Genomic DNA, 105,775 nt, shown 5'->3' with positions numbered 1-105,775 from the left:
ATGTATTTTCATAAGAGCCATGTGAAGCTGTATTTTTTTATCAAGTGCCCAACTGACACCTTCCATTGCACCCTTCAAGGTGCTGAGTTGTGTGAGCTGCTGAATGTGAGTTTTGACGTCAGCCTCTTTTATCATGCATTCCAAAATTGGAGAGTGTGCAATGTTTTGGAGTTTGGTGTGTTGCACATTAGAATTTGTTACGTGTGAGGAGATGTGTGGTGATTGTTTAAATACAGGGCATTCAATTGGATTGGAACGCCAGAAAGGATGTAGAGACAGAGTGCTGTGACACTTAATGTGCAAGGCACCCATAGCTGGCCATTATTAATAGCTCACTCCTAATCCCTCACAGCATTGAGTCGTCCACTGAATAGTGATCCTAAAATGAACTCACAGATGCCAGGAGGCACTTTAATTAGTTTAGGGTGCTGTATTGCTCGTATTATGTTTTTCCATCAAAGTGTTTGTGTTAACCATGTAACACCTGGGCAATGAAAATTTTTAATGGAGGTTCTGAAATTACAGTACTTTTTTCCTTCTTTGTTGCCCTTACGCTCCTTAAAGGTACAAAAACTGGCAGTTGAATTTAGAAAAACAATGCTGGTGTGTAGTTAAATCTAGCAAATTAGGCTGATTTCTGAATGTTTAAGAATGATAAATCTACACAGGAATACTCAAACACTGGAAATAAATGATATCAAAATTTAAAACCATTCTATCTCTTGCTGTAGCGACAGTGCATGCATTTAAATATCGGGTTATTTTCACCGGCACAGTTAGCTTTTGCAGTGAGTGATATTATAGCATGCATTCATTATCTCTGGCCCGCTGCCGCGGTGGCTCAGCGGTTATGGTGCTCGGCTGCTGACCCAAAAGACGCGGGTTCGATCCCGGCCGCGGCGGCTGGAATTTCTTTGGAGGAGAAATTCTAGAGGCCCGTGTACTGTGCGATGTCAGTGCACGTTAAAGAACCCCAGGTGGTCGAAATTTCCGGAGCCCTCCACTACGGCGTCTCTCATAGCCTTAGTCGCTTTGGGACGTTAAACCCCATAAACCAAACCAAACCATTATCTCTGGTGGCTGACACTGTTGGCAGAGCTTTTGAGAAATATGTTTGAAAATGCAGTGCATGTAATACTGTAATGATTTCAAATTGTTATGGAAGCAGAAGGGAAAGCCATTCACATTTTTACAAAGGGCATCAGTGGAAAAGGGGGAGCTTGCCATTAGTGTCATCTTTGTCATTCTGCCGCCGGGGTGGCTCAGTGGTTAAGGTGCTTGGCTACTGATCTGAAAGACGCGAGTTCGATCTTGCCTGCAGCGGTCGAATTTCGATGGAGGCGAAACGCTAGCGCCCTGTGTACTGTGCGATGTCAGTGCTCGTTAAAGAACTTCAGGTAGTCGAAATTTCTGGAGCCCTTCACCACGGCATCCCTCATAGCCTGAGTCGCTTTGGGACGTTAAACCTCCTCAAAGCATAAAGCTGTTACACATAACACTGCATCTGCTGATCAACTCTTCTTTTCAGCACTTACGAAGCTGGGATCCTTTGATGATTGAAGCAAGTCTGTTGCGAATACTGTTAGTGTGGTACATATATTCTCAGTTTGCTCCTTTCAATCGAGGCCTCAGCTGTCAAAACTATCGGGAGAAAACGTTCTCTCACTTGTGTATTGTAACATGTATTTTCTGTTGCTCACTCTATGAGAGCAACCAGTGAGCAGCTGCACTGTAAAGCGCTGAAGCTTCGCGCTGTGCGCCAAAATGGCGCCCCAAGAGAGCGACTCTAGTACAGATTATGGTATAGCTGCTGGGATGCGACCTTATTGGATGTACCTGAACCCCTTCAAATTGTCCCAGTATCAGGTGACCGTGCGCCCGCACGAACCCGCCGCGGAGTGCGTGGTCGACGGATACTGCCGCCGCTCAAGATGGTGGGACGCGGGCTGACACGAGCGAAGGCGCCTGCAGCGCCCCTGGCGAGCAGCTGATGCTCCCGGAGGGGAAACGTAGAGGGGAAACGGAAGGGAGGGCTTGAGTTGATGGGAACAGCGGAAGCTATAGTAGTATACATTTGGTTTGTCTGCGTCTGTTGCCGTTTTTTTATTTTATTTTATTTTTTATTTTTTTGAAAAAAAAAGGGGGGGGGGGGGGGGGTGCAGGAGTGGAAATACCGTGCCGCCATGTTAGCCCTTGCATTAGTGCACCGTGCATCATAGGTGGCGGCCATTTGCATTACGCGCCAGCGCCCGTTTCGCCCCTGCGGAGAAGCGTTCTCGTTAATTCGTGCTACAGGGAGACCGAAAACAAAAAAAAATCCCTTCGTGCAGCGTACCACAGCCTGTGGCACAGGCCTCGACATGGCGACGTAGGTTGTGGCCTTGGCTGCGCGGTGCTTGAGACAAGCATTAGGTGAGTACGTCGGCCCGTATGTGTTCCCTGTATTCGTCGCGAGGTCAACGCAGAGGGGCCAATGGGTCTTCTCATCCAAGTTCACTGGCGAGCGATATCTCTCGCGTCTCGAAAGCCCGGGTTCGCGGGAGAAAATATGCTAACGCCATGGTAACGCGGGTTTTTTGCACAGCCACGTGTTGAGGGAAGGTGTGAGACGCTGACGAGCATGCTAACCCCTGCAGGCGATGCGCGCGCACTTCTCGCGCTTTGTGCTGGTCAAGCTCGATCGTTGGTCTAATATGTTTGGAGAAAGAAACCGGAACTGCCTGTGGTGTTCAGCCTACGGGAATGCAGCCGACTAGTTCATAGATGGTTTGGTTTGGGTTATGGGGTTTAACGTCCCAAAACGACTCAGGCTATGAGAGACGCCGTAGTGAAGGGCTCCGGAAATTTCGACCACCTGGGGTTCTTTAACGTGCACTGACATCGCACAGTACACGGGCCTCTGGAATTTTCGCCTCCATCTAAACTCGACCGCCGCAGCCGGGATCGAACTCGCGTCATTCGGGTCAGCAGTCGAGCACCATAACCATCAAGCCACCTCGGCGGCAAAGTTCATAGATTGGTGAGGACCCAGTTAACCACGTGACTGCTTCAAGGTGAGACGCAGGTATGGATGGTGGCTGCCACCGCTTCAGACCCTGACGAGGATGACGTTTCCCGATGGCCGATTTGTGTTTGTGTGGTATGTTTATGAGGAGCGTACATGCCATAAAATGCATCCCGAAATCCGAGTCTCCCTCCCACCCGGCCCTTCTTTTTTTTTTTTTAACTCTACGCCTGCCCACCACAAATATATCCTGGCACGTCCGTACCTGAAACTTGCAGAGGTAGCGCAGCGCAGGTTTTTGGCGGCAATTTTCTCGCGCTGTTCTGGTAACGATCCTCCGGCAAAGCGCACTACCGCCACTTTGGCTACGCATTCAGAATAAGAGGAGATGGGGGATAGGATAGGATAGGAAAACTTTTAATGTCCAACAGACAGAGGGTAGCCAGAGGGCTACCCGCCTAGACGACGGCCGAAAGGTATTTGACTCTCGGCGGCGGCTTCGGCCAGTCGGGCGAGCTGTCGCCGGGTCGGAGCTCAGTAGTAAGGTCTCCCATTGATCTTTTGTGTTTATGCCTCGTCCCGCCCGGAGCAGTGTTCGTATTAAACCTGGCCTGCATAGAGCGCTTCTCGCGCGCGAAAATGCGCCGAGCGAGATATGCACGTGACCGCGCATCGCTGGACCATCACGGGCGCAAAAAGCGGTCTTTACAGAGTCGTATCGCAGAGTTCCTCATATATACTGAGAAACTAGTGAACAGATTTACGAATGGCAGTTTCTGCCCTCAGGAACGCTCGAGCAGCCTCAAGAAGGTGTTATTCGTCAATATGTACAGTCGGCGTACATGCCAAGACGTCGGGAGTTGCGCTTATATAAAATAACTGAAACAACCAGCATCTGTGGAGTTGCATATTGAACTACTTATTTTTTTGTCACGAGATGACAGAATAAAAAAATAAAAATTCACTACACATACTCGGCAAAAAATACAAAATCGCAACATATCAAATTATTAGCCCAGTTGATTTCTCTCAAGCCATTGAAAAACAGTAAATAATTACCTGCCGCATCGGCTTCGAATAGGTTTATTCAAACTGTTAAAAATTGAATGTACCCAGCAAACCAAAAACCTCTCAGAGACGTCTAGCTAGACGTCTCAGAAGTTTTTGGTTTCGATGGAGGCGGAATGTAAAAGGCGCCCGTGTGCTCTCCCCAGGTGGTCGAAATTGGTTGGTTGGTTGGCCTCAAGTATACCCACTACGGGGGAGTGGCCAAGACACAGGCGGTGAACTGTTGGAAAGATTAGCAGTTTTAGAGGAAAAGTAGTAGTAATAGGATATAGGCTGACAGATTGGACGACGCAACGACAGGGGTCCTGTTAGCTGGGAGATCGAAGATGGGACGACGGCTTTATGTGCAAATTCGAATGCAACACATGGAATGTACAGGGTTGGTTGGTTGGTTGGCCTCAAGTAGAATGGCACATACCCACTACGGGGGAGTGGCCAAGACACAGGCGGTGAACTGTTGGAATGATTAGGAGCTTTAGAGGAAAAGGAGAATTAATAGGGTATAGGCTGACAGATTGGACGACGCAACGAAAGGGGTCCTGTTAGCTGGGAGATCGAAGATGGGATGACGGCTTTATGTGCAAATTTGAATGCATCATATGGAATGGTTCAATTTTGTATTGCCTGAAAGAGAGACAAAAAAAAATGAAATAAAATAAAATAAAAATATAATAATAATAATAAATGAACTGTTTGATAATCAGAAAAATGAAAACAAATAGAAAAATAAATAAATAAAATTTACATTAGCATGGGAGTCGCTGTGTTTCTAGAAGAAATTTTTGAACTGCACAACGCGCACTCCTGTTGCTTCGTCCAAGCGAAGTAGCGCCAAAGGAAAGAACAACCTCAGTGGTCACAGGCAGACCCAGCTGGTGAAACGGAATTTCTAATAGGTGCCTCCTCAAAGAAGAGAATCGGCGGCAGAACAGCAGGTAGTGATCCACTGTCTCAGGCTCGGCACAAAATGGGCACAGTGGAGAAACCGCCAGACCAGATCTGTGAAGGTAGAAATTTAGCAGAGGAACTCGGCATCGCAAACGCGTGAAAGAGACCTGCAGTCTGCGCGACCTCCAGTCTTTACTGCTCCAAGGGTGCAGAAGGTGCTTATATTCGGGAGACGAAGTAAGCGCCGAGGCTGAAAATTCCTGAAATATTGTGTAACTGCGAAATCTCACCGCAGCTGTATATGCGCAGGTTGGCAGGACAGCAATTATTGGGCCACAGAGAGAGGCCCTTGCTAATGAATCAGCAACCTCATTTAACTGAATGCCCACATGACCCGGTACCCAAAGCAACCTCACCGAATTTAGATGGAGCGGGATCAGCTGCTTAAAGAGGCGTAATGCCCGAGACTCAGAGGGTGATGATAATGAAAAGCAAATAGATAGAGAGTCCGTCATAACCATGACTTGCGAAACGGCAGGATCTAATTTACGTAAGGCTAGAATGACAGCTAATAATTCGGCCAGATAAATTGGAGTGAAGTCAGGGAGACGGAGAGAAAAGGACCATCCCAATGCAGGTGAAAAAATGCCCACACCTGCCTTTTCACGATCCTGCGAGGCATCGGTAGCAATGAGAATGTGAAAAGGAAAGGACCTTAGGTGGTCCTGTAACAAACCGTGAAGGAGAGGAAAGGGCTGGAGCTTATTCCGGAGACCTCCACTACGGCACCTCTTTCTCTCTTTCTTCTTTCACTCCCACCTTTCCCTTACGGTGCGGTAATTAACCGAGATATGCAAGACAGATACTGCGCCATTTCATTTCCGCAAAAAACAATTTTTTACCAGATGAAAGAACAAATAATGAAGATTGAGAAGCATATCTCCAACGTAATAATTCCAGCTGTTTACAAATAATCAACGAGGGCAGTTTCAAGAGTCACTGAGGGGATCCCTGACAGAGTCGAAATATCGTAGGCTGCATTTAGCGAGCTGCCTGTAGAAATTCCACTGCAGCTTGTCCTTTATCGGTCTCATTCAGGTAGGCGACACAAAAGACTTGCTTATCCGGTTCTGTCGACACGCAGACGGTCACCTTCATATATTGCATACGCACGTACCATTGGGAGCTAGAACTGTGCAGTGTATCTTCGAATTCCTTCGGGAAATAAAAGTGCCGCGGCACGCGGTCACTCCATACTGCACGCATGTCCAACCGCAAACTGTCACTGTTTCACTCCATATTAGGCAAATACATGGTAGGGCATGAGAAACCTTACCACCACATTGCATACACGAATGTCCCAGTGTTTCCACTGTATATATGCTCCGCCGCCGCGGTGGGTCAGGTGCTCGGCTGCTGACCCGAAAGACGCGGGTTCGATCCCGGCCGCGGCGGTTGAATTTCTTTGAAGGAGAAATTCCAGAGGCCCGTGTACTGTGCGATGTCAGTGCACGTTAAAGAACCCCAAGTGGTCGAAATTTCCGGAGCCCTCCACTACGGCGTCTCTCATAGCCTTAGTCGCTTTGGGACGTTAAACCCTATAAACCAAACCAAACCATGTATATATGCTCCACTGTCTCAGTGACGTCATAATTAAAGCAGTCTTACGAGCCCGCGAAACAGTTGAATGCGGAGCGTAGAGAAAACGAAAGGACTCCGTTACCGCGCTAGGCCAGTTGGTTCGAAAGATTGTCATTAAAATTAATCACAGCGACTTGCCGTAAATAGCGGGCGTGCTATTATTACTGTAAAAAGAGGCTAGTTATCGTGACTGCTGCACTACAGTCTTCGTTGAAACTGAATTTATTTGGCCGCGGATACGACGTGCGTATGGCCCGGCATATATACCGACCGAACGGTGTTATCTCACCGGTTTTGCAAACCGTTGTTCTTGTGGTCAGTAGCGGAAACGCACGCGCACATGTCATATTAATGCTTGCGGAGCAACAAAAATGCGGCCGAGTACTAAATGGAATCTCCTCCTCTAAGAGACACGCCGACTCTAACGGCAGCCAAAAAAAGAAAAAAATGCTTCACTGGTAGGAAATGGCGCGAAAACAATAGGACAGTGGAAAATTGGACACGATCGCTGTGACAACCGAACGATTTTCGGCTGCCAATGTGACTATCTTATGTATAGGACGCGGCGTGGCGTCAGGAAAACGTGCAGACGACAGAAACTGACCGAAGAAAGAAGAAATGGGGAGGGGAAGAGACAAGAAGACCGAAAAAAGCTGATCAGGTAGGCGATATTTGACTATTTTGGCCAGTTCGTCATGACCATGAAATCGTGTTAAAAAAACTTCTCGGAAAACTACTACCTTATTGGGCATGTGTGGAGCGTATATGTGCTTGCCATAAAAATTGATTACCCTACAACAGGGATTCTAAATTAATTATGAGATTTTTTTAATGAAAAATGCAGAACCCTTCCTCGGTCGCCTAACTTCGCGCGAAACGCTCTTGTCACGCAGAAAGGACTACAAAGAATAGGTTGGGGCGACCTAAAAGGAAATAAAAATAATAAGCCCCTGCCTGCACCACATACGGGCAACAAAGAATAGGTTGGGGCAACCGAAAAGGAAATAAAAATAATAAACGGCAGCGTTTTTAGCTTGGTGACCACTTCGCCTTACAAATATGTCACATAAAATTTGACATGTCTAACCTCGTCACTACATATAGCATCTGCGCAATAAGCATATATCACGCACGTATGGTTCGTGTACGCAGCTCGCCTCATATTTTGTGAGTAATCGTTTACGTAGCATAGGTTTTTGTGTATTGGCTGCAGCGAAGTCATTATTTTGTGAAGCCTTTGATCGTACTAGCTGATAACACAGCGTCAAAGTCGCATAAATGTGAAACGGCGAAAGCTGATGCTAAGGTAGATCACATGCTTCATAAAATAATGGCCTCGCTGCCGAACTGAAGGCCTCGCTGCCACTAGTACCATCAAGCGCTTCATGAAATAATGTCTCCACTGCTGCCGATCACCTGCAATTCGGCGACGAAACCATGGTTTTATGAAGCCTTTGATCGTAATAACCTATGCAGCGTCGACGTCTGCTGTTTGGCATGTGATTGAAATGACTTTCACACTCTGATATCAGATAGCAATGGTAGCAGGGCAGTGAACATAAATGCGCAGTTTTTGCTTAGAGAAAGTGTAAACTGCAGCACGATTCGGCAGTAGTGTTTACAAAAGCGTCTCGCGGTCAGTCAATAAGAGCTGTGTGGTCTTCGCGCGCAAAGGCTTCGGAGCTTTGTTTCTCAAACTAAATGATTTTTGCTAGTTACCGCCTCAATCAGTAAGTGCCGTCTGACAACTTTTTACGCCTTTTTTTATTGTTTTCAGTTTAGCTTTCGAGCCTCCGGTAGGCTTAACCACGTGGTTTGAAAGTTTGGATCTGAAGCGGTTGGAGTAACAACAGTTGAGGGAAGCACGGTCAACGGGCGTCCTTTGATAGAAACATGGCGGCGGGGGAGGTGCGTGCAAACGTATTATTCATTCGCAGTTGAACGCAGTAGTGGCGGAGACGCTGGCCGCTCCGTGTGGTCCCAGAAGTGACGAACGTGCGGAAGACTTACAGAGACTAGTACCGTGGTAAGATAAGTGTGCGAATGTTTTTGTTACCTGGTGAATGTGGTTGTTAATTTGCAGCCAACACATGTTGGCGGAAGATGCGTAGTCTGTGCGGAACGTTCGGTACGTGTGGCCAGCCGTAGCGTCACGAGGCTGCCGGCCAGGACAGGGTATCCGCTTTGACCGTTGGTTATGAAAACAAATGTTGCCGCCTTGCGTTCGTGTGCTGGCTTAATTGCTATTAGCTGCATGTTCTGAAAAACTGAAAATGGAAATCGTGGCGGCGTCGAGCTAGGAGTCTGTAAACGCGATCATCGGTATTCGCACATTGTTCAGCACTGGAGATCTGTTGTGCCGTTGTTGCATGGGTTACAGACGACCATTGGCGCAAATCAGCACTGGGGTCTGTTGCCTGAGCTAGGTGCTTGGCTAAGACGCTTCATTATTTTCTGTTTCACATATGTTTGCGTGTGGTCAAGGGTGCCTTCACATGTGGACACGGTCCGTACGTGTTACTGCGTCTCCTGAACGTAGCTTTCTGCTAGTGTGGGTAACCGCGCTGTGCGCATTTGTCTTGCCAGCCCTGCCGGCATGTAAGCCGTACTCTCCAAGATACGACTTTTGTGTACTGTTTCCCTGAGTACTCAATTGTGTTACTTGTAGCAGTGTGCTGCTTTAAAGCAGAACCTTAATTGGTTTACTGTTGTGCCGGCTAGTTGCATTGTGGTGCGCCCACAGTTCACAGTCGTCGGCGAGGGCGAAGGTCACGAGCGACTTGCACTAATGCTTGACGCGCTATTAAACCGAAAAGGTCGTACGGACGACGTGATTTGATTAAATACAGCAAGCGCACGCAACTGCAGCTGCGTGTACGCGATCCCGGCTGGGACGGTCAAACTTCGATGGAGGCGAAATTCTGGAGGCCCGTGTACAGTGCGATGTCAGTGCAAGTTAACGTACCCCAGGTGGTCGAAATTTCCGGAGCCCTTCACTACGGCGTCCCCCATAGCCTGAGTCGCTTTGGGACGTTAAACCCCCATAGACCAAACCATAAACCAAGCATTCTGTGCACAGCTAGGTAAGTGAACAGTCGTGTAATATACTGCCCCCCCCCCCCCCCCCCCTCCTACTTCAATACCTCCTTGCGCTTATATGCGAGTTGCGCGCGTGTAATGCATGTAGCGTTTGGACGTGTATTCTTGATAAGACAGTTTTACTCAACCGGAGTCTAGACCCGGTCGCGGCGGCCGCGTTTCGAAGCGCAAAAGGCGCCCTGTGCTGTGCGATGTGGTCGAAATTATTCCGGAGCCCTCCACTACGGCACATCTTTCTTCTTTCGCTCCCACCTCCCTCCCTTCCCTCTCGGCGCGGTTGAGTGAGTTGAGGGGCTAACCAAGAAGTGAGATAGTTAATGCGCCTTTAATTTCCTGGTAACTAACTTTTGATAAGACCGTTATAAAGCGGAGTCAGCACAAGCGATACTAACGCAAGTCGTTTTGGCGTCCACTTTATAACTTACGCAATTCCAGCGCGGCAGTCTTATATACCACGCGCACTATGCATGAGTGCGTATGTGAACACTATAGGTGAAAATTGTGGCCCAGCTTCCTTATAGTGGCGAGCGGCAGCAATGGTCGGCCTTGTGTATAGCAGCTAGATTGTATTGGAAAATGAACGTGGACCTTTATCGGTTGTATATATTTTACTAAGTTCTGCTTCCATGTCCTTCCTGACTGCATCGTGAGCATGCAAGCACCGCGGGTCGGTTAGACAGTCTGCACAGTTCACACCGCGGTAGATCGTCTAGTGCGGAAAGCACAGGAACGGGCAATTATTCTGACGCTAAGATATATGTCGGATAATTCGGATATGCAGCTTGCAGTCAGTGTCCCACGCAAAGACATTAATGCACGCAGGGACAGCGCTTAGCACGCGGCACGTTGTATGTGCTGTTGGGAGATTTCTCCCGGCCAAGATAAAGAAATAAAGGACAAAAACATCTAGGGGAAAAATAACTAGCGAATAAAGTTTATTATAGTAGCTCATGTAGCGGCTGCGAGGCGTTCGAGCATGCGAACGCATAGACCTCCGTAAGTCTGGCAAGCCATGCGGAGCTTCGGGGGGTGGGGGTCGCCTATGCTCTGTGTGCGCGCGTGTGCGCGGTGCGCGAGCTGCTCGCTGTGCACTAAACGCTCCGGAGTCGCGTGTGAGGTGATGAAGGCATACGCGGGCGGTGCTTGCGCCTTAGGCACAACGTGGATACAACGTTTTAACTTCGGGGTAGGTAGCAAAGTGATCACGAGGCGCGAACGGGTCTAGGTCACAACCCAAGCCAGCGCGGGAGCGGCCGGCGGCCGATCTCGTCGCTAGGCCTAAAGAGAGTGTCGCCGTCGTCGTCTGTTTTGTGTTCCCGCGTTGCGCGTACTGTTGGATATCGCAGCTCACCAGACCGTCAGTCTCGGTACGTAAAGCCTGCTATTTATATTGGTACGCCATGTCGGTTGAACTTTTGCTTAACGTGGGCATGACAGCAACTTTTGGTTTTATTTTCACTGCGCGCTGTACACAGTTTGCGATGTGAGTGAGACGTCCTTGCTGTGTGTCGGCGATGCTCACCCGTGAGTCGCAACCTTCGTACCGTTATGTGCCGTTCACGAATGCGTTATGCATTTAGTGTGTGCTTTAGGAGAAATTATAAATGTATTATAAAAAGGCTGCCGTTTAGCGCAGTTTTCACCTAATAAAGGGCACAGCATTGAGATATCTGCGTCCCTCGATCGGGCATTCCTCGCTGTTGTAGTACAATTAAGCTCTTGACACAGCTGGACGTAGTGATTTGCGCAGATTGCATACGCTGAGTTGACAATGCATTTTATTTGTTGACTGAAGCTGGTGTAGATTTGTTGGCGAAAGATATCTTGAGATGTGCTCTATGTGATGTGTGCTAATGGCCGTGGGCATGGCCGCTGGCGTTTCCACAAGCGTCTCGGGCCACTCGGTGGAAGACGTCAACCGTAGAGTTTTACTGTTCTAAGTACTTGAGAGCACCTGAAATTATCGCGCAGCTGGCAATGTCGCGCGACAAGTGTTTCATATGGCTCGCACGTAGCTTCACATTAAACCACACAGTCAGGGTTAGCGGGACCATGGCGAAGACTGCACGTGGCAGTGACGTGCTCAAAGCGCTCCTTGGGCTGAGCGTTAGGCGTGCTCGCGATTACCAGGACCGTTTGTATTTCTGTGTGCACAGAACACAGTGTTGGACCTGATATTGCTGCGCCGTCACCGAACGCCTATGCCGTGGACTACGGTATCCGGACTTGCGAGAAGCTGGGAACATTGAATCGTAGATTGGAGGCACCCAAGCTGCCAAACGATTTGGAGCGCGTTTATTCCGTTTTGTTATTCCATTTCTGTTTTTGTAAACGCAAATTAGGTGAAATCTTGATGCGCTGTCGTGTACCTCGGTCCCGCGCATCCACGTCACTGAAAAGGACGGCCCGCAGGCAAACGAAGAGTAACGTATGGCTGTTGCTTCGAGACACAGCGTGCCTGTCGCTGCTAAAGATGTAACATGCATGGTTTCTTGCCGACTGACCAATGTGATGTTTCTTTTAATTCTGAATGGAACATGCCAAGAGCATTGAAAAAGTACTTGTTGACAATGTGTCTGTAGTGGGAGGTTCTTGACAAGGTCAGTGAGCCATGAACTGTCGACTGACATTTATGAGCTAAAAAACCCTTGCAATTAACGATCAGCTGCTTTTTATGTTCATTTCAGCAAGTGCACCCGTCTTCTTTAGTGGGAACGTCCAATGCAGTGTTATTGTCCATGGGATGCAATTTTAATCTGTTTAGTTAGAGACTACGCAGAATAACAATTCGTAAGAAAAAAATTTGTCTTGCGTAGATCATCTCCTTTGTCTGTTTTTGTGCGTTTTTGTACCAATAAGCTTTTACTCATTTCCATTTGCCTCAGATAGTTCTATGTCTGTGAAACTAAGAGACAGGCAGCAAAAATTATGGACAAGATGCATGTCTATGGTACATGTTTATTTCACTTTGTCATTGCTGATGACATCACTTTGCCTTACACATATATTTGAAATAGTGCAAAAGACAGGACAGTGAGGGGGAACGCAGGCATGAAAATTGCTGTCTTTTTTGTCCTCCTGACCTTTGCACCGTTTCAAATGTGACTATACACCAGTGAGTCCAACTTGTATACTTGTAGCCTAACGCGGTGTTCACCGCTAGCAGGCATTTTCATGGCTGTCAGGAGATGTCCGTTGGGTTGCTAATGTAATATTTACAAGGAAGCGTTTTCTTTCATGCTCATCAGCAAGAAGGATAAGTCTAAGGGGAAGCAGCATTAAACTTCTGGGCTGAAGATTTAGGTAGCGTTGTTAGTGCTCACTGTTTCTGATGGGAGGTATCGCTCTCTCGTAGTAGGATCCTTGTGACAATGAAAAAGGCCACCTAGCAGTATTCTATATTACTATCTGATTGGAAGCTGTGATCATAGCATCCTTCCTGTTCAGGAGGACATAGAAGCAGTGTTGACGACACAGGCTTCATTTTCAGTTTGGGGACACTGTGTCATGAAAACAGAGTGAAATGAGTTTTCTTTGTCACCACTTGTCACAAATGTCAGTGTGTCTTCAGGCGTTGCCTTGTGTTATGTGTTCAGTCACTTGTGCATGGCCAGTAATGTTTGGTTGGAATGATCATGGGCGAATATTTCTTGACCTGTGGATGCTTGATTTTCCACTTTACCTATGATTGTCACTGCTACAGTGTCATCAACCTTGATTGTTTTCTAGTTTTTTGAACTTCTGTACTTTGCTGAAGAAACCGTATGACAGTGAAACTGTATCTGCATCTGTACTAGCAGTGTTGTGAGAACTGCATCATGCTAGGCTATTAGTGCTCAAGAGCTGCCTTTTCTTTTTCTGTAACCTAATGTGCATTGTGCATGGATGAAAACCTGTCTTTATCAGAGCTGAAACTGCATGCTATCAATGCATGAAATCTCACTGCCGGAGGAAGTGTCAGTATCAGTACAGCATGAGTTATTAAGTTGGCATAGTACCATCACAAAGTGTTATGCAATTCATCACACCATGCATTGCATAAACTGCAAACAGCACTATCTTTGTGACAGTGAGACCTTATAGCAAAAAACAAAATGCACCACAACATGCTCATATTCAGTCACCTTGCAATGACTTGACTGAATATGGTTGTTATGCATGAACCAAAATAATCTAGCTAAAAATAGCGTAAATTAGATCAGAATATGTATGAAACCAATGACACTTAGTGTCTGCTGCACTCTGTTCAAGATGCAAGCATCAGGGCAAAAGGTGGCAGGGTTGAGCAGACACACGATATCTGGAAAATTAGCTGGGCAGCTGAATAAATTACAGTGTGGCTCTGTTCAGTGAAATTTTTTTTATACAAAAATTTGCTTAACCTGTAGGTTTGCTCAAAAAAGACCTGTGTTGCTTTGAGCAAAGTGCTGAGAAAACATGCGTTTTGGTAGTGCATATATATTTATATAAATAGTGAAAAACTGAGATGGCCATTACTCAGAAAACAGAATTTCAAAATTTTTTATTGCTTAGCCCTTGTTAAACTGTAATTTATTGCTCTCAGTTGCAAGTGTATTGCAGAGGATAGTGGAAGGTTGCTAAAAAAAGTCATGTGAACAGCATTATTGGCTAAGAAAAACATCTAAAGTATTTGCATTTAAAGCAGAAAATTAGTCTTAGTTAGCACTTCAAGCAATGGGGCAAAATTCTTAAGCTTAAAGGAACATGGAGAAAGGGGTGAAAAATGATAACGCTCACTCTAGCTACCAACTAGTTTTACTGGCTGATAGGCTCGTGTATGTCAACAATGCACACTGTCAAAATTCACATGTCACCGAAAATTTGTGTGTACTTTCATCCTATGCCTCAAAGGCAACAATGGAGTGCTTGTACACCTGTTTTCTTCAGCATCAGTTTGAAAGTGTGTGTGTCCAGTCACTTCCTTTGTCCGTCTCACGCTATGCTAGTAAACATGCCCAAGTCTTCTAAGTAATTGCATGATCATGTGTGAAACAAGTGACAGTTGATTATTTCTGGTGGAGGGCCATTCCAGTCAGCTGATGAGTGGGGAAAAGTTTGAAAAGTAGTTCATTGGAGTGAAAAAGTTGTGCTTTAACTGTGGATGGTGTGGAGTAGTGGTAAAGACACACCCTTGTGCTTCAAAATAATGCTCTTTCGATGGGATAATAATGTTCAACACAGTTAAATATTGTTCAGTGACAGTATATTTTAGGTAAGGGATGCTATTTTGTTATCATAAGGTGAAATAAAGCACATATTTCTAAGCCATGTCAAGTGATGACAGATTTATCGGGTCTTATTCTCAACTTAAGCTTGCACCTTTGAATGTAGACATAGTTAAAAGAGTTTGTGCATTGTTAACTTAACAAAAATAGATGCTTTAAAAAATTTGGCCAGGTGAACAAGCAAGCGACACATGGCGCAAATGTTGTGAGTAATGTTACATTTAAAACTTAGGTTAGCTGTTATGTGGATACTAAGACATCTAAGTAACTACTCACTGCTGGTGTTCATAAATACAGTGTACAGTGTATTATGCATTGTAAAGCAGTGTAATTAGCCAAATTAGGTCATGGTACAAGCATTACATTACATTATTCGTACCTATTAAGTTTCGTTGACCATGTTTGGCAGTTATTAAAATCAATATTGGTGTAGCTGTGCATCATCACCCTGATTTCATGGTGAATGACTTAGTCCTTAGCTGACAGGAATTTTCTATGAGATAGTGGAATCTTATACACCACTAGAGTCCTGAATTTTATCATGAGAGTGCAATGCTTCGTTGAGCAAGGCTTTCTCTTCTTTGGGGCCTCATTTACTCTGGGACAAGTAATGCATGCATGGTTTATGGGATCAGGAATGATGTTTATACAAATTGGAAAGAGCAGGGGGCCTCATTCTAAGCCTTGGCCGCCGCGGTGGCTCAGTGGTTATGGCACCCGGCTACTGACCCGGAAGACGGGGGTTCAATCCCGACCGCAGCAGTCGAACTTTGATGGAGGTGAAATTCGAGAGGCCCGTGTACTGTGCGAAGTCAGTGCATGTTAAAGAATCCCAGGTGGTCAAAATTTCCGGAGCCCTTCACTACGGCGTCCCCCGTAGCCTTAGTCGCTTTGCGATGTAAAACTCCGTAAACCAAACCGTTGCCAGATTGTAGTGATAGTCTCGCGTTTGTTTCACGAGCACTTTATATGAGAGTTCCGTTTATAGGTCTGTTCAATTTTGCTGCACTCGCTGTACCATTTTCGTAAAGCTCTGCCTGCAGCACCAGTTCAGCAGTTCAGGGGCAGCATGGCACTGGCTGCTCTCAAAATGAATGCGTGAATGCAGGCCTGGTCAGCTGCTTGCTAGCCTTGGTGTCATCAGCAAATTCCAGCCAGCTCTGTGCCGCCCATATCAGCGGTCACTAACATCCTGAACTGCGTGAAGATTTTTCAGACAACAAATCGCCATAAAGTGTTGCCGTGAGCCAGCCCCGGGAAATTGTTGCATTCCTGAAAGAAGTCATTGCGTGTATTTTGCATGTATTACACACCATCGATGAATGTGCGCTGAAATGCTGCCCGCAGGGCTAAGCTTGACTGCTTGGGTTCACAGTCCTAAGTCCATGGACAGCTGCCCACCTCCTCCGTTCAAGAAACAACGGTCACCATTTCATGAAGACTACGGTCTTGTCTTCTCCTACCTACACATGGGCGCTGCCACCTTGCTGCACTCCAGCTGTACTTCTGTTTGAGAGTGTGCAATCCAACCAATAACTCGTGCTGCACTAGGCAGACACTTGTGCAAAATTAATAAGGAAGTGCAGCAGCAGATGCGCTCTGCACTGGCAAAACGAATGTGCAGCACTTCTTGAACTGGTGCACCAAATACAGCCAAATCGAACAGACCTTGTGTTTGAGCAGCGTGATGTGAAATGTAGCCCCACTGTGCCTCGTGCCCTCTGTGCTGTGTGTAAGGTGATGTTGAAACAATTACAAGTGGGGTGAGATGGTTGTAGTTGAAATAAAGAAAGGTCAAGCTTTGATGAGTGCATATTCTTTTTTTTTTGTAGTGTTTGTCTCAAAATGTGTCTGGACACTTGGGCATGCTTAGTAAAAGAAATTGCTGCGGACAAGACGGGTTAAATAGAAAGTTATGCTAAAAAGTGAAAGGTAACTGACCTCAGTGGGGCAGCTGATGGAGCGTTGTGGAAATCATTTATGCTGTTCTGGCTATAACTTCATCGAGTGAATTTTGGTGGCTTTCATGTTTTTTTTTTTTATGCGGCAAGGAATACAGTGGAGTTATTTGCACATACCATTGAAAATGTTGTTAATAATATCCTCATCAGGGAAGTACAGCGCGAAGAAGACGAAGGACGAAGCAAGAAGATTACACAGACGAGTGCTGACTCGAAACTAACTTTTTTATTGAAAGGAGCAAACATATGTACATAAAAATCACGTGGAAAAACAGAGCAAAAAGCATTGGTCCAGCAAAATCAAGAACAAAACAATCGCAACTCATGCGACACGTGGCGACGTCCGCTCAAAGGCCCCCTAAAAACTCAAGTGGAAAAGTCAAGAATTATCTAAAAATTAAACCTCTTTATCACCTAATGCCAATGAAGGCTGGCTGACATACTGTGACTGCTTCTTTGTGATTAAATAAGCTTCCAATATTTCCCTGGTCATTTTATCCCGGTGGCGAAACAAAATTTTAGTTTTTGTGACCAAGGGGCGGCACTTTTTCTGTTTCTTTTTATGGTCTTTTTTCCCACAGTTGCGGCAGTAACGAATAATAATAAGGAATAATAATAATAATAATAATAAATGTAATGAATAATAATAAATGAATAATAAATATTAGCATAACGAATAATAACCAACTAACCCAGTTTAAATTTCGATGGAAGCGAAATTTTAGAGGCCCGTGTACTGTGTGATGTCAGTGCACGTCAATAAACCCCAGGTGGTCGAAATTTCCGGAGCCCTTCACTAAGCAGTCTCCATAGCCTGAGCCGCTTTGGGACGCTAAACCCCATAAACTAAACCACACCAGTTTGAGGTGCTGTTAATGCCCATGATCCTTATTGTGTACCCATTCAGACTGCTTTGGTCGCTGTTCATTATGTTCTAATAAATATGAAAATCAAATCTTGGGTAGGGCAAGAAATCTAGAGCTTTATGCTATAGCGCCCTAATGCCATTGGTGATGTTGGCAGTATTTCTGACTTGAAGGGAGTAGAATTCTTCGTGAGACGAGTCTAGATTTGTGCATCACCTTTTGCGAGGCCTAGCATGTAGGTTTTGCCAGAAATGGGACTCTCATGGGAAAAATATAGCGGGGGCTTCACATTGAGCTGCTCCCGACCCACGTTGCTTTCCCACATTATGAACGGTGACAATTTTGTGACTTCATTGTGAAATTTGTGACAATTTTGTAGTTCAAAGGTGGTACCATGGGTATTGTTCCTGAATAACAACACCCTGATGATTTGAGGCTTGGCTTGGAGTTTTCTGTATTTAGAAAGTTGTTTAAATATTAGAACCAGAAGAGTGAAAAAAAAGGCAAAAAAAAAAAATGTACGCCGGTTGTGCGACCATATCCTGTTGACCCACTTGTCCGGGTATCACAAATGCAACCATTTTTGCGCGAAATACACAACTCGGTCTTAAGTCTCTTGGTTAAAGAATGAGGTTTCTGTGTCAAAGCAAAGGGGGAGAGAAATGTTCGACTGCACCACTGTAATAAAATATTCAGAAGTTGAGTTTGCAGTTGCGTGACAGTTTGTGTCAGTGCCAGCATTGTCACAGTGTGCAGGCCAGTGACAGCTGCAGAAGAGCAGGAGAAGGCGCCCAGCAGGTGCTGGGCGATGCAGCCAGCGCTGGTGTGCTCGCCTCTGGACAGCAGCTTCCCATGCGCCTCTAGCTGGCACTCGTGGAAGTACGTAGAGTCCAGCTGCCCAGATTTGTTTGGGCTCACAGCCGGCTTGACTTCTGCAGTCGTCTCATTGCACCAGAACCTTGGGTGAGTCTGTGTGCCAGAAATGCGCTGCTTCCATGCAGAGAACCATGTAGCTGTGTTGAAGTAATTGCCAGATATCAGCCTGTTTCGGTGTTAGCTGACAGAAGGTATTCGCACTCATTGTGATTTGAAGCATGCTAGCCCACTGACTTCATTAAAGGGGTCATGACACCATTTTTCAGACTCAAGTTGTTTATTGCATGTTGTTCACTATCCCTCTCGGGACAACTGGACAAAATATGAGCTCATCTGGTGCTGCGAGTAATTTGTAATTGAATTTTTAAAATTAGTCCTAAACCGTGTGGAAGTCTGGCAACACTGGTACACTCTTGCCGACATAGACTTGCTCTGCTCCCGAGTGAACAACTAAACTGAATGGGAGAATTTGGAGGAATACAAAGGCAATAAAGACTGCTGTCCTTCCCTTTCCTGTGCAGCTTCTGCCCTGTCTCCGCGACTTCACCACAATGTACCACGGTTGGACTCGAGTAGGCTTTCGTATTCAGTTTTGTAGCAGACGCTGCCAGTCTGACATCACTCAGGCTGCTTCAAAATGGCCATCGCTGCCAGGAGGAGGGGCTTAGAGCCGATAACTTCAAGTTACATTGTCTAGCTAAAATGCGCATAATACGCAAATACGCATAATAATGTCGGGGCTAGTCGCTTCAACGTCAAAGCACGATTTGTTGCTAGACCATGTCATGACCCCTTTAAGTCTAGTTTGGCCGCACATTGTTGCTGGTCATACTGAGTGCTACTGAGTATCGCACGATGGGAAAATATGCACTCAGGTCTCTGGAAACGCCCATTTTCATCAACTGTTAACGGCTTGTCTGTGGCTTTTATTGTTCAGCGTCTGGCACCATCGAGCAGGTCTACATTGCAGGTCATGGAAAACAAGCACATGTTGCAAACATGAACTAAAGGGCATATGTGGAATGCTGTAGAAAGCGTGGATGTTGGTGCACTTGTATAAACTGCCTTTTCAAACTGAAAGCTCAACACGTGAAAAAACCTGCATGTCCTAGTAAATGCTGTGCATTTCCTGGCTGCATTGAACTTATGTCTCTCTGAAGGCACCCACTCCTCATGTAACCCCTGTTGTAACCCCTGTAACCCCTGCATAATGAATAAATGATTTGAACATATTGTGCTACTGCAACAATTTCATTGTACCTTGACCACCGCTGTGATGAGATCAGATAAACCGGTGGTTATTTCAAAGGGGGCATGTCTTCAATATTGCGAGTTACCATTGCTCGACCTGCAGTGTTGGATGCTGCTCAATAAGGTGTGCAGTTGGAAAATCAATCGCAACGTGGCATTTCTTGCAGGCTTTCTCGTTGTATGAGTGATATGTGTCCTGGCCAAGAGCTGTGGCCCTGCTGTTTGTGCAGGAGTGGAAGGCTACTGGTGGTGTTTGGTGGCTGGTCGTTGCAAAGCAGTGTGTAGGTGTGAGAAACATCTAGACAGATGAGCACCCTGTTTAGTATCAGGACGATCTAAGGATGAATTTGGGTGGCTGCAGCATATTTTGCTAGTGCTCTGAATGCACTAAGTGGTGGTGCATTCTGGCACGACATCAGAAATGAACATGTGCTTTCATTTGCTCCGGATTAATCTGTGGAATTTGCTGCAAGAAAGAGATTAGTCGCAACAAAAAGGCTTTGGCCAAGTCCTTTCTGTTTGATGAAACTGGAGAAGTGTGCTGAGTGCCTGGCACTGCATAAGCCATCATGCATGTGGTGATCGCCTGTCAGCATATTTGGAACCATCTAAGCTGTACATGCATGTACAGCTGGTATAAAGTGACTGTTTTAGAATATGTTTGTACAAGGGGCGATGTTTATGTAACAAGTCACAGATGCATGTGGCACATCGGCTAGCCAAACTCTCCAAGCTCTGATACCTCGGAATAAACCCCGAAGACCCCCTGTGGTGTGCCTTTATGGCAGCAGCTGGAGCAGTTATTGTTCTGACTGATGTAATGCTGTGGCCTCAGTGCCTCTGCCACGTCTTGTTAGCTGTGGACTTGGCCCCTCAACAGCTCGCGGTGTCTTGCAGCAAGGTAGCAGCTGTTCCGAGTGAGCCCTCCGCTGCCCCGGGCCTCCAGGCACCGATAGCTGAGCACAGCGTGTCTGCTGGTGCTGATGGTTGTGACAAGAGTGATCAGCAAGGAATGACTGGATTGGTGACAAAGCACTCAAATCCTGGCTCACAGGCTAAGGTGAGTACCTCTTACCATGCCTAGCTGCACTTGGCAGGGTGGCCTGCTTTTGACGTGCTGTCAAGCTGTGAATGACACTCTAGATGCCATAGGCAGCCCTAATGTGACCTGCTCACTTTGCACTCACCGTTAGCCCATGTGAGCCTTTTGAGAGGAAGTCACTGATCTGCTCTGATTTATGATTCTCTGGGGGCAAATTTTTGTAATTTATTAGACTGTAATGGACTTGCTGCAAATTAATTTGGCAAGTTGGCATCCACCGATTATGTATCAGCAGCATAGAAGCAGGGCAGGTGGAGCAATTACCGACAGGCCACTGTAAGGCTAATCCCACCTGTACATTAGCACCACCGCCGCCAGCACCTACAAAGGAGGGGTGGGGGATAAGTAAGAACTGCGTTGAACCCATTCCCAGGCTCTTGATGTCACAAAGACAGCTTGTAAAGTAATTTTCTTGAGGTAACATGTGAATTCAAATACCGGTGTAGGTTTCAGACCTTGGCTGTTATCTTCAATGCTGCAAAAGCCTATGGTACTACTTGGAAGCATGGAATTCTTCAGGATTTTCAAATTGCTGGAATCGCAGTGCACACACTCGCATGTGTAAAAATTTGTCTGACCACGTTTGAAGTATGTCTACGGTTCACACTTTTATGCTTGCTCATTCAGCAGAATGGACTTTACCTTAAGGTAGTGTTCCTAGTGTGACACTGGTTATATTGAAAATCAACCTTTTAACCTGTGTAATTACAGTAGAACCCCTCTATTACATTTCTGGGTGCTGCATTTTGCCAACTGCTGCGTTTTTGTGCGCCAGTTTTGCTATAGCTCCCATATGAAACCATGCAATACAAACTCTGCTGTTACGTCACGATTGTAGCAGCGTTCCTGCATGCTACATCATGATTGCCACCTCACACCATAGTGCTTTGCCCTGTGCCGGCATTTTTGCAGCCTATGTTTAGCACGTGCTAAACATGGCGGCGCTAGGCTGCATGGTGATGCTATGCCAGCAAAAGCCAGACTTTGCACACAACACCAGCGCTTGACTGCTGCAGTGTTTGGAGTCTTCCTGCAGACTGCGTAACTGAGACTCCTCGCATGCTTACAGGCAGTGTGCAAAACTTAAACTATGCAAGATGGCGTGTGAGCTGCAATGCACAAGATGCAGTTGGGGGGGGGGGGGGGGGGGTTGGCTTCGATGATTTTGTTCGTTCACATTTTTCTTTTTTACTGCAGTTTGAAAGACGCAATTTCTAGAATCCAGTACACGATTGTGTAGGATTAACCCCTTTGGCCGCTAATTATTGTGCAAGGAGGGGAAAACTCCTCATAAAGGCCTGCACTCATGTACGGCCTGCACCCTCTCGTTTTGGACAAGATAATTGAAAAAAAAAAATAAGGTTATACATTTTTTTAAATTCATGTATGGGATCTACCTTCAAAATTCACCCCCAAATTAAAAAAAAAAAATATGGCCCTTACACGAGTTTTGACGTGCGGAACAATCTTGTGGAACAATTGTAAAAGCCATAAAGCCTTGCGTATTCCAGGGAAGCATGGCACACTTCCCCGGAAAAAAAGAAAAGAAGATAGCAGTGTACAATTTTTTCATGCTGTTTTTCTCAGTTGGTACATTTTCTTGCAGTAGTCCAAAGTACTTGACAGTGGGCTTCTGTTGTATTAGTAGTGCTGCACACTACCCGTATGTTAGCGACCTGCAGACCACATAGCCATCGTGCTATATGTTATTGCTCAAAAGGTAGAGACTGTTGACCATAAACTACTAACAGCATGAGCATATAGGAAAAACTTTAGTTCAAATAGGGGAAGGGTGCTTCCACCATGAATTTTATGCACAAAAATATGAGTTATCGCAGTCTGAATGGAGCAGATTCCTCTGCCTTCTGTTCGAAAACAAGTTAACTTTTAATCCTCAGATTAGAATCTCGAGCGGAGGGGCAGCAAAGCCATGAACAAAATGAGGTGCCCTCACACTCAGAAGGAGCATATCAACCTCTTACTTGTAGGCTTAAAGAGCCCTTGTACAGTCGCCTGTTTACTCTGGTTGTGTGGTGTATGCTGCACTAAACCATCCATGCCTTACCTGGGGCTTGTGGCTAGTTGTGAGCCTTTCGTACATCTCTGATAGTGACTTTGTGTGTCGAAGCAATTGAACGCAGCCTTGAGGATTGCAGGCTGTTTTTGATGACGACTTACACAACAAAAGTAGCTACCAGGCATGTGCGAATAGTGGTTTCTTGGTTCGAAGTGAATTCAAAGTGAATAATTTTCTGCAAATAATTTCAAAGGGAATATTTCGACTTCGAGGCGGACAAAAAAAGTTGAATGGCACAAAGAATTTTCGAAGCCATATATTTTTCGAACACACAAGGCCATTACATGAAAAGAAAGGGAGAATGCATTGAAGCTTTCAAACAAGTCTTTGAAGCTGTGTCGATATTTTGCAAAAATGGCCATCGGAAATTGGGGGCAGTTGGCCTACATGCGGACCCAACATATTTGTGGGGTGCGAGACCTAACTGACACCCCCGACTGCTAGTCTAAATTACGATTGCATCTTTGCACAGCTATTGCTTAAGTGAAGACTTCAGGCATACGCATCACGTGCCTAGCACCCAGCACCCAGCACCTCCCCGCGTGTCAAGAGTTGGAAAGGGGCACCCTTCTTCATATGCCTTGTACTTGCGGCATTGCGCTTGATTTGCGAATTTCACGCGGAGAAGAGCAGCTGCGGCATCTACAGTCAGCTGAGACTCGTGCCGTGGAAGCCAAGGGAGCCGTATGCCCTCCGATTAGATAGATTTCGCATAGCGCGATCCATGGCCGCTCTCGTGATCTGCTTCCATGGGGGGCCACAGCACACATGCCGATCGCCCTGAGGATGCTGCTAGGTGACCAGCTGTTTGCATGCCTGCCTCGTCGGGAACACTCAGAACGTGCACACTGGCGACACACGGAAGTGGATTGTGCTATGCTAAATCTCTCTACTGATGCACGCCCCTGTGCCAGTTATGTTGCATAGCACTGCGATTAGTGTGGCCGCAGACACCTGGCAGGCACAGATCTGGGTGCAGTGTGTACACTTACTCGCATCTGTTGCCGTCAGCAAGCTCTCCAGCTCTGGCATACACCAGCTCCGGCATACACAAACTCTGGCGTACACAAACTCTGGCATACACAAACTCTGGCGTACACAAACTCTGGCATACACAAACTCTGGCGCACACCGACTCTAGCATACACCGACTCTGGCATACTTCTCCAACTCTGGTATACTACACCGACTCTGGCGTACTACACCGACTCTGGCGTACTACACCAACTCTGGCATACTACACCAACTCTGGCATACTACACCAACTCTGGCATACTACACCAACTCCGGCGTGCGCCAACTCCGGCATACACCGGCTCTGGCGTATGTGGGGAAGCACAGGCACGCAGTGCATGTCAGGGCTTTGTTTGCACGCATGCCGGGGCGCTATCCCAGAGGAGGTGTGCTGGACTAAAACCACATGAAGCAAGAGTTCCTGAAACGTTATTCGCTTGAGGCGGATACTTCGAGATTCCGAATATCAAGCATTCGGTTTGAATCGAACATTGAACACTTTACTATTTGACTGAATAAATTTTGAGTATTCACACAGGCCTATTAGCAACGTTACCAAGGTTACTCATGTCATAATGCTTCGTGTCAACCAATTCAGGCTGCCTTGATCAAAACAAGAAGTGCACACAGTTGAACACAACACTTATTCTAGAGCACTATTTGTAATGTGAAAGATCCTTCTGTGAGCAGAGTTCCATGCTTTCATTATTTACCAGTATGTCCATATTTTGGTGTCACCGAGTTGCTAAGAGCTGCACAAAAGGCTATAGTCGTTTACACTAGTTCATTTGCTGCTGAAAAAGCTTTCTCACTAGATAAGGGTCGCTGTTTGGGCACTCATGTAGCACTCGTAACACGAAATGAAGTGAAGGTGACACCACATGTGCTGACTTTCAACTTGAAAACTGAGCTGAAAGTTAGTGCATGCGGTGTCCTCTTGGTTTTGTCCTTGTGTTACGAGTTCTATATTTGTCGTCATTTCTGTCTAGGTCTGCTCCACACTTGCCTCCACAGTGTTTCTTGAAAATGGCTTCAAGTAGTTTGGAACAAAGCCTTAGGGTCATTGGGCTAAAGCTGTAGATGTGTGCATACTTATAAGAATGGCATGACATCACTAGGAAGATGGTTTGGTGGAGGATCAAGTTCATCACTTTTGAACGAGTTTCCTCTTCTTGAACCATCGTTGAAATGTTCTTATGAGAGGGATATTTGCAACAGGAACATTTCCATCCTCATCTGTGACGTTCCAAGATATGCCACACTTCCCTTGTTACTTTGTAATCTTCAACTAAGTTTCTAGTACCTCTTTTATATTCAACTGAGGTCCACTTATGGTCTTGTCACAGCTCATCTTTAACTCTTTCGCTACCGTGAAAAAAATGACCGATTTTGAGTGTTCTAAAATAAAAATTATTTCGCGAAGTGCTAAATGCGCTGCGCATTGTAATACATCAAAATTTATCTTATTGGGTACACTTCCGAATGAAAAAAAAATGCCACAGTTGTGTGTGCAAAACTTTTAGAAAATCATTTAATGAAATATGCCGGTAACGCATACAAAAAAAAAGAATACAAGTAGAACAAAAAATAAGCCACTGCACTGAGCGAGAAGTTGATTGCAAAAAAATTTAAATATGCAAAACGTTGCACATGTTCTTTGCTACCATTCTTGCTATTTTCATCTGCATGCATAATACACACCACTTTCATGGTAGGGAATATGACTGCTGTGCCACTAGAGAAAACAGTCGCATGAGGGCATGAAGGGGAGGTAGGTATGAGATGTGCTACACATTGCACTTGTTCTGAGTTCTCCTGTTTTTTTATAGCAGAGCTTGTAATTCCTTTTTTTCTACATTTTTGTTTCAGTAGATCTCGATTGGGTTTTATGGGTGAATGGGGGTGCGGCCTTCCTTGACATCATATAATCAAAATACTGCTGGTGTATTTGGTAAAATATCTTGCGATTATGTTGCGAAGACACTGAAGCACCAAGTATAACCACTCCCATCATTTAGAAATCAAGTGCACTACATCAGATATAATGTGAACGGTAATATGAAACACTTGTGAGCACGCGCTAATTTCTCAGGTCTCCGAGAAGGAGTCTCGCTATCGCAGCTGAAATCCAACCATTCCACATGGTTGTCTAACTCACCATTGCTGCTCTAAAAAAATAAGATAGCATAAAAACTGACAAAAGTGCTCAGTGCAGCCTTTCGCCTTTGGAGAGCATGCGACAAAAAGGAGGCCATGATCGCTGACCAGAGGACTACGTCCGGTCAAGGTTTCATTTTTCGTGGTCTCACAACTGGAACTGAAATCAGATCATTCCACATGGTTGTCTAACTCGCCACTGCTGCTGTAAAAAAAAAAAAGACAGCATAAGAACCGAGAAATGTGCTCAGTGCAGTCTTTTGCCGTTGAGGAGCACACAGCAAAAAGGCTGTCCAGTAAAGTTTCGTTTTTCATATCACCTCCTTGTGTTAGAAAAGCAAAAAGGCTGTCCAGTCAAAGTTTCGTTTTTCATATCACCTCCTTGTGTTAGAAAAGCAAAAAGGCTGTCCAGTCAAAGTTTCGTTTTTCATATCACCTCCTTGTGTTAGAAAAGCAAAAAGGCTGTCCAGTCAAAGTTTCGTTTTTCATATCACCTCCTTGTGTTAGAAAATGAAAAAAGCAAAACCGAAACCGAAGAGATGGTGTTATGGAAGCAAACTAGATGACGCAGCTTTTCCAAGAGGGCCGACTTGAATTTTTGGCGGCAGGCTCAGAATGTTGGTCATGTATGACTGATGGCCTTTGGCGTGGTAGCGAAAGAGTTAAAATGAGTGCGTATAATGGGTTTACTGTATGGGGTTGAACAAAATCTGTCTGACTGGCCGGTGTATAGTCCTAAATGTCATTGACCTAACTGAGTAACTGTTACTGTCAAAAGCGAGCAGGCATGCTGGAGCTCCCTTGCACATTTTATGTGCTGATTTGAGGAGGCTGGCACTGCTTTTCTTTCACTGATGCAATGCAGTCCGTGGTGAAGTGCTTTGAGGAACAGGGGTTCTCTCTTCATGGCTCTGCTGTATATCTTGGAACTTGAAGGAGAGGGAGTATAGTAGCATGAGTGGTGAGGGCTCCCACACGTGTGCATGCAGGTGTGGGGGGCTGTGGCAGCGGTGCATGGCGGTGGTGGTGGTGGTGGTCAGGGTGGGTGGGGGGTGCCTGTTGGCATGGGGGTTGTCGTTCCTCCACCGTGTGCGTGTTGTGCGTGTGGGGCACCCAGGAGAGCGGTGCCGCCATGGCAGGTGGTGCTGGCCTGGAAGACGACTGGCAGATGCCCTGCCTGGAACCCTCGCCAGAGCGCCGGTCTGTGCGCAGTGCTGCCAAGCGCTGGGGTCCCCGCTCGCCAGAGATGCCCATGCTCGTGCCGGCCATAAGCAAGGCAAGTCTGTGTCCTCCTCTCTGCCACTGCTGCCGCTGCTGGTCTGCGGGACTGGCTCCGCGTCTGTGTGCGTAAGTACTCTTCGGGGGGCCCTCTCTGCAGCACACGGTGGGGTGCATATGTTCTGCAGCACCCTGCACTGGAATGTTTTGTGCACCCCGAATGGGATGCACCCTGCGGTACTCAGCGGCAGCTTTCCTTGGCAATGGAGGGAAGGCTACAGTGGTGGATCATCCGCAACTAGCGTCATTCTTCCAAATGCCATATATATGCGGGTGAGGGCCGCGTTCATGTGGGTGCCAACTGGGCGCCTTGGGAGCAGATATAGCCTCAGACTGCGTGGGAATATAAAGTAGTTTTCTTAGACTATTGCTTGAAAATTTAACCGTAGAATTCTTGTTTTCTGTAAATTCTAGAAGTGCGGCTCTTGGTAGCTTGGCTGCACGACGGTGCATCCACCTGGCCGCCTGGCGTGTTGCTCTCTCCACGGTACCTTCACTACCTTGTTGGAGCAACTGGCGCCATCTGTAGAAGCTTCTTGTAACTAGATGTGCCTAGTGAATTCGTTGTAGTCAAGATAGGATAGGATAGGATAAATTTATTTGGCTCTAGCACAAGTGTTTTTTTATGCGGTCAGATGAGTCCATCCACAACGGTCGGTTGCCCCTATTCCAGGGCTCCACTGGATGCTGCCATCAGCTGAGCTCGCCGTATCAAAACTGTTTTTTTTTCCTTGACTTTGACAGTTGAATATTGACAGCAGTGTAAAAAAAATGTGTAAAAAAAATATACCTTAAGTAACGAATATTGACAGCTATGTAAAAAAAATGTGTGAAAAAATATGCCTTACAGGGGCACTGAGAAGAAATTGAAGTTGGCTTGTATTGACAGAATACCAGCTCCTGATTACAAAAACGCCACTCATACTGACAACAAAGCTCTTGTAACATAGAAAAGAGCAAGGACCAAAATACAGGTATTGCCGCCACAGGCCAAACTCGCAAGTACAAGCGTGATGACATCATAAGACAAAACAGTGTTGCTAGACCCAATGGTTCTAGCAACGCTGGGACACGAGAAGGCATGAATCACTGAGGCGCAGCCAATACATGCGCAAATCTCCTTGACGTCGCCAGATGGGGCCACGTATCCGGCAGCTATGCGCGCCTGCAGCATTGGGACCAACCAGCGCCTGCCCACCGGCGGTAGGCGGGCTCCCGGTATTCCGCTAACGGTAACAAGGTACAAGGTATGCTAAAGGTGTCTATTTACAAGAACTGCGTTGACGACTTCGAGAACGGGATCCATCGTAACGCTGGCAAAACGCCAGTGCAAACGTAAACGAAGCGACGGTAGTGACGGCCGCAATAGCCGATAGATGCCTTCAACATGCGGCCGGCGGTCGCTTTCTTTTCAGCTGCTGCTAGGCCGCTCTGCTTGCTGCCAGAAATCACGGAGTCTGTGTTAAGTCATGTGCACGTCATGTTTCATGTCACTTAGTCCTGTGTCATAATAAGAGAATCCCAAGTTTAAATCAGAGCAGCGGGAAAAACTTTTTCAACTTCGAATCCAAATTTCTTAGAAATAAATGCATCTTTCGCTGCCGGCCAAGTAGCAACAAAGCCATGAAATGCCGAACTATCGAATTTTGCTATAAAAAAAATATGAGCTCTCCTCACTGTCCCTTTAAGTAACGAATACTGACAGCATACTGCATTTTAAGAGGAAGCTAATAACTGAAAGCAGAGACGATATTCCGCTGCATAGGAAGAGGGGTGCATGTTTCGGCCCCATAGCTTTCACTCCATTGCCGCAAAAAAAGTTGTCAGAGTATTGGTGCCGTAAAATCTACAGAGTGCATCTTCACATACTACGCCATTTACTGCACATGCAAATCTAGGGTTTGCGGACTGCTTCCCCTGGTTTTGTAGGAAATTGAATGCGAGAGAAGCAGGCATGGTAGGATATCAAGGCTGTAACTCATTCACTTTTCTTTCTTTGGCTCTTTACGCTCAAAAGTAGAAAGGGCATATTGTATGTGCATTATGTATTTGTTGCCTTCTGTGCTGTTGGTTGAATAGAAAGCTTTGAGAGTAGAGCAGGGCAAATTTAACTTTCATGTTATTCATTTTACCTTAAACGTTTTGTGAGAAATTCCATCAGGGAAGAGATCTATCCAGTGAGTAGTCGTCGAGTATGTTCGGCAGCTTTCCCACACGAGTAGTTTGCTTACCAATCCAAGAAACGTGGAAAAATAAAATGAGCTAGCTTTTATGAAGTTGTAATAGATTTTTCCTAGGAAGACAGCCTGACGATTGCTAGCAAAGACCAGGGGTGGAATTGCTGCGCCATTTGCGTCATGGCGCGCCATAAGGATTTCCCTGCGCCATCCTGCTTCATAGACGGCAAATTGCGCCATAAATAGCTCCTGGTGCCACTCTGCGCCGCGCAGAAAACTGTGCGCGCAGAAAAAAAAAGAGTTTCGGTTTCTGTTTGCCTGTGAGTGTTTTCCTTGGCTACGGCTTGGCTGAACGGAGGCCTGAAGCTCGCATCAGCGCCCAGTGGCGCCAGCTAGCGTGGCAGAGGCGCATCCGTGCCTGTCTGCGTGCATAGCAGCGTAGCGTGTCGCATCATACATGTGCAGTGAACGGCGGCAACTGTGATTTTGCGCGGAGACGCAGAAAATTGAGAAAAGACAAAAAGTAAATGCCATTTTGCTTTATTCAGTGCTGTTAAACTGACAGGAGCGAACCAAGCAGTGGTGACGCTATGAAGGGGCGAAATTACAACCCACGTGCACTGCGGTGCTTGTTTCCAAACACTTTTATCAATCTTCGTTTTCGTCAGTCTAGAAACTGCGTATTGCCGCAGTGTTCAAGAAAGAAGTGTACGACAGAAACGTCGGGCTAGAAGCTAGCCCGCGTAATCGCGCACCGCCTACAGTGCAGCGGTGCGCCGGGGCGCCCCAGCATGCTGCTGATGCTGTGAGCGAGCGGATCAGTGCAGGCGACAGTGTGCAGGTGCTGAGGCAGTTTTTCCCTGCGGAAGGGCTGATTTCTTCTGACGTATGAGGGAAAGGTCGTTGCGCTAGGGCGTGCGCTCGAACCGCGTTGGCCGAAGGGTAACAACTTTTGCAGGCTGCAGGTCGTTCGAAACTGGGCTTGGCCCGCGAGGGTCGCAGCGGGGTTTACAGAGCCTCTCCCAAACGCACGCCCCTTAAGAATGCCGGGCGCCAGGCCGGGGTCGCTTGTACCCATTTTTACCGGTGGGTGTCTGGCAGTGGGTTTCGAACCAACCGTCTCCCGCAGCTGAGTCGGGCGCTTAAACTACTGTGCCACGACTGCGGTTTGTGCTTTTGGAGGAAGCAAACGGCAGTCTACCAAACATCCTTAAATGTCTGGAGGAAGTTGATTCTGCTCTGATGCAACACAAGTAGACAATTTAATATTGACTTTGTGCAGTGGTTGACAGTGGGCAAAAAATCTCCTCTCTTCATCTGTTCCTCTGTTATTTATCCCGGTTTATTAATATTTGGTAACGTGCTATAAAGGAATTTGCAAACATATCCCTACAGAGCTTGTCTATATATACAGCCAGACACCAGCAGTGTGTTGTGTGCATATGCTAGACTTTAGGCTGCTCATTCCAGTTGTTTCTACATGGTAGCATTATTTCCAGGCAGCTACTGTGTTATGTGTATCGAGGGACCAGTTGGTCAGACGTAATGTTTAAATGGTGAATGTAGTATTAAGACAGCGTACAGAAAACTAGAGGACAGGCTGTGTCAGGCATTTCTGTGGGCTGTCAGTGCTACCATCATAGTTCAAGCTGGAGTGCTTGATAGAACTGCTGGGGATACTTTGGTAGAGTTAAGTATTATGAATGCACAATGTATTTTAAGGAGGAAGTAGCTAGGAGTGGCAACACATCTTGCAAGTTTTATAGATCGAATGGTTTGTTGTGTACGTGTAAGGTCTATACTGCTGTGAAGTGCACTTTGTGCTAGTTTAATATTGATAAATCCACATTTTAGGTGCTCCCAAACTGCTCCATAACTCCATTTTGCCTGCTCCAAACCTGCTCCAAAAGGCAGTTTTTCCTGCTCCTAGGTATGCTCCAAGACGTGGTTTGTTAGTTCCACCCCTGAAAGACAGCAGTCCGAGCTCCGACAGTCAATGCAACAATCTCGCTCCATGCGCTGGCGGTGCGGCTGCCACAGCGGCCCACCTTCCTCTTTACAAAGTGTTTATTTCTGGAACTCGTGCTTTTAATGACTTCTTGTATAGAAAATAAATGCATCATTTCAAAACCTACAGTCATTACACGAATCTTTTTGCAGCTTCACTTTTTGCCGTGGCAGTTACAGGATATAGCACTTTCTAAATTTCTGACTTGAACTTTTACAGAGTGGAGCATGGTCATTAGGGCTTGGAACTTGTGAAGTGGAACCTTTACTATGCTCCACCCTTCATGCGATGACCGGCATTTTGCGATGAATTATCACAGGCCTGGAGTGCCCCCCACTGAGATTCAGAATCCCCCCTTTTTTAGTAATGACCTGCACATGTACATAACCTCCTCGCTATGGCTTTAGCAGGAGTTTCCATTCAAAATAGTGGAGAAGTTCGCTGCGCACATATTCTTGCAGCAATGGCATTTTTTTTTTTTTTTTGACAGGATATTCAGACTGTGGGACAATGAGTGCAGTGCTGGCATCTTCTGTGCCCACGCAGGTGCCTACATGGCCCTACATGCGCTGACCTCAAATGATAACTTGCGGTCTGGTTATAAGCTAGGGATTAAGTGGATTAAGCGCAGCACTGACAATTTGCTGTGGAACAGGCGTGTCTGCAGACTGGTCACACACACCTGCTGTTGCTAGATGAAGCCAGTGCTGCTCTTATTTACTATTCCCTAAAGTGAGTCCAGGAGTTCTTTGTGAAGGGATTTGTAATGACCACTTCTGCTCTCATCCTTTTTTCGAAGGCCCAGTCTGTAGTTGCGAACGGCAGCTGCTAGAGGGGCGCGCTATTAGAAAAAAGCTCATTGAGGCGTAGATGTGGACTTAAAATACCGGTTTCGCCGATGGTCTGTGCAACCTGCGGCAGTAGGTGTGAGGCAGCTCTTGCCTGCCACACTTTTTCACTTGTTTTGCTGACGAAGGCATTATGGAGATCGGTTGTAATTCAACTTGGAGTTTTTGTGTTGGCCATAACTGGTAACAAGGTTAGACCTTTTTTAATAAGTGGTGACTATAGAGCTTCTCAAAAAGAGGTCGAATGGTGGCACCATATTGGACGCTGGGCTGGGCTCGTAGAACAGGAAAGAGTTGATGATGGCTGATGCTTTCAACACTTTTTTTACAAATATGTGTACACCAGGTAGTTCCCACAACGCATGTCAATATATGAACAGGAGGAATGATAGAACTTTATTTCTACAGCCAGTCACAGTGCACGAAGTGATTTCAACAATTAGAAGTTTAAACAACAGCAGCAGTAGGGTTATCGATGAAATTCAAATAAAACCGGTCAAATACGTCGCTGATCTAATTGCACCAGTTCTTGCGAATATCTTTAATATGTGTTTAACTACGTCTATATTCCCAGTAAAGCTGCAGGTTGCAAAAGTAGTAGTGCTCTTTAAAAAGGGGAATCGAAACAAATTGGGTAATTATCGGCCTGTATCTATATTGCCGATTTTTTCAAAGGCTTTCGAGAAAATAATTCATTGCAGGGTTTCGAATTTCATCGAAACCTCCAATGTATTAACACCTTACCAATTTGGTTTCTGGAAGAATATGTCAACTGAATTAGCCTTGTTTCACCAAAAAGAATATATTTTAACACAATTTGGGAACAAGAAAATTGTGGTTGGCTTATTTGTCGACTTCTCCAAGGCTTTTGACTTGGTCAATCATGAAGTTTTATTGAATAAGTTGGATATTTACGGTGTACGTGGATGTGCGTTACATTTACTACGGTCATATTTATCCCACCGGCGACAAGTAGTCCAAATTAGTAACTCTCAATCACAAGTCCTATCACTGGCTTGTGGTGTCCCACAAGGCAGCATATTGGGGCCTTTGCTCTTTAACCTTTATATAAATGACATTGTTAATATTAACCAGGATGCAAAATTTATCATATACGCAGACGACACCAGCATATTTTTCTCTGGTAATAATATCGATCAACTTATCTCTAGTTGCAATGACACAATAGGTCAACTACAACAATGGTCGTCCTATAATTCTATGACGGTTAATGCAAATAAAACAAAAGTGGTTATCTTTCGGGCAAAGAATAAGCCACTCCTTCCTCATGCCGACATTATTTTTAACTCTCGTCCTGTTGACATTGTTGGCCATTTCAAAAGCCTTGGTGTGACATTTACTGCTCACATGTCCTGGGAAACTCATGTGAACTTACTAGTGACGAATTTAGCTCGGATAACTGGAATAATTGGTCGTCTCAGATACATTCTTTCTACAAAACTTAAACTATTGGTTTATAATTCACTCTTTTATTCACATGTTAACTATTGCCAACTTGTCTGGGGTACAACTACATTCTCTAATCTACAAAAAATTTGTCATGCAGAAGCGGTACCTACGTCATGTGTACAACGCTGATTATAATGCAACAACTGCAGGTTTTTTTCATAGAGCGCATGTTATTACGGCTCATAAAATAAACTATATCTCTACCGTTTGAGTACTAGATTTAAATATGAAGTAAGACATAATATACACAACCTTGGTACTCTGGCGTATTTATAAAAAAATGAGCAATATTATGCTACAGGACATGGAGAATATTGGAAAATCGTTGCACCCCGTTTGCCCGTTTGAACTCTGGCATGGAACGCCTATGTTATTCTTTACCATCACTGTTAAACCATTATGTATCTACTAACTTTGATTTATTTATTTGCTCCACTGCTAAGCTTAGATCTATGTTTACTGAGGATGAATAACTGATTTTACTTATCCAGGGATTTCATTTTTCGGACCACTCTGTTTTACTTCTGTTCTGCACTGATCAAGTGTTTTCATTTTATTTTGTTTGACTGTATGAATTCTTGCTGTTGACCAAACGCTGCTCATTAAGTGGGGCGACGGGCTCGTCAAGCCGCCTATTGACGGCTTTTTTCCGTCGTCCTCCATCTGTGTACTGTACATGGTGGAAATAAAGTCTTCTTCTTCTTCTTCTTCTTCTTCTTATTAAGCTCCCCCATGCTTTCCCCCACACCCCAAGAAAAACTAGTTGCTCTGAGGGTTGTGAAAAAGCCTCCAAGTTCCAAAGTACCTTTGCTGCAGCTTCATTACAGAGCACGTTTTATGTAGTGACCAGCAGAGCGCTACCCTACCAGTCCACTGTTGCCCGCCACTATGGCGGGCGGCACCTTCGTACCCAACAATTCTGGACAAAAGTACTTTTGACCGGGAAGGAGTTTATGAGCGTAATTTGGTAAGCGCTGTATTGGAGCAAAAAATTACAAGAATTTACAGGGCAGTCTTCGATAACTGAATGTACGCACTCAAGCCAGTAAAAAAGTTATGCATTGTAGTTGATTAGTCATCTTGTAATGGCTCATACTTATGCATAGCTTAGTTGCGTGGGAACTGCTCAGTGGTCATAGCATTTTAAAAGGGCAGTGAAGTCGCATCCTAGCCATTTAATTTTTTTTAATGCAATTGAATAACGAAGCCCCTTCTATTTTTACATTTTTTTATCAGAAAACTTTCTTTAGCTGAAAAACTTTCATTTCGACAAACCGATTTGCTTTTCATGCCAGAGAAATCGAACTCGTGACACTATCATGGCGTTATAAAATTGTGCGCCATGATTTGCTTTTGTCGTTTTTGGTGCCTCTTGTGCTTTTCACTCTGCTGTGCCTTCATTACTTTAGTAACTGACTTCATGTCACAGAAGACCTCATTTTGTATAATCTGATTTATTAGATGACCTCTGAGGCAACTCACTTTACAAGTATGCTTGCTTTTCTCGGAATGGCCATCATCTTTAAAGATGAGTCCACACAGGTGCTTTACATTCTAGATGTTTTGTCTCCTTGCAAAGCCTTGTTGTAGGTGAAATCTGCACATTTGACATCTTTGAATTGAGCTTTGCTTTCTTTATATCATGGTTCATAGTCTGTTTAAGTGACATTGTACTAAGATAAAAGAATAGAAATTACACTTCACACAACGTACACAAACTTACATTTCATGATGTCATCATGCGCTGAAAACTTTTGTGGGGTGTGCATGCTTTTGCTGGCAAGGCTTGGAGAGTGGTACAGGTATTGGTATTCTGTGAGCAAGAACTCTAAGGACAAGGCGTGTTGAACTGGGTGGACTGACACCTTGTAGAGTGGGAATTGTGATTTGGGGAGCGCCGCCGCGGTAGCCTAGTGGTTATGGTGCTCGGCTGCTGGCCTAAAAAATGTGGGTTTGATCCCAGCCGCGGTGGTTGCATTTCAATGGAGGTGAAATGCTAGAGGTCTGCTGGCTGTGTGATGTCGTAAAGCCAATCACTGGGTGAGCACTGCCACTCAGGCAGCAGCCGTGATAGGCCAGATTGTGCTTTTCTGCAGGGGCCAGTAGACGAGACTGTGGAGACGCTGTCCAAGCAGGCACAGCTGGTCTTGAGCCAATTCCCACACGCTGTGGATGTGGACAGCATTGACGGTGTAGCGTTCATTAGTTTCTCAAGTGAGGAAGCCCTCAACGAGTTTGCTCACTCTATGGACCAACTTAGAGAAGAGCAGTACCGTGAGCCACAGTCGCCAGACGGGTCAGCATCTTCATCCGCGGCACGATCTGGTGTGCCAGACGACGAGTGGCGTGAATCGGACTGGGGAGAGGAGCGGCAATCATTGGTTGTTCTTCCACGCAAGACAACAGACATCACCAAGATTAAGGGGTGGCGCCGCAAGGCATTCGGTTCTGATCAGACGGCCGATCAGACAACACGCTGGGTCATGGACCAGATGAATGAGAAGGCCTGGAGCCCAGACGAAGAAGAAGAAGCCGAGCCACCTGCTTTGATGACTCGGCGGGCAGCTGCTTCGATGGCAGCTGCGTCGATCGCAGCTTCGGGCCAGCACTCAGAATCGAGCAAGGCAGCAGCACCACAGTTGGCTATGCCAAAGCGGGAAAACTTGACAGGTTAGTGTGACCGTGCTGCGCATTCCTTGTATTCCCTTTCTTTCTACACTCATGCTTCTTAACATTTGTGGCGCCATTGCCCCACGACCAGCTTGTCTCCTTGTTGACACTCTACTTGGATTGCAATTGTGGTCTCGCAGCTGCAGCTGCCGAGGCCTCCCTGTCCAAGGGTGTCCGGGGTGCCTTCCTGAGCTCCTCTCTGGATGAGTTCCTGCAGCACCGGGCCGAGCTGCGGGTGGGCCAACTGGCACAGCTCAACCCAAACATTTTGCCGCCACCTGATGGCCAGGGTGTGCTGTCTCTGAGCAGCCCCTCCGTGGTGGTGGTGGACAAGAAGGTGCCTCGGCAGGTGGGCCCAGCTCGGCAGATGACTGCGCGTCCATCACGTCGCTACGGCCGGCCTCAGGTCAGTTGCCCCTAGGTGGCTGACAGAGTGATGTGCACCGTTTCATTTGCATGCTGAACACGGTGTTGCAGGAATCATTTGCAAGTGGAGTATGCAATGGTGAGCTCATGGTGCCAGTAGAGGGACCTTTGGGATTGCTGTTGCCCAAATCCTGCCTGCATAGAGCATGGTGTATGAGCAGCTGGCTGGAAGCTGACACTGTAGTACAAGAGTGCAGGCAAATCAGACATCAGTGAACCATTCAGAAAATTGTTTGAAGTTGGGTTGCTCACATTGCATTTTGATCAACAAAGGTTTACTGGACAGCAGATGAGGACGAAAGGCAGAACGTGCCTGCAAGCATCAGCAAATGCAAATGGTTTCATCATGGGTGCAGACTTTCTTTAATGTGGTATAGTCCCATCCGGATGTATCGAACTTGATGGGGATTGCAAAAAGGGGTTCAGTATATAAATATGCTTATCTGTAACCTAAAAGTGAGATTACATTGCATCCACACTAATGACGTGCTTCTTGCAGTGACATGCCACCCGCCAGCATGCTTGCAGCACATCGCTCGCAGCACATCGCTCGCAGCACATCGCTCGCAGCACATCGCTCGCTAGGCCTTGCTAGGTCTATCCTGCTACACATCGCAGCCGCTGCTGGAGAACTGAGTGATGGAGCATAGATGTTAACTGAGCCCAACTGTGATGGCACAGGGCAGGTAGCATGAACCACGCTCCAGCAGGGTAAAGGGTTCTGCAAATTAGTCGTGTTCACCCCAAATCTGCAGTTCAGGTTTTGTTATTATCTAGTGCCATCGCCAACGCGCTTGGAGCGAGAGAAGGAGCTATCTAGTGATGGCGTAGGTCAGTAGTTTCGATTTCGACACCATTTCACTACGCTGACCTGACCCCGCAATGCCCACGGTATAGGAAGTCCAGTATGGAGCACCGTGCCCATGCTAATTGTGTGCCCCTTCTGGTGGTGTTGACCTTCAGGCTGCACAGGATCGGGGCACACCACCAGCTGGACCATCCCTTGCACTGAGGCGCCGTCGCCAGAGCACTGCAGCCTCTGACAAGGCCGGGGAAGAACTGGTGGTGTCTTCCCCATCCAAGTCCTCTGCTTCAGCCACACCCCCAGCACCATCACCACCACCACCACCGGTGGACTCCTCACCAAAGGTAGGATCTGTGTACGCAGTGCAGCGGTGGAACCGTCGTGTTCGCACACGGTTGGTGTGGAGTTGAACTGAGCTTTTGAGCAGCTAGCGTGAATACGGTGGAGCCACAAAATGGTGGCATCATCTGGAGAATACAAATCATGGCTGTGTCATGCCTTTGTAGAACCTACACATCTGCATTTTACAAGGCACATTCGAGCCCACTTATAATTCTCCAGTAAAAAATGCTTGTAGGTGGGCATGTGCGTACTTTTTTGAAAGGGGTGGGGGGTGCGACTTTCCTTCTTCCCTTTCAACTTTCCTTCCACCCAAGCAAGAAATTTTGCTTAGGAAAACCATGCTGAAGCCCATTTTTTTTTTTAGAAAAATAGAGAAGTCCAAGAAATACGTGGTTCAAATGGGACCTCAACCCTACAACTGCTCCCTTCATGAGCCACTCATAAATATGCTACTGATCATAAAAGCACGTTCAGCTGTGCTGTTGGGTGACTGATCTTGAAATTTGCTTATTTTCTTGGAACCAGATCAAGCATCACACAGTTGAAATTACTTGAGGCACGTATATACCGTATTTATAGTCGCCAACCGGTGTTTTGGACTCGGTGGGTTCTATGAAATGGTCTGAATAATCAAAGAGTCCGAAAAATCTGCATCCGCAAAAAAAAAAAAAAAAACCTTTCTGCATAAAACTGGCTTGAAAAATCTGAACTTCGGTGCTCCCCACATTCTGCCTACCTGAGTCGCAGTCATACTTTCGTCACATCCGCACCACCTCAGGCCACGATACCAGACAGTGCGACATGGCCGCAGGCCGTGGTGCTGGTGGCGCTGGTGGCATCGTCCAAGCTGCTGCAGACGCTGTAGCTGTCCAGTTTTCAACATGATTGTGCACTCTTTGTAGGCCATCTCGATGGCAAAGAAGAGCAGGCCAGTATCGCCAAGTGACAGGAATGAACAAATAGTACGCATGTGCAAGGCAAAAATTTACTTTCTTCGAATAATTTCAAAGCATATATTTCAAATAGTTCTAGCACACAAAAAAGCTTGAACGGCACAATAAACATCTTCAAAATCGTGTACTTTTCGAACACAAACAAGAATGCATTGAAGCTTGGGCTCACTCATTGAAGCTGTGGGAACTTTCTGCAAAAATGGCTATCAGAAATTGGGGGAGCCGACCTACATCGGATGTGAGACCTATATGCAGGCCCTTCGGGCACTTTCCTATGAGGTGCTTGATAGTTATTCAGTGAAGTCCAAAATATTGCGCAAGTCTGAATTATTGGAGTCAGAAAAATTGGTTGGCTACTGTACTCCCGTTATTTGCACACCTCTAATTTAATTATTACCTGGGTTTATTAACTCTTTCCCTACCATGGGAGAAATGGCCATTTTCTGAAGGTTTCAGTACATTTTTTTTTCTGCTAAAACTTTTGCATTCAATATTTATTGCAGTACCCAAAAAACAGAGCTGAATAAAGGTGCTTTCTATTCATATAAGTTTAAACAACAAGTTGCATGTTGCACCAAAAAATTTTTTTTTTGTTAAAAACGAGATTTTAGGAAAGAATTGAACAAAACTTGCAAAGACACGCTTGTATTTAAAAAGAAAAAAATGTTAAAAATTTTCTGAAATATGCAAAATGTTCGTTACTCTATTGGCCACTATCTGCAAAAAAAGATCATTTCTATCTTGAATAGTATTCATGCTACAAAACAATAACTGGAAACCCTACAGTTGTGCATCGGAGTGCGGCCGCGTGTGTTTCAGGCTGGTTTCCATTATCACCAATGTGAAAACTGAATCATCTTCTGCACCTTGCACCATTTTCAGGCTCATTGTTGCACAGGTCGTCTATTAAATCACTCGCAGACTAAACGGAGTCCTGAGATTTGCTATGTTTTAGTGCGTGTGGCGCGCGTGTGGAGGCTGCCAAGCGACTTTGATGGTACCAAATCTTCGGAGCGCGTTCAAAAAATGCCGTTTTATAGGGGAAAAAAAACTATATCGGAAACAAAACTTCAGTTCTCCGGCTACAAGCCAGATTCGCATCGTGCCTGTAAGCAACGCGGAAGGCTCTGAAGTCAAGCGGCGAAGGCGTCATCTGCGGGCAACATGGCGGGGAATTGAGCGCAGGTTCGCGTCCTCATTTCTTCACAGAGAGTTAGAAAGTGCCCCATCGCGGGACAAAAGAAAACTACATCGGAAACAAAACTTTGAATCCTTGCCTACAAGCTGTATCTGCAGCGTGGTGATTAGCAACGCAGAAGGTTCTGAAATCGGAGCATGAAAACATCATTAGCGGGCTAACGATGCTCAATGGGCGCGGTAGGGAAAGAGTTAAAAAGAAAAAACTTTTACTTACATTTTGATGGCCCATGCAGTACAAGAGCGCTAGAATGCATGTGGATGCGTGCGCAAGGCAGGGTTGAAAAGATCGGCATGGCCGTGTTTCCGTGTGCTGCTGTGAAAGATGTGAGTGGCTAGAAGACGCCGCTGTAAGGAAGGAGTCACTGCCAAGGCCAAACAAAGTGAAGTTATTTATACCTGATGCATGCGAGGGGCAAGCACGACCGTCGTTTTTGGGTGAGTTTGCGAGACTAGGGCACCGTTACCAGTGTGCCTTGATCGCCTTGTTAACCGCTCCTTCCAGAGACACACCAACACGCAAGTGGAAACGAATCGCCATCAGTAAAATAGCTATGAAGAAGGTGACAATGATGTATTGGAAAGAAATAATGGCAGCAATGACTGCACTGCACTGTATCTGCATCCTTTTCTTAGAAATTCAAAGGTCGTAACGCGTAATATATCATATATGTATTGCTGCATCTAAGTCGATCCCCCCCCCCCTTTTTTTATTACAAAAATGGCCATTCAACATTTCAAGGGGTGCCTGGCATATATGTGGTGTTGACTTAGCATCTAACATAGTTGCATCCAAGCAATGGGTGATATGCGCCCCATGCCATGGCCTATTTCGAGCAGGATACTTGGAGATCCATATGTAAAAAAAAAAAAAAGTAGTTCATTTGTTTGTAAATTGGTTACGGTAAAAAAATGGGAACAGACTCTCTCTGTTTTACTTTTTATGACAGGTCCTCAAGGTTATCGCTGGATGCTCCCTAATGAGCTTTTTTCCGTTCACGCGAGCGTGCATCGCGCCAGAATCTAAATACCGAACCGTTGGCTGTTTGATTTGCCGCTACTCAGCTAGGCCACATGCGAGGGTCCATTTTATTGCTTTGTATCTCCATTTTGCGCTGACTGCTAGCTTTACGACTGTATCGTTTCACTTTTATTGCTTTGAGCTGCGTATGCACAGTCATGCCATCATGCTGGGAACTGCATAAGGTGGGTCGGGGGGGGGGGGGGGGGGGGGGGGGGGGGGGGGGGGGATAGGAGGTATGCGTTGATTTTTATTTGGAGTCAACTTTCTTTTGGCGAGCGAGGTGCGCGAGTTGTGGGATCGACTTATATGTGGCAATATATCATATACATTGTGCATTATGACCTTTGTAAAGTTTTTGAGAGTGTGTTCATGAAATCTCTCGTAATTTGCGCACCCCTTTTTGAAGCCTTAATTTTAGGGAGAAAAAATTGTGCCAATTACACAGGTGAATACGGTATGTCATGACGAAGTGCTGTCGGCGTAATAGCTATAAACCTGAAGGCCTTTATAACCAGATGACATCGGCACTGTTACTGAAAACAACCTTCCATTGTGTGGCACAACAATGAGCCCATAAACCCTTGACATGCTGACCACAGTGAGTTTCTCGGTGGCAGGTTCATTTGTTGGGCAACGGTGATGCGCTTGCACAGAAATCTGCTGTGTGAGTTTTCTTAAAGGGGCTGCGAAACACTGCTTGGGGGTATACCGGCTATACTTCAGGTGGGTTCTTTATGTCACACAGATGCTGACTTAAAAAGAATTACAGGAATCGATGCACAGGAACGGGAGTTATTCAGTGGAGAAATTTCAAAATACAAGCAAACAAAACGCTGCCCTCAACTCGATTTTGGCGGGGCTTCCCACTCCTGTTTCGCTCTCCCAATGACGGCACCTGGCGCAACCAATCAAAACAGCCAGCCAGAGCACGTCGCGGAAGTTTGTACTCCATGGTTGCCTGCTCTCTGTAACTCGTTCTTGCTGAGACTGGCAGCGTCGTTTCCATGCCAGAGCGCCCCTGGTGGCGTATTTTTATTTTACTTGCTTTGCAGGGCTTTTATCTAAGACAAACAAGTTGTTTTTGTTGATCTAATATAAAACGCAGACAGGTAACAAAATGTGTCTATTTATTCACGCAATTTGCAGTATATTTACTGTTTGTCCGATCATCAAGCTCGCACCAGGTAATGTCATATCCGCTGCTAAAAACCCACCACTGTGTGGCGACACCATCAGAGCCATGAAGTTGTTTTTGGGAGGACATTAAAATATTAAAAAACGGAATATATGTGGTATTATCGACGCTAATAGCACCATTATAACTCACTGTATGCAATCAACAGGCAAAACAGTTAACTAAGATTGTGTTTCTGGGCCCCTTTAATGGGGAGTGCCTTGTGCTATACACTCAAAATAGAATGCAAATCGTGCAGCAGGCTCATGGTGAGAGACTTGTCTGCAGTTATGGGGTAGTAAGCGGGATTGAACCGTGGAATGTGTAAAATCATCTGTCTGGTGCAGGATACTCGTTCCTGGCCTTACTATATGTGGATATAGAGCCACATATAAAATACACTTAACTGATAAAAATGAAGTCAACCAGACTGTTGTGAAATAATGGTATACAATTGAACCTTGTTATAGTGAACAGTTAAATCGTAAAATAGTGACTTGTAAACCTTAAAACTGTGCCTTGAGCACAAGGCACAGTTTTTCCTTGAGTTCGTTTGGAGCCAGCTGGGAAATTTATTTAGTTTGAAAATGCAGCAAAATTTGCTTCGTTATATTGAAGCTAGAATACATGTTGTTATGGGCACTAATTTGTGAACACAAGTATGCTTTGTTGCACTGAAGATTTCGTTATGCGTTCGTTACAGTGTGCTTGTAAGCCCTTACTGCATCCACCTTCTGTGGGCTCGTCTTTCAGATCCTCGGCGCCCAGTGTATAGCAGGGCAAGTAAGCTGGTGCGCCAGTTCATTGCCAGGAATGCCCCTGTGACCAGGGTCTGTCAAAAGGCTGTGAATGCCACATCAAAGGCCTGCTGAGCAGGGGAGGGGAAGACTGAGGCTGGTGAAGCATTTAATCACCTTGGCGACTCTGTAGACTTTAGGATGAGAGTGGCGGGTGGAAAGGTGTATGGGTCAGTTTTGCCAGTGCTGGCCATACGGAGGGAAAGGTGGAGGAAGACGGATGCTGTGAAGCCATCAGTTTCCTTGTGGCAGGTTTCTGTGTAAACTGCGGCCATGGCCATAAGGAAGTGGGAAGTGAACCTGACTGTAGTGAAAGATAATTAGGTATTTTAGTATAGTGTACACAGATTTAACCAAAGAGAAAGTGTAGGCTAAAAAATAACATGCTTCTTAGTGTCATTCGCCTCATTCAAATTGAGACTTAGCATATGCTCGTGGTACATGTGTTGGTTCCTAAGTTCAGCATGCGTGGCACTAGTGTTCGCTAAAATAACATTTTCAACATGGTGTTGCACTTCAAAGCAGGACCCCTTGCTTCGGAGTGAATTAGTTGTTACTGCGTTTTTCAGTGCATTCACTGGCCAAAAATGAGACATCAGGCAGGCTTTCACTTCCTCTTATTTCATCTATAATTATATGTATGGGTGATAAATTGCTTCATTTTTTGTTTTGAATGACAATTCTACCGCAGAACTTCTTGCTTACGCTATTCTAAAACCGACTCTTATAGGCACATTTCACCGTGTCCTGTGCACACTCTTGTTCATTTTGGAAGGGTGGGTCCACTTAGCCAAACTTATTGACACACTTATGCACCTTTGCCACTGCAGCCTCCAGCCAAGCGTGTGAAGGTAGAGCCTGAGGAGGACGCACCTTTCCTGGCCATGACAAGCCGCAGACTGCGTGGCAGCCACGGGCCTGCAGAGTCATCGGAAGCTAAGGGCGCTTCCACCAACACCACGCCCAAGAAGGATACCACGGGGCAAGCTTCCAGGCCCAGTGGTGCCGCGGCCTCAAAGAAAGTGGCCACACCTTCGGCCCCAGCGAAGGAAGTGCCAGCCTACGGTGTCAGTGCAGATGCAGGTGATTACCCACTGGTGAACGATACTGACTTCAGCAGTGAGCAGAAGCGGCTGCTGGCTGTCCTCCTTGCGAGCACCCAGTGCAGTCGGCCGCTCACTGTTGCGCTGCCTCCGGAGCCCTGCTTCATCTGCCCTCAGCTGGACGAAGAGGATGCTGTGGCAGCTGCAGTGGCTCTTGCCTCCACGCATGGTGGCAGCCCAGGTAAAAAGCCAGAGCGCTGCGGTGGGAAGCGAGAGGCGGAATCTGCTGCTGGGCACGGGAAGGCAGCACAGTCGGTGAGTGTCCGTTTTGTCGTGTGCTTCCACTGTTTCAGCATAGCATAGGGTTGGCCAAGTACTTGGGAGGGAAACAGATGAAATTGGCCAGACAAAAGAGAAGTGAAGACAGGAGAAGTGAACTTGCACTGCATGCATGCATGGGTGGGTGGAGGGGAAGGGGGGGGGGGGGTGGCATTTTTGGAACTGAACATTCACAAACTACAGTAGAACCCCCTGCTTGGTTTTTCATGGGACCATGGAAAAAAAAATTCACTGGGACACCTAATTATATTATGTGCTGCCAATGCAGTAGCATTAGAAGTTGTTCATGCCTTTACATCAAGCTTTTCACCTTATGCGAACCCTTGCATGTTTCTCACGGTGCGCCCCACATGGTGTGTGTGCTAAGTGCACATGGTGTGCGAGGGTAGGTAAAGCTGTTGGGGTTTGTAAGCACCTGATGAACAGCCACATATTAGGATAGATTTAGCGATGGGAAAAAGTGCAGGATGGTGGAGGTGTGGTAGGTAGAACGTCTGTTGCTGAAAACGCCCGTGAGCGACAGACGGCTTGCTTCAGCTTGAAAGGGCTCTGTAGTGTCAATGTGGCCACTTGCTTATGTCTGCGCGATAAAATAAACCTGACATGCATATGTCAGGTTTGATTGCTGGAGTTCAGCTTTGCATACAGGCTTCCTTCAGTATGTGCTCATGCAAGCCACGGATCAATAATTTTTAGCTACTTATCAAAGATATGTAAACATGTGCTTTGGCCAGAATTGGGCAGTTTTGCACATCCGAACTTGTAGTCAGATCCAGCTCAAGAACGAAGCAGCAAATTTCCCTCAAAGGAGGCCCTCCAGCTCGTGACATAGTGACATCACGGTGGGCTGGCAAGTGCTAGGGGATTGACCCTGCATTAACGGTTTATTGCGACGTCATGACAGTCGGTCAGTGCCATTGTCTGGAAGGCCTGGATGGCTGGAGGGGCATTTGCCGCTTCATTTTGGAGTGGTATCCGAATATAGCATACTTGAAAAAAATTTTGTTCTCGTGCAAACAATTGGTAGGTTCCAGCAAGTTGAGCAAAAAAAACTTGTTGTGTTTGTCTCTTGCTGCTCATGTTTCCAGGAACGGTTGTTTTATTACTTCTTGGTTCGCAGCAGGCAGCCAGTTTACTGAAGGCGGCCAGTGTACCGAAGGCAGCCGGTGTACCGAAAGCAGCCGGTGTACCGAAGGCAGCTGGTGTACCGAAGGCAGCTGGTGTACCGAAGGCAGCCGGTGTACCGAAGGCAGCCGGTGTACCGAAAGCAGTCAGTGTGCCAAAGACAGTCAGTGTACTGAAGGCAGTCAGTGTACTGAAGGCAGCACAGAAGGCTGCTCCTTCCATCAAGGAGCTCAGCTCAAAGGTGAACCCTGCAGAGCCTCCGCGGACCCCTCGCAAGCCCAAAGCGCAGCCAGCTGCTGCAGGGACCCAAGCCTCCCCTCCTGAGGCCACTCATAGCACTCGCACCCGTCGGGAGATCCGGCTTCCTGCCCGCTTTCAGGATTCGGCCTTGTACTTCTCGCCCAATGGGGACCTGTACGACATTGCGCCATCCTTGTCGCCCCGGCAGCGAGGTCGTCCGGCCTCCACCAGGTCAGTGCACAGGGAACGGTTTAAAAGTTATGAACTCCAGCCGTAACTGTCGCATTTTACAGCAGGCAGGATTTGTGTTCTAGAGTGGCGCAGAAAATAACCTACTCATGGTACCAATGTATCTGTGGAGCCTGGGACCTATACGTGGAGCCTCCAACTTCTGCTTTTAATTGCGATTGCGTTGTTGTGCAGCTGTTGTTTTGAGGCGACAACTCATGATACCTGCTAGGCGGGCCTAGTGCCACCCCGCGTCTGGCATCGGGAAGGGGCAGTCATCTACAAATGTCTCGTGCTAGTTCTCCTTTGTGCTTGCGCCGTCGCTCTTGTTTATCGAATTTCATGTGGAAAAGAGCGACTCGTTCCGAGGAAGTCAAGATAGCCATCCTTCAATTGGAGAGATTTAGCATAGCACAGTCCACTTTCGCGAGGTGCCACTGGATCGCGCTATACTAAATGTCTCTACAGATGCATGCCGCACGTGCCGGTTCCAAAAACAGTTATTTGCTTGAAACAAATACTTTTAGATTTCGAATACCCTACATTCAGATCGAATCGAATGTCGAATACTTTACTATTTGACTAAATTTGCAAAATTATCGAATACTTGCACATGCCTAGTAACAGCATTACCGTATAAACGTGTGTAAGGGCCGCACTTTTTTTTCCAGATTCGGGGGCCAATTTTCGGGATGCGGCCCATACACGCGATGTACGAAAAAAAAAATTTTTTTAAAAAGTAAGAACACACCAATCAGGGAATGAGCGGCATTTATTATACGTCCAATCGTCACTCGCGGAGTATTTCGACTCTTGAGTTGGTGCTGTGCTCTGGTGCACGCTCATCCCAAAAAGCCGCGCAGCACGTCCGCTGTCAACGCGTAGCCGTTGTTCCGCACTTCCATCACATAGCAGGGCAGCTCTTCTTCCAGTTCTGGAAACTCGCACGGCTTGCCTCGGAAAGCGCACTTTTTGCAGTTTGTTTCTCAATGCACCCTTTTGGTTGCACGATCATCGGACGTGCTTCTTGGCCACGTCGAATTCCCTGTCCGCCGCACGCTTGCCGTGTTCACGAGCTAACTCCCAGCCATGTAGCTGATAAGGTGCTTGCCAATTGTGCTAAATCTAAATTACTCGGCGGCAGCACGCGAAAGCCACAACCGCCACAACTACGACACACGCGCTTACATGCCATAAAGGCTGGAGCTGGCGATACTGATGCCGTTGTAGATAGCGAAAAGTCGCGGCGGGAAAAAAAAAAGATGATGATGACGACTGCGGCCTTGGGCGCCATCCATGGACGGTTTTTGGAAGCTCTTGTGCGCGTGCTTGCCCTCCGCGATCAAGCGCACCATTGTTCGCAGCCGGAGCTGATCGCGGAGGCCACTGCGCGTGCATTTAGAAGGCTATTACCGCCTGGGTCATGGAAAGTTCGGGTGCGGCCCTTACACAGATTTATTTTTTTTTAAATATTTCCTTCGGGAAGGCGGGTTGCGGCCCATACACGAGTGCGGCCCTTACATGCGTTTATACGCTAACTTGGCACTCTAAAACTTATGTTGATGAAGTGCCGCAACTTTTAGGAAAGGCTTTAGCACCTACAGTGGAAAATTTCTGTAGTTAGCAAAGTCTTGTATGGCAAAGTAGGCTCATACAAACACTAGACATTTGCTCTTGAATCATGTGCACCCAGTGCAACATTACCTGAAGTTGTCTCCCGAATTGTGACATTGACATAGCTCCTGAGTGACAACTTCAGCAAGTCAGCTGCAGTGCTACTATAATAGACTACTGCAGGAATTCACGTGACATGGATATTACGGAGAAGTCAGTTGTTGATTTACTGAGGCCTTGTGTTACTGTAGTATTACTGTGGTGGATAGGCTGTAGTATTTGTGCCATTGTGTGCCATATAAATTTCACCACTTCACTTCCACTATATTTCGGGAGGCACGCTGGCACCTTTCGTGCACAAGGTAGAAACAGATTTCTGCTATTTCTACGTGTTAACATGCCAGTGTGGTGGCTAACTTTCTCAAAGCAGCAGCAGGCAGGTGTCCGCAGTCATGTGCCAAAGTCTAATGCATAACCTGCCATCATTTTGTATTGTCATGCAGTATCTGTAAAGAGCTATCTGTGAAATGCGTGGGCGATTATGGAATGTCACCTGATAACTTTCTGGATACAGAGCAGCCAGTTATATGGCAGTCTTGGTCAGTCAAGTTCAGTAGCATAATTGAGCTTGTTTTTTTGCAAATGCCTTTGAGTAGAGTCTGCTAGCACTATGTCATTATGGCAGCTTGGGTGATCACTGTCATGAATTCTGTTAAAGGGTTTATAACTATATTGAGAAAACCGGAAAATCCGATCATTATATCTGGACCGGAAAAAAAAAGGAAAATAAAAAAAAAGCAGAAAGAACACACCCATGCATGAAGGTGTTACCTCATGCATGCTGCCACCCCCACCAGCGCTCCTGTAAGGACCCACAGCGTCTTGGCGCTCTGCCAAGTTCGCCCAGCTAGCCATTCCGGCTGGGGCTCCAGTCAAAAGATAAACATGCTGTGACGTTATGGGCGCACAGCATCTTGGTGCGCTGCGGACAGTGTGAAATGTAGGAATAAGCTAAGAAAGCGAACGCTTAAAAAAAAAATTATATTCTCAAATTCGAAAGTGGGAGGTGGGTTGATGGATATCACCTTGCGCTTAGTCACCGTCATTTTCACCCTGTTCACAAACCACAAATGGGCGGAAACCGTGGAAACTACATTTGTGTTGTGCGAGAAAGCAATACGCAGTGGCGGCCAAGCAAGCTCTTCCCTCCTCCCCCCAGTGATTGTGGCGATGATATAGCTTGGTTGCCGATGATGATGATGATGATGATGATGATGTAGCCTTCCCTTTGTAACGGGTGGGCGCCTACCAAAGGTGCCCAAAGCCGTATAGCAACGCCCTCTCTTGGATTTCGTCAGGCTGGTTCGTTTGTGATGTTTTCACGTGATTCGCATCAAAGTATTTTATTTTTTATCAAACTTTCAGACCTCTAGTGGTAAGCATCGTCTGGGTAGCCAGAATCCTGTTGCTGTATCCCTTATTTTGCCGATAATTTGATCGCTATATATGGTTTATTTTTACACTGGGGCAATGGGAGAATTGATAAATCTAAAGAATTTGATTGTTATAAGTGACATATCATTATATCTGGTATCGTTGTAAGTGGATTACGCTCTACTTTTGCACAGGATTTTCAAGGGGCTAATCTCTGAGTTCGATAAAGCCAATAATCAGAAATATTTGGGTTTGATATATCGGTGCTCGACTGTATTGATATGTAATGTGGAGGTGGGAGACTTTGGTCCTAGGCTTTGGATTTGGGCTTCTGTAAGTTGATGACGTTCTTGTTTAGTTCTTGTTGATAGTATCCAAGCCTGGCCTGCAGAGCAGCTTTGATGGCGCTTCATAGTGCAGAGCTACAGATATGGTTCTCAGGGGGGTCTGAGATGGGGTGTTGGTGTAGACAAGAATTAAGTGGGGATTAATTGCTCTTTGTGGCGACTTGGTGCAGCAACTCAAAGGCCGGCCAGGTGCCCCGTCCTCCCCCGGCTCCTGCCCCGCATGCCCCAGCTTCTGCGGAGCCGTCACTGTCATCATCGGCTTCATCATGCTGTTCTTCTTCCTCATCAACGTCATCATCGCCAACATCTTCTCGCTCTTCTTCTCCTTGTGACAGCTGCTTTAGGGGTTCAGCAGGCACTTCCCAAGCACGGCATCCAAAAGTAAGTGGGCACACTTATGCTCTTCACTCTGGAGAAGCCGGCTTTAAAATGCGAGAGCCGCAAAGCAGTTAATTATTGTTAAACGTCTTTTAACAGCAGCTTGCCTCATTTAGGTAATGCACTTTTCCTGGTCCATGTTTATGGAGTTTGCTGGCTGCTGCGCACCTTGTTTGTTAGTTCCAAATTTTCTGATGTTTTTTAATAGCGGTAGCTGTTCGAGGCATGCTCCCCCGGTTTTGCGATGTCTGCACTGGTGCATATGTTATCAAGTGGCCACCATCACACATGGAAAGGTGGAGAGGGGCAGGAGGGGACCAGGAATCGAGAGGAGAGTTGAGGGGAAGCTTTACTTTTGCTTTAACCCTTTGAGGGTCAAATTATTTTGAAGAAAACTTTCCCAGGTGGTCAAATTACTTTATTGCGGATCTTGAATCTACAAAATGTATATAATCGAGAATAAATAGTAAAAGAAAAATTAGGAACAGTACTTTGGTGACAGCATCACTCAAAACTGGAAAATGTTCAATAGAATGGAATAGCAACGGTGATAAGCAAGCTAAGAGCACCACCAATAAAGATAGAAATCAACTTTCGCCGCCTCTGCAAAACAGTGCCCACAAAGAGAAAACACGTTTCGCGCGACTCCGTTGCGATCCCGCGGCGGAATCGAAACCGCGTAGGCGCGTTGCCACAGAGGGCGAGAATACCTCGCGAGCAACAGTGATGAGCAAGCTAAGAGCAGCGCCAATAAAGATAGAAATCAACTTCGGCAGCCACTGCAAGATAGTGCTGCCAAAAAGAAAACTCAAATTTCGCGCGACTCCGTTGCGATCACGCGGCGAAACCAAAACTACAAAAGGGGTGTTGCCGCAGTCTGTGCCGCTGCGCTAAAGCTAGACATAAGTTCTGCTTATCTCCGTAAGAAGGCAGCACAAAATTCAAACACTTGTTGTAAGTCCAAAGAGGTGGCAGCACCCCCCAGTGAGCACGCATTGTTCTTTTGGCGCAAAATTTCAAACGGAAGATCGAAACCGTACCCGTACGGCAAAGACCTTGCGGGACAGAAAACTGCCGCCGTACATATACGGCAAAAACCTTCAAAGGGTTAATGGAATTTGACACCCCAAAGTGACTCAGGCTATGAGGGACGCAGTAATGGAGGGCTTCAGATAGTTTCGACTACCTGAGGCTCTTTGAAGTGCACTGACGTCGCACAGTACATGGGCCTGTAGCATTTCGCCTGCATCGAAATGTGACCACCGTGGCCGGAATCGAACCTGCATCTTTCAGGTCGGCAGTTGACAACCGTAACCACTGACCCACCGCGGTGGTTGGAGGGGAAAAGCGGAGTGTGTGCAGGAGAGGAGGAGCAACACAGCGAGACGTCATAGTGCACTATATGGTGCTTACGAGTTGAGGCATTACGGTGCATCATTGAGAGCAGCGGAGCGTAGAATCGGGACGCGCAGGCCAGCTGTGGCTCAAGCAGTGCTATGGGCTAGGTGGTACGGTGCCTTGAAGAAATCTGTGCTAACAATGCAGCTGGTACAAACCAGCTGCTTCCCGATTCCGGGAGGAAGAGCCTTCCTTGCCAGTCTTAAAGTTGCGGGCAAGGCAATAGCACAGTGACGATAAGACGCTTGAGTGTCAGCAGGACCTCAAAAGCTACACCTGTGAAGTGGTGAACGGCATGAGGTGCGTGAAAACCTCCAGGCATGGGCTTGGCAATGTGACCCAAAATATAACTCGAGCATTTCGTACGAGAAGCTAGCCCTCATACTTGCCACGTAACGGAATGATTGCATGCAAACTGGGCAGAGGCCACAGGCGGGTGTCTTGTGGCCCTTATGCAGGCTGCCCACATGAATGGTGGCCGCACCCTGCGGCAGCTGTCACGTCTCAAGACGGACGGGTTTGTGAGCCTCCACTCCATCCAGAACTCACAGTCGTCCAGCACACCCGAGGGCTCCATCGACATAAACGTGGAGTCCCTGTCAGGTTAGTTGTGCTCTGCCCCAGTGGGGTGGCAGGAATTTAAATCTCCGCTTGTAGTTAATTTTCGCAAACGAAGGCCAAAGGATCGAATGGGACTAATTGAGAAACCAGACGCAGTAGGTGGGCCAGGTGCTGAAAGCGTATTCAGCTTCTGAAAAGAAAAGAAAGAAAAAAAAAGAAGGCAATAGAAAAATGCCTTCGAGTTCAATGCACCATGAAATTCACTATAATAGAACAGTAAATTTGAAGTTTTAAAAAAGACTGATAATTCAGCATGAGTTTTTTTTTTTTTTTTTTTTTCGGATCCCTCAGCTCACTTGAGGGGGAGCTGGTCTTAGAAAAAAAATTTTTGTAATTATGTAATTTAATTTTATGTGAAACAAGACCTTGTATACTTATATAATATGTTATGCAATTTAAATTTTGCAGCAGGAAACTTGCTAGGACGCACGCCATTGGTCTGTCTTGACATCAAACTATGCGATAAGGGCAAAATTATTATCCTGCCTATCATAGAAGTTGAGTTACAGGGTTTTGAATTTGCCACTTCACAAGCTGGAAGAAACTGATGATTTCAAAATCCTATTACTCACCTTCTATAAGAGCAGGATGATAATTTTACCCTTTTGCGTAGCTTTATGTCAAGAGAAACCAATGGCATGTAGTCTAACAAGTTCCTTACAGTAGAATTTCTTTCAAACTCTCGGCAAAAGTTACCTAACATATTGCGTAAGTGCACAAGGACTTGTTGTCTATAAAATTAAATTACATATTTGGAATCAATGCTCAAAAATGCATGTTCTCTGAAGATTCCATAGTTGTGACTTCATTAATAAAAATTTATTTCTAAGACCCTCTTGTTAAGCAGCGAATGCAGTTTCGCCACCAAGCAAATAAAACTAAGTCCGGTTATAATAAACACAGCAATCACACAGCATTTGTTCTTAATATCCCAAAGTCAACGGGTCACATTATTGTATTTGCTCGCGTAATTTGCGTACTTTTTTTTTCCTGAAATTAATACTTCAAAGTCGGGGTGTGCAAATTACACGGAGATTTCACGAACAAGTCCGAAAAAACTACAAGCATCATAACGTGCAGTGTATGGGGTATATTTCCACGTATAAGTCGGCCTCGCAACTCCCTACACGATGGCGTGACAGCACATGTGCAGCTCTAACAGGAAACGTGTAACAATACAGTCGCAAAGCCAGGCAGTCGGTGACATGGAGATACAAGGAGATAAAATGGTGCCCTCGGATGCGGCCCAGCTGAGTAGCAGCCAACAGAACAGTCAGCAGTCTTGTAGATACATATTCTGGTGCGACGTTGCATATGGTTGCCGGAATGAGGTTGCCGGAAAGCAACCGCCGGTGCACAGTTGACTTTGCGTTATTGTAATCTATTTACAAACGAATTACTGACTTTTTTTTTTATACCACTCATACCGTCTGTGGCTGTGCTGATCTTCCGAAGCCTGGCCTGTACGACTGGTGTGCATGCTGGTATGCTTGCACAGCAGGGAGTGCAAAATATGCGAATAAAGGTTTTTTTCTTATAAGTCTGGGTAATATATTAGGGATGCGCAAATTACGGAAGTATGTGCGGTATATACTGATTGGGTGCCTCATATTGCCTTGAATGTAGAGATGCCTGGGGTAACATAATAAAAGTTTGTTTTTCACTTTTGTTTGGGCAGTGTCCAGAAGAGCAGAGAGAGAGAATGGGAGTGAGAGGACGTGAGCTGGGCTTGTGCATTCTGTGGGACTCTGAAGCAGGCCATGCTCTAACAGGCGTTCAGTTATTTTGCTAGTGTCACTCCCGTCTGGTCATGCACACGTGCACGTGTGCTATGTCTTCCAGGATGACCATTTTTGTCCCTTGACATCGCAGGTCAGTGGTGATGATGGTGCTCACGTGGCGCCATCTTTATAAGCAGCTGAGAACCTCTGGGGATGTAGCCCTTCAGGCTTTTTTGCCAGTGCTCGCTCCTCGCACCTCTAACAGTAGAGTGGAAGCAAGTTGTAGGCCTATATTACTGCTAATGGGGAGCGCTTGTTAGCATGCACCTTCCGTAGCTCTCTTCCCCAGAGTGCCATCATGAAATGTGCTGTCTCCTTTGGTTTTCAGACTCTGACGAAGATTCATTGTCTTTGAGTGAAGAGTCTCGCGTGAAGAAGACGGACACACCGAACGGACAGAAGGCAAGCCGCGAACGCGTGCGCCGAAAACAGTTGCTGTCACTCTTCATGCAGCTGCAGAGTGTTGCTTTTCGATCACCTGGCGCGAGGCCGCTCTCTAAAGTTACGATTCTGTCGCAGGTGAGCCAACAGCTTTGGATGTTCTGTGTGGGAGGAAGTTTTGTATAGGCACACAGCCTGGGATTGACAGGCACTGAAGTTCATATAAACACTGAAATAGCGACAACTTCATAGAAAATTTATGATACCAATTTTTCAATTTTGTTTTGGTTTGTTTTTGTGATTTCTAAGGTCTATAAATTTATTGCTCAGTTCAATTAATCAAACCATTTTTTGGGGGTCCTTCGTAGTCTGAGTAGTCAGCCAGCGACTAGTTGCTGTTCTCATTGTCAACATTTTAGTATTATATTTTGAACGTACAAAGTCCAAGAATTCTATTTTCCTTTTCCTTTTTTTTTGCATGGTTCATGGCGGTGTTGCTTGGGGTTTAAAGGTTGGATTTGAGCAGCCCTTTGGCACTAATCACTGAGAAACATAGATTTTCGTACTATTACCTAGAGGGAAAGCTGGCGGCCCGTCTATGGGAGTTTGCATGGCGACCCCTTGAGACCACTTCAGCCACCATGGGCGCTCAAAGCATCATGGGGCGGTGAGCTACTTGTTGCGGAACTGCAACTTTTGGCCAAAAAATAATAAAAAAATAAAGCTGTTTGATAACTACAAACGTCCTAACATTGAAAATCTTTTCTAATGATTGCAATAAACGAGCAGAAAAGCATTTAAGTGCAAAGTTTGCCCAAAATAAGAGACGACTCGCTCTCCTATTGGCCTAGTAATGAACACTATAAAAACTAATATTTCGTACTTAACACGCGCACTTTTAAAATTAAATATGTTTTCAAAAAAGATGTTGTTGCTTAGATACGATAAGAGGTTTTTTAATGGCATTTCGGAAAAGTGAAACCTTTTATTGGCGTCGTGTGTTGTCGCCTTTTCACTACTATGGTTTGTACACTCTGCATTTGCGCGAAAGTCGTCTGCGCACACACGAACAGCGTTTTCGGAATGAAAAATCTTAGTAGTGCTACTCCGTGTTCCCGAAAAATTACGACTGTGCCGCAACAAGTAGCTCACCGCCCCATGATGCTTTGGGCGTCCATGGAGGCTGAAGTGCAGCGCCGCCAGCTTTCCCTCTAGGTAATAGTAAGAAACTCTATGCTGAGAAAGCTCATGCTGTAGTTTTAATGACTTCACTGGCAAAAGCACAATCTATGCAATGGACTAGGCACCAGTGGACATGTGTGCTAAGCCACTGGATGCCACTGTTGTGAGGCTGGTTCGGAGATGTTCAGGGTCCGCGCATATTCTTGCTCAGTGTGTCGGTCTGTTAGAGGGGCAGGGCACAGAACTTCTTTGGCTGGTTTTCAGGCCAGCCAGTACCTTCGCTGCCTCAAGGTGCTCTCGTCGCACCTGAGCGAAGAGAAGCACTGGCTGCGACGGCGGCGGGCGGCCCTGGAAAGCTGCCTGGAGGCCAGTCGGCGCGGCCAGCAGCCAGCCCGGCTGCCAAAGGCTGAGCCAAAGCCACCTCCGCTGCCACCAGACATCTGCGAGGTGTGCGACTTGAGCCAACCCACGGTGCCACCCTTGCGCGAAGCCAGTGAGGAAGCGAGCTGCGGCCCCACCAGTGCCATGTTTTCCGCCATGTTCGAGAATGTCAAGAGGGATATCAGTGGTGAGTGTTGGTAACTGATGCAGCTGGAACCATTTTCTGTGCTTACCAGCAGCTCTGCAACATGGGCCATGTTCGTAGTAAAAGGCAAACCATAAAGGTCAATGTCCTTGGTGACATTTCAGCAATATGCAGAGCTATACTTTCAGGCATTTCCTGTATGAGTGTGAGTTGAAGTTTAAACTAGAGGTTGGTATGGTCTGCATGCAGACACACACACACACACATCAAAGAACAAAACGAGACAGTCTAAATAATACTTTTCCTGGGATTGCTCATGTCGGGCTGTCACCAGAGGTGTCCTTGCAGGTAACCCTGAAGCATTGCCAGAGGAATGCCATGACACCAAGGCCCATAGCTTAGCTGGAAATGAATCTTGCCTTGCGGGGCAACCTCACTACGTCTCTCCTGCACTAGTGCCACTCAAGCGTCCCTGCATGTTTTTTTCACAGAAGCTGTATAGTATGTGTGTTATCCAATACACGTGCAGCAATAAACATGCAGCGATGCAGTTGTAAAACCATCGGTGGGAGGCAAAGGAGATAATGGGTGATAAACCGGCATACTCTCCTGTGGCCCGGCTGACTAGCGCCATATTGAACAGCAAATGGTTCGGTAGCTTCAGAATTGGGGCTCGCGCGCAACTGTTTGTCAGGGAAACTAACCGCCAGCGCGAGCAAGCCGGGTAAACGATGCACTTGGTGCCTTGCCATTCACACCTTTCGCAACCACACACGGCGATGCAGCTATGCCGGTATTCCCAAGCTTGCCTTGCACGTACCCGCATACATGCTAGTCGTCTGGTGCAGCAGAAAGTGTGAAATATACGAGTAAAAATTTTCTTTTTTTCAAAAATACGAATAAAAATTTGGGGATGCATGAATTATGCGCGGGCGCAAATTACGTGAGTAAACACAGTAACTGCAAGTGCGAGTGGGCTGTAGTTTACATATGTACAAGTCTGGTTAACAAAAACTGAATGCAAACGCAAAATATTACGTATGTACGAGGGGGTACCCAAAAGAATCCGAACTAATTTTTTTAATCGGCAGAGCTTCTGCGGAACCGCATTTTGCCACTAGGATCGCATAGAACGAACCAGAGTCAGTAAGCCGAGTGCCGTCGCTGGAGGAGGTCAGACTAGTTTAGGCACAGTTTTAGAGTGATGACTGTTTGTGTGAGTGTCGTTTTTGCAATGGCTGATTTTCGGGAGCAGCGTGCGCCGGTGAAGTTCTGATTTTTGCTCGGAAAAAGTGGAACGGAAACTCTTATTCAGAAAGACTTTCAAGGATGATGCTATGGGGACAACTCAAGTGTTCCTGAATCAAATCCTGAATCAAAGCAACAATCATGCCAATGGAAAACTTCAAATTCACCTCATTTCAAGAAAGCTCGTCAGGTGAAACCGAACCTCAAAACAATGCTGATTTGTTTTTTCGACGTGAGAGGAGTCGTCCATTCAGAATTTGTTCTGCAGGGTCAGACAGTTAACCAGACTTTCTACTTGGATGTTTTGAAAAGATTGGGCAACAGTGTGTGGTGGAAGCGGCCTGATTTGTGGCAGATGGTTGACTGGTTTTTCCACCATGGCAATGCCCCTGCTCACACAGCCCTGTCTCTACAACAATTTTGGGCCAAAAATGGCATGACCACTCTTCCTCAACCCTCATACTCACCCGACCTTGCCCCATGCTACTTTCTTTGTTTCATAGAATGAAAAGACAGGTGAATGGAAAGCGTTTCGCTTATGTTGCTGAGGTGAAGAAAAAAATGACGGAGGGACTGTCAAGCATCACAAAAGATGAATTTAAACAATGTTTTGAAAAAATGGAATGAAAGATTCGACAAGCGTATCATTGCAAGTGGAGAGTACTTTGAAGGAGATTGAAGGTCTGTGCTTAAAATGTGAACAAACAAGTTCAAACAAAAATAAGTTTGGTTTCTTTTGGGTACCCCCTCGTATATGCCAGAACATAAGAATGAAAGCAGAAGGAACAAGTGGAAAACGAAAGAAGCTAGAAACTGGCTAAAAAAATACACGGGGCTGGAACTGAGCATGCTACAAAAAAAAAAAAAGACACCGCACTTCACCTGGGTAGGGCCTGGTGAGAGAACTCGCCAGCTGAAGGTGCATGCCTTCGGTGGCAGAAGAGTCCGGCATCAGTCACAGAGGTGACCGTCACCTCAGATTGTACCAGTGTGCTGTACGCTTGCGTTCCACAACACCAGTTGTGCTTCCATGCTTGCCTCTGATGCCAATGGGTATACCGGCACAAGCTCGCCAGACCGTGACGTGAAGGCCTTCAGGTCTGCGATGTGGGCACGGCTGGTTTTCCTTTTAGTGGGATCCTCCAACCGGTACGCGAGTAGACACCAGACTGACCACTGGGTTCGTACCAATCCACTTAGGAGCAAGCGAGGCTGAGAACTCCTTGCGCGCATCGCTAAAGACGTGGTTGTGCTTCAGGACAAGATCGCCCACCTTAAAAGTCGGGCTGCAGTGCTTGCGGTCATACTGGGCTCTGGCTGCCGCTAAACTCTGCCTTGCTTTACTGAGAGCCTAGCAAAGCCAGCCCCTAAGCGTCGACGCATAAGCAGAGCAGTCTGCCCGCGTCTGCTCATCCCCGAGCTGGCTCTGAACGACGCTTGACATCGGATTCGCCAACTCCGTCCCAAAATTATGAAAAGCGGGAGAGAAACCAGTTGAGTGATTCTCAGCTGTTTGAATGGTGAACGTGAATTCACTCCAATGCTATGCCCAATCCTTTTGACACTCGGCAAAGGCTGCCAGCATTGGCTGAAGCGTTCAATTGATTCGCTCGGTCACGTTGGACTGGGGATGGTTGGGTGAAGTGGTGTGATGCTGGATTTCGATGGTACAGCATGTATTATCAAAAACCTGAGCAGCAAGATAGGACACATTGTCCGTGATCAGTCTTCCCGGGAAGCCAAACTGACAGAACTTTTCCTGGAGTTTATCCAGCACTGCTTGTGCTGACACTTTCCGAAGAGGGTACAACTCGACCCATTTGGAAAAATGGTCAGCAACTACCACCAGGTAGTTGATGGTCCCTTGCCTGCTCCCTTGCTCCTGTGGGAAGGCCCCCATCAAATTGCAGGTGGCCGTCTGCCATGGACACACATATCAACTGGCTTCATTATTCCAGTCAGCTTGCCACCCCGTGATTTCACCACTTCACAGACATGGCAGGAACAGCAATAGCGGAAAATGTCGCGCTTCAAGCCAGGCTAGGTCACCGATTGATTTAGTTACGTCACTCGGTGAAACTGCAGCGGTGGGCTAGTGGTCTGAGCATCCGTCTCGCATGCGGGAGGTGCGGGGTTCGATCCCCAGTGCCGCCGGGCACCCACTGGTGATACAGTGGGTACAATTTTCCTCTGGCCTGGTGCTAGGCTTCTTTAGGGTGAAATGCTTGGGCAATGGGTCTCTGACCCCACCTTGAATTGAAGAAAAGTACCCTGTGTTGTCATGGCGCTCTTTGGCAGCAGATGCCCTTGCGCCATAAAAATTCACTATCATCATCACTCCGTTTCGTTAAACTTAGGAGCCACTCGGATAACAGGCCAATGGTTCGTCATGGGATAGTTGCCACAGTGAGCCCCTCGGGCTTTTGGGGATAACCACCTTGAACGGGTCGATGGACTCGTATCGGTGGCTATGTACTTCAGCACGAGCCCGTCATGGTCAAGCACATACGAATCCCAGGGTTTGCTGCGAGATACACTGTATTTTGCACCCCCCCCCCAATTGTGCCTGCTACAATAAAAGTAGCGTCACGGCACCCAGTCTTCCCAAGACTGTTGCTCACCTCCCAACAAAAGGGGTCATTTTGCTGGGCTTTCGGTAACTCTTTCTGGCTGAAAAAAATTCCAGTCGATCTCAAACCTGGTCTCATCCCCTCAAGTTCGCAGCCAAAACTTCTGCTCACATCAGCGCTTCCAAGGTGCTCACAAGGAGCTTTTTCTCTCGCCTGCTTTGCGAAATGCTGCTTGCCTGGCATCTAGCTCTGAAAAATACCCCACTTTACCCATTTACCCATCCTACGATTGAGCTGATCCTTGGGAGTAAGTAGGCATCCTTGCGAGTCAGCGCATCCATACGGTGATAATCCACACACGAATGATGGCTGCCTTTTTTCGTGGGCACCATTATCTCTGGGGGTGCCAAGGTGCTAGACAAGCGATGGATATTGTCCGCCGACAGCATCTCATTCAGCAGATCATCGATCACCTGCCTTTTTGCTCGGCTTATGGGTCTGGGCTTGCACATCAGAGGAAGCACATCTCAGGTATGGATCTTGTGGGTCACTAAAGTAGTACAGGCAGGTTGATCTGTGAAGAGCTCATTGTACTGATGCAGCAGTGCTGTCAAACAAGACATTTACCGCTGAGGTGACCAGTTGATGTGGCGCTTTGTTGTGCCACGCAACTCAGTCGTAAAGGGAAGGGTAAACTACAGAATGCTGGACACAAGGACATGGCCCCGGTCGCTGAGCGAGGCACTCTCCAATGCTTCCACTGCGCAGGCAGATATTGACGCCGGTGGGTTGATTGTTTCAGCTGGGAAAATGGTCCGTCACGATAGCCGCGATTCGCAATGCCCAACATGATCCCGGTCTTAGGAGAAAGTCCCTTCCGAGAATCACGGGCACATTGAGCCCTGGGAGATGTATGAAACGCTTGTGTCTCGGCCGCTCTCCCCATCTGACAGTCAGCCTCATGGTGCCAGCCAAATGGGCTATGCCTTTCGCAAGGTTGAATTCCATACGGCAGTCCTGCAAACGTATCAAGTGCTTTTGCAAGTGGGACAACACCTTTTCACTGAACAAGGAGGCACTGGCTCCCGTATCCAGTAAGGACGGAAACTTGCGTGCGCCCAGCAATGCAGCTTGCTCTGTACGCAGAGGAAATTAGCAAAGATTGGACCAGTCATCCCTTCATGACTGACCCTGCCTCCGTTTTCCTGCCTCACAGGAGGCCTGGCTACAGTGCATTCTATTCCTAAGTGGCCCATTTTTTGACAGTGGAAACAGCGCACACCGCCGTGACCTTGGTCGCGGGACAATGGCGCCTCTCCCCGCCTGGGTCTGGTCGCTGCACAACCAAAGGGTGGCTGTTTCGGGCTTCCCCCTGCACTGTGCATTGGATCACTTGATGTCCATCGGCACGCGGTGCAGAAAACGGTGCAGCGCAGGCTGTCCATCTCCCGCACAAGTAGGGATTGAGAGCTCATTCGCTGAGCTCCCATGCGTCGTTTTGCTTGCTAACGGCTGCAAAGGCTAACTGAGCGGGTGGTCGTTGGTGGGGAGAGGCCATGGCCCCTCTCCATGCACAGCATGGCTTGAAGGCCTGGCTTGCCATCGGTGGTGGGCAATAGGCGCATGTGGTGAGAATGTTGCCTTGATGCTCTTGGCCTCTATGGCCAGCTTCTATGCCGAAAACATCGGAAGCTTTCAAAAGGTGTGCCGAAAGCGTTGGATATGCCTGCCTGATCACCCTTTCGACGCCTTCCTCATTCGAGGCTCTGGGCTTGGCGACTGAAGAATGGTTTTCCGTCACATGTAGATACCCCTGGAGTGACTCACTTGTGCAGGAATGCTGCATGGAATTCCTCGAGAGTCGCTGCCCAGTGGCTGGCAACCCGATACCACCTAGCTACCGTGTCAGTCCGTGCTGTGGGGATGAGGTGTGCAAGCCCAACTTGATCAGTGAGACAAATAGTTATTCGATAATGGGTGAGGGACTTGAGGAAATCCTAGACACTGAGAAGGTCATCATACCTGTTGTATGTTAGCATGGGCAACTTGACCACGGGGTGAGACAGTATTGACTTGGCCAAAAGTGCCTCAACAGCCCCTGACAGTGACTGTATCATCTGGGCAGCCCTTGTTAGCAGCAACTGCACTCTGGCCTCAGAGGAGACCGTTTCCACAGGGAACCAGGCCAGCGCCTCGCCGTTCCCAGAGCAGACCTGACTGCTAGCGGGGCCCGGCTACTGTTGTGCGGGTCTCCCCTTTGCGGCAGTGTCGCAAAAACTGCTTTCGCACTGGGCGGAAAGCTTGTACAGATGACATGTGACTGCATGTGACTGTCATTGACTGTAGCACCGCAGTGTGCTCCCGATACAGCTTCAATAGGAGTTGCGTGACCCACGTTGGGGGTTGTATTGCTGTATACCCCAATGGGGGCCGCAGCCAGATGTGGTGTTTGGCTATTTGAAGGAACAGCAGCCAGTGGATCAATCAATAAACGCTAGGACTGTGTAGCTCTGTAGGGAGGTGACTTGTAACTTCCAAATTCCCCACAGGGGGTGTCAGACATGGTGCGCAAGCCTGATCGTCGAAGTGCCCTGCTCTGCTAATGTGCTGTCAAAGGTATAAGAGCCAGTGACTTGGCACATTGGTCACCAGTTGTGGGTTTCTCATTGGGCACACACACCAGCCACTGCATTTCAGGCATCGCGCATGCCAAGGACCCTGATTAGCTGTCACCATATGCACCCTGAGGGGGCACCGCTGCGGCGCACTCAACCTCCACACGGAGGAGAGCGACACACCACTAAGAAACAGGCCCTTAGGCTCGCAAAGGAGACGTTTATTGACGTCGTCCTCTGGGGATACACACACTCAACAGTCACCCCGTCCCGGGGGCGCAGAGGAGCAAGCTCCCAGGGGTGGAATTGCTGCGCCATTTGTGCCATGGCGCGCCATAAGGATTTCCCTTCGCCATCCTGCTCCATAGACGGCAAATTGTGCCTTGAATAGTTTCTGGCGCCACTGTGCGCGAAAAAAAAAAAAAAAAGAACTGACGATTTCGGATTCTGTTTGCCTGTGAGTGTTTTGCTTGGCTATGGCTTGGCTGAACGCAGCCGTGACGCTCGCATCAGCAGCCAGTGGCACTAGCTAGCATCGCGGAGGCGCGTCTGTGCCTGTCTGTGTGCATAGCCTGCGTAGCGCGTCGCATCATACATGTGCAGTAAATGGCGGCAACTGTGATTTTGCGTGGAGACGCAGAAAATTGAGAAATGGCAAAAAGTAAATGCCATTTTGCTTTATTCAGTGCTGTTAAACTGACAGGAGCGAACAAAGCAGTGGTGACGCTATGGAGGAGCGAAATTACAACCCACGTGCGCCACGGCGGTTGTTTCCAACCGCTTTTATCATTCTCCGTTTTCGGTACAGTCTAGAAACTGCGCATTGCTGTAGAGTTCAAGAAAGAAGTGTACGACAGAAACGTCGGCCTAGAAGCTAGCCCGCGCAATCGCACCGCCTACACTGCAGCGTGCGCGCCGGGGCGCCCCAGCGGGCTGCTGATGCTGTGAGCCAGCAGATCAGTGCAGGCGACAGTGTGCAGGTGCTGAGAGAGTTTTTCCCTGCGGAAGGGCTGCTTTCTTCTCACGAATGAGGGAAAGGCCGTTGCGCTAGGGCGTGCGCTCGAACCGCGTTGGCCGAAGGGTAACAACTTTTGTAAGCTGCGGGTCGTTCGAAACTGGGCTTGGCCCGCGAGGGTCTCAGCGGGGTTTACAGAGCCTCTCCCAAACGTACACCCCTAAAGAAAGCCGGGCGCCAGGTCGGGGGACGCTTGTACCTATTTTTACCGGTGGGTGTCCAGCAGTGGGTTTAGAAACAACCACCTCCCGCAGCTGAGGCGGGCGCTTAAACAACTGGGCCACGACTGCGGTTTGTGCTTTTGGAGGAAGCAAACGGCAGTCTACCAAACATCCTTAAACATCTGGAGGAAGTTGATTCTGCTCTGATGCAACACAAGTAGACAATTTAATATTGACTTTGTGCAGTGGTTGACACTGTGCAAAAAATCTCCTCTCTTCATGTGTTCCTCTGTTATTTATCCAAGTTTGTTAATATTTGATAACGTGCAATAAAGGAAGTTGCAAACATATTCCTACAGGGCTTGTCTATACATACAGCCAGACACCAGCAGTGTGTTGTGTGCATATACTAGACTTTAGATCTATGGCTGCTTAATCCAGTTGTTTCTACATGGTAGCATCATTTCCAGGCAGCTGCTGTGTTATGTGTATTGAGGGAGCAGTTGCTCAGACGTAATGTTTAAATGGCGAACGTAGTATGAAGACAGCATACAGAAAACTAGAGGACAGGCTGTGTCAGGGTTTTCTGTGTGCTGTCAGTGCTACCATCATAGTTCAAGCTGGAGTGTTTGATAGAACTGCTGGGGATACTTTGGTAGAGTTAAGTATTATGAATGCACAATGTATTTTAAGGAGGAAGTAGCTAGGAGTGGCAACACATCTTGCATGTTTTATAGATCGAATGGTTTGTTGTGTCCGTGTAAGGTCTATACTGCTCTGAAGTGCAGTTTGTGTTAGTTTAAAATTGATAAATCCACATCTTAGGTGTTCCCAAACTGCTCCGTAACTCCATTTCGCCTGCTCCAAACCTGCTCCAAAAGGCAGTTTTTCCTGCTCCTAGGTATGCTTCAAGATGCGGTTTGTCAGTTCCACCCCCTGAGCTCCTCTGTGCGCATGAAGTGACATGAGCAATATGCGCCGCTAGTGCGCCGCTGCGGGAGAAGGTCCCCACGGCAGTGCTGTGACCTTTCTCACGGTGATCGTTGGGCCGTTGTGCAAGGAGAGTGGGCAGTCAGTGCAATGTATGCCTGTCGGAGGTTGCTAAGCCCCGCTAGACAGGCTCGAGCCGCTGCGGGTCAGAGGACCCCGTGTTGGCAAGCTCGAGTATGCACTGGTCCGAACAGCAAAGGCTGATGGGCAAGGACAGTAGTGTACGCACCTTATGCTGTCTTAGAGGAGTCTCGCTGTCTGGGCTACACTGAAGTGGGTCCCGAATTCCTGCCAAAATGCACCAATGGCAAAGGCCACAGGCAAGCCGGGGTGGAACTGTAGCTGAATAACAGTGATAAGTCACCCAGCCACTGCTCAGTCGCCTGAGGCGGGAGGAAGGGAAGGAGGAGGTGAACATGGAACGCAGCCAAACTAACGCAATGGTGGGAAGCCAAGATTCGCACATTCCTGGCACTTTGACATTCGATCTGCTTTGCCACTATTCAGTCTGAGTTTGAGCTGACAACACCCCTAGTGAAAGTACTGAAATCTGTATACTGACATGTCCAGTTTGTGTCTGTCTCAAAGAATTGACGTGGATTTTTCTTTACAGGCCACCACTCGTATAGTAAAAGCAGCAAACGACATAAAGCCAAACGCAAAGAGAGCCGTGGTGCAAAATCAGGTTGGTGTTAGCTTTATCTGCAGCTTCCGTCGGCATGTGAAAATTGGAACAATGGGTGAATGGTGGAAATTGTGAACGAATGGCTGCAGTATGCCTTGCCCACATAACACGAGTTCGTACCTGGGAAACCCGAAGGCAAAGGCAGCCTTTTCCACATGCCTGCACTCTCGCTTGGAAGGAAGGAAGGCACAGTTTAATTGAGAGCACAAGTGTTCATTAGACAGAAGGCTGCATTGCAAACACTGCACTAGTCCCTAGACCTCAGTGCAACCAATTGCCCTGCTGCAGCTCGTGAAAGCAGGTCAGTGGAGCAAAGGACACTTGCTGGCTGTACGACCAACCAAAGGGTTAAATCATGCAATACAGTATGAAGTAGGACAGGGACTGTATGGAGTATAACTAGCTATCACAGATTGCACGGTGATACCGTATTTACTCGCATAATAGGCGCACTTTTTTTCCAGAAAATCCGGCTCAAAGTTCGGGGTGCGTCTATTACGCGGGGTAAAATTTCCGGAAATTTTTCGACTCGCAAAATTGAACACACCGCGTAAACGCACTCGTGTACGGGCCGCACCCCGTTTTCGCGAAGAAAATGTTTTAAAAAAAAAGGGTCCGTGTAAGGGCCGCACCGAAACTTTCGGAATGCACGCTCCGAGGCCTCTGCGATCGGCTCCGGCTGCGCGCAACAGGCGCTTGATCGCGGAGGCCACACACGCGCACAGGAGCTTTCAGACGCCGCCCACGGAGGGCACCCAAGGCCAAGCTCATCATCACCATCGTTTTCCTCCGCCGCGAGCCTTCGCTATCTATATCGCCATCAGCATCTCCAGCTCTTTTTTTTTTGTTGTTGTTGTTGCTGTCAAGCGCCGGGATTTGCGGTAGCGCAATAGTTATCGTGGTTTATGGCTTTGCCGCGGAGCGTTGATGTTTTAGCTCGACGGGCAAGCACCACACGGCTGGGAGTTTGCTCTCGAACACGGCAAGCGTGCGGCAGGTCGGAAAATACGACGTGGCCGAGAAGTGCAGCAGTTGCGACTGCGGCGTCCCTAAATTTTCGTACGCGACTCCAAGCGTCGAGGTTTTCGCGGGCCTAAGTCGGGAACGTTTCCGGCTGGAGATGAAGCTTTCCAAACCGACGTTTAAAGTGAGCACCCCTGAAAACTGTGTGCGGCTGTTCTACGCGATGTCGTTGTACGTGCTGTGGGTCCGCAGCAGCTGCGACGGCAGCAGCACTAGTAGGGACTAGTAGTCAGTTCAGCAAAAACTTTGTTAAAATAAAGATTGGGAAGCGGGGAGTGGCGAGGCGTCGGCTTGCAATCGTGTAAATACAGTATTGATCACAGTGCCAAGTTCGGGGTGCGCCTATTATGCGCGGAAATAAAAAAATCTGATTTTTCGCGCCCTAACTAGGGGTGCGCCTATTATGCGAGTGCGCCTATTACGCGAGTAAATACGGTATATCTCTGTTGCCACCAGCAGTGGCCATTGTGGACAGTGAATCGGCTACATTGAGCCTTTCTAGAACATCTGCACCTGGGGACTCCATTTGTGTCTTGACTTGAACCGACAATTAAACAAGCGTGACTTGCTTGCTGCCTTTGCCATGGTTCCCTGGCAAAGGTCAGCAGGTATCGGGGAGAAAAATGCCTTGCTGCTGCTCGGGTTGGTGGTGGTTGTCCGTATCGATTTCCTGCTCATGACCTTTCTCTGAAACAATGCTTTAGCATGTCAGTGAGAAGGCCCAATAGGGACGTGAGGCTTGAACAGGAAGAATGAATGTGGGGTTGACTGAGGGATTCTTTAAAGAGCTTTTTCTTCAGGGGGCACAAGCAGTGCAACTGTCCCCATTGCGCTTGTAAGGAATCCATGGAGTGTAGTCCCTAGTAGCAGTGGCTGCGCGCTCTTGTCGCTCAAAAAGCACAAAGTGAAAGTTTAAAAGCCAACAAAAAAGAAGCCTCCCCCCCCCCGATGATGTTATGGCATTGGTTTTGGTCAGGGTCATGAGGTTGCACTCACTGCGTATGCTGTGGGTAACTCCATGTCTTTGTTACGTGCGCACGTTGCAAAATCAAACATTTAAATGGCAAGAAAATAACTGATGTGGATTAAGAAAAAGCACGACCTCTTCTAACTGAAGTTTCAGACTCTAGCAATCTGCTTGCGAGACAGCCAACAAACATGTCGTGGTGAAGGCTATTTGCGTAGGTTCTTGTAGCATGCAGCTGCGAGTGCACCTCATTTGAGGCTCACTGTTGTGGGTTCTTTTTTTTTTTTATCTAGTCTGTCTCAAATCGCTGAAGTGTAATCCGCCTTCACATTCGAGCACCATTTAGTCAGATGCAACATCAGGTCTACAAAGGTGCTGTGGCATAGCAACATGGGACCAACTACCCAGCACGGAGCACCACTTGCACCTAGTTTCACTGAAGCCCATGTCGACAGATTGGCTTTTGCATGTGAACCATGTGCCAACAAACATGAAAACATGTGGCAACGAGGAGACAAGAAGTGTTAAAATGATAGTGAAAGCAGGGCACATGTGAATCAGCAACGCTGAACATGCAAAACTTCCTATTCAGAAAGGGACTGCTGTTTCTTGTCAAGCAGTGCCAAGAGAGGTACACTTACGCACACATCAGGTCAAGAGTGAAGATTGGCAGAGCCCTCAAATATTTCTCTTTCTTCTCTGTCCTTCCTTTCTGAATCTCTCTGCCACGCAAGATCATAGCAGCTGGAAGCTCCTCAATGCACTGCCAGGTGCATCTTGCCAGTGGTAGAAAGGGAATATGCATGCTTTCTTAACTGGTTGCTGGTGCACGTGCCAGTTTTTCCAATGTAGAAAGTTGCTTTGAGTTGCTTTGGGACGTTAAACCTCAATAAACCAATGAACCAAACACCAGCAGGGTCATGAGAATCCATTGGCGCCATTCGCTGAAAGGGGCTCTTTTGACGGAAAAGCCGCTGCGTTCTTAAGTTGTATCCGACTATGGATCACTTCCTAGGGCCATGAAACATAAAGGTTTTTGTGCTCTCTTCTCCTTTGTGCTACGTTATCTTCACTAGATGTAATTAAGTGAAGGATGAAGAGAAGTAGGAAAGCTTCATGTGGTGACCACATGTAGCTTACCTCTTCGGGAGCTGCTCCTTTTACAAAGCCACTCAGTTTTTCTGTTTTATTTGTGGACAAACTTTGGGAACATCAAGAGCTGCATAGCCATGTGTTAGTGAAGAGCAGTAGTTTTAATGCTTGCTTTACATTTTGGCAGGTATGGAACAGCCTCCAAAACACAAGCCTAAAGCTGAGCCATCGCAGAAGGGGGGAGAGGGTGCCGCCAAGTCACCAACTGCCGCAAGGATTGAAGCTATCAAATCGGAGGAGCTTGACATGGCGGAAATGGTTCCTGGGAGTGGTGAATTGACACCAGTTGCCTACACATTAAACGGTGGTCATATTGGTGCTTTGCGAAGCATCCCAACGCCCACAGATGTGCCCAAGAAGTACACGCTGTACCCCACCAAGGGAACTGCACTGGGGGATCTCTCAAAGCTGGCTGCTGCGGCGCAGCATATTATTGGGCCGTGCGTCATTAAACGGGTCAAGCTGCGTTCAGGCCAGACGGTGTATGTTTACAAGCAGCCAAATGATGGTGGCACATTCACCTTACCCGAAGGTGCCACTGGTTGTGCTGTGGTGGAAGACAGCCAGTCACCGTCCACTGGTTGTGCTGTGGTGGAAGACAGCCAGTCACCGTCCACTGGTTGTGCTGTGGAGGAAGACAACCAGTCACCGTCGTCAGAGTTGTGCGCAGAAGATGAGAGGGAGTTAGCACAGATGGAAGAAACTTGTGCGTCTGAACAACCTGCCTGCCAAGACGACGAGGAGGTTTCAGAAGTGATGTGTGATTATCAAAGTCTGGATGATCCGTTGCATGGTCATGAAGGAGGACTCCAGCAGGGTGATGACAATGATGATGCAGTCCTAGAGGACACTTCAGAGTGGATCTCAGGGGATGGAGACACATGCATTGTCATGAAACTTCCGGTAAGCTCCGATGAAGAAGAAGAAGGTGGCAGCAGCTCATCAAGTGAGTCGTAGCACTGGTTTCTGTTGGTGGACACATGTGGTGGGATGTGCAGATTCACATCTGACCAAAGAACAACTTGCACACTGCCTTTGTGACTCGATGTGGCCGAGAACGGTTGGTGTGCCCTGTGGCTGCTGCTCTTTCAGCCAAGCTGTTCAGTCTCAGTTTCAAGATGTGCTCAAGACACGAGCCAACATTTGTGGGCATTTGTAGGGACATTTGTCAATGTGTGTGCCGATGTTTGTGCACGTGCACTTTCGGTGGAAAAATGGACCACTCATCACTGACGTCATTTCGAGTGGGGAAAGACCAGTGGAAGGAGCACGGTGTTCATTGTTCATTTTCAATGTAAATATACATGTTCAGATGTTTTCTTTGTGTGATTGGCCATAATTAAAATAATATAGAAGTGCCTGCGTTCAATCTGGAAAAGCCTTTTATAGAGCACCCACTACTACTAATGGCAGAGCATGAGGCCATGCAATGACTGTCCGCATTAAGCAGTGTAGAAATGTTGGGTGTGTGGACAGATGGCCATCTTGATACGTTGGAGCTGTTTGGATTTTTTGGTAAAAATTTCAGCACACGTGAAACCATTTCTGTGGCATCCACCAGGCAGAAATCATTGGCAGACATTCTAGAATTATGTCATACAGATTTGTAAGCTGTCTTTTGTACTTGCTCAACTTAATTAGGGAGCAATAACTCTGCATGACAAAAGAAATACTTCTGCATTTTCACTGTGTGGCTTACAGCAATGTTCTAGTTTCCTTAGACATAAACAGTGTTGTGGAGCATTGCATGACTGTGATCATAATGCATACCTTCTCAGATTCATGGCTTGGCATCTTTGCACTGCTGCACTTCCTTTTGCATCTGCAAGGATCACCAATTGTTTTTTTTCTCTTGTTACACAGCTAATGCGGCGCATATAATGCCATTTCTGTTGTGCCAAAAATTTTTGGGGATGTGTCATTCCATTGAACTCGACGTTCACACCTGGCCTTGTTGAAAAAAATCCATATCATAAGTGGTACAGAGGCTGAAGTTTCTTTTTAATAGAATACTGCAAACACAATTGTAAACTGTAATGCAAAATCTGGCAGCACACAGCAGTTTTCTGATGGATTTTGGCTTTTTACTGCACAGTTTCGGTTCCTAAATGAACCTTGTGGAACCGACAGCTGCGTGCTGTCATGATCAGATGCAGGGACACTGGACATAGAAATGTGTTGGTTGTCGCTTGTGCAAGAAATGTGCATTCTGTGATCATTAGGACTATGCATTCAAGATAAGAAGAGGAGGAGGGAAAGGTTCTGAGGAAAACTGCCTCACTCTGAGCGGGCAAGTTACCCGCATTGTGAAGGCAGAGGTGAAAAGTGGAAAGAATTTAGGTGCAGGGAGCAGACGTGGCCTAGGACATGGGTGAGTGCAATCCACGTGGTTGCAGATGCAATGCATGCAGATACTTGAGCAAGAGAATCGGCTCTTGGTACACTCTCACCTAGTCTTACTGGGCTTTTGGAAAACTAAACCATTAAACCATACAGTAGCCGCGGCGGTGGCTCAGCGGTTATGGTGCTCGGCTGCTGACCCAAAAGACGCGGGTTCGATCCCGGCCGCGGCGGCTAGAATTTCTTTGGAGGAGAAATTCTAGAGGCCCGTGTACTGTGCGATGTCAGTGCACGTTAAAAGAACCCCAGGTGGTCGAAATTTCCGGAGCCCTCCACTACGGCGTCTCTCATAGCCTTAGTCGCTTTGGGACGTTAAACCCCATAAACCAAAACCAAACCTAAACCATACAGTAGACAGAGAATGATAACGAGTTAACGAGTCCGTCCGCCTTTGGCATTCAGACGTGGCACCATTACATGGGAACAGCGAGAAAACAAAACATGTGGCAGCATAGCAGGCGAAAGCGGGAACACATCACTCTAGAGGGGCTACCGTAGTGCTCGTAGAAAGAAAAACATTTGCACAAAGAGCAGTACAGGACAACGATGGAAAGAAGTGCATTCTGGTTGAGTAGTTGGGTACTGCACTCCGTTTCATCAATCATGTGAAACGTTATGAAAGGTATGGAAATAGTCCGCATCAAAAAATGAAGGGAGGCGTGTTACTTCGCACTTGGTTTATGGCCGAGTGGTGTAAGGCATGAGAAAGCAATAGCGTGTTGTCAGCAATAAGAGTGCATGCAATCAAGCTCATGACAAATGCTAAGCCTGCAAGCTTATTTTTACTATTACTATTTTACTATGTTTAGCTCACCGAAAGGAACGCACTACTATTTGACCGTGGATGTAGGCAGCGCAAAAAATAGACAGCGCTACACCCGATGTACAAAATGGGAGTACGGAAGGGTTAGAAGAAAAAGAGGGACTGAAGAACCAGGTGAAGGAGACAGTGGCAAGGAGCAAGTGCCGTGAAGAATGTTGGTTGCTGACTGGGAGTGGATGGGTGAATGTCTGCTTCAGCTGTCATTTTTATGAAAGCACTGCTAAAGGAAGGATCGAATGGTTTGCTTTTTTGAAATGTCATTACACACTGATGTATACTGACTCGACTGACTTTGACAATTGGCTTACACTTCAGTAGACTGGGTCACGCAGCGGTCTGTTAACCAGTCAACCTCCAACGACGGTGCCAGTACATTTGATGACTGGTGCAGCATGACCAGTGTGACACATGATCAGGCTATCGATATTGAAAATTCAGGCCTGCAGTGTAGCACATGACTGTTCTTCGAAAGATTGATGATACAACGAGCAAAAACTTCACCTTTGTATGAAACTTCAGCCTTATTAGCTCTGTTTTAACTTTTTATTTTTACTGAAAGTGAGCAAAAAAAGCATTTGTCTTGTATGTTCACACTTTGACACTCACCAGCAACTAACACTTGCCAATCCCTTAACCACAACTTTCATGGGCTATGAGGGTGATACAGGTATCTAGTATGACCGCTCTTTAGGGGAAGAGGCAGCCGCCACGGTGTTCGTCTGTGTGTTGGCTCCGATGCTTGGCTACAGTATGTCCCCGATTAGAGGGAACGAGTCACAAATTCGTCTTTTGTAGAATGCACAGAGGTGATAAAGGTTGGGCACACAATATTCTCTGGAGTGACAGCATTGTGCAAGAGGCGCGTACATGCTTATTATTATGCTAAAATGCCTTCTCTTCTACTTCTCTACACACCATGATCAAGACCCTGCCCCATGTGCATCATGTTTGCTTTAGAAGTAGAAAGTTCTAACGGCAGATTATAAAGAGAAAAACAATTTTAATGGGTGGTACTGCGCATTTGCCTTTAGTAAATCTTGCTACTGGGCTCACACATATTCCGAGATTCAGTGCCACTTACAGGCTCAATTGAAGGTGTACCGGGTGCCAAAATTGCGTAGTGCCGATCTTGAACAATTTTGCTTAGTTAAGTGCAACCTATCCCCATGCTGGGAAATGCTCAATGTTGCTGTCCGAATGCAGAGTTCAGGGTTCAAACTTTTGACCCCATTGCAGGGCAGCGTTAGTTGTCTGGAAACGAAGATTCGTTTTGTTCAAACATAAAAAAAGCGAGGTAGTGTATCAGAGATGGGAGTGGACAAAGAACAGAAAACAGGATTTGTTTTCAAAACACTGCTAGCGCATGCTTTAAATCTGTAGCGGTTTTATTTATGCGTAATTGAACATTTTTTTCACTGTTGTGGCTCAGTGGTTATGGTGCTCGGCTGCCGTGGAGTTTGCATTGTGACGCAGGCAAAATGCTAGAGGCCTGTGTATTGTGTGATGTCTGTGCACGTTGAAGAACCCCAGGGGATCGAATTATTCGGAGCTCCACGATGGCGTTCCTCATAGCCTGAGTAGCTTTGGGATGTTAAAACCCCATAAACCAAAAAAACCAATTGAACATTTCTACTCCGCTTGACGACAGGTCGTGCAGTTCAGGAAGCGGCACAACCACTTCTCAGTGACATACTTTTACTGGCTGATAGGTATACTGGCCTCTTCGTGGCAAAGCCATACACAGTGTCCAAACTGGATGCAGCGATGAAAGTGATGCCTGCCGCCGCGGTGGCTCAGTGGCTATGGTGCTTGGCTGCTGGCCCGAAAGACGCGGGTTGGATCCCGGCCATGGCGGCTGAATTTCTTTGGAGGAGAAATTCGAGGCCGTGTACTGTGCGATGTCAGTGCACGTTAAAGAACGCCAGGTGGTCGAAATTTCCGGAGCCCTCCACTACGGCGTCTCTCATAGCCTTAGTCGCTTTGGGACGTTAAACCCCATAAACCAAACCATAAACCAAACCGAAAGTGATGCCGAAACTTATCCAGAGGGTTACAAAACCAATTAATAGTGTTCGTAACGCATGAGCTTCTCTCTTTAGAAGAAAAAGAACAAATGTGCCCATCAACAATACCAATGAAGCAGGATTTAGCCTACAGGGACAAGCATGCATCCATCTACACGGCTCCGTCAAAACAAGGAAGAACTAAATAACCACTCACATGCATGTACTTCACAAGAAGCTCTCAGCTGAATGGAGTGCTCGCAGCGCTCCTGCATAGGCTTTAGTAGTGGCCTGGCAATTTGCAGTTTTATCATCAGCTCTCAATTCAGTCGTTTGCCGTAAACGAACGTGTGCAGGCTTATGTGCCCTCGAGCGCGATTTGGGATCTGTAGGACGCAGCAAATGCGGTCGCTGTTCTACTACCTGGTTGTTCCAAGCAAGTTTCCAGGTAGCACCGAAACACTGCGATAATGTTACATTCTTGTTATGCTCAAATGTTATTTCAGTGTACTTAATGTCCTTTTTTGTAATTTTTTGTGATGTTACATATAAATTTTAGAATAGCCTTCCCCGAACATTCATGAAACATGTAAACAACATAAAGGGAACATTCTAGAAAAATGATGAAGCAGCCCCGCATAAGCATGCAGGCCCGCCAGTTGTGACGGCACACAACTTGCAATGCTTTGCAAGAACCAGCAACGATGGCGACACTTGAGCTCCACTATAGAACACAACATGCAGCTCGTATTCACTCACCTCCAAACGGACATCATGCAGTCAAGCTTATATACTCACTACTGCAGGATGTCCCTTGAGTGATAGTGGTGAATGGGCAATAACCAAAATTTTGGGAGAATGTTGTTTTTAGTTGCACCCTACAATATATTAAAATTTAGAAGATTATATTAAAACAATGTTTGTTTAGAACATGAAAGTAACGTTTCCTATACAACTTTTTATATGTTAATTTTTATTGTTAATGTAAAGTTACAATACAACATGTAACATTACTGCAACTTAGACAGCATTTTTACAACACTTCTAATGTTCGGTGCTACCTGGGTTAGCGCTCCTGATAAACATTAATTTCATGCTGTTTTGACGCGTGCGAAAAGATTAAGTTGCAAACGAAAGATAACTGCGCACGCCGCGTGGCGGCGCCACCGTTCATGAAAGTTGCGACAAGTAGGCCTAATGGTGGATTCGGTAATTTATTAAATACAAATGGCGTTCGAGGGTAGGTTTGGCTAAAGCCAATTATAGTTCACATTGCAGTGGGCGCATGGGCATTATAAGCGGGAAACGCTGGTGGCTGCCGAGCGTTGCTGAAGGCAGCTGACAGCACTCGTGTGCTTCGCTTGCGCATGCTAGTTCAGCAACCCTAATTAATGTAAACGGTGATCAAGTACTCATCTGGCCCAACTAATTAAAGTAACTATTGATAGGATAGTGCAAATACAATGAGCTAGACGTGCTGGTTTGATCTTTCTTAGTGAAACGTTCGTTGGCATTTTCTCTTCCACATAGGTCGGTATGCCGCACACGCTACCGACTTCGTGGTGCTCCCCTGCTGCGTTCTACGTGTCGGAAACAGTGTGCTCAACCAGAGGGCGCTGGCTCAACTCGAAGTGACGCTGGGTGTTACGGAACGGCGGTGCTATATTCTAGGCACTATAGCGGTGCCCATTACAGCGCATGAGGCGTTTCAAAGCTGTGGCTTCCTATGCATTTGCGCATGCGCAAGGAGCCTACCGAAACATTGTGCAGGCGGCACGCAGTCGTGTAGAAGTGGGCAGGAATAGGAGGAATCTCCTGGCAGCTCTTGTTGCGTACTGTGGGCCTCGTGTGTAGCCGGTGATGATTACTACTAGCTACTTCAACCAGACTCGCTGCGCCTCAGTGGTGCACAGACTAACAGGAGGGAAGGAGATCGTGCTCTGTCGCAAGGCGGAGCGTGCCACGTGGCCGCGTAGCGGGTCGCTGGCCGGCCCACCGTCTAAAAATGTCTCCGCCACCCTACGCTCTCGGCGACGTCTCGGGAGCCCCGAAAATAACCGCGGCGGTTGCGTCACGTCCGCTGCGGGGCACGCCTGTGATGCCACCGGTATTTATAGGGTCGCGCAGAGTCTTCTGGCGGAGCGTCTGTCAGGCGAAGCGGACGGACGCCCTTCAGGTAGCGCGTGCGTCGCGGAACTGACCGCTTTCTTCGGAATTGTACTGCTGCGGAAGCATGAAGTGCCAGTAGTATTCACTCCTGCGCTATTCTGCGCCAAAAGAGGTTTGTTGCGCCATCCTGATAAAAACAACCAAAACTGCGCCAAAATGCGTGCATCAAATGAATATCCTGGCAATGATAATGCCAGGCCTTCAGACAGGCCTAGAGAGGGGATGCGCATTGCGCGACCTCTCGCGGTGCAGCCGTTGACACGGGAATGACCTCAGGGAATGAAATTGGTCTATCATGCCGCTAGAACTATACACATTCAGTGGCCGGTTGGAAAGGTAAGTAAAACGGCAAAAGCAAGCGGAGAATTTTGTCAGCGCCGGTTGCTAGAATTTCGGTTAGTAAGCGCCCACGTGACATGCTCGTGGATATCCTTCGATATAACTCAATCATCGGCGAACCTCGTCGCTGATCGCCGGCACAGATCATACTAAATTCAGCTCGTCGCCTGAAACATAGAGTTCAATGAAGAATTAATGTGCTGCCCAGAGCGTCGTGCTTGGTTTTAGGCCTGGATTTAGTCAAACTTTGGTACTGTGCCGTTCTCATGGCAAATGTTTGGACCGCCGAATCCAAGTTACTTTGAGACAAGCAACGGCGCTGACCCTGTGATACGTTCTGCATTGTAGGTAGTAATGGAGGCCATAATCAAAGTCTGCGAATTGTCCGCAAATTTTGGGACCTCGAAAGTTTTTCGAATGAATTGGGATTTTGAATAAGCCAATTTCGAAATTGATGAGGTTTGTGCATGTGGTTACCTCTGTGCCTCCTCCCTGCAGCGAACAAGTAGTATCCCTTTGGCGAGTGGCATTCCCTGCATTACTAGCCAATTGCCAGCTAACTGAAAAGTTGATTAAAACTTCCTGTTGGGCGAGTTGGTAGTTCATATTGAATTAAAAATATTATAGCGCAAACAAAGACACGGACAAAAAAGAGAAGAAACACACACACAAGCGCTTGTGTGTGTGTTTCTTCTATTTTTTGTCCGTGTCTTTGTTTGCGCTATAATATTTTTAATTCAATATGAAAAGTTGATAGTTACAGTAGAACCCTTGTCACATTCTTGCCGGATTCGCGGAAAAAGAAGAAATAATCAACCAGCCGCAAACCGTAGTAGCCGAACACATCGAAAATCAAAGCGGCAGCAACTGTACGGAAGTTTCAGTCTCGGCGCATGAAAGAGTCGTATGCAGTTACCTGCCGGGAATTTTCTTTTTTCGTAATTTACTGAAAGCGTGCTTATCTAGCGCTTGCAAGTATTTGTGGATCTTGTGACTGTCACACTCGACCCGCACCCGCGATCATTCTGTGTGCGCAAGAGGTCCTGCGATGTGGCTTTGCATCTGTTGGCGCAGATGTCGATTGGAGCAGTGGCGCGTGGAAGCGGCGAAACTGCGGCGCACGTATACGCTGCTTCGCTGTTCTCGCTGCTGCGGCCGGTTTACCTGTGTACAGTTCTCATCTATTAGAACCCAGAAATTCCGTCTCTTAAGCCGTAGGGAGAATAGGAGACGACAGAAACAAAAGCCCCGGAGACAGCCCGCGCAACGGCAGCTCGCTCTCCGCGCACCTTCACTCGCCGCATAGTTTCGTTTTTGCGATTCCGTTTGCGTCCGCTTGCTTTACTGCAGCGATGGAACATCATCAACAGCCGCAACGAAATCCACACCGTCTGTCAGCGTTTGATTCATCGGCATTGTCGGGGCCGGTCAGAGTGCGTTGGAAGCCGCCAAGCGCAGTATAGAGAGCAGTTAAGCTTTGATGGAAATTTAAGAGTCCCGCGCGCACACGCTGAACGTACTCTGAGGTTCGTGCAGGCTCTGTAGTGCTCGCCGCGGTTGATGCTTTGTGTAGCCTATCCGGGCGAAGTTGCGTCAGAATTTAAAATTGCTTCTGGAACTCGTAGGAACAGGCGAAGGGGGGGGGGGGGGGGGGGCATTCGCGACATGTCATGGAGCAAGGCTGCCATAACTTCGACGAAACAGCCAAGTTGTATGGAAATCTGTGGAAGCTACTGTGGGATCCGCCCGCAAGAACTTAGCAGCGAGGAAAACGGAGCAACTGAGAACAAGGACAGCCGGGTTCTATACTTTACCGGGCTCCTATCTTTATGCATAACGGACGAGTTTAAAAATGTCCTCCGCTCTCCGTGCTGGTATCGGCTTTGCTGTCCCTGACGCATGGGAGCGGTGGCTGTGAACATCGTTTTTAATGATAACACATGCGCTGCAGGTAAACTGGAATCGCGGCTGTCGGCAGCATTCGCGAACTAAAAATGTATACGGAAAGTGTTTTGAATATGATTCTTCCAAGTACCCCACACTACGGATTCATTGGGGCTGTTTGACGTTAGCCATAATTCAGTTTCTTCACGTTGTAATCTTCAAAGATGACAGCCGGATGGGTAAGCCACGTCTAAAAATGGAGCACAGCTGCTCCAACCTGCTCCAAAATTCCGATTTCGCAATCCTAAAAAGCCCTCTAACTGCTCCCAAATGCATTTTTCGGCGCTCCAAAAATTGCTTAAAATTGTTTGGTGGTAGCGCGACTGTACAAAAGTGCCGGACCGTAGCCGGTCACTCGTTCTTGAGCTCATGAGCGACGCCTCCGTCGTTTGGTCGCCGGAAGCAGGCGGCATGAAATTCCAGAATTTTAACCCAATTTTCGTAACCGATCTGACTATAGCAACACCGTGATCGGTCCGCTAACAATGCCGTCGGTAGTATTGTATGCGGGGTGTGCACGTGCTGTAAACGATAATTTTCACTAGGGCATTAAGTTCGCAAAAAATTGGTCCCTCAAGCATTGAAATTCGAGTGTTTAAATTACGATGTCCAGTATGGCTTCAGTTTAAGCTGTACAAAAGTCTCGTGCATGGATCGTTTCGCTATGGCAACGCTGTACGTATTTGTTAATATTTCCAAAATAACAAAAATCAGCAGTGACGGTTATCCGAAATTATGAATGGCCTTGTAGGCATGTTCATGCTGGTAATCGCTGACTGTCAGCCCTACATGGATGTTCATTTTGGAAGGAAGTCGCAAACAAACAAAAGTCTCATGGTTACGACAGTATATGCGAAATTCGAAGATAGCTGGTGTACAACTCTAATAGTCAGAAACGCTTCTTGCAGCGTGGAGCGAGCAAGCTGATACGTTACTGCCGCGAGGTTGTTGCGGAACTATACCGCAGAGCAACTGTTATCAAAGTGCCGGAATAGCATGTGAAACGCCTTCGTGGCTCGTTCAGCTTTCGCTTGCCTCCGACGCCTCCTTCCTGTGGCACGATGTGTAGCGTGTCTTTGACGCTCAAGCCGCTTTGCCTCAGCTTCACCGGTCGGCCATCACATCGCGTCAACGTGCAAAAGCGCCGAAGGAATAGCACGTGCAGCCGCCAGGCGAGGCGGTGTTTCTGACGGTCCACGCTGAAGCTTCTCACGGGAGGCACTTCTATATCACAGTGCCCTACTATAATTGTAGTATTGTCATTGTACTTGTCCTCAGCTCGTCCTTTGTGTCCAAGGCCTGACCTGTGGAAAACATCGATACGAAACGTTCTTCCACTTTCAAGTGCGCATTAGTGTCGTCACGGGCCGAGAGGTGAGGGCTTGGCCTCCCCTGCGAACTGGCAGTGGTTCCCGGTATACCCCCTGACTTCGAACTCGCGCATCGGTAGCGCGCTAAGGTTTTGAACTGAACTCTTACTCCCGTTTCTTCTCAATTTGACATTGTACCGCCAAGAAAGTCTTCTCACGGATGAAGGTTGTCCGGAGCTCAAGAAATACTAGAAGCTTTTAGCATAGCGAAGACGTACAAGCGTAGACGTAAACCAGTGAACTGGACGCCGGCTGCGCACGTGCAGTGGCCCCGCCTGGCCCCATCCATTCAACTGCCCGCCTCTGCCGCTGGGCGTACGTCTTCGCTATGCTAAAAGCCTACTACATACGGTGGCCAGGATTAATTATTTGCTATGAGGGTTCATTTTTCGACCGGCTAGTTTTCGACAGGGAGAAGGTGGCACGGTCAGCGCGTGCCAAAGGCAGCACAAGAATAAATGCACGCCACGGTGGTCGAATTTCGATGGAGGCGAAATTCTAGAGGCCCGTGCACTGTGCGATGTCAGTGCACGTGAAAGAACCCCAGGTGGTCGAAATTTCCGGAGCCCTCCACTACGGCGTCTCTTATAGCCAGAGTCGCTTTGGGACATTAAACCCCATACACCATAGACCAATAAATGTAAATTTTTATGTGTGCTCAGAATCTCCATCTCCTGCTTAGTTCCTATCAGACAGTTTCACTTGCACCTCCCGGAATTCTTTTAGGTGCCAAACATTTATGACGTCTTTCGGACCTACCAAAAAGAAGGCTGGTTTTTCCCTTTCTTTTTGCTTAATTACAGCCCCGTAATTAAGCTGCACTTTTACGTGCTTAAGATCGTTGGTTTAATGCGTACGCTGGTTGGCTGATGCGTCGTTACGGTTGGGCGCGTACGTTCATCCCTCATTTCACTGTACGGAGTCGTTCTGAAAACATAGCAGCGAGCACAATGGCGGTTGAAAGCAGCGTAGAAGCACATTAGTGCGGCGGTGCGTAGGAAGACGACATTTTCCGAGCAAGGCTTTCTCGAGGGTTCTGGCGCCATCAGCAGACCAGTGACAGGGCGCCGCTAGCGCGGTCGAGATTAGCGCAAAGACAGGATGTTGACGCCTTGCGGAAATTCGCTGTGCTCAAGGACAGTTTCGGGGCACGCTCGTTTTCGAGTCTGCTACTGCGTGCTCCGCTGTATATGTATGTAGAGCAGAAGCGGAGGAGAGTATCGAATGTTCCACTTTTTCTTTTCTTTTGTGTCTCGTGTATGACGACAAAGCGCGCGAAGAGGATCGACTACTTATTTCTAAGGACCGTAATTTCTATGATGCAACTTGGCGTCTCGAAGTGCCCCATTCCGCAGTAGTTGAGTTGAGAATATCGTAAAGCACGTTTCAGAATATTTAGCTCGGTTGTTTTGGCGTTCGGCTGCTGACCCAAGGTCGCGGGTTCGAACCCGGCCGCGGCGGCTGTGTTTCGATGGAGGCGAAACGCGTCCGTGCGCTGTGTGATGTCGGCGCGCCTGAAAGAACCCCAGGTGGTCGAAATTATTCCGGAGCCCTCCACTACGACACCTCTTTCTCTTTTTCTTCTTTTACTCCCACCGTCCTCCCTTCTCTTAGCCCGCCGCAGTGGCTCAGTTGTTACGGCGCTCGGCTGCTGACCCGAAAGACGCGGGTTCGATCCCGGCCGCGGTGCCGAATTTCGATGGAGGCGAAATTCTAGACGTCCGTGTACTGTGCGATGTCAGTGCACGTCAAAGAACCCCAGGTGGTCGAAATTTCCGGAGCCCTCCACTACGGCGTCTCTCATAGTCTGAGTCGCTTTGGGACGTTAAACCCTAGTAAACCAAACCAAACCTTCTCTTACGGAGCGGTTGGGGTGTCCATCGAGATGTGAGACAATTACTGCGCTATTTCCTTTCCTCGAAAAAAAATTAGGTCTCGCATCTCAATGACGGTCACTGAAAACGGTGGGATGCCAACGAGCTCAGAGCTTCACCCCCGTCAACGCCCACCTCGTGTCAAAAGTGATGGGCGCTGCGAATACCAGCTTGGGCTCTATATTTTCGATGGCGTGCATTCAGTCTATTTGAAGTGAGCAACAGATGAGCCATTGGACAGGGCCTTGCGTGGTCCCTGCACGTGGCAGCACAGCTAAGTCTGCAGCTTTTACTGGACTCACGGTTTCGGGGGCGGAGATGCGGTCCCTTTTCTTTGTGAAGAACAGGCGGAACAATCACCGACATATGGTTACCGCCTACTCCACCTTCATCTCGGACTCATCTCTGTCACCCAGTTTTCTACTTGCTGATCTGGTTAGCAACTAACACGGCGATCTGTGTCTGTTTTATGGCATCGTTTTCTTGAATGATAAATATCTGAACAGAGATCACTGCTTAAGGCGCGGAGTTGGATGACTTAGGGGACTTTTCTGCCAAACGCCGTTCGAATTGTGAGCTTTGTTGGGCCACGCCTCATTGGCTAACGATGCACGGTGTTCCGCGTAACATTAGCCACGCATGACATGGAAAAAAAAAAAAGAAACGGCATGTAAGGAATGTTTCTTCTCCCTGAACGCTTATAACAACACCTTGCCGGTGGACGCCTGTGTATCGGTGACAAATATTCACACGACACTCAACACCGTCCTTGGGGAGGTGAAAATTGGGCTAGTGTTCTCTAATGTGTTCTAGTGGAATGAGCTAATCGTTCGGGCACATGGGATCTATACGCCAAAATAGCCAGTCGTGCATCCTGGAGGTGACTTTTGTCCCCGATAGTACATTAGAAAAACTGAAGTACATGTCCGGCCTGGTTTTTCGAGTACTGCAGTATTTCGCTTTGCTTTGCCTGAGGGTGTACAGCACTGAAAGCAACCGAGGCTCGGGCCTTTTTAGTGGTAACGATTACGAAACTATAGTTTCTGGGAGGGAAAGAGAAGAAATTAATGACTTCGAGGTTAAACATGGCATAACTCCCATCTGACTGTCGTGCGCGTTGGGAAGGGAGCGAAAGAAATAAGTTAGATGGAGATGGCCACGGTCATCGATTCGTCCTGTCCGATAAAAACAAAACAGACTAGAACAGTGTGTAGGCGGCCGCTCAAGACTCCAATGTAGCTAGGAAGCCATTAAAGGCTTCGAATCACTAAACTGATGATGTATAGGACTTGCACAGCACTTCTAGCTACTATTGCAGGCCGCCTCCTGCGGTGTTCGGAAGCTATATATTGTACAGAAGCGCTGCCTATGAGCTATGGCATCAGCTCTCCGCGGCGCCGTGCAACTTCCGGAGCAATGAGAAGTCCATTCTTACTGTCCTCCGACATATGAATCTTGAATCAAACCAGCATGTCTGCTTCTGGAGCGGTGTGCAAGTTGCGTGCACGTCGATTGTGCGCCGCAGCCGAAGGCTGTGACGTCTCGAAATAATATATGTCACTGCATCGGCTCGTTTCACCGCGGACGTGACTGAGCGCGAATCCAGGGCGAGACCGCTCGGGACCCTTAAGCACGAACGCACGGGACTCGATTTCCCGGCGGGCTCGTTATGCGCTGCCGGCATACGAGCGCTGCTTGGAGCAGCTGTAGCGTTTGTTTTTCATTGCTCTCTGCTTTCGTCGCCTCCGTCGTAGCCTCGCCAGGCTTGCGAGAGAGAAAACTTGGCAGCGGCACTCGACGCCGATGCGGGAGCCCGCGCGTCGTCGACAGATCCCGAATCTTGAGCTTGATTGACGTTGTAGCGCGTGCTGCTGAAGCGGGAGGCTGACACCGTCCGTCGCCATAAAGTCAATGGGCCAGCGTAGGAGCACTACCGCAGTGCTCGCCAGGCGCCGAAGCATCTACACAGTAAGAAAATGCAGGAAGGGCGGCAGAATATGTGGCATGCGCTGTATCAGATGTCTGATACGGGGTAATTGGTGCCCACTCAACTTGACTGTGTGACGCAAAACATTGAGAGACGAATAACACATATATAAAGCGCAGGTTGGCGCCGACTGACAGCTATCTTTATATTTCTATCCTTGCCGAAAAGGATAGCGCCCGACCCAACCTTTTACGACAAAGTTTTCCGTCATCATCGCTTGTTCAAGCCATCATCACGCGATCAACATGCAAGCAATCTCATACTCATTTACCTGATGCGGTTGGAGGCTATTTAAGATTGCTTGCTAGTTGGTCGCGCGATGGTGGCTTGTCACAAATTTACTTGTTAAATAATTTACAATATCCGACACGACTACGTGCCATACGTGTTGTTCTCTTTCTCTTGCGCCACGGGCAAGGTGAACATGTCGCGAGTTCCTGCAGTTGAATGTCTCCTTGATGGGTGTGGCAGGGCAGACAACATCTCTGCAGTGTCCTGCCCTATCCGGGGACGAATAAGCGATAGCGGGTGCTCGGCTATCAGTCATCCTCTTGAGGGGCTATCGTAGGCAGAAGAGCCCGTTGCAGGCGATAAGCTGCGCTCGTCAGCGCCCTTCGATGGGTGTGTGCAGGGCGCGTCGATGCCTGCTCCTCGGCCCATCGGGGCGCCCGAGGTGCGTATACGTGCTGAAAGAATGCGATATATACCGGGTTATTCTTTTTAATCTTTACCACTTGATTAAACAATGATGCTGATGGTCACGTAGGTGCTACATTCAGTGAGTGTGCGATAGACAGCGTCATATACATCGGGTGATTCTTTTTAATCTTTACCACTTTATAAAAAAACAATGGCGCTGATGGTGACGTAGGTGCTGCATTCAGTGAGTGTGCAACAGACTCGGTGGTCAGAAGGCAATGAGACAGTGGGCGTGGTTATGCTGGGTCAAGGGCATTTGTCAATCGCAGAAGACTACGCCAGTTTCTGGACATTCGTCTGAACCCTATCTCCCGACAAAAAAAAAAAAAAAACAGCGAGCCACGGATTTAGGACGACAAGGTTTGGTCGATTCGTTACGGTTGCTGGCGGCTTGTCTGGGATTCGAATCGATTAAAACTTGTCGCGCGACGTCCACAACCCGTATGAATGTGCCTTTCCATGCGGTATTTATCTCTTTCAATGACCTCATTCGTGCGGTGAGCTCCACAGTTTTGGCCACCGACCACACTAAGGAAAGAGGCACCTCCAAGCGCGCGCTTCCTTCCCGCTTACGCGCATAGGCGTTACCCACCGTGTGAAGAAAAAACGTTGCCTAAGAACCATACTGCAGGAACGCATGCGTGCTTCTCATTTCTTGGATGCTTTTATACAAAAGTTTAAGGTTGACACTAAAGAAAGCTTTATGTATTTGTTTCGTTGCGTCACTGGTAAGCCCCCTGCACTGACGTAGCTTGTGCGACATGTAAGCTCAGAATCATTTAATTTATTTCATCGTCTGTTATCATCGTTTCTGCGCAAGCATGTGTTTTAATGCGAGAGCATTGCTTAACGGGGTCAAGCCCAACCAAGAATCTTGTGTGAAGCCTCGGAGTAACTTCGGGTAAGCTCGGGTCAGTTCGGAGGATCGTCGCGCCAGCTGTAGCCAATGGGAGGAGGGCGTCGCGCCGGCTGCCGCCGAGTGGAGATGAAGAGTGAGAAACGCGGTCGAAGAGTGAACACATGCTTTCGCACGTCTACTTGGTTTAACTATACGTGAAAACCCTGCCACTTTTTAATTTCAATTCTTTATCGTGTGCTCTAACGCAACAGAGAAGGTATCACAAAGAACGACATTATGCGCGTTCCAAAAGCATAGATAGCTGAAACGTTTTCAATAAGCCTTTGATCATCTCGTGAGGATGCTGTACATTCATAAACGGATTAAAATTTCCCTCTCGTGCGGTATCTTTTACATAAATATTTGCTTTCCTCCTTGTGCTTCTCTGCTTGCGAAATTGCAGCCAGATTTTAGCAATGCTATTGTCGCTGTCGCACTAATCGCAAGCTAAATATTAAATTGCATAATTAAATATTGCATAAGCTTCTATGAATTGCATGCCAGATGGCCCTCAGATGTATGGGGGGTATCTGTTGCTGCAGTACTCACTTCGGGGGGCGTGGTTGCTGTTACGCGCCTTTTGTTTATATTTTTTCTTTTCCATCTATTTCTTTCAGCCCCTTCTGTCTGCACGCGGCAGCGATAGTGACCCAGTTGTAGTCATTTTCTCGCTTTTCCTCGTGGTATGGACGGACGGGCAGACAAAAATCTGCGGTCAAAGAGAGGTGAAAATTTAACGATTAAATACATCCCTGCATTAAAATCGCACCGCCAATACTGCGGCACCTTATCGCAGGTTCCACTTCCCCACTCTGTGGCCACGCCCAACCGAGCAGTCGCCTGCGAGACGGCACTATAATACCGAATCGCACATTGCTATGGTGCTCGGCTGCTGACCCGAAAGACGCGGGTTCGATCCCGTCAGCGGCGGTGAAATTTCGATGGAGGCGAAATTCTAGAGGCCCGTGTACTGTGCGATGTCAGTGCACGTTAAAGAACCCCAGGTGGTCTAAATTTCTGGAGCCCTCCACTACGGCGTCCTTCATAGCCTGAGTAGCTTTGGGATGCCCATAAACCGTGAACCATTTTTTCTTTGCAACCCGCCGCGGTGGCTCTGTGGTTAGAGCGCTCGGCTACTGAGCCGGAGTTTCCGGGTTCGAACCCGGCGGCCGGGTTTCGATGGAGGCGAAACGCGAAAGGTGCCTGTGTGCTGTGCGATGGCAGTGCACGTTAAAGATTTCCAGGAGGTAGAAATTATTCCGGAGACCTCCACCACGGCAGCGCGATTGAGATGTCCACTGACCCAGTGAGCCAGTTACACTTGCTGCTCAGACACTTCACACACAGACACACACTGTTGAAGCCCGGAGAGTGAGGCTAGAAGTTTTTTCGAAATAAAAAAAAAAACAGCGTTTCGCCTCTATCGAAATGCGGTCACCGCGGCAGTATTAAACCCCGAGTACTCCGGCCAACAAGAAAATTACTGGTGTTTGAGGAAACGGAATGGCGCAGTAACTGTCTCATAGGTGGTCAAAATTATTTTGGAGCCCGGCGCTAGGGCACTTCTTTCTCTTTTCATTCACCCCCACCTCCCCACATGGCGCGGTTGAGGTGTCTACCGAGAAATGAGACAGTTACTCTGATTTTCATCTCCTGAAAAAAAAAAAGAAAAGAAAAAATCCAGTTCTCCTCTGCAGATTGCAGAGGCGTTGAACAGCTCCCCAATCTAGCTCGTTATACCTTCGACGCCTGTAAGTGTCGCAATGAAATTGCAGGCGTTTTTGCTCGAACAGGGGCTTTCTGATTCAACGCTTCCACCTCCCGCCCTATAAGCCCGATTTTATGCTACATACTGCAAAAGGTCACTGTCCTTCAACTTCCGGGCTATTCCTGTACATTAGTATGAGAAGACAGCGCATGAGCACTTGCCACAAGAAGCAGCAGCACAACGCGTGCATTGTGTCGACGCGCTCTTATCATGTTCACGAGTATGAAGCAACCAACTACACGCTGTTGTCGAGTTGCCGGCTATGCTACATATCCGAACGCACTCGGCCCTGCTACGTCACTGTACACAGCGACACCACTTAGCAAAAGGTGTACTGCCACAGACTTGACGCAAGATCCCTCATGTCCCCTTTGAACTTCTCCCGAAACCTACCAGGCTCAAATCCAATAGAGTCTAAACAGGATATATCGAACTCGAAGGGGGCCGCCGAATGGTTCGATATATTAATAGATCGATGTAGAAAATATGGCAATGCATAAGCTTATCTGTAGCCTGGAAGCAAGAATACCCGCGCTCCTTGCAGTGACGTGCCTCCCCCCCCCCCCGCCGGCGCTCTGGGGGCGCAGCGCTCACTAAGCGTCGCTAGGTCTAACCTCCTTCGCATCGAACCGCTGCAGGCGGTGCTATGTAACTAGCCACTGGCTATCAGAAGATGTCTAACCTTGTTACTAGTACGCAATCGCTCATTAAAATTAAGCTACAGTTGGTTTCCTCAACACCTTCGGCAGCTAAGTACTTCACGCTTTAGTTAGTTAGGTTGGTTTCACCGCATGACAGCGATGTGGCGTGGAAACCGAGTACAAGAGACCGAAGGCCAGCCCCAAGCAGCGCACCCCGCATTCAGCTTGTCGCGCTGTTTCACCGCGCTAGCCAACTAGTGCCTAAGGCCGCGCAGCCGACCTGTCTTAGCGCACGAAAAGTGAACCAAGAGAGCCGTTAGGAGAAGCACCACTTGCAGGGGCGCGGCGCGCAGATCGATGCATAGAACGACTGGCAAGTTTTCAATCCGATATACTGCGCGGTTTTCCGATGTTTTTGCACAGGATTTTCAAGGGTATAATCTGTGTGTTCGATATAGCCAATAGTTCGAAATATCCGGGTCTGATATATCCGGGCTCTGCGAATATTCATCCTCCGTATGCTCTACGCGCACCGGTGCTTACCACAACGGCTTCCAAACCATCATCGAGGCTGCAACCGGCAAGATCATATCCACCTTGATAAGTGATATTAACGCTCCTCTACGTCCAAAGTGCTACCTCGAAGCCTCTGTCATGGGGTGCGTGCTAGACACCCCTCCCACCCTGCTCGGCAACAGTGTTGATATGGGCTCTACCCAAACTTCCCACTGTACAATGGTCGTTTCCTTGTTACCCGAGTCAACATATGGGTGGCACACCGAACGGCGACCACTACATCCTCTCCATCACACTTGACGTCACCGGAACGAAGACCCGCCTCGCGAACTGGGCCGCATTCTGCAAACGCTGCTCCTCTGCACCAGACACGTCACACGAACGGGCATGACGCCTACTTTTTCATAGCCAGTGGTTTAATTAGCGTTGCTGCACGGAAATTTAGCGCCGTTTCACCATACGCTTACGGAAACCAGCGCAACCGAGAGCGTCTGCAGTGCGAACCACTGAATGGACGTGGCAAAAACACGAAAAAAAAAAAGGCAAACGCCAGAAGCGCGCCTCTTGGGAGGCAGCGAGCGGCCGAATGCTTCCTGGCGCTGTAGAGCGGGCCTGGTGTTGACACCTTCGGGGCCAGACGGCGGGGCACGGGTTTCGACATTTCGCAGCAGCGTTACCGGACGCGCCTCGGTTTGACGTCACCAGGCGGTCGCTCTCGTCACCCGAAAGCGCGATTGTTGCGTGTTTTGGAGCGTTGCGTCGCAGCCGCCTTGGGTTGCGTGCCGCTGCCAGCTCCGTCTCACTAAAAGCGCGCAGTGCTCTGGGAGCCGGCGCCAGGCGATCAGCACGCCGCAGGCCGTTTGGATATTCGACCGTGATTGGCCTTGCCACTGCTGGCCGGCCAACTCACGGGCGTCGAACAACGACGAACGCTTATCATATGCGCTCGGCATTGGGGATCCGACGTCTACTGCAGACCAGCTGCGATTTCGTTGAGGCAGGCGGCGCCAATTTCGTCTTCGCTGGATTCGCTCACTTGAGGCAGGATAGCAGGATTCCACCTTCCGTAGCCGCTTCTGGTGCTCCACACCGCCCACGTGTTTAGGTAGCCAGCCCACTGCACCGAGCTGCATACCCATCCCACCGACTTGAACCACCGACCTGGACCCGAGCCGCAAAATAGTTTTCTCACTCTTTCCCAAGGAAGACGTTCGCATCGCGCACGCTGAGAAGGCGATGGTTTCCCACGTCTCGGGTCATATCCTTTCAGAAAGAATTTGAAGCTATAAACGAATTTCTTAGTGGCTGGCGCTTCTCCTGAACGAAAGAGTAATAGGAAAGAAACGTAATACGATCGTCCTGGCCGAGTGCCCGAAGCGCCGTACCTGGTGCGCTGACGGTTCGGTACCGGGAAAGAATAGCCGTAAAGACGTAGGATCTTTGAGAGGATGCTCGACGACAAACTGCTTCGTCAGGGTTCTTTTCACTTCGCAGCAGTCCGTTGATCCCTGAGTGCCGTTAGGATGTCGTTCCTTGGCCATAAGCTGGCAGCGGCGCTCATTTTCTATATGTATGCTTGTAATTCTTTCTTTGATGCTAAGAAGAATATGTTATGCGGATCTGATACAAGGTGTTTCTGGTCCGAGCTTTAAATGAAAAACAGCGCGTTCTACGAAGATTCATTTAGTATATATACAGGGCTTCAGATAGTCGCCTTGACGAGGTTGGAATATTTTAATGCGCCCAATTTGCTCGTTGAAGAAAAAACTAGCAAACTTCTTATGCGTAAATTTGACGCAAAATTTTAGATTTTGTAATCGGAAGCAGTACGTGGGCACTCTAGCGCACGCATAAACGTGCAAGCATTTGGAACACCCCTTCACTGACATCTCAGTAGGTCTCTATTGACGTCCTTTTCAAACTAAACGTGGTACAGACCGGCTTGTTGCGAAGCGCTATTCACGGCTGAGAGAAGCAACAAAATATGAGCACTAAAAGCCTCTAAAATGGCCCGAAGCCCTGATAAAGACGCACCTGATATAATTAGAGCTGAGGACATTGTTCGCGGGGTGACGAGGACTCCGTCGACTGATTGGACTCAATTTTTTTTTTTTTTTTTTGGGGGGGGGGGGGGGGGACATCAGATGTTTTGTCACCATCTCGGTGGCGTTGGTGCTTTTGTGTCCTGCGTGTCAATTTTAAAATTCAAATTAGCGCGAACAAGTGCTATAGAATGTGTGTGCGAAGCAGAGGAAGCGTTAAAAGCGGAGGTTTTAACGGAAAGAGGTGTTCCGCTTGGCCTTATGCCCTGCACCGGGGAAAAGGAAGAAGGTGTGTAAAAGGAAACCTGTTGCGCAAGCTCACCGCCCTCAGGAACCGGAACGGTGCTTGGAAAACCTCCAGGGCTGTGACGATCGAACCGTTCGAACATTCTACGCTCCGTCAGTGCGCGTCGGGTGATGTGTCAGTGCTATCGAGCACAGCACAATACAAGCCGCGATGGCTCATTGGTTATGGCCTTCGCCTGCTGAGAGATAATGCATTCCATTACACTTTTAGACCCCTGTCTGGGGCTTTTCAGTGGTGTAGTCTACAGGTCTCGCCCAGCACGTTAGGGACGCGTTAGACAAGAGCCTGAAGAACGGCGATGAAAGATTTGGTTTAGGAGCCGCCGCGGTGGATCACTGGTCATGGTGCCTGGTTGCTGACCCGAAAGACGCGGGTTCGATCTCGGCCGCGGCGGTGAAATTTCGATGGACGCGAAATTATAGAGGCCCGTGTATTGTGCGATGTCATGTGCATGTTAAAGAACCCCACGTGGTCGAAATTTCCAGAGCCCTTCACTACGGCGACTCTCATAGCCTGTGTCGCTTTGGGACGTTAAACCCCATAAACCAAACCATAAACCAAACCGGAGCCATTCAGTCATTGAGGGATGTAGGATGAAAGGTTGGGCGTGTTGAGCTGAGCGTATTTGTGCGGGATTCATTTAAATTTATGTCGCATTTTTAAAGGGCACAATTCGCAAACAAGTACTGAAATACTTAACAAATGCAAAATGGCAAAACTAATGAAGAAATATGTGAATGTTCTAGCAACATGTATAGTCGTGAACAACACAAATATACACAAGGTACAGAATAGGAGGAAACATAGAATGAAATAAAATGTCAGGGCACATCAGTTTTTTCTGGTAAGTTTTTTTTTTTAAGTGTACACCAGCGAAATTGCGTGACTCTTTCAGAACAATGGGTAGCGCGTTCCAGATTTTAACTCCAGCAAACTGCACTATAATCGTTCACCATATAACTTACGGATGGGCGGGAGGTGGAAATTACAGAAGGAGAGATTTTTAGTGAAGCGAAGTTGAGGATAAAGTGTTGATACATGAATGGGGAAGTTGTGTCATTAATGTATTGTGAACACATATAGATGTTTTTAAGCGGTCCAGAAAATCAAATGGGAGAATCATTGAGATGTGGAACAATAGTTTGCTGCAGTCAGAGTACTTTGTCTTATTTAATATTCTTAGTACTTGTTTTTGCAGTCGTGTAATAGGGTCTACATACATTTTATAAGTCCCACCCCAGCCTTCGACACGGCGTGATAGGTGGCTTTCCATAAATGCAAAATAGAGCATACGCAATGTCGAGATGTCAAAATATTCTCTCACCTGACGAAGGGTATGACATCCAGACGGCAACTTCGCTAGATTTCATCCATCTGTTCTCGCCAATGCAAGTGACTTTGAAACGTTATCCTTAGGCTGTGGACCTTTTCTCAAGACTGGGTGTGAAAGATGGGAAATCCCCGTAATGGAATCGGGTAGAGGTATCTTGAGTGGGGTTGCAAGTGAATGGATCTGCGCACGCCTTAGTTTACAGGCTTCATCGCGGGTCACATCCGGCGGGGGTGGATGTAGAGCTATTCTGTTGTCCGCCAGTTCTTGCGGTATATATATACAGCGCGTCTTTCTTTAGCATGTATGTCTTTCAGGTCGTCCTCATGTTCTGGAAGCCTGGTCACGGGCATGGGGGGCTTGGGTAATTGCAGTCGCGGGTGAGACTGCGCTGTCTTCTTCCCCGGTACGCCTTCGTAGTCAGGAAGCCACTTAATGAGGATTCAGAGATGTTGATTCCGTCGTACATGTTGGCCGCGAATGCGATATGTATGAAGAGGTATGTGCCATTGCAAGAAGGCCAGCATGGCATGCGTCTTGACTGCCCGTCTGTACACGTTGAACAGAGAACGTTAATTCTCATCTGTGCCTGGAATCTGTGTAATAAGCGAAGGTGTCGGGGTCGTGAATTTTCATTTTGCGGTAGTAATGCACCTTTCTTCATTCTTTCGCCGCCGCGGTGGCTCAGTGGTTATGGCGCTCGGCTGCTGACCCGAAAGACGCGGGTTCGATCCCGGCCGCGGCGGTTGAATTTCTTCGGAGGAGAAATTCTAGAGGCCCGTGTACTGTGCGATGTCAGTGCACGTTAAAGAACCCCAGGTGGTCGAAATTTCCGGAGCCCTCCACTACGGCGTCTCTCATAGCCTTAGTCGCTTTGGGACGTTAAACCACATGAACCAACCAACCCTTTCTTCGTTCTTTGTGGTTATCAGCTTTTTTTCTTTGCTGCTTCAGTCTCACGTGAACCCGATTACTGCCTCAAAGTGAGGCCAACAGTGGTCGTTAAATAAATAAATAAATAAATAAATATTGGGTGCTGAGACGATATATGGAGTCCTGCACTAAAGATCAGACCCGAGCGACCGACAATGGCTGATCGAACGGGCGCGCCGGATCGCCTCAGCCGTCGGGATCTTGGATGACTGATGACTAGGGCCCGGAAATTTAGGCATTTGCCTAAACATGCCTATAAATGCCTAAACGGGAGATTTTTGCACTTGCCTGCCTTTTTGTCATTTTTTAGGAAATACTACCTATTTAACCGCACTTTTTGCCTATAAATGCCTAAATCCGGCACTTCGGTCCTCGGTGCCGTTCTTCAATTTTGAGACATCTGTCTATGTATGGTGTATGCACGCACAAAAGGCGTGGGTCTCGCCGAACATTTTTCTCGAATTGTAACTTGAACGTAGTGTAACGAAGTGTAACGAAGTGTTTATCTCGAACTGTAGCGAGAGGCGAGTTTGGAAAGAGACCTGACATACATTAGTGCAAACTTCTCAGCAATGACGGAAAGGATGACAAAGTTGGAAAAGGCTGGACTCTCAATAAATGAATCGTTCAAGATATAGGCAGAAGTACCAGCAGCACTTCGGGGACTAGACAGAAAGGGTGTTACTGCTTCTACGGAGATGCAACAATTGGTAGAAATAAAAAAAGAAGCCTAGAAACAATTTCCCAAATAAGAGACTTTCTACGCGGAGGCGATACGGCCACATCACCTGAAGGCCTAAGCCTTTATCAACTCTCATGTTTTAGGTTCGTGCCACTAATTTCATGTGATGTCAAAAGAAGCCTTTTAAAGTACAAAGCTATGCTTAGCGAAAACCGAAGGAGCTTCATGTTCGAAAACCTGAGAATGCGATTTATTGCTTAATACGTAGAAGTGAGAAGAGGCCTGAGCAGTAAGGCACTCGTCTACCGAGTCGGAATACCCGGGTTCGAACCCGACCGCGGCGGCCGCGTTTCGATGGAGGCGAAACGCAAGAGGCGCCCGTGTGCTGTGCGATGTCAGTGCACGTTAAAGATCCCCAGGTGGTCGAAATTATTCCGGAGACCTCCACTACGGCACCTCTTTCTCTCTTTCTTCTTTCACTCCCACCATCCTCTCTTCCCTTACGGTGTGGTTCAGGTGTCCGCCGAGATATGTGAGACAGATACTGCGCCATTTCCTTTCCCCAAAAACCAATTTTATTTACTTTATTGCTTCAGTTGAGGACTGCGTACTCTCCGTGCTTGATTTACAAATCTTTTACTTATGAATAAAGAGTAATATTGAAAGCGCCTATTTTTGCTTCATAGCGCCTATTTCAATATTTTTTAGAGCCTAGATGCCTGCCTATTTCGGGGTTCTTTAGTGCCTAAATTTCCGGGCCCTACTGATGACTGATGACTCCGACCATGAAGGAAGGACCCCTTCCCTTGGAGCTCAATAAATGTTCTGACCATCATCTCCACTATGGCGCCTTTTCCATTCTTCCTCCCCCCGTCACTACCTCCTTGATCGTTTCCCCTCACAGCACGCTGCACTCTTAAATAAAAAAAAAAAATGTCGCCAGTATACTTCTCCCTGGCGGTTAAACACAGCGCAGGTATAGTAAGGGCGGTGATTACTATTCAGCGTACTTTACGTAGCAACGATTACTAAATGGCCATAGGCATTACATTATAAGGCCCTCAAGGCTGCACTAAAGGAAATATCGAGTGGAGGCTTTACCAGAAACTTGTATGGAACATTCGCGCAGTAAATAATTACAAAGATTTTTGTAACGTCGCTGTGTGATGACAGATATTTGGCACATTACGCCAGAAAAACGCTTCCCGAATAAGACCAACAAAACCAAATACATAAACTGCACTCGTAAAGAGGCGTACCAGCTGCCTTTTTGATGAGGTGTTCACCAAGAGAGACGGTTATTGGGTGTATCTGCAAGCTATACGGTGAACGTTGAGTGCACTTTGCTGGGGTTCAAACTTGGGACACACTACCGATTGCTCGGAAAGAGTTACACAATTTTTCCAGTGCACTGAAACACTTCAGCGCTAAATACAGTACATTGTCGTTTGCGTCAGTAATTTTCGGTTGCTCTTTTTTGCTCTTCTATCAGTCAGTATGCTTTTGGAACCTGGCAGATGCAGCAGCGAAGACGCCTTGAGTTCCGCGGGCCGCGTGCGTGTAGACGGCCGGGTCGGTGTGCGGCATCGCCTCTCCTTTGGGCTGCACCCACGACAGGCACCGACGTGACGAGACACGCAACCGCCTTCTTCGGGAGGCTTTGTCCGTTCGGCTCTACAACCCGAACGCGCGGAGTCGCCTGCGCTGCTGTCTGGCACTTTGCCACCCTTCGCAGACGTTCTCCGGTAACTGTATGTGTCGTCTCTTCTATCCTTGTGTGCCATCGTGCACGCGGGCAAACACACCGAAGTTGAAGACGCACCGAACTTCCTTCGCTGTAACCGTTGTATCGCTTCAGATGGCATTGACGCAAATATCGTATCTGAGCACGTGTTGTAGTAGTAAGCTTGGTCCGACATGCGTAAGCTAAACTCTCTCGAACGCGTAAAAAGCGCACCACGTCCCTTAGAAGATGAACCATACGTGAGGGGGCAGTGTTAACATGAAATCGAATCTATAGGCTGCTGTTACGGTGTCATCTCGATCCCGGTGGCCGCGGCGGTTGCTAGGTTTGGTTTGGTTTATGGGGTTTAACGTCCCGAAGCGACTCAGGCTATGAGAAACGCCGTAGTGAAGGGCTCCGGAAATTTCAACCACCTGGGGTTCTTTAACGTGCACTGACATCGCACAGTACACGGGCCTCTAGAATTTCTCCTCCAAAGAAATTCAACCGCCGCGGCCGGGATTTGCATTTCGATGGAGGCGAAATGCTAGAGACCCGTGTGCGATGCGATGTCATGTTAAAGTGCCTCCGGAGCCCTCTAGTACGGCGTCCCTCATAGCCTGAGTCGATCTGGGACGTTAAACCCTATAAAACCAAACCAATCTGACGGTGGCGCCACACAGCGTCGCATCTGAAAGCTGAGTGAGCACTCTGCCCTCCATCCCGTTGGAGCCCAGTTGACAGGCGAGTGCGATACAGGCTGAAAGCGGATGCGATACGAGCTTCTTTTTTTCTTTTTGCTGACGCATACATTTAGTTGAAGAGCGCTTCTTTCTTACCTTTCTACTGCAGTAGAAGAAGGTCTAGTACGCAGTAATAGACCAGCTTCAAACTCGAAACCACATATTATTTGTAGAGCGCTAGCTTTAGCTGTTACATATGCAATGGGGGAACTGTGCAGTAAGAAAAACACGATTGTTTGCGGTGCACTCTGGGGGGTAGGGGGTGGGGCAGCATTTACGCAGCAAGCAAGTGAATGAACGACTGCAGTTTGTAATGATATTCTCAGCATCCGTCCACTTCGTCTGGATAGATAAATAAATGCAAAGAGCGTTTCCTTTGAAGCGGGGTGGCGGTAGGAGCCACCTGACTCAATACTTTCTCTTTACCCTTCCCTCCTTTTTTTTACAACCTTATCCTTCAACCTTAAAGGAACACTGAGGAGAACTCCATCCAATTTTCGTTCTAAGCAGGTGAATATCGAGCTCTTCCTGGCGATCCCGGCAGCAAAAGACGCATTTACTGCTGAGAAAATTGGATTTATATATTTTCCCGCCGAACTATCTCCGTGATCACCGTTTGGAAGAGAATAGCGATGATGTGGCGTAGCCTCATATTGATCAGCGCAAAAAACGCAGCGCAGTGTACTTGCAAGGACGGCCTGTAATAGCGATACCTGTACGCCATTTTCTGACCTTTTGTCCCTCATAAAAGCTTCATTTTCGGGAAAAATATCGTACTCGTCATTAGAGCGCGATAACCTATCGATACAGGCCAACTTCATATATCCTCAGCCTCTCTTTAAAAAGTACCATCTTAAAATTTACCATTTTCGAAATTCCAGTGACCATTGATGCTATGTGTACACCGACTTTGTATAAGCGTATCTCTATAGGTCGCTGCCCTTACAGTTCCTTAGCCGGCTTCTTTGCCATCGACTTGATCCAGTTCACACATTGTGCCTCTTTGACCCTACGTGTGTTTAACGCTCTTTTATTACCCCGTTCTGATTTCCAGCACACTTGCTGGTTAGTTTTCTATAGACAGTTTCCTCCAATGTGAGCCAACGCTCTTTCTGTTCAAATATCGTGGCTGTCCATCTTTCTCAGCCGTTGTTCTTCTCACAAGATTTTTCTCTGTGCTTTGCGCTTTGCGAACGATGTCCAGCCGACGCACATAGCCCGATCTGTAGCTTTTCCGTGAGCACCATATGCTAACTCCCAGCAGCTGCCATATCTATTTCTAGGCACGATTGCATTTCACACTTCAGGCTCAATACAACTCTTCCAAAAGTAAGTCCTGGCACTATTACTTCTATCCGGACGCCTCTCAGCACTTCATACACCTATTGTATCCCACACAACCGTGGATGGATGGATGGATGGATGGATGGATGGATGGATGGATGGATGGATGGATGGATGGATGGATGGATGGATGGATGGATGGATGGATGGATGGATGGACGGACGGACGGACGGACGGACGGACGGACGGACGGACGGACGGACGGACGGACGGACGGACGGACGGACGGACGGACGGACGGACGGACGGACGGACGGACGGACGGACGGACGGACGGACGGACGGACGGACGGACGGACGGACGGACGGACGGACGGATACGGCGAGACGAGGAAGCTGCTGCGATGGCTGCGTGTAGTCGCGCTGTCGTGATCAGGAGAAGCATTCAGGGAGCAGTGCGCAAGTATCACGTGGATGCTTCACGCGGTGACGTCACATCGCACGTCAGACGGAGCTATTTCGTTGCAAGTGCCGTTAGGGGCGCTGGGAAGGTAAAATTTACGAACAACGCACCGCGGCAACTTTGGCGAGAGGGAGTCATAATTCCGTCGCATTAAAATAATAGTCTATAACTGTTCATATATGCCTGTCCCTCTTAAATTCTTTACCTCAACGCAACAAAATCAAAATGTCGCCACAGCTGCTCTGGAGATTCGCATTGCGGAGTACCGCAATCATGAAGTGTTAATTTACCCTATCTAAAAGTGCCATCTTGAAATATACCCTTTCTTAAACTAAGATCACAGTGACTTTCGGCCTATTCCGACTTTGAATTCTAACCTTCTGTCTGTAGGTCTCTGCACATCATTTAAGCCCCGAATCATTTTTTAACCGATATTCACCGCGGATGCATTCACGTGACACGCCCCACCGGCTACGCCCTCTCACGCAGAGGCCCCGAAGCTCCATCGTTTGCGAACAGCGAGCGCTGCGGCGACGGCAGCTGCGAACTTTTATCCGCGCCGTGAATGAGGACAGAAGAGGTAAACTGTGCAGACCGCCCGTGGCGGCGCGAATGAAACTACCCGGCGTATATATCAAGCATGTCGCCTGTTTGCCGACACCGCTTTTCACGACGGCGCGGGCTCGCCGCTTGCGTTGCAACACACTGCGGAATGACAGCAGCCTGCGCTCGAGGCGGCCGTGACTGAAGGGCTGCTCTCTTCGGAGCATCAGCTGTAGAACAGTCGCGCTTGTTGTGGCTCGAGTGCTCCGCCGCCATATTGGCCCTCCCTGATAGCGGGAGTGTGACGGGGCGTGTACGCCCGCTTCACTGCTACTCGTGTTGCAGCGCGTTGCGCCATAACCTCGTCGAGACTGCGGTATGTGAAAAATAAATAAACTTAGCTCGCGTGTCCAGGGCGCAGGCCTCAAGGATCGCAATGCAAAAGGAGGTTGGAGTCAAGGCGAGGAAGTCCTCTTGAAACGGACTGCGAAGAGCGATAAGTGCCGGAGCCTGCTCAAGTTCCTGCATGGCACTATAGCTTGCACGAGTATTGCTCCGACGATCGTTTTTTTTTCTCTTCTGTTCTTTGTTTACCGCTTCCGGCCTTATCACCGTGCTCTCTGCGCGATCGAGACATTGCGGAACATTCGTGATCACGCGTGGCAGTTTCTACGAAGTGCAGGATTGCTCTCGGTGTTTAAAGTTCTTAGTCGCCTTGAAATCGAGTGCGGCCGTGAGCGACGGTCATTCTGACTTCGAAGACGACTACACGTGTCGCTAACTCCGCCGTTCAGTTTCTTTCCTTTAAGGGAACAAGTTCATCCAAAAGGAACAGTCCGCTTTTCAGTGCGTCTGCGTGTGTCATTACATGCCTGCCTGCCATCACCACCACTATACGTAACATCTAATACAGGTCCTGGGTACCGATCCCAGTATCTCTCGCAAAACTCGAAGGCCGGTTACCGCTTTGTAGCGCGACATTCAGCGATAGCTTGGTTTGGTTTTAGGGGGTTTAACGCCCCGAAGCGACTCAGACTATGAGAAACGCCGTAGTGGAGGGCTGCGGATAATTTTGACCACCTGAGGTTCATTAATGTGCACTGACATCACACAGTACACGACCCTCTAGCGTTTTCGCCTGCATTTGAATGCGACCGCCGCGGCCGGCATCGAACCCGCGTCTTTTGGGTCAGCAGCCGAGCACCATAACCACTGAGCTATATCGCAGCGGCTTTTTTCAGCGACAGCTGTTCGTGGTGTTGAATGAAATATTGTTTATTCGCTAATATTGCTCTTCCCCTTTGGTAGAGCGCACGTAACGTCACCATGCTGTCACTCGTGTGTCATGACGTCAGTGTGTTCGGACTACTCAGCGTGACGCATTGCAGTGACGTCATGCTTGATGTCATTGCATGCTGACCGATCAGCGTGGCGAGATGCACCTGCTTCGCCCCCCACGCCCCTCCCCTTTCCTCCTCGCAATCCTTTATGCTACACCAATGACGCGAGGTGTCATACCCCTCTCCTTCAAGCGAGAAATTTTACGTAAGGAAACCATGCTGACCCCCCACCCCCCTCACTCCCATTTTTTTCGAAGAAATGCATGGTTCAATAGGACCGTTCCTACCCCTAACCGCCTCCTCCAAGAATGACTCATATATCCGCCCCTGAATCAATCGCCCCTTTAAATCTCGAGTGTGCGCAGAACAGTGCGGCTCGATTCATCTTTGCTTTCATCATGGTATTAAAAAATCAGAGATATCAAAGGTACGCTTAAGCCGCCCTCATTCGAAAAGCGAGATCGTCATGCCAGGCTCGCTTCAAAAGCTTGGTCACCGCCAGGCTTGCGTCACTGAGCCCCATATATCGATACAGACAGTCGCATTTTTCCTCGGCGATATCATCCGTTAAATATGCAGGCCACTCCTCTCGGACCAGCCTTCGCTACTCTCTATAGCGACTTTCCGTTGGAGTCAGCTATCAGCTGACATCGCTTCCGTCCAAAACGTTGGTTTATTGGGTTTAACGTCCCAAAGCGACTGAGGCTATGAGAGACGCCGTAGTGAAGGGCTCCGGAAATTTCGACCACCTGGGGTTCTTTAACGTGCACTGACATCGCACAGTACACGGGCCTCTAGAATTTCGTCTTCAAGAAATTCAGCCGCCGCGGCCGGGATCGAACCCGCGTCTTTCGGGTCAGCAGCCGAGCGCCGTAATCCAAAACGTATTTGCTCAGAATAAAGCTTTGCCCAAATACTGATGTCTGGCTGCGCTCGAATTTTATTGTGTGTTAATTCTGTATTTGTTGTTAGCTGTAAATGTTTATTCATTGATATGCAATGCCCATAATGATGGCCTTTAGGTTACGTGTCAGTAAATAACTGCGCTATTTAGGTTTGATACATCTGACGAGAGAGAAAGAGAGAGAAGCCCTTTAGTGAAAAAGCAGAGAATTCAGCCGGCGTCTAAAAATCGCTGGCATGCATTAAAATGGTGGTCACTGTGAAAAACGGTGCGCGCCGTGCTAAGAAAGCTGTTGCATTTGGCTGCACCTCAGGAGATCTTGCAACGCTTTGTGGTACCAAATTTCCAGACAAGCGTTGGTAATAAGTCAGCGTTCGGAAGATGAAATTTGCAAGCGGCTTGAGAAAAAAAAGTCTGTCTACACCTGCCGGAAAGTGGCGCGAAATCGCTTGACGTATATTCTGACGCGATTTGAAGGAAACTGAACTTAAAATACCGCCTATTTTCTCGAGGAGGCTGACCGGAAATATGTAAGGTCACCTACCCAGTTAGTTCCTCTATCCTTGTCACTCAGCCTGGTGAATATACGTGGACCCTGGTGTGACACAGAGCTCTTTTAAAGTTCTCACGCTCATCTTGTGAAAGTTGTGTGTGGATGTGCGTGCACGACAGTGCCGTGTGCATATGCTTCGATCCATCTCTTGTTGCGAAAGCAACACTACGTGAGTCGCCGAGCAATTTCGCGGAGCTGACGAAAGGCCATACTGCGCATGCGCGAGGAGCAGTGACGTCACACGGCGCACAGCTGGCGCGCCGCCGCCGTCGCTACGCGGGTGACTCAGAGGTGCCGCCGCCGCGCTCGCCATTTGCGCATGCGCAGTAGCGGCGCATAGCTAGCGTGCCGGGACCGCCGCCGCTGCCGCGCGCTCTCCATCGCCTCTCTCTCTCTTCTCGTTGCTTTCGCAATCCTCGAGGTTTAACCAGAGCTAAACCACTGCCAAATTTTTTTCCTCCTCTCCCAGAACGGCCTGCCAGGTGGACTACCAGTCTACCACCTGCAGTGATCATTTAGACTGCTTCTTCCTCCTTTTTCTTGCATCGGCATTTTTATTGAAGAGTAAGTGACTACCACACAAGTACAATTTTATTGATGCGACTGCATCAGACTTCACACGTCATGCGATTTCGCTTCTTTCTTCTTTCACATAGTGCGTCTCTCATAGCCTCAGTCGCTTTGGGACGTTAAACCCCAATAAACCGATAAACCAAATCTTCTTTCACAGAAGTCGCCGATTGGCCTAGAGCGGTCACGTGACTTCGTGACGTTAAATAAGCCTGCGCACCATGGCACTGCACATCATGCGATTTCGCGTACTGCGTTAGTCACGAAAGTGCCTGACTGGTCGAGAGGGCTACAACGTTACAAAGTCTAAATACTATCGTATTCCACTCTTAATGTCTTAAGCGTCTCCATAGTTTCGGTTTTGTTCAGCCGAAAGAAAAATCTACCACCTTATTGACTGTGGCTGTGCGCGTCGTTCAGCGCTTCTGTAATTACCGCTTTCTGTATCGCTCTGTCGCAAGCAATAAACACCGAAGCAATAAAAGCCGAACGTTTATCTTCGTCAACTCATTTATTCCTGAGCAGCGCCGTGTAGCACATTCATCCACCGCCGCTGTTTCACCCGCTGTTTGCGATAAAAGCATGTGCGAGACGCAAACGTAGATTTTGCTCGGCCTCCCTATTGTACGAGTTTGACGGCCGCACCAGACAGCGCACCGTAAATGGCCACGCGCAAACTTCCGCACGGATAGGATGCCTCGCCCTGTCGCTTCCAGAGCGACACAATGCAGCGGGCTTATTAATTGCTGCCTCTTTCCGTCTGCGCGGAGCTTTCAAGAGGGGAAACAGGATGCGCTGCAGAGAGCCAGATAAAAGATAGACAATTGCACGCTGCGCCTGCTGCTACTGCCTAATATGTCCACGAAAAAGAGCGTCGAAATGTCCTTTTTTGGGAGTGAATAAGCGCTGTGGTGAATCTGTGTGCGTGTGGAAGGAGGTTTGTTATCGAATGAGCAATTACGGACGCCCCCCACCGGCTTTGCTTTTTTGCTACGGCCTTGTGCAATTCGTCTTGTGTTAGCTGAACGCATTCCGTAACACGGCACGCGCGCCTGCAATATAGAGCGAAACAGGAAGCCGCGGATGAAAAGTGTACACGTATACTCGTTCCGAGGAGTGAGTCAGTGGATGGCTCCGTCATGCGCGTCGCGTATCGTTAGCCGATGCAGTCTCACGTGTCGCGTACCGGTATCCGTCCACAGGGCGGAATTCACAGTATGAGTAGATGGGGGCCCGTTATTCCCGCCTTTGCTCTGCTGTGAACGCCAGTATATACGGGGGTATTTTTGTATTCTTAACAAGGGCGTTTTCCTCCTTACATGACGGTGCGCAGTGAAAGCCGTGTTTTGCAACTGCAGGGTTGTGTTCTGGGAACATCTTGTGGCGTGTCATCGCGAACACGTCAGCGGCTGACCGTTGCGCAGTCGGAATTACTCGCTGTCGATACTGATGAATCCTTTCAACGATAGCTGCATACGGGACTTCCGCCGAGTTTTCGTATGCCGGGTGTTCCACCTAAGATGTTCTGCAATTTTTTTAAAATAGGCTCTTTGACTTACAGGACCGCTTTTTTCGGCATAGCATTGTCAGCGTTGCAACGTGTCACAATGTAGCTGAAACTTGCTAACTGCTGAACTGATATTGAATAGTTAACTTTTTAACTTCCGCTGTTAGTCTCCTTATTTATTGAAAGGCGTGTAGCCCGCTGTAAGTAATATCCATATCAGTTTTTAGAATTTCGAAAACGCATTTACCTTTGGCGCTATGGATCAGCAAATTTTCTCTATTTCGACGAGTTACGTGCACTGGAGCTTTTCGAAAGCGCTTGTATTTTGGTGCAATGTAGGCAAAATTTCTTGGGCCAGAACCCCGAGGTAACTGCGTTTTGGAAATTCTAAAAACTGATAAGATACTTACGGTGGGCTACGCGCTTGTCAGTATGTAAGGAGACTAACAGTAATAGTTGAAAAGTTAACTACTCAATATTAGTTAACCAGCCTACCAGTTAGCACGTTTGAGCTTTACTCTGATGCGCTACACCGCTGGCAATGCAATGCCGGCAAAAGCGTTCTTCCAACTCAAAGCCTATTTTTAAAAATTGCAGGCCATCTTAGGTGAAACACACCCGATAGATAGCACGTCGCAGCCGATAATGCTGCCGTCGGTGCTTGTGGGCACTCCCACCAATGATTGCGTGCTGTGTGGTCATGCAATTAAGGTCCGAGGTGGCACCGAAGCATTCTAATTTCGAAATAATGTTATTCTTTTGTTTGGGTCAAACGCTCGTGCTATGCTCTTATCCTCTTTTTTCTAACCTTTCCATTACGTTGTAAGTGTGTGCTAGAGCAATACTTTGGTTGTTTAAACACCCACAGAACACTTCAACACGTGTACTATACTCACGCTAAAACGATAAATCAGCCGTGTAATATCCCTCAAGGGAAAAGTATGTAACAGTTCTATCTTACCGGTATTCACCTGTATATATGGGGAGAAACGGGGAAGGGGGGGGGGGGGGGTTAACGAAAAGGAACTGGTGGTGCGGTCACTGAGTCCGCAACAAACATGACGGTGCAGGGTGGAGGAATCCTCCGGCTAGCTAAACACATGTATTCGTTGCAGCCTCCTTGGGATAATAAACCGTGTTAGAGCAGTTTAATCCGAGTAGGCTAAGCCTGAAGTGATCACCTTCAAATCACATTAGGCTGTATGTGAGTTTTTAACTCCCCAAGCGACACGTGGCCTATGAGGGATGCCGTATTAAAGGGCTCCGGATTAATTTTGACCGCGTGGGAAGCTTCATCGTGCGCTAACATCGAAATGCGGTCGCTGAAGCCGGGGTCGAATAACCAGTGACCATGGGATCATCAGCTGAATGTCATAGCCACTGAGCCACCGCAGCATCACTGTGCGCCGTAGTGCGTGCACTTGTCTTCTCGCTTTGTCCTTGTCTTATTTGTGCAGTTTTGCTAATCTTCGGTCTGCACTCTGCCAAGGATAAATGACGGCCTCAGTGTAGGGCCACAGTTCACCGGTACTTTTTAAGTGCAGCTCATGCGCTCCCCTTCGAACTGAGACTGTCCCATAAGCAGTTGCGGTGAATGGACAGTAGGTTAGGTTTTACCATCAAATTTTGGCGTTAATATGCAATCCATCCATGGCGGGCACAAAGAGAGTTGACTACAAATTTCTGAGCCGCCGCGGTGGCTCAGTGAGCATGGTGCCTGGCTGCTGACCCGAAAGACGCGGGTTCGATCCCGGCCGCGGCGTTTGAATTTCTTTGGAGGAGAAATTCTGGAGGCCCGTATACTGTGCGATGTCAGTGCACGTTAAAGAACCCCAGGTGGTCAAAATTTCCGGAGCCCTTCACTACGGGGTCTCTCATAGCCTGAGTCGCTTTGGGACGTTAAACCCCATAAACCAAACCAACCAAACCAAATTTCTGTTGGTTTGTACGGGCAATGAAAAAAAAAAAAAAAGAGACGGACACCGAGCTTTAAATCTAGTAGCACCGTTCTTTTAGGTGAAGTCGTGAATTTTACAATTATACGAACATTTAGAACACAGCTTTAACGGTATGCATTTTGTTTGAATGCTTTTAGTGGCGCGAAAAAAACGACGACAAGGGCCTAACGCGTAACGCGTGTCGTGTCTTGGCCAATCCCCCGCAGTGGGTACCCGCCATTATCTAGAGGACAACAACAACAACGTCTTCCTCGTTTTTTTAGCGGTGCTAAAATATGAGCGAACAAACATTCTCCATTTCCGAACAGAACATATGGCATTCGTATGCTCTGTTGTAAGCTTCGGAGACAGCTGAATTTGAATGAAAAAATTCTGACGTGAACACAATGAACATAACGTATACCTCCACATTAGTTCAGCGTTTCGCTGAGTTTTTCTTTTTTTCCCCCCGCGGTGTATGTTATGCAGCGGTGCTGCTTAGTTTATGTATTTTTTTTTGTGCATTGCCATGTGGCTATGCAGCACTGAGTGCTTATCTTCAAAACCGTTTAGCTGCAGACACCTGCCTGTGCCAGTGCTCTGCTGTCGTCGCTGTAAGAGCTTGACACCTTTCAACCTGCGGCTGTAGCTATCATGGCGGCCTTTTCCATTTACCAAAACGGAATTGAAATACCTAACTGAAATAAGTGAAATGTCTTTCAGTTGATGCCGCTGCTGCTTCGACCATCGGGGAGAAAAGAAAAAAGAAAACAGAGTTCCCTCTCTCCACCGATGCGAAGTGACGGCGACAGGTTTAGTTCGCGATAAAAGATCCTGCCAGGGCGTACCGTCATTGTCAAAAGTAACTAGGAAACGGGGTTAGCTACTGAGGCTTATCGTGGAGCCGCCACGACATCACTAAAGACCTAAAAGTGTCGAAAGGCGAGTACGGGGGTTCTCGTTACCTTACACAATTTTAGAGTTTATAGGGTGCCATAGG

At 47.7% G+C, this 105,775-nt stretch overlaps 1 protein-coding gene across 12 annotated transcripts; it reads left to right on the top strand.

The window, feature by feature from the left end:
* The first annotated feature begins 2,194 nt into the window (after positions 1–2,194).
* LOC149371515 (uncharacterized) lies at positions 2,195–69,800 on the top strand. Of its 12 annotated transcripts, none has more exons than XM_089565759.1 (16): positions 2,195–2,412; positions 8,539–8,627; positions 18,523–18,736; positions 20,798–20,960; positions 27,368–27,526; positions 36,128–36,701; positions 36,842–37,107; positions 38,091–38,276; positions 44,250–44,777; positions 45,922–46,397; positions 49,960–50,170; positions 52,024–52,168; positions 54,296–54,486; positions 55,795–56,098; positions 65,269–65,340; positions 68,610–69,800. In XM_089565759.1, exons 3-16 carry the CDS (start codon positions 18,582–18,584, stop codon positions 69,437–69,439), a joined length of 4,260 nt encoding a protein of 1,419 aa, XP_089421885.1. In that variant the 5' UTR covers positions 2,195–2,412; positions 8,539–8,627; positions 18,523–18,581; the 3' UTR covers positions 69,440–69,800. The 12 variants fall into 12 exon arrangements, with proteins under 12 accessions (XP_089421885.1, XP_089421887.1, XP_089421886.1 ...); XM_089565761.1 differs by lacking the exon at positions 8,539–8,627 and adding an exon at positions 7,161–7,262; XM_089565760.1 differs by lacking the exon at positions 8,539–8,627.
* Positions 69,801–105,775: the final 35,975 nt, after the last annotated feature.

The sequence above is a fragment of the Amblyomma mixtum genome, chromosome 1 (assembly GCF_055824585.1).
Source record: "Amblyomma mixtum isolate Tamu chromosome 1, ASM5582458v1, whole genome shotgun sequence".
NCBI lineage: Eukaryota > Metazoa > Arthropoda > Arachnida > Ixodida > Ixodidae > Amblyomma > Amblyomma mixtum.
The sequence above is the reverse complement of the archived record's forward strand: the minus strand, read 5'-3'. Positions and strand labels throughout refer to the sequence as shown.

What these genes read in the sequence shown, in the direction of transcription:
- LOC149371515 (XM_089565754.1), top strand. An exon ending in ACGGGAAGGCAGCACAGTCG is followed by an intron (nt 44,778 to 45,921) that starts GTGAGTGTCCGT and finishes CTTGGTTCGCAG; the next exon opens with CAGGCAGCCAGTTTACTGAA. An exon ending in AAGTTACGATTCTGTCGCAG is followed by an intron (nt 54,487 to 55,794) that starts GTGAGCCAACAG and finishes GCTGGTTTTCAG; the next exon opens with GCCAGCCAGTACCTTCGCTG.